The sequence below is a fragment of the Hesperophylax consimilis genome, chromosome 20 (genome assembly GCF_061612785.1).
Source record: "Hesperophylax consimilis isolate HC1 chromosome 20, BYU_Hcon_1.0, whole genome shotgun sequence".
NCBI lineage: Eukaryota > Metazoa > Arthropoda > Insecta > Trichoptera > Limnephilidae > Hesperophylax > Hesperophylax consimilis.
In genome coordinates, this window is record NC_142855.1 from 11,745,354 (window position 1) to 11,889,532 (window position 144,179).

General features: G+C 37.2%; 3 protein-coding genes across 4 annotated transcripts; 1 reads left to right on the forward strand and 2 right to left on the reverse strand.

Annotated features, from left to right (window-relative positions):
• Positions 1–6,478: 6,478 nt before the first annotated feature.
• LOC149414089 (cytosol aminopeptidase-like) lies at positions 6,479–97,088 on the reverse strand. The gene is made up of 11 exons (XM_089643684.1): positions 96,891–97,088; positions 95,340–95,455; positions 16,238–16,395; positions 15,764–15,940; positions 13,727–13,883; positions 12,799–12,911; positions 12,426–12,596; positions 12,200–12,350; positions 11,340–11,530; positions 10,188–10,352; positions 6,479–7,314 (listed from the first exon to the last, which is right to left on the reverse strand). The coding sequence occupies exons 1-11, from the start codon at positions 96,981–96,983 to the stop codon at positions 7,244–7,246; spliced, it is 1,563 nt and encodes a 520-aa protein (XP_089499810.1). The 5' UTR covers positions 96,984–97,088; the 3' UTR covers positions 6,479–7,243.
• On the reverse strand, positions 72,843–81,841 carry LOC149414090 (E3 ubiquitin-protein ligase COP1-like). Its single transcript, XM_089643683.1, has one exon. It carries the CDS (start codon positions 81,237–81,239, stop codon positions 79,197–79,199), a length of 2,043 nt encoding a protein of 680 aa, XP_089499809.1. The 5' UTR covers positions 81,240–81,841; the 3' UTR covers positions 72,843–79,196.
• A 1,612-nt stretch (positions 97,089–98,700) lies between the features above and the next one.
• Positions 98,701–140,848, forward strand: mura (ring finger protein murashka). Of its 2 annotated transcripts, none has more exons than XM_089643685.1 (14): positions 98,701–98,934; positions 100,731–101,018; positions 104,074–104,219; positions 115,597–115,679; positions 119,106–119,416; positions 120,043–120,196; positions 126,543–126,629; positions 127,547–127,663; positions 129,106–129,246; positions 132,383–132,530; positions 137,490–137,553; positions 138,633–138,817; positions 138,911–139,023; positions 140,640–140,848. In XM_089643685.1, the coding sequence occupies exons 2-14, from the start codon at positions 100,897–100,899 to the stop codon at positions 140,700–140,702; spliced, it is 1,734 nt and encodes a 577-aa protein (XP_089499811.1). In that variant the 5' UTR covers positions 98,701–98,934; positions 100,731–100,896; the 3' UTR covers positions 140,703–140,848. The 2 variants fall into 2 exon arrangements, with proteins under 2 accessions (XP_089499811.1, XP_089499812.1); XM_089643686.1 differs by having other exon boundaries at positions 98,701–98,930.
• The last annotated feature ends 3,331 nt before the right edge of the window (positions 140,849–144,179 follow it).

The window sequence follows — 144,179 nt, forward strand, 5'->3', positions numbered from 1 at the left end:
TGTTGATCAACACATCTGCCCTGATAATAGACACTGCAATGCTGTCCGAAAGGACAGCATTGCAGTGACATGACAGCGTTGGCTAAAGAAGGAGCGCAACACGGCATAAAACCCCAAAAACAAATAACAATAATACTTTTGGCCGTGAAAATCTTAAATCATATTTAATATTAATAAGGCGTCTAAGCGTGGCTAAACCACAGTTTGAAAATGGCCTTGAAAGCCGAAACAGCTGTAACAATAACAAAAAACCAAAAAATACTTGCAGAACTTAATAATTATATTATTAAATTTGATTTTAATTAAATTTTTAAATAAATTAATTGGAGTTCTACGAATTAAACACAAAAACAATAAATAAATATTCAAATACCTAAGTCTTATTTAAAACGACATATTTATGTTGATTTACAAGGGATAAAAACCATTCTCATGTTCAAAGTGCAACAAATCATTTTTAGTCAAAGCTGGTTTAAAGTTGCACATGTCCACACACAGAACTGACAAGTCATTCTCGTGTTCTGCGTGTAGCTATAGATGTTTTAAAAAGTTTCAATTAAGAAATCACATGCTGGCTCACGGTGTGGAGGCGTCTCCTGCCCCGACTGCAACAAGTAGGCACATGATGTCGCACACCGGAGAAAAACCATTATCGTGTTCCCACTGTGCTTATTTATTTTCCCGTCATATTTGAGAAGTCACATGCTGATTCAGTAGGAAGAAACCATTATCTTGTTCCGACTGCAACTATTCATGTTCAAAAAACTGGTCTTTAAAAAGACATATGCTGACTCACGGTGGAGAAAAATTATTTTCATGTATCGACTGCAACTATTTATGCACACGCAAGGCACAAATGAAAAAACATACGCTTCACAGTTAAGAACGTCAATCTAATGTTCTGAATGCACATGATTGTGTTCACGAAAGTCATATTTAAATAGCCACCTGCTGAAGAATCGCGGACTCAAAAGTTCGGACTGCGATTTCAAAAAGGCACCTTCGGACTCACAGTGGAAAACTTATATATTAACTGCTTGTATTCCATGCACTTACTACACAGTATGTACTATGCGGAAAGTGCGGCAGAAGTCACGTGCGGGCGGATAGCGATTTGACCGCTTGTATGGCTCATTACCAAGAGTCATAAAAATAACTTTTTGCAAAGTTTTGTTTAAATCCAGTAAACCCTAAACCCTAAAGTCTCAGGATATCTAGAAAAAAGCTATTACATACCAAATGTGCTAAAACGGGTTTGTCTTTTACCTGATAGCAATAGTGAATAATCTTTGTTACAATGTTTATTAAATAGAATTATGATGCAATAAGCTAAAATGAATTTTATTTTTTGATATCCTGAATTTATTTTTATACAAGGAAATCTATCCTTCATTGTGCTTATTTTAGTACTCTTTTTTTACACAGTATTGCATGGTACGTATCCACCATGTAAAAAGGGAGTCTGGTGTAATCTATGATTTCGAAAATATCATTGAGGTTGAGACCATCGTAAGATTCTTAGATTAAGGATTGCGAGGGGCTAGACATATCTGTTAAAAGAATGCCAGATGACAGGACGCTGTGAGTGAGTGGGTATCTTAGTGAAAGTAAGCAGTGCCCAGAGAGGAAGTGGTTCGAATTCGAGTAGGACAGAAAATATTTATGTTTGTTGAATAGGCTTGGTTGATTGTATTTTTTCTGTAATTTTAATATTTATTAAAGAATTAAACAAAATATTCTTCAGTAAGTTAAAGGGCTGTTTCTCAGTGACGTTTTTCACTGTTGGACACCAATATCAACAATCCTAAGTTTGTGTTATTTGGAGCAACTTTAGTAATAATGTTGTATCATACGTGTCCAGACGATCCAGCATTTTCAAATGAAATTCAAATTTACGTAAAAACTGTAAAAAATACTCTGACCCCGAAACCGCTTGATACCGTGTCGCAGACACACTTAAAAATCTTTAAATCACAATTACTCTATCAAATTATATGCTATACGTAATTAATCAAGAGAATCAGCAACAGATCCTGAAACACATCTGAAAATAAACATCCACCACCTCACTCGGAGCCACCAGTCAACGAAATGACCACCGCTAAGGAACGGACTCAGTATTTACGTTGATCCCCCTCCACTACTCACCAGAGGGAATTCCAAGATGGCCGACGCCTCCAACCAATCACAGCACAGCATAGCCCATTGATATTTTGATCAAACAATGATTACAAATTCGACTATTTGTGATAACGTCTGACTCAATTTACGGGAAAATGGTCATAAATATAACCACGAAACAAATATCAACATCAAGAAATGATTATAAGCTAACATAATAACATGAAAAATTACACCTAAATATATTTATTGCTCTTTGGGAAATGTTCAAACCAAAGATGTCTAACTTCAAATCCAATATGTAAATTTGTATATTTTATTATAAAATAAATAAACGAGACTTGAGGTTATGGTTTAGGTAAATTGAACTGACTTGGTTATAGGTATCACCCCACAATATTACATTGCACTCAGCAAGCCAACCGCCGAGAAGAAAAATACCTAACCAATTTACTCCTCACTAAAGAGGGGGAACTCTTCCGAGAGGGCCCGATTTGAATTTGTTTTATAAATAGAGAACCGATTTCTATGAAAAGTCAGTTCAACAACTACCTCTGAAAGGGAATCCTCTCTAGTGAAGAACCATCACCAAGTCTCCAAGAAATATTTTCAAGTGTTTTATTTAGTAAATTAATTCACTTTTGCCAGTATTAAATTCCTTTCGTCAATACACATTTGGAAACAAATTCCTTTCTGCACTTGACTTCGAACTTTCGCCACACTCGCCGAGACTGAAACGTGACAAGTGTACCCAGCCCCCTATTCATATACAGTAATTGTGCAGACGGTTAATTGTCTCGTACAAATGTGAACTCATAAAATTAAATGAAAAAGGTCGCACACATTTTAAGTTGTTTTACTGGATTATCTGTAGCTAGTAATGAGATGGATAGAAAAAAATATTTGTACATTTTTCACAAAAATACCGCTGTATCCACGAATTATTATTATCATTTAATATTTTGTGCGAAATCACTTACACTCATAACTTTTTAATCGCAACAATAATACCAGGACTGAGTCATTTACTCGCTTGTACCTAGATTGCATGCAGTTAACAATACTTTTACAGAAATTGTAGATGTGTTCAACTGCACGGAATATAGTTAAAGAAGGCTATAATTACAATTAAAGTCAGCGTAATACTGTCCTTCTGCCTGGGTTCTATATAATTTTACTTTTGATTACTGTTCCACTCAATTATTATAATGCTTATGATCATAATGTACGATAGTAATTGTTTTATTTTTAACAATGGTCAACAGTTCTAGGTATTTATCCTCAATATTATTTGTTTTCATGTTTCACGAGGTAGAACGATCTAATTTTCGTTTTGATTTTTGAATAAGATGTCTTATTTTTAATGTCTTCAGGTAATGCGTTAAATAATTCCGGAATTTTATGTACTTTTGTTCTATCTCCGTATACATTTTGCGATATTTTAATAATAAACATTTGTGCTTCTCTATGCCTAGTAGGGTAGTTATGGTTTACAGGTTTTTTGTATTCTGTATTCCAGAATTCATCTAGCGTTAGTTGGTAATCTATCCTACTATGTATAGAGAGCACATTACACAAAGAGAACATTTTTTTATATTTGTATTTTTTTTTTTTGCCTGATATCAATTTTAGGAAACGGATTTGTAATTGTTCTATTTTATTTAAGTACGTTTTATACGTTAATCCGTAACTATTTACTCCGTATCCTATAATTGATTCCGCTAATGCATTATATATACAGTATAATATATTTTTATTAACAAAGTTTTTTAGGTGATAAAATTTCCCTAATATGGATCTTAATCTATTACATACATTTTCAATGTGATTTGACCAGTTAAAATTGACATCTATTGTAAGACCAAGGTATGTATATTGGTAAACTTTTTCTATGTTTGGGCATTTACATGGCAGAGCTTGGTTTTTTGTGTGTAAACAATCGTATGAATGACTTTTTATATGCAGTTCTTTATCCTGACAACTTGCATATGGAGAGTGTATAAGCATATATTTTGTTTTTTTTTTGCGTTAATAATAATTCCATTGTCGTGGGACCATTTAATTATGTTATTTAGGTCTGTTTGTAAAAATTCCTCAATTTTCTGTAGATTTCTGTCAGCACATATGATGCAAGTATCATCTGCAAACATGTAACATTTACAACGTTTTATTACATATTTATCGCTTGTTTCTAAAGGCCCGTATTGGCTTATAATATATAAATAAATAACACTGAATTATTTTTTAATTAAAATAAGTAATTAAAATTATATATTAGATAACAGAAAGGTGCAAAAGACTATTCCAAATTATGTATCAATTATTTGATAAACAATTTGGAACTCTGTTGTTTAGTGGGTTAGTTTGAGACCAAGTTTTATTATAAAATATCTAGAAAGTATTTACGTGTGAAAGTTGTTCAATTTGGCTGCCACTTCTGGTCTGGGACTTCAAAATACCTGAACCAAAACACCCACGACTCTGTGCAGAAACAGGCGGACCGTTTGACAGATTCCAACAAACGGATTGCAATATTTAAAACACAGACGTCAAGTGTAAATGATGTCCTCGTTCGGAAGATGCTCCGAGAAACTAATGGCATTGATCCCTTCGTCACCGGTGCTCAGTGATACGCTTGCCAACGTTATTTGTACACGGTTATGACAATTGGTCGTTCCAACATCCTACAATATGGCTCTTGAAAACAAGTTAACTCCTTCAATTACTTGACACACCGCACAGCTCCCCCAAAGATGACATGGCCCTGTGGGAAATTTTCACCCTACTTGGACCTAATATAAATAATAAAAACACAAATTTACAAAAAATTCTCAGGAAAAATCAAACATTTGAAAATAGCTATTATTATAACATTTAATTCAAAAACAAGTACACAAAACTTTCACCAAATATTCTTAAAACTATTTAACTACAAACTAAATGCATTTTCTTTTACAATTATGAATATGGTGACCTCTGTAAAATAAATCGCAGCAATGTCTTTAACCTTTCCCTTACTGTGCTAAAAAAATCCACGCGTTCCGGTGCTGTGTACTCAATACACATCTCAAAATAAGCCATTTAATGTCGGTAAAATATAAATGTTCATAGCTAATCGCTTATGTTTATTATATTTTATATCAAAAGTGATAATAATTGTAATTTAATTGCTGAAAACATGAAAAAACTATCGGCAAATGCTAAAAACACGTGCGAGGAATCCACATCTAACGACGGTCCGCAACCGAATGGCTGGCGGCTAGCACACACACAGCTATGCTGTCGTAGGTATCGATGGTCTAAATCAAAATACAACTGCGGACGTGTAGATTTCTCATGTTCTCGCATAACGAACTAAAGCGGGACATCAATAGCGTGTCATTTCCTCGCACACTCTTCGCGTACCATTATCACACGGTTGATTGTATTGGTGTATTTGTTTCCGATTTTTAACAAAAATCCCTAATTTTTAATTGAATTTGAAAACTATGTAAAATATTATTTTTTAATTCAGTGCATAAATGTATAACGGAGGAATACCTAAAATCTGAACCCAGAATTTATTATATTTATTAAAGTTATTAGAAGCAATGTGTAGTAAATACAAACCACAGATAAGAAAAGGTTAACGGCCCTCGACAGTAAATTTGCTTTTTTTTAATTCTATGCAATCAACGCTCAAATCGAGCTCCGTCTACACTTAATTAATTCATTTTTAAATTCCTACCAAGGTAAAGAAATATTTTATAAAACTTCTCAATTTTAACATAGCAATCGATTGAATTTTGATTAAAGTAATTGTTGAAGCAACTGTATGCATTTCCAACTAAAATATGTTACTCAATTACCTGTACCTGTCTGACAGTGGGGAATACCTACATCTGAAAACCCGTGCAGTGTACAAGTTAAGTGACCCTCAAGTGTATATGATATCAAGTCTATTAAGGAAACCTTGTGCAGTGTCCCTCGGTGTCATAATATCGATCTGTTTCAGAAGAATCCCGTTCCAATTCTAACTGTTAACCAGCTATCCCAACTACAGGGTTTTCCAATAAGAGGTGTTATTTTGAATAGCCCGCTATTTCGGTAGATGTTACTTTTGAAGCTGTCATTTTATGACATTTGACAAGTAGAAACTACGCCATTAATAAAAATGGAACGATACACGCTTCAACAATGCATTGAAATTATTCAAATTCAGTTGAGTGAATCAAATGCAAATCATCTTGAGTGATGAGGCCCATTTCCACCTCGGTGGCTTCGTCAACAAGCAAAATTGTCGCATCTGGGGCTCGGAAAACCCAAGAGTTATTGTTGAAAAGCCTCTCTATCCTCAACGTGTGACTGTTTGGTGCGGTTTATTTTTTTATAGTGAATACCTCACAAGAGTCCCAACTGCTCCCGTCTGGAGCCAGTGAGACTATGGCATCCCCAATTGGGGGATGTTGTGAGGCTGAAGGTAAGTGGGGAAGGGAAAGAGGAAGGTGGGGAAGTACCTGGCTATTCAGATCTAGTCACTAAACACGGCTAAAGCCATTTGGAGCAACGTTTCAATTATGAATGGTGGTCTTACACCAGGGCGATACTGGTAGTATCTTCCACTCTGATTTATGGTCCGGCGGAGTCATTGGACCTTACTTTTTCGAAAATGAGGCTGGAGCAACAGTTACGGTGAATGGATTGCGCTATCGAGAGATGATTAATGATTTTTTATGGCCGGAATTGGATGGTATTGATCTGGACAACGTTTACTTTCAACAAGACGGCGCTACGTGCCACACAAGCAACGAAACCATTGATCTTTTACGGTTGAATATCAAAATAACACCTCTTATTGGAAAACCCTGTAGTTGTGTCAATTTGAAAAGTTGAAAATATTGATTACAGTCCACCACAAACAGATTGGCATACAAATTGCGACCACAGTAATGTTGCAAGTACAAATTAACTTACATAGCGTAAACCCAAAAAATTATAATAAATTCAAAAGTGCACAGTTCAACAGAATGCAATTTCCAGCTGTAAACGAAGGCCGTCTGACAAGCGTGACATCTCTAAATACTGACTGAATTTGAATCGTTCATATGGAAAGCCATTAGAAGTGGCAGACAAACATGTGTGTTTATTTCTTTTTCTCAAGATGGCCATTTTTGATGAGTTCAACCAAGGTGCGGGTCGGCCTTCCAGACATTCCTGAAAAAAAAAAAACAATTATCATAATTTATTTTTTTACCGACATTCGTAAGGGTTGGCACCAGCACTCCATTGTGGACTGCTAGCCCCACTTCTATGGACAACTTTTTACTAGCGACTACCACATTCAGTTCTCCGTTAATGGAGCTTCCTGCATTTACCCTTCTTTGGATATCTCTATCAGCCTTTCCGTCTCTCGTAAACATACTTCCCAACTACTGACATTCATCAGGGTTGGTACCAGCACTCCATTGTGGACTGCTAGCCCCACTTCTATGGACAACTTTTTACTAGCGACTACCACATTCAGTTCTCCGTTAATGGAGCTTCCTGCATTTACCCTTCTTTGGATATCTCTATCAGCCTTTCCGTCTCTCGTAAACATACTTCCCAACTACTGACATTCATCAGGGTTGGTACCAGCACTCCATCGTGGACTGGCAGCCCCACTTATTAGCGACTACCACATTCAGTTCTCCGTTAATGGAGCTTCCTGCATTTACCCTTCTTTGGATATCTCTATCAGCCTTTTCGTCTCTCGTAAACATACTTCCCAACTACTGACATTCATCAGGGTTGGTACCAGCACTCCATCGTGGACTGGCAGCCCCACTTATTAGCGACTACCACATTCAGTTCTCCGTTAATGGAGCTTCCTGCATTTACCCTTCTTTGGATATCTCTATCAGCCTTTTCGTCTCTCGTAAACATACTTCCCAACTACTGACATTCATCAGGGTTGGTACCAGCACTCCATCGTGGACTGGCAGCCCCACTTATTAGCGACTACCACATTCAGTTCTCCGTTAATGGAGCTTCCTGCATTTACCCTTCTTTGGATATCTCTATCAGCCTTTCCGTCTCTCGTAAACATACTTCCCAACTACTGACATTCATCAGGGTTGGTACCAGCACTCCATCGTGGACTGGCAGCCCCACTTATTAGCGACTACCACATTCAGTTCTCCGTTAATGGAGCTTCCTGCATTTACCCTTCTTTGGATATCTCTATCAGCCTTTTCGTCTCTCGTAAACATACTTCCCAACTACTGACATTCATCAGGGTTGGTACCAGCACTCCATCGTGGACTGGCAGCCCCACTTATTAGCGACTACCACATTCAGTTCTCCGTTAATGGAGCTTCCTGCATTTACCCTTCTTTGGATATCTCTATCAGCCTTTCCGTCTCTCGTAAACATACTTCCCAACTACTGACATTCATCAGGGTTGGTACCAGCACTCCATTGTGGACTGCTAGCCCCACTTCTATGGACAACTTTTTACTAGCGACTACCACATTCAGTTCTCCGTTAATGGAGCTTCCTGCATTTACCCTTCTTTGGATATCTCTATCAGCCTTTCCGTCTCTCGTAAACATACTTCCCAACTACTGACATTCATCAGGGTTGGTACCAGCACTCCATTGTGGACTGCTAGCCCCACTTCTATGGACAACTTTTTACTAGCGACTACCACATTCAGTTCTCCGTTAATGGAGCTTCCTGCATTTACCCTTCTTTGGATATCTCTATCAGCCTTTCCGTCTCTCGTAAACATACTTCCCAACTACTGACATTCATAAGGGTTGGTACCAGCACTCCATCGTGGACTGGCAGCCCCACTTATTAGCGACTACCACATACAGTTCTCCGTTAATGGAGCTTCCTGCATTTACATAGTTAGTGCAATATAAATTTAATGAATTGCCGCCATTGTCTGGAAGGCATGTCAACATCTAACGGCTAGTGTTGGGTAAATATTGCCAACGTTTTACTAGAGTTGGCCGTATTACATATAATTATTCTGGGTATTTGGTATTGGATAATGCGTATTTCTGTAGAAGAGCCTAATGACTGCTTTACACATCCTTTATTTATATCAAATTTGTTTAATCCTATCGATTCAGGATGAAAAAAAGGACGTGTTCTATTTTAAAATAACTATATTACGTGAAAATGTTGCGTGTTTATTCATTGTATTTATTACTGACTAGCTGTACCCCTGTCTGTGCATATAGAGAAACAATAGCGCATATTGCTTTTACGTCCAACAGATGGCGCTGTTTCTAAAAAAACTATGTTTTTACCCATCACAGGTGACATCTATATGATATAGGTATATAAAAACAGATGCGTATTCGAATGCAATGTTCAAAGCAATATATGAAGAACTTTCGGAGATTTAATATTTTGAACAAACTAACATTTACTTTTTTTATTTATATGTAGAAGATAACCTAGATTGCATTTAGTTCAAGTTGAATCTTATGATCATACATAAAGATAGCAGTCAATAAAAATGAGCAATGACTTATTCTTTGGCGGGTTTGGAATATGCCGACTTAGCTTAATGGTTAGAGCAGCTGACCGGCAATCAGAAGGCTGCGGGTCCAAAATGTCGCAAAATATTATTTCTTCTCTAATGGCAACTATCTGTTTGAAATCGTAGGTATGAAAATAATTAAAATAATATTAAAATAATAAATTAAAATTGAGGAAAATAAAAATAAATTCACACACAAAATTACAAAATGGATTAAAGAACAAAAAAAACAATATTACCAAAATGTCATAGCATAAAATAAAAATAAAACCTACATGTAACACACAAAACCAATATAAACACACATCACTCACAAACACACAAGATTATATTTTAAATGTATTATTTTCTCTTTAAATGTATTATGTAGATTATATTTTCATATTATAAAATGAAGGCCTCAGCACGGGCAAGCCACCCAGTGAGGCCAACATTACTGGAAAACTTTGAAATGTAAAAAATATTGTACCAAAGGGATCGGTATGAAAAAAGGATGGTGCTAGCATTAGTCTGCGTTATGGATTTTGCGTAGTTCTGGGGGGCGACCTACCCTTATCCAGGTAAGGCTGGTCATCCGTCTCATCCATGACGCTGGCGATGTCCAGGTGCAGCCAAGGCGCGTCGGCGGAGGCAAACTGCGCCAGGAAGGCGGCCGCTGTGCACGAGCCGCCACCCTTGCCCTTGCCCACATTGTGCACGTCCACGTTGGGATATTCTGAAACACAATATGGTGTTGGTATCAACGCTCCATTATGGACTGCCAGCTTCAATATAAACTTACAGCTAGTAGTAAGCATCACTAAAGTTCTGTAATGTATGGTAAAAAGTTGCGCATTCAAACGATAGATGGCACCAGCCATAAAGCTTACTCCAGAGTCCGACAGATGTCACTAGTGTGTAGCAATTGCCTGTGGGATATCATTGTCAGACTTCAAGCTTGTAGAAACAGAGAATTACCAACCCTCGGGTAGTGAACAGTATAGCTAGATCCAGACTTAATTTATTGTAACGTAAATATACTAAATAATTGTAAAGAACCTTTTACTTAATCAAGAGTTCCCAACACACACTAAGGGGGTATTTCACTATCTCTGATTATGTTCTGACTAAGCACTGATCCGCAGATTAGTCATTTTTTCGTTTTCACTATATCTGAATAACGCTAACGCTCGGGTTAAAGTTCGATTTGACTAATCAGTGCTCGAACCTCACGTTAGGTGCTATTTCTCGGATTAAAGATGGCGTCAAACATTCCGAGTTTGACAGCGGAGAAGTGAGTCGAATTTTGTTGAATGAATTTGAATGCTTGTATGATCCATCCTGAATTATTTGATTGTGTTCAAAATAAGAAACAATGTATTAATTCGACACGAATCTATCTAAAATGACCTGATAATCAACATAACATAACCAAAAACATGCACACTTTGCGGTGTGCGGACTGTGACGCATGACAGCCGTGGCAGTAGATGGAGTAACTGCAAACATTTTGCGATGTTGCCAGACTATTTCGAGTGTTATCTATCCGGAAGCTCGTAAACAATGGTGAAACGGTCGCCGTTGAATAACGAAGTTATTCTGATCTTTAAAGCCAGCCAACGGCTAGCTAGTCAGATATTTAGCCCGACATAGTGAAATACCCCCTAAATCTGCTAGTAAGCAGAGATATAACAAGTTCAAAACCCTAAAATTCGTTTGTTACCTGTAACTCTGTCTTGATAGTGTTTCCAGAGGGGGAAGCGCCACAAGCGGTCTCCTGTGACAACCCCCGCCCGCTGCGCCGCACCCCACAGGGCTCCGGAGCGCGTGAAGGCCCCCGCTGCACAGCCGCCCAGCGCCACACGCATGGCCCCCGTCAGGGTGGCCAGGTCCACAACCCAGCGAGGCCCGAAGCTGGATAATGATCAACCACTCAAATCAAATACATATTGAAGTAAACGTAATCAAAAATAAGATTACCAATGTTTAAAGAAAGGGATGACTTAGTTGAGACTATTATGTGGACATTATAATTGCCATGGCGTTCAACAAATCTTCACCACCAACACAAATGTACATCTCCGTGGACAGCTTTTGCATCCAATCCTAGGAAACACTTCCTTGCAAATGGAGTAGTGGAAGCATGGAAGCAAAATCCCACAACATGTCATCCATTCTACTAACATAGAGTAGTGGAAGCATGGAACTAAATTCGACAACATGTCATCCATTCTACTAATAAAGAGTAGTGGAAGCATGGAACTAACTTCCACAACATGTCATCCATTCTACTAATATAGAGTAGTGGAAGCATGGAACTAAAGTCCACAACATGTCATCCATTCTACTAATATAAACCTATTTAAACCTACATTGGATTATTAGTGAGAGATTTTGTCATATAATTTAATTAATATCTTGCCTATAAATATTAATATAGAAACATACAAACTGCTTACAGCGGCTTGAAGCCATTAAAGCCAATGAATCCACCTAGATTTCACGGTTTATCTCATATTTTTAGGTTCATACATTATGACAAGCGATCTTTCAAAGCGTTTTAGTGGAGTGAGGTTATGTTACCTGTTGGCGTAGCACAGGGCGTCGGCTAGGATGAGTCGCCCCTCCGCGTCCGTGTTGTCCACCAAAATGGACTTGCCGTTCATGGCCACCACCACGTCCCCCGGCTTGGTGGCGCGCCCGCCCGGCATGTTCTCCGTCAGCGGGATCAGTCCTGCGGAGACACCTCACGTTAGTCACACGGATTCAACAGTCCTACAGTCCGACTGACTGATGGAATGGAACTCACCGAGCACGTTGACGGGCAGCTTGAGCGCCGCCACGCTGCGCAGGGCCCCCACCACGCAGGCCGCGCCACCCATGTCACCGCGCATGGCCGCCATGTTGGCCGAGGGCTTGATGCTGATGCCGCCTGAGTCGAAGGTGACCCCCTTCCCAATCAACACCATGGGCTTCTCGTCTGAAACACAAAAAAGAGAACAAAAATTCATCATAATCAGAATAAATATGCACTAGCTGCCAAATGTTAACAATTCTAATCGACTCATTATTCTCATTATTTAACTCATTATCAATCTAACTAAGTCGACTCATTATATTGTCATGTGTAATGGAAGGTACTCATCGAAACATGAGTAAAACAAAATAAACGCAAAGGTTACCTTTCTTGGGAGCATGACTGTAAGACAACTCCAGGAATATCGGTGGCTCCTCAGAACCCGCCGCAACGGAGAGGAATGAGTTCATCTTCATGTCCTGAGCCCACTGCTTGTTCCTGCCACGAGCAAACATGCAAACAAACAATTAAAGTAGGGTTCAGAATGTCTTAAATACAATTCACAAGGGGTACCACAAGGATCAGTATTGGGCATTATATTATTATTAATATTATTATATATCCTATATTATTTCCAATTTATATAAATTACATGGAAACAATATTGTGAAATGCAAATCACCTGCGGAAACGTAAAATCCTTTCAAGGCACAAAATGAAAACTTTGCAGGAGACGATAAAGCGAATATTTTACAATAAGCAATACTTTTTAAAAATCTGGACATTTATAATAATAACAATAATAAGACTAAATCCATCCAAAAAAGAATTTCTGTGGACAGCAACAAAAAAGTGCCAGTCAATGAGACAAATCTCCTCTCATTACTTCTGGATGCAACATCATTCTTAAAAATAGCATTAAACTCCTGGTGTTCATCTAGATGAAGATCTTTCACTCAAATCCCAAATTAACAAAACAGTGAGCGCAGGTGTTTTTCACCTGCATCAAATTAAATCTATAAGGAGAAATATTCCGGCTAATAATCCGGTTGTATCATGACTCGACTATTGCAATGGCATATGTCCAAATCTCCCTAAAATATACACTGACAGACTTCAGTCAGTTTTCAATGCTCAGCAAGGCTGATAACCAGTGTTTCCAAATATTCCCACATCTGTGGAACCTTCATTGACTTAAGTGCCCTGAAAGAATCCAATTCAAACTCTGCTGGATGGCTTTCAAAGCCATACATGACATGGCGCCACCCTACTTGTCGGAACTGTGCATTCCAAGCAATGTAAATATTGTGTACCTGATAGTGACCTTAACCCCGAGTGGGGTGAGCTCTGCGGAGACGCGCTCTGCAAAGATGGTGGGGGTCATCAGGTTAGCCGGCGTCTCCATGAGGGTGCGGGCCAGGTTCTGCCCGGTGGCCAAAGTGATGCCCTCACTCCACTGCTTACTGGAGCCTGGACATGGACCAACCAAAAACCATTCTTTTTCATTATTCACACATTTTTCTTGATTCCATGACAAAACAAAGCATTGAAGAAAAATAACAAAAATAAAAACCTAACCTATCCAGTACAGTTATTTTTTTGTGCTTTAACTCCACACAGGAGGCCCTGAGGAAAATAATTTCTTTGTGGATGCTGTGTGGAGGTCTTTTTGAGGAGGAGTAAATATGTCATGTTTTCGGAGGGAGGAAACACAGAGGCCGGCAAATCATTTCACAGCTGACCCGTTCTCATGTGACAACTGTATACAAATGTTGGGCGCGGCATATTATATATTTGGGGCATGTCATCACCGATGACCTAAATGATAAAAAAAGACATAGAACGTCAAAGAAGAGTACTGAGTGTGCGAGCTAACATGCTTGCCAGAAGATTCAACAAATGCAGTCCTCCGGTGAAGAAGCAACTTTTCCAAACATATTGTATGAGCTTCTACACTAGCGAGCTATGGACGACATACACACAAGGCGTCATGAACACACTCCGAGTACAGTACAACCACGCATACAGAGCCCTATTTGGCCTCCCCTGGCGCTGCAGTGCCTCACAGATGTTCACCGAAGGAAGGGTGCATGGGTTCGCTGCTTAATGCGCCACAGAATAGCCGGGACGAGTCAGCGCTACCAGAGATCGGACAACACTCTTGTCCAGGCTGTTGCAGGGAGCGCCTCTACACCAGAGATGGAGAATTTCACTCAAGCCACCATAAAGTCCTAATGTGCTCATCAATGTATTCATTTTTTTATTTATTTCTTTGTTGATTTTCTTTTTATGTATGTATTAACTTAAATGTAAACTTTTATGGCAGGCAGAGCATTGCACACACCGCTCTGTCCAGCTGAAATAAACATTATTATTATTATTATTATATTATATTTGGTCTGGCATATTTCCTGACTATATACCGGTGCCGAAGGGATCAATAAACGCTCGTTCCTCGGAGCATCTTCCAATAAAACAGTAGAACAAGGACAGTATTCCCACCCGACGTCAATGCTCTAATGATTGCAATCCGTTTGTTAACACACTTCGGCCGGGAAAGGTAGTTCTACCTGTTCGGTCGATTGATGCTTAACGCCGGGAAGGGTATTTCTACCTTTTGAGCCGGCCTCATTTCAATGGCAGAAAAGAAGGAATTATTCAATGTTTTTATAAGAATATTATATACCAATCTCTTTGTAAAGGCCCCAACTATATGTACATAATTATCCAATCGTAATGCAAGTCTTCTTATAATATTTATCTTCGTGCCTTTCGTTTACATAGGTATTTTAACAAAAGGATTCTATATTATTTGTTATTGTAACAATTCGATTCCTGGAATGAGGGTTTTTATGACCGTGAAACCCGATTCTCTGCGCCCGAAAATATTTTTTTTACGACTTGATTACAAAACATCGACTTTTCTTTCATTTCTATAAATATAATGAGAATGTATTGTAAAACCTTCCGGAATAAATTCTCTAAATGAAAGTGAAAACCCTATCAAAATCCGTTGCGTAGTTTAGAAGAACTAAGCGCACAGACGCGGATAGGGAGTTTATTTTATACTATTTAGAGATAAACATATTTAATGCAAACATAAAAAGTTTTAAGAATGGCTCACCTTACGTTTTTAAAATTCACAAAGTTTCTTTTATTTTTCTCAAATTGCAGTCGGAACCTTTGGTTTCTTAGAGGCTGTACACTTTAATACTTCTGTGGTTAATTTCTGGATTTGAATATAAAGCGTGGTGTTTTCTCTTTCTAACACCGCTTAGATCATATTTCTAACCACAGCAGTAAGGGAAACACAACGATTTCAGAGAGACTATATGAGTTATTCTCGTTACCTTTGCCGCTGCCAGTGTAGAGCTGCACCTTAGGGGGCTCCTTCCTTTCCTTCGGCGCCCTGTTCTCCTGGTATCGATAGAGGCCTAGCGCTGCGCCCTCGGCAGCCTGCTGCGGGGCTCCCATGCCCTCCACGCCCAGCTCCGTCATGCCCACGCTGTGCAGGGCTTTGCAGCCGGCTGACAAACAATGCAGATATTTAATATTTCAATCAAACGGTTTACTATTAGCATCTTTTTTACAGCACTCATTAGCGGTGAAATTCACAAAAAAGGCATTTGCAATATTTAATTCAATTGAATATTTAAGCAATAAATCATTTAAAAAAACCACTCTCAAGTCAAATCTCAAAGTAAAAGTAAAACCAATTCTCTCAAGAAAGGCAAATACAATATTTTATCGGTGATTCAGATATATTTATTAGGATGGCAGAGTTGTAATTCATAATTTTTGCGTGCAAAACATGCCACGTTTACCTGCGGATGCGACGCGGACATTCTCCAGTCCTAGGTCAATGTCTTCCTCTTCGTCGTAGCTCGCCGAGGCAGGGCCCAGCCCCGCCAGCGCCACGGCGGGGTACTGCGGGTGCAGGCCCCAGAATACCCTCGCCTTGCCCGCCTTCAGGGCGCTCCCCCTGCAAAATACCATGGTTATACGGAGGACACTGCAATGAGGATATTTGATCGCAGTCGAGTTCAACAAAGTACAACTGTAATTTGTATGGTTCCTTGTCAAAATTTTCCCAGTTATAATGTTCCTTGCCAAAATGTTCCTGACCTGTCCTAACCTAACTTTGTAATAAATTTATTTATTCTGTTATCTATTGTAGTACTTTCCGCTGTGTAACTATTAACAGAAACATTTTGGCAGGGAACGTTTTGACTGGGGACATTTTGGTAGGGAACATTTTGACTGGGGACATTTTGGTAGGGAACATTTTGATACATAAAGGTGTATGGATCCTTCTACATATTAACTTAAATATGATGACAACTAAACACTGGAATGTATCAGGAGCATCTCCTATCCTCTTCCTATTTTCCTCTTCCTCTCCCCTTCGTTTAACACTAAATTAATAAAGATATTAAAACTTCATTTCCAATGAAATTTAGCTTAAGAAACTTCTGTGACTTGACTTCAGTTAACTTGTACATTTATATCTATCATTGTATATTATATAAAAGCTGTCTGTTTGTATGTAAAAAAATAAAATAAAAACTTTGTATGTAAATGGCACTTGTGCCGTAAATTCTGATTAAATAAATAAATAAACAATGATTTATAAGCTTAAAAATAACATGCTCCCTTAATATCTGCAAAACTAATATGTACCGTGAAAATTTTCACAATTATCCTACGAGGAGTTGCCGAGACTTCAGGTTTCCCAAAACTAAACTTACGTGCACACAGAACAGCGGGTTTTATAAAGGGCAAAAGCTTTATCCGGTTATGTGCCTTAAGCGCGTTTACGCGCTCTAGGTAGCCATGCTCACAAGGCCGGCCATACAAAATGAGCGCGTTAACACGCTGTTCCATATGACGATTTTGCTTGGCAAACTCAAGTAATTTGAAAAATCTAAAATATGGAACCCAAGGTGACATCTATTGGGATGATGAAGAAATAATTATAATATTTATAGTCATCTAAATGAAGCTTCTTTTGCCGTTCAATATGTGTCACTAATGCAGGGTTGCTACTTAGAGGGACTCCCTGCACACGGGGCGACCGTATTTCGTGATTGCTTGGCGTATATTTCTCCGTTGGAATATTGATTTTTATTGTTGATTATTTTGTTTTTGAGCTATAATAATTATTTTTACTTGTGCAAGGAAGTATATGTTTTTAGTGTACAAAGTGTGGTCTCTGTTTTTTTACGATTTTGTAGATTTTATACGTTTTTTGCGAGAAGTATTTTACAAAGTGTACTGTGTTTGAGTGACAAGAATTTTTTTTACACCCATTTTGTAAAGTGTGTGATTTTTTCCGGTCAACGATGGAAGATGGACAAAGTTTGCCTGGTGATGACCAACTGCTTGAAGATTTCATGGATGAAGCAGGCCATACTGCTGAATCGGATGACAGTGATCTTGATTTCGAAATAGAGATATCCCTTCCATCATTGACGAATAGAGACCAGTTTTTGAATGGTGATTTTGTTCCCAAAATAAATTCGTTCATCGGTTCGAGATCAGGAGCAAACATAGAAAATGTTGGAAACAGAGAAGCAGATTTCACTAGCACAGTTTCAGTTGGAGGTGATTCGGCAACCTATCAGTGAACATAAACGTGATGTGCCCTCATGCGCATCAAGGAAAAATAAGGCAGAATTACCATCACGACTCACAGATGATGATTTCATGGAAAAAATCCCACCAACTGAGAAAAAAGCTGCACCAATGGCGAGATGTATGGTGTGTTTATCCAAGAAAAAAAGAAAAGAATCAAGGTATCGGTGTAAACAGTGCAAAGTAACTCTCTGCATCGAACCTTGTTTTGAGGAGTACCACACGGCAGAAGCCTGTTAATTTTTTCATGATGTGAAAAGTATACAACTTTGATTAAAATAAATATTAATTTTCTGTTTATTTAAAATATTTTTTTATTTGAGTAAAATTAAAAATTTGTGACAACCCTGGACATTTTGTCAAAATTTTGTGGTGTTTTTCTTGGTGAATGGCGACACAAACGACATACAGTGTACATATTTGGTAAGTCTTCAATTTATATTTTTAATATATTTCAGAAAAGGATTATTTTATAATTTATTTTTTTTGCAAAAAAATTTGCGGGCTGTCGATGCATCCAAGCAAAATACCTTCCGGCATTTAAAGGGTTAAAATAACCTACCAAGGCCATAAAGGAAGCCTCAAGTCTTGACACTTTCCGTAAAACATGTGCTATATATATTTTTTTTAAATTATGAATTGTATACACTCACAAATATTATTGTCACCTTAACATCAGTTAAATGTATTTCTCAAACTCTATTTCTTAAACCGGGAAAACTGTTTTTCTTTTTTTATACTGTATATTTCTTTTTCCCTATAATTTTATAATTGTATTTCTAATTTTATTTTGTATTTTATATGTTTTTATTACTAGATGTATGAAAAAATTTTGCTTACACAAATTTGATTACAAAATTTGCTTTCAAAAAAATATTTTAAATTGCCCGAGAGATAGGTCGAAAATTGAAAATAAATGTATTATAGTTGTTTAATATTAAAACACTTGTTATTATTCCAAATTTTCATTTCCCTTGTCCCTTTCCTTTCCTAAAAGTCTTACCTTCGAAGAAACAATAACCGATGAATGTAGATCAACGCCAGTGTTATTCATTTGTTATTATCACACATATTATGTCATTTGTTTATGATTCGAATTTTCATCGTAGTTGGTGCTCATATCAAAAATCTTAATGAAAATTAACATTAATGGTGATTATATAAGGTGTACAACTTGCAGGACTCAAAAGAAACCAGCATCATCACCAATTAAAGACTTCCTTTCCTCTATTCTCGAATTCCTTGCGATAATAACACAGCCAATTGAGCTTGTCTTTTCGTTACATACCAGTCCATTCTAAATACCAACTAACTAACTAACCATCACGCCGTTTTTCGCAGGGGTAGGCAGAGAGGACGGACCGCTGAACAACTCGGTCACACCACACTCTCCTTGCCTCATTCACACTCATACATTCTGACTCTTGACATGGCCCGACTCAAGTATCTGATTCACTTGGTCATGCCATGTCTTCCTCGGGCGTCCCCGACTTCTGCTACCATTCACATTTGCATCATATATTCTCCTTACACTCCTTTCTTCGCTCATTCACTCTACATGCCCAAACCATCTAAGCGTCCCTTTCTTAATCTTACTCATTACGCTTACATCAGCCTTGCACTCTTTGTGGATCTCCACATTCCTCACACGATCATACATGGTTTTACCACACATACGCCTCAGAGATCTCATTTCAACAGCATTCAATCTACTTTCATCCTTTCTTTGCCAGTTCCATGCCTCACTTCCATACATCAAGGTAGGTACCAGCACTACATTGTGGACTGCTAACTTCGCTTCTTTAGACAATTTTTTGTTAGCGCCAACTGCGTTCAGTCCTCCATTAATGGAGTTACCTGCATTTACTCTTCTTTCAATATCTCTGTCAGCCTTCCCATCTCTCTAGAACATACTTCCTAAATACACAAACTCATCCACCTGCTCCAAGTATTCCTCAGCAACAACTATATTGCACACTGTTTTCGTACTCTCTCTTTCAAACACCATTACTTTAGACTTACTTACATTCATCATTAACTCATTCTTCACGCATACTTCGTTCATCCTAGACACGAGAGACTGCAGATCATCCATACTATTAGCAATCAGCATACAAGAGACAACATACTTTCAAATTACTCAAATTCGCGCCCAATCCCACCTCTTTCAATTCTTGCATACAATTATCCATGTATAGATTGAATAACCAATCGGGCATCAAAAATCAAACAACAGTAAAACAAACTTTACTGTCTTACCCTCCAGTTGCTAAATTGTTTAGTAAGTTTGAAGATTCACTTTGCCCTTCAGTTTACTACCGACGTATGATTTCTATTATATAAATGGTATATTTATTATTAATAATACCCCAAACTAGGCAAATGCCCGTATTATGGTGGTAATATAAATAAGAACATATAAAAACAATAATACAAAGTTGTACATATATCGTAATACAAATTGTAATAAATAAACAAAAATAATAAATATATATATATACGATAATAGGGATAAATTTGGAATGATTTCAATTAAGGCGATGCCATACGTAGTAATGCAAATTCGTGTGTTTTTGGTTTGAAAATTTGGTTGCCTAGAAATGTTTCAGATGCTTTAATTAAATACTGCGAGTAGAATACATCTTCGCCTTTGAAATAAGCGAGTATTTTTTAGATAAGTCTTTTTATAAGCCCAGAAAAAAAAATGTATAAGGCCTATGAAAACTGTTTTAAAGTTCAAAATCTCCTACTTACGAACCCATTTTCGGTTATGATTTTATTGTATAATATGGTAAATTAAGTTATTTATAAAATGATTGAAAAAAAAAAATATTTATGCCTTAACATCCACAAAATAAAATAAAAGACACTTTTTGGTCATGTTTTTTTCTTGCATAAATCAAAACAGGCGGATGGTGTTAAGCGGGAATTTAAACCTTATCGCCATCTATGTAAGGGTTGTTATTGATAGCGGCTCAATTTAAAATATTACACGACGTAGTGCATCACCTTAAGGGTCTTTCTTCAGTCACACAATAATTTGTTTCAGGAAGCTTTCCGATTTCGTTCTGCCACTTTCTATCAGCCATACGGTAATTTGCTTTTGAAGAGGGTCTGTTTTAACCATACTGCATTGCTGTTTGAACCCATTATACACCTTAGGAGCCAGGAATACATAGAAACGTTTTGGTACTATCATCCTTTGTTCTGATCTTAGTCTTGTTGTGTAACTCTGATCTACAAAACTGTGAAGCTTGGGATTGTTCGTATAGCACATTATGAGTGCATGTAAATGCATCTGTCTTACGTCTAGTAATTTAGTTTCCTTAAATAAGGTTGTGGATGGATACATATAAGGTGTTTTATCCATCACTCTTATTACAGCTTTTTGTGCCTTGGCTAACGGATCTAGTATGGTCTTGTCTGCACCGCCCCAGCTGAGTATGCACACAATTTTAATGGTTTTCTTAACAACAATGTGGCGTCTTTCAAGAAGAAAATTAGTTTGCGTATTCGTTTGGCCGTATTTTTAATGTGCGCTCTCCAGGTTAAAGAGTCATCTACATCACAAATACCCAGATATTTGACTAATTGCACCTTTTCAAGGTCTCGGCATGCGCACGGGTGAGGTCTTTGTGTTTCTGGGGTACACGTGTCATTTAAATGTACTTTTATATATTTATGTTACTGTTAGGTTTGCCTCTATTGAATGACTCCAGGGTTTTCAGCACAGAATGTGAATATACAGGGTGTTAAGGGATGTGAGGGGTTGGGCAGTTACTGGGCTGAGCGACCAGTGACGACATATGTCATATTATTTATTTTTCAGTTTACTATTAATTTGAATATATTTCTTTTTAGTTTTATTTCATGTATGATTCATACTTGCATACTTATGTTTCTATAAAATAGTATTTTTTAGTTCTTTTAAGTTATTTTTATTAATATTTCATGTATGATTCATACTTGCATACTTATTTTTCTATAAAGTAGTATTTTTTAGTTCTTTTAAGTTATTTTTATTATTATTTCATGTGTGATTCATACTTGCATACTTATTTTTCTATAAAATAGTATTTTTTAGTTCTTTTAAGTTATTTTTATTATTATTTCATGTGTGATTCATACTTGCATACTTATTTTTCTATAAAATAGTATTTTTTAGTTCTTTTAAGTTATTTTTATTATTATTTCATGTATGATTCATGCTTGCATACTTATTTTTCTATAAAATAGTATTTTTTAGTTCTTTTAAGTTATTTTTATTATTATTTCATGTATGATTCATGCTTGCATACTTATGTTTCTATAAAATAGTATTTTTTAGTTCTTTTATGTTATTTTTATTATTATTTCATGTATGATTCATACTTGCATACTTATTTTTCTATAAAATAGTATTTTTTAGTTCTTTTTTGTTATTTTTATTATTCTTTCATGTATGATTCATACTTGCATACTTATGTTTCTATAAAATAGTATTTTTTAGTTCTTTTATGTTATTTTTATTATTATTTCATGTATAACTACCACAACACGGGCATTAGCCTAGTATAGTAGTTAAAAAAATGTCAAAAAATGTAACATGTAAACATTTATTAAATAATAAAAAAATAAAAATAATAAAAAAATAAAAATAATAAAAATGTCAGGAATCACTGGTTAAAGTAACTCAAGTCCTTAAGTCACTGTCTGATACAGCTCATTTCTACGACTCATAAGCCCTCGGGGTGATTAAGCACAAAATGCGCTATACAATCATCCTAATATTATTATTATTAAATATTGAAGACAATATGAGCGATTCTTAAAGGAAAATCTGAAACAGAAAAAGATACGGTCACATCTAGGATTTGAACACAGGACCCTTGACTTACCGGGGCACCACTCTACCAACTGAGCTAATGGGACCCTATCTCCTTCGGTCATATTTAACTGTATCATACTTCGAATAAGAACTACCCACATTGCCACATCTTTTTATGGGTGATAGCAAGATTCAAGATTTCTGTTTCAGATTTTCATTTAAGAATCGCTAATATAATATTCAATAATTAAATATTACAATTTGAGGTTTTACTAACAAAGTTATTCCAAAAAATAAATATTATTATTATTGTCTCTGTGTTTCCTCCCTCCTACAACTTGGGTCTCATCAGGATCAAGATTCAATCTTACTTTCCTCACAACATCCTCAAAGATATTATGTGTGGAGTTATGAATAAAAGAAATAGTTTAAATAATTTCAATAATAATAATAGATCAAATATAATATGTCATTTTGAATACATGTAGGATTACGAAAGATTTTTTAAATATTTATGTTGAGGGATCAGTAGGATTTATAGGCCCTGTTAGAAGTACTACCGAGCCGAACCCTCTGATATGAAAATATCTGGAGTCGGTGAATTATTTTCCCATTTGATCTCTGGTGAGTTGACGTGTTGTTCTTGTATTGTTTTGTATTTATTTTTCTTATATAATGCACTTACATAGTGTTGATTGACTAGATGATCATTTGTGGAAAAGTGTGTGGAAGGGTTTAGTTTTTCCTATGGGGAAGATTTAACCCGGACATAAAATCGGAAGTTTTAAGTATCATATCACGAGGTACAAGCGTGCTGACATTGGGCGCTTTTATAATTCCTACGGAAACAGCAATGGTAATTTCTTTAACGCGTGTGAGGAGCGTGTACAATAATGATTGCATTTCTCCTTTCGGGGAAGCAGACATACGTACACTATTTGTCTCATTTTCAACAGCTCTTTCTTACAAACTAATATTTAGTGAGTGAGAAAGAGATGCAGCATTATTGTGACAAAGAATGTAAGTTTCATTTTTTTGTGCCGTTTCTGAAGGAAATATAAAAGAACCATTAGGTTCTTGTCGGTGGAGACATTTAAACAAATTAAGGGTAGGCAGAGAGGATGGATCTCCAAACAACTTGCTCTTGGCACACACTTGCTTGCTTCATCCACATTCATACATGGACTTATACATACCATTCTGACTCTTAATATGGCCCCACTCAAGTATTTGGTTCACTTGTCCGTGCCACGTTTTCCTCGGGCGTCCTTGACTTCTGCCATCTATATTGGTTATCTGTGGGTATATCCCCATATAATATTTAAAAAATATATATTATATTTAAATAAAACTCGGAAACATTCAATTACACATTTATTAAGTCTTTAGGGGATTTTTACATTTTACAAAAATTTTCTATTTATTTACAAAAAAAATTCTATATACCTAATAATTTACAATTATTTACAATTATTATTATTACAATTACAATGATGAATATATAATATTCGCTGTACAAAATTGATTTAAAAAACAATTATCATTTTATAAATAAATAGGTACCGATCTGTGTTAACCATACAATACATGAAAAATATACTATTTTTTAATGTATACAATTCAAGAGTTTTACTAGCTAGATCCTGGGATCTACCTTACTTATAAATTCGATAAATTCTTGGAAACAAGCAAATCTAAAATGCATTAAAATTATTCACAAAACATTATGAAATTTATATAATACCAAAATATCTGATAATATATCGATTATGATGAAAAGTGTCTCTGTAGACTTGTGTAAGTACCGCACAAGAGTCCCAACTGCTCCCAACCGTCGGGAGCCAGTGAGACTATGCCATCCCCAATCGGGGTAAGTTGTGAGGCTGAGTGTTGTGGGGGCGGGAAAGTACCTGGCTATTCAGGTCTGGCACCAAACATGGTTAAAGCCATTTCAAGCAATGTTTCGATTCACCAGGGTGATACTGAAAATATCTACGTATGGAATGTGCCGCCAAATATACTATATATTATTTATAATTATACAATAACTAATAATGTATATGTATAGAATATAATAATGTTAATGTATAGAAAATCGACCACCATAACACGGGCATGTGCCTAGCATTGTGGTCGAAAAATCCTAAATGCATGTAATAAATAATTTCAATGAATAAAGAAACATAAAAAAATAAAAAAACTAATTAAAATTAATCAAATAAAATTGACTTGCGCACGCCGGGATTTGAATAAACATCAACAAAATTATAAATATCATTGATGTATATTCAGTATACACAGTTAAAAATAAGTTTTGGAGCCACGTTCACGCTTCGACGCATTTCAAAAGACATTAAACACTTGGGCGGTGGACGAAGAGGTTACACTTGAGTTTGAGATGTGTTTCTCGGCTTGGCGACGTAAAGCTGGGTGTAAGCCGAAGTACAAAGGCGCTGGCGCTGGTAGGAGACCTGGGTGTCTATTCCAGAGTCTCTACCACGAATTACTCGCTATGCACAATCTACGAACGAAAATCTCTACGACTTTTGTCATAAGTTCTATTTATACATTCTTGAGTGTCGCACGGTTGAAGAGATGACTGTGTTGGCAACCCTGTGAATATTGTCTATGTTTCTGATGTGTTTGAGGTTTCTATGGAATTAATTTGAAATGTCAAAAACAAACCGTTGCCGCGTCGTTCTGTCAACGTTTTAATTTGCTACCACTCTTTTTCTGAAATGAATGGCGGTGGTGGATACATATCGAAATGCCAGAAAAATCTTTTAATAGAGCTGGTTAGTGCAGACGCAGAGTTGATGTCTGGCAAATTGTGTGTATTGCAGTCAACACCGCCGGTAAATCAGCCATTACATTACCTATAACTCGGTATCTATGTCAGGTAATGATTTTAGCAAAACAAACTTATCAGACCCGAGTGGTTAAAACAACTTTGCAGAACTAAACGAACCCGATACCAACTTCAAAAAGCGCGCGGGAAACAGTCCAATGCAATGAGATTTTGACAGTTTTGCCGATCTCTACTGCTTTGACCCACTCGTTGTTTAAGTCAAATGAATTTTGACGTATGGCGTGTAGTATGTACTTTCGGCGGAAATTGCGAGCGATCGAGACTGGGGAATAGATACCCTGAACTGCAGAACCTGCCACCAGAATCGAACCTCGGTCTCACTAAGACAAGCGCAGTGAACTGACACGCAGTGACAACAAGGTAGTTACGCTGAACAATATCGTGCGTTTCATTAACTGTGATGTATGGTAATAAGTTGAGTATTTAAGCGATAGATGGCGCTAGTCATAAAGCTTACTCCAGAGTCCGACAGATGTCGCTAGAGTGTAACAATTACCTGTGGGATATTATTGACAGGCAACAAGCTTATCGAACCAGAGAATTACCAACCCTCGGGTAATGAACAGTGGAGCTAAATTATTTGTAACGTAAATAAACACCATTATAAGTAGAACCTTTCACTTTTTAACAAAGAGTTCCCAATGATTAAATCTGCAGCAGCGCGCTGAGACATACTTAATGATTGTATCTTACAGGGTTACTAGCCAAATGATATAATACTTCTAATGATGATAGTGGCAGAAGCAAGTGCATTAAGTGTGGTAAAAGGAAGACTATACACTGAGGTTATGGATGTGTGCACAGTTAAGAATGATGATAGAGAAGTGACTTTGAATGGTACTGGAACACTCCCAGATATACGGTATGGGCTTATTGAGTACAAATGCATTGGATCTTATGGTGCATTAATATCAAAATGTGAGTGCATTGACTGTGGCCTGTAGGGGGAGTCCGGGAGAGTTTAGCAGGGGGGAGACAATAGCCACTGCTCAAATAATCTGTGTGAGACTACGTATTGCGACGTTGCCTTGCTTCTTAAATGCTAGTCGCTCTAACGCACTGTCATTCCTTTCGTCAGTGTGGTTTAAAATTGCGAAGTGATAACGTGTTTTCGTGTCCGGAAAGTGATTTATTTCTATTTCAGATATATCATCGGTGTTGTCTTATATTAATTGATTCAAAAAAGTTATCTATTTAAATGGCAAGTGTATTTATCCTAGTAACACCTACAGTAGATAGCTTTTACGGATGTGGCATAGTTTTTATAAAAAATAAATAATAAACCGATTGGCGTGGGGTGGGAGACATTAGCCACGCGTTGGAAGGAGACTTTACCCAGGGTAATCTCTCCCGAAACTTCAGGTACACTATAATTTTATTTTTTTTTTCAGATAAATAAACACCCAAAATTCCCTTCAAATATAAAAAAAAAGATTCAACAAGGAACAGAAGTAAATTAGAAATATCAGTAATAAAAAATGCTTTAGATGACATCGTTAAAGGAAAATCCATTAGAGGTGATGCTTTGGAATATGGAATTGTTCGAAACACATTACGGAATTATCTAAGGGACAGGAACAAATTGACTAAAATAAGTGAAAAAGGAAGCCAGTATAAAACATCTCAAATATTTACAATAGAAGAAGAAAACGCACTTGTTAACTATCTTCTAACTTGTAGCAAAATGAATTATGGCTTGACCAAAAAGGCGGCTATGAAACTAGCATGTGAGTATGCAAAAATCAATTCCAAAAACGTTCCTCAGTCTTGGACCACAAATGACTGCACTGGAAAAGATTGGTTCAGAGGATTTATGCAAAGACATAACTAAAGAAAATGATCTGTTACAGAAGTGTCCATCTAACATCCCTTTAGTATCTGGAATTATCTGTGCAATGATTCTATCCTCACTGATGTTCATAGAACTATTTTGGAAAAGACGTCAGATTGGAGAATGGTTTATCTCATGTGTAGAAGTGAGATACCACAAGAGGAGAGATAATAAGAATATCAGATCCCTTAAAACTTTGGTGTAGGCCACAAGAGAACCAGTAGAGGAAACAGTCTTCCATGAGATAGACCCAAGGCTACCAAGAACAACAATTGAGGTTGATGGTCATAGGTTTAAGATCCTAGAGAAGATAAACAAAGGCGCTGTCCCAAACAGATCATTGAAAGAACCTACAGCACCATCTCATACCAGCTCCATGCCAAACATCAAAGTAGATAATGCCGTAGTTGGGTACTTTGATGTAGTCAATGAAATTAAGAATAGACAAGACCACAGAGCAAATAAGCTGCACATTCCAGATGCTATTGACCTTTAAATATAATAAAATATAATATTTTCAACAATGAAAATACAATTTTCAACTTCTCTGGGCACGGTGGATTCCTTGCTTACAAAGCAGTCATGGGTAACAATTACTATATCCCTGGAACCCACACCGCGGAAGCTGCAGCACAAGTGTTTTTCCACTGCATTTTTGGAACATTCAAAGAGGATTTGGGCATACTTGCACAGATAACAAACATAGGCAGATGGATGACCAGGTCGGACATGGGAACTCATTTTAGGAAGAACAATGGAGAACGTGCCCTCTTTGCTGCTCCGATACTAAACTATTGGTCAAAGCTGTCAGGAGCAAATTTGTCTGGCATGCTGACAGGGACATACTCTCAAATATCTAGTGCTGCAGTATTTTCTGGTGAAAGAGAAGTGACATTTGGAAAGGATTTCATTGATTACCTGGGTTCAAACTCCACAGGATCAGTAGCTACACCAAGAACAATGGCCGGGATGATTGAGATGCTGCTCCACTTGAAGCACAAGCTTAGGAATGATGTCATCAAGAATGGAAACAAGCACAAGTTCGGAACCACATCTTGGTATAAGATGGATGGACTCACCGCTACTATGAAAGAGCATGTTGAAGGGATGTTGCTGAAGACAACTGGAAAGTACTTTTTGGTAAAGAATGATGAAGTGTAAATACTATGTCTTTGATTTTTGCTAACTAACCCGATCATTTCTTGTAGGTTATAGGGTAAAGGTTTGATTAATGTACAATATAGTAAATAAAACTGAACTTTTATTTTATAATTTTTTCATGACATTATAAAATTTTTTTATGTGAACATCATTCATTGTGACAAAATCAAAAGTGTTCATAATTATTGTAAATATGTGTTACATTTCTTTGTATCGCGTGGAGACGCTGGTAGGGAGGTAGGTGGGACTACTTTATTTCTCCCACATGTGGCAACACTAATTTAAATTAATCCGCCGCTAGACGCAAGCGGGCACCTGAAGAGAAATCTTCATTCCGGTTTCAACCTTCGATCTGACCGCCACTCTCCACTACTTTGTCTGCCACAGTCAACGCGTTCTGTAAAATTGTAAATTCATCCTCACGAATAAATTTAATTAATATCGCAGACACTCATTTTTTAATCTCCCATCTCCTGAACACGATTTACGGTTCCGGCAGCCACCGTAAATTACAAATACACACACACACATTACTGCCACAGACCCAATATACCAAGAGATAAAGAAAGAGTATAAGAAGAATGCCAAGACAATGAGCCCAGCTGCAACTGTTACAGCATTATCTGGACTAACTGGCATTGTTTATATCTGGATCAGGCAGAATCTGCATGGATAGCAAGTGCAAAGACATTAATACTGTTACATTCCCAATAACTCAGGGCAAAACTATATGTTTTAACACTATCACTGATGATAAAATCATGGTAAGTGTAGATTCTACATATGATATAACCGGATATATCAAGGAGTATGCAACTAGATCTTTCACTATTGATGTGGATTATTATAGGGAGTGTTGGAAGAGTGGTCAGTGCAGACCAGATGGTTGTGAAGAGGGAACTAAAGGATACAGATGGAACTATTGGTGGTTTTGATTGCAGAGTGGTCCCATCCCAGTGTGATACATTCTGTGAGAACCGCCAACTTATGTTGAGTGGAAACTAAAGCATATTCCACTTGGGTGTCTAGATTGACAGTGACTTATAATGATCTGATTTACAAGTATGATGTGGATGCAACAAACCATCATTGAATTTGGACTTTAAAGACAGCAAGAATAAGTACATGTGACACAACATCAGACAGATTACTTATTAGTGATCAATGGTGATGCAGAATTAGATGATGCATCTCCCAAGAATTATCCAGATAACTCTAGGCTTGGCGATTACCAGGTTTCATAGGATGGTAAAATCGGTGTATATCCAGTAGAAGATGTCAGCTGCACTGGGAGTCAGTGTAGGCCTTCATGCAAGGCACCTGAATCAAGGCTCAAGAGGTATATTGCAAACAAAAAGGTCGTTAAAAACAAGGCATCAGAAATATATTCAATTGATAAATATAATGTGGATGTGCACACAGAAACCTTCTCATCTCTAACACTGAGTGTTGGCAATATTGATGTCAAGAACCTCATTCTGGGGGCTGACTCTGTATCTCTCACAAGCGTCCGTACCGCGGGTTTACGACTGACAAACCCGTTTTCACTGATTTTGGTACTCTTTAGCAAGTCGTAAACCCGAATTTAATCGAAAACTCAAAGTGACAGCTCAACGTTTCGCTTTAGAAAGACCTCCGGGAAGAGAAAGTCCGAAGACGTGAGTTGAGGGATCTCTCGAATCCATTGAATATACCTGCAACATTATTCATTTCCAATTATCGGCTGTCGCAGGACATTTTCACAACTTTGTATGAAGAACTGAGGCCGATACTCCCTGTACGTAGGCGAACAACCGGAGTGCCCTTGGAACTAAGGGTGAATACAACATTATCTCCGCCTGCTATTTATAAATAGAGCTTTGCTCGCGGAAGACCTCCGGGAAGAGAGAGTCCGAAGACGTGAGTTGAGGGATCTCTCGAATCCATTGAATATACCTGCAACATTATTCATTTCCAATTATCGGCTGTCGCAGGACATTTTCACAACTTTGTATGAGGAACTGAGGCCGATACTCCCTGTACGTAGGCGAACAACCGGAGTGCCCTTGGAACTTAAGGTGAATACAACATTATTTAATTAATCATTTTTTTCTTACAATATCTGCAAATCCCCAACAGCACTTTCCGGTGGAAATTACAATTAGAAATTAAAAATAATTCTCTTTAGTCCATTACCTGTAACTAGGTACTCTTTCATTTATAAAGTTTGTATTGTTTCTTTCTGCCTATCTTATCTTCTATTGTCGTGTATTTGTCGTACCCATAATACATTATTTATTTTTAAGGTTCTAACGACACTCTCATTTCTTGCGACAGGGTCATACCAAAAAATTGTAGGGAACGATTTTCATTCAAGCCTTTCGCAACAAACAGTGAGCAGACACTTGAACGAGATTGTGTCGGCATTAAACAGTATAATGCACCGGCACATCAAATTCCCAGGAACACAACAAGAAAGGAATTCGGTCAAACAAGGGTTTGTTTTGATCTATTGTATTTTATTGTTACTTATCTTGTTTACCCGAGGATTGTGGCATATTCAGATGACAGACTATAACGTCTCCACTAATGAGGAATGAATGCATCAACATGAATATTATATTGGCATACAAGCGTAGTCTAAGGCCAATTTAAATATATAATATATCATTATCGTCATAGAATAGAAGAACTGTAAAAATGCCATCCATGTAGATTTGAATGGAAACCAATATCGCCACTGACTTGGTACCTTTTGGTTCTAACCCATTTAGCACATGCTCTATCTTTCACTTGAATTTCATTATGAAACAGTTTGTTTTTGAAAATTAAGCAAAGAACGGTCCGTCTTAACGATTAAAGTAATATTAATTTTATAACATGTTGTCTGTATCGAGGTTGAAGGAAGGAACAATAAGAAATACAATAAACAACTAAATTACGTATGTGGTGTAATATTCCGTAAAGGATCTCGGTGTCGTCTTTGATCCAGAACTGAAATTCTCTGACCATATATCGCAGCTCACTCAGTCTTGCTATAAACTTCTTGGGTTCGTCATTAGTACACGCAAGCAGTTCAATAACCAAGATGCTATGTTAGCATTGTTCGATGGCATACTGAGAAGCAAACTGGAGTTGGGAAGCGAGCGATGTATGGGCACTGTACCACCAGAAGTACATTGATACGTTAGAGCAAATCCAGAAGAAATTCCTCAGGTATGTCTATATGCGGACGCATGGAACCTATCCTAGGTTCGTGCACCATATCGACTTACTTGAGGAAACTAATTCTGTGAGTTTGGAAACTAGGCGGAAAGCTAGTTATTATGTCTATCAAAATTTGGAACAATTTTATCGATAGCCCATTCCTCTTGGGATGCTATGATTTATATGTACCAGACCACTACAAAGTCGATACCATGAGACAGATAGAGGTGCTGTTTAATTTTATCTATATCGGAATTGTTATATGACTCAATCATCAACGGAAAAGCAATTTATGATCTATACTATATCTGTGAGTTGGGCATTATTAGGAAGTTTCTGGGATGCTTTAACGATCTGTCCAGTAGCTCTTAAGAAACAAGGGAAATGTTGAACTTGAAGCATCTTTTACCTACTCTCACGACGCAAATACTAATTGAGTTTATTTATTTACAACATGGGTGGGGTAATGTGACGTGGTAAGGGTTAAGAGGTAGTCCCTCCGCACACCAGACAGCAAGCCCAAATATGACTGTTACATTGTCTATTATAATATTATATTGTCTATGCCGAGATTACATTGTCTATTGTATTATGCTGTCTATGTCGAGATTCCGGTCCGTAGATCTCTCTCTTACCGACAGCCGGCAACTCAACATGTCAAATGTCAATCTTGTATCACGCTATTAAGAATAAATCCTTATCTATTTAATCTGGATGATTATTATTTAATAAAACAAAAGATCCAGAAAAACATGGTGTCAGAAGTGTTGTGATATAACTATTTGTCGAAATAACCTACATAAAAGTGTCAAAAACAGTGATTGAAAACGGGAAAAAAAAAATGGCGGATATACGTGAAAACTCCGGTGCAAAAATATTAAATACCTTCATACCTAGAGATGGTCTAAGTAGTAACAAATAGTTTCTTATATTTTTCTAATTTGTTCCCCACTCAAAATATGTGATTGCAGAGTACACCTATTTGTGTGTATCGCAGCTGAACTGAAAGCACAAGATGAACAGAGAATCAATCGACATAGTGACGAACAGAATGTACGATTTGTTGGAAAGCAGTAATGCTATGGAAATGGAATTTGAAAGACGAAGAGGGACATCATACTGCACATGGTGTCAAGGAAGAAAACTCATCATTTCTGCAACAATTATTTTGTTAGTTTTAATAATTCTAATTATTTGGTTCAACTTTGCTTTTTCTTGAGTGTCATGACTTATATTACATACCTACAGAATGGACGTCGTGGATACAAAGTTTTGAAATCTATTTAATGGCTACAGGAGCGGATCAAGGGCTCCTGTGGAAAAGATTCTCTCTTATATAGAAAAAAAGTCTGAAGTAAAATACTAAAAAGCAATGATGGTTGCGATTACTTCCAAGCGACACGACAAATCCTTTAGTATATTACAATCATTCAAACTAACCGTCACTCTTGTTCAGGTCCCCGGTACCTTCACAGCAGTAACAAGCAAACTCAACAGGAATTCGGATTTTCCTAGGGATACCAGTCTACCTGGTAAGTGAGTGCTGGCTCCTTGCCAAAGCATCAGACTGGGACATTGTGCTAAGGCACCGTGGTTAGAAACTCACTACAATTCCAGAGGTGATATTCACAGTGACCAGGAGCGTGTGTCATTCCCAATACCTTCACAACAAGCAAACTGAACTCAACAAGAGTTTGATTTTTCCTAGGGATACCAGTCTACCTGGTAAGTGAGTGCTGGCTTCTTGATAAAGCATCAGACTGGGGCATTGTGCTAAGGCACCGTGGTTACAAACTCACTACAATTCCAGGTGATATTCTCCGTGACCAGGGACCCAATTTTCATTTCAGTAGACAATTGCTCGCATGCGAGGATCGCGCATGATAAATTATCTACTGTTTCGATAAATGCGTATTTTCAACCGTCGTAGATAATGTAAAACAACCGATATTAATACCAACATAAAAATGTACAAATTTTATTTTTTTATATGGTAACCCGTGTATTTAACTCCATAGATTTGATACATTTTTCTATATACATCTGTTTACGACTGTCAATTTTCAATTCACTTTGTTGTTCGTTGAAGAAGTAGTTGTTTCCTCTTGCGTGTTTTTCAAAATATTACCGACTTTTGCTTTACTCTTGGACTTTCTGTTACTATTTGATCTTTGGCTGTGTTTTTGGACTATTCTTTCTTCGTAATGTCTATTAGAATTGGATATTTGTCAGTAATGCAAAAAAAGAAGTTGACGGAACTGATGATGGAGTTGTAATACCCAGTTGATAAGTGGGAAGTTCAGCCCCACGTTTACTTAAAGAGGCGAAGAATCGATGGGAATACATCGCAAATACGCTCAATGCCATTCCCGGTGGATGCAAAGACTGGAAACAATGGCGAAAAGTAACTAGTTATTGTATCTAATCATAATATGCAGTGCAGTGTTAGCTACTATGAAATGATTTTATTTTGGTGAGATCAAAGAGATCGCTCCTTGCGATAGTCGTACCAATCAAGCATCATAGTTGTATGATTTATTTGTTATGTGACGTGAACCATTTATAACATTATGATGTTTACGAAGAAATTTTTATGAGTCAGTACATATTTTGCAAACAACTTTGAACAATTGAATATAGGCTAATAATGCTATCTAAGTACTTTGTTTCTCTATAAAATATATTGAAAAATTTCAGTATTGAGAGATAGATGAAAAGTTATCACGTTGATAAAGCATTTTGACAAAATAATAAATTAAAACATGTATATTGAGTATATTAGTATTCCTTTGTTGTGTTGAATACATTATTAACCTTTAACTTTCTTATGTTTCAGAGTTGGCAAGACTTAAAAGCCAAAACTAAAAATAAACAGGCCAAGTTAGTTCGGTTTGCGAGGGACACAGGTGGAGGACCGTCTCTTGAAGAAGACCTCACGGAAGACGAAGCCAGAATCCTGGAGACAATAAACCCAGCATCGATACAGGGACACGTGGGTGTCTCCGAATCTATAGCGACGTTTAATATGGGGATAGATGATACGGATGCAGTCACAACACTCCACAATTCCAATGATTTTAATACAGTTGACAATACAGAGGTTTCTATAGATCATGTTGGAACTGTGAACAGTCCCATAGGTGGTGATCAAAGTGATATTGAAGTAGATTGCATCTTGGGACAATCAACACCAAATTATTTAAAAAAAAGAGTAGGGAGCATTATGGCAGCAAAAAAAAATTATGAAATGTTCTAAAAAGAACATGAAGATCAAAAGGGAGAAGCTTGAGATACAAAAGCAGCAATTAGTTGTAGCTAAAAAAAAAATAGATTAGTAAGGCAAACTAATCTATACTTGAAAAAAATTGTACAACTTATGGAAAATAGCAAAAAGTAATACCATTAACTTTTTGCTATTTTCCATAAGTTAAGTCAGGTCATATACCAAAAAAATTGATCATTTCCAACGGTAAAAGAAATAAAACACTTAAGTACACAAATGAAACTGTATTAATAAAATAATTAACAAAAATACGACACACGCAAACCGGACAAGTAACACTTTTTGACAGTTGAACTACTACTACAACCAATAGTCCAATTATCTACTGCTTTGTAATAGAAAATTATCTATTAGAAATTCCAAAATATGCTTTCTATCGAAAATTAGTAGATAATTACTCGATGATAGAAAAACCATAGACAACGCAGATAATTATCGCATGCGAGCAGTTGTCTACTGAAATGAAAATTGGGTCCCAGGAGCGTGTGTCATTTCCAGTACCTTCACAATAAGCAAACTGAACAGGAGTTTGATTTTTCCTAGGGATACCAGTGTACCTGGTAAGTGAGTGCTGGCTTCTTGATAAAGCATCAGACAGGGGCATTGTGCTAAGGCACCGTGGTTACAAACTCACTACAATTCCAGAGGTGATATTCACAGTGACCAGGAGCGTGTGTCATCCCCAATACCTTCACAACAAGCAAACTGAACTCAACAAGAGTTTGATTTTTCCTAGGGATACCAGTCTACCTGGTAAGTGAGTGCTGGCTTCTTGCCAAAGCATCAGACTGGGACATTGTGCTAGGGCACCGTGGTTACAAACTCACTACAATTCCAGAGGTGATATTCACAGTGACCAGGAGCGTGCGTCATCCCCAATACCTTCACAACAAGCAAACTGAACAGGAGATTGATTTTTCCTAGGGATACCAGTCTACCTGGTAAGTGAGTGCTGGCTTCTTGCCAAAGCATCAGACTGGGACATTGTGCTAGGGCACCGTGGTTACAAACTCACTACAATTCCAGAGGTGATATTCACAGTGACCAGGAGCGTGCGTCATTCCCAATACCTTCACAACAAGCAAACTGAACTCAACAAGAGTTTGATTTTTCCTAGGGATACCAGTTTACCTGGTAAGTGAGTGCTGGCTTCTTGATAAAGCATCAGACTGGGGCATTGTGCTAAGGCACCGTGGTTACAAACTCACTACAATTCCAGAGGTGATATTCACAGTGACCAGGAGCGTGTGTCATCCCCAATACCTTCACAACAAGCAAACTGAACTCAACAAGAGTTTGATTTTTCCTAGGGATACCAGTGTACCTGGTAAGTGAGTGCTGGCTTCTTGATAAAGCATCAGACTGGGGCATTGTGCTAAGGCACCGTGGTTACAAACTCACTACAATTCCAGAGGTGATATTCACAGTGACCAGGAGCGTGTGTCATCCCCAATACCTTCACAACAAGCAAACTGAACTCAACAAGAGTTTGATTTTTCCTAGGGATACCAGTCTACCTGGTAAGTGAGTGCTGGCTTCTTGCCAAAGCATCAGACTGGGACATTGTGCTAAGGCACCGTGGTTACAAACTCACTACAATTCCAGAGGTGATATTCACAGTGACCAGGCCTGCGATTCTGGAGTTAAACGATCAATCGTTTTCGTATGCGCCGTCTTCGAGTGAAAAACTACTAGTCGTCGCGACTAACTTTTTCGAATGTTTCAATTTTACGTATTCTTGAGCGTCGAACGGTCGAAGTTGGTAGAAGAGATGATTATATTGGCACCCCTGTGAATATTGTCTATGTTCCTGATGTTTTTGGGATTTCTATGGTGTGACTGTCAAACAGACAACAGTTATTCGTTATTCAAAACAGAAATGGCTGCGGGACATATTACAAATTGCCAAAAGCAACTCTTAATTGAGCTTGTAAGCTCCGATAAAGACTTTTACATTTGCGGAATCCCGGCGCGTAGATGGATAGCTATTGCCGATCAACTAAATGCCCTGGCAGGAGCGAATAAAGACTTTAAACACTGGAGAAAGGTTTGTTTTAATTCATTTCCATTATCCGTAATAGGATTGTATAACTTTATAAACCTCTTTGCGGGTCCGAACGTTCGCGCGGTAAAACTAAAATTGACAGCTAGACTAGATTTTGATAGCCAATTCCATAGAAACACCAGCAACCTACTGCCCTGTTTCTACTGGTTATACCCAGTAGTTGTTGTGTGGAATGACTTTTGACGTTTGGCGTCGAAATAGGTACCTTCGACCAATTTCGGAAATAGCAACGACGACCAACGTACGTACTTTCGACGGCGATTACAAGCGCCCTCGATTCAGGAATAGAGCCCCAGGAGCATGTGTCATCCCCAATACCTTCACAACAAGCAAACTGAACAGGAGATTGATTTTTCCTAGGGATACCAGTCTACCTGGTGAGCGAGTGCTGGCTCCTTGCCAAAGCATCAGACTGGGACATTGTGCTAGGGCACCGTGGTTGACAGGACTGTCTACCAAAGCAGTAACATTACACAAACTGAAGTTCTTCTGTAAATGGACAAGCCGGTAACCTTCAGCAAGAATCTCCAGATAGATGATATTCATCAACACCAGGACTGTGTACCAAAGCAGTAACATCATAAGAAGTTCTAATGTAAATGGACAAGCCGGTAGCCTTCAGCAAGAAACTCTAGAGCAGCCCTGACCAACCGGTCATGTATGAGAAATATATTTTTTTTATTTTAAAATTACATCCAAGTTATTAAAACCAATATTGTTTTTATTATTACACCAAATGCTCAAATTCTGCTGATTTATATTTCCCGCGCATACTTCTCGAACAACAGATGGAGCGCATAAAAACCTCAATCTGCTTGGAGCGTCGCCACGGGCAGGCGTGTGTGATCTGTTCAGTGTATTGCAGCTCTATAATACTAGTCTATAGTCTCGACGTCTAGTTATCTATAATAGTAGTATTCAAACGAGACAAGTGTTTTAAGGTGAGGCAAGATGACCAAGAGTAATCCTTTTGGGAATTAGTAGAGCTCTGTACACGCAACTTGTCCCGATCTCGTAACAAGGACCAACCAGTGCAGATTCTCACACTAATGCGATCGTACAAGTTGCGTGTCCACAGCTAAACAGGTGCACTTATTTTAGTGATATATTATTAAACATGATTTCGAAGAAAAGGAAACTCGTTGATGAAAACAGAAAATTCATTAACCGTTGGGAAGACCATTATTTCTATATACCATATAACTCCAAATTAACGTGTTTAATTTGTAGAGAAACAGTAGCTGCTTTTAAAGAGTTCAATGTTAAAAGACATCATGAAACAAAACATGTTACACATAATGGCTAATTTTCGTTTCATAGAGAATTGTTTATGGCAATGAATTTTGTTCCTGAAGCCCGTTTTCCTCTCCTCTTTGTCCGGGAGTCAGTCAAAAACCAACAGCCGTGACGCGAGGTGAACATTATTATCCAAAACGCATCGCATAGCAATAAAAATCATCTTAACGCATCGCAAAAATAAAGTTTTGCTAATACCACAACTACAGTGCAATCCAAGTGCATCCCAACAAGTGAATGTTCCTCTACCTCCGTAAGTACCCTTATACCTTTATAAAACTCATTGCCAAAGAATAATTGATTATGTTATAAAAGGTCCACCGCTTTAACACATGTTACAAAACATACAACGATTATGTCACAAAGATTAACCGAACTCGAAGCAGAGGGCGAAAACATCTGGATCAAAATTATAAAAACAAATTTCACTGCGCTGGTATGTGTGGCATATTTCTACTGTACAGACGACAGAGATATCCGCACGAAGTTTTAAGAACATCTCAATAATAAGGCCAACCTATTTATCCAGTGGCGGTTCTTCACAAGGGGACCGTGGGGACAGTCCCCACTACAGATATTCCAGAAATCTACCAAGAAAAAAAATGACCATTCTTTCAGTTCGCAAAAAATAATGAGTGCATTCTTTACATGAAAGTAATCAATAGTTGCAGAAATTTCAACTAAAAATTCATTAGGGTAATTTTTAAGCTCGAAATTTGAAAAGTTTCTTCCGACGAACGTGCGACTAGCCTCCTCCGTTCCTTGCAGCATACTAATTACTAATATTACTAATACCAACGCGACCGACGAGCCCGAACGAGCGGATTCGGGTCTAGCGTCCAGTTATGCGCAGAACGTTCTGCGCAGTTGGGGGACAACCCCAGCGATTTATTCCTACTAAAATGATTCTTCTACTTGGACTGAATACTCTTGTACGAGATTTTAAGAATTTGCGCATGCGTATTTGAATCTTCTAACGAAATCGCAGGGGACAGACTTGAAAATCCCCTTGCGATCGTTTGTTTTAGTTCTAATTATTGAAGTAGGTCAGTTAGGTCAGTTATGCACGGGTCAGAATATGCGTTAGTCGTGTTATAATCGTTTGTGACGTTTAAGTAAAATAATAGTATTGATATCGATTGATCGGATCATTTCTTATTTCTATAGCGCCGTTCTCGTGGTAAAAAGCGCTTTAAACTGAAGTATCTACGATTAACTTGTGTTATTTTTTATTAAACGTAATATTTATGAATTGTAAGAAAGGTTTTTGGTGGTACGCCTGCTTGTTGAATGCGTAAGAGCGAGATGACTGATAGGGGTATAAAAGATGACGGATGCATCTGCTCGCTCTCTTTACCCAAACCGACAGCTCAGAGATAAGACGTAGACAATCCGCACTTAATTGTTAATAAATCATTATATTGGAACACGCGTTATAATTATTGTGTTCCACCAAGTCTGTAAATAACAGTCTAACAGTTATTTAACAGTGGCGCAGCCTACGGAAATCAGTAAAACATTGATTAAAAGAATCAACGCGCGAGATTTCGCTCAAGGAAATACGCGATATTATCGAAAAGTTCGGATTGCAACATATTATTCGGGTCGGTAAAAAAGGCCGGTCCGAAAATATTGTTTTCTTCACTGAAAGGAGTGAAGAAGAAGAAGAAGCCACTGGAGCCAACCAGCTTCTCGGAAGGGGGAAGCACGGAAGGGTCCAGGGCGTCAAGCGGCAGCATCTCCAAGGGTCAAAGGATCGGAGGGGTCCGGGCCACAAGAGTGGTCTGGGGGCAGCCATCAGCAGCACCAGGGTCAAGGATCGGTGTTGCCAGGTCTCAGAGCGGTCTGGGAAGAGCCATCCAGCAACAAGGGTCAAGGAGCGGTTTCCTGAGAGGGTCCAAGGAGCAGATTGGAGAGCGGAGAAATCTTTGGGAAGTTTTTTTCTGTTTTTCTTTTCTTGTCTTGTGGGTACCTTCTGGGTAGAGGAAGCATGGAGTCAGGATTGGGGTCCTTCAGTTTGCGTGACGGTAACTGGGAGAACTTCAAGGTCCGTCTCGAGCAGTACCTCCTTGTGAATGATGAAAAGTACGCATCGGATGTTAAAAAAAGAGCTATTTTCCTAAATGCTTTGCAAGATGATTGTTTTTCTTTACTGGTAAATTTGTGTATTCCAAAAAAAGTAACAGAGGTTGATTTAAAAGATTTAATATCTAAGCTCAATGAATATTGTTGTACGACAAAATGTTTCTTTGAAGAAAGGTCACAGTTCTATTCAGCTAAACAAAGGAATGACGAATCAGTTCGCGATTTTGCTGTTCATTTAAAATCTCTTTCTAGCAATTGCAAATTCGGGAATAGTTTATCAGAGAAATTAAGAGATTTCTTTGTATTAGGTTGTAAACCCGGTAAGATTAGAGAAAAATTATTTCTCGATAGTGAATCATATACTTTCGAAAAATGTGTGCAAGTAGCAGAGTGTATTGAACTTGTAGCATCAACCCAATCTCAATCAGCTGATAACAGAGTTTTAGCTAATTTAACAGTCGGCGGAGGTCGTGTCTCACCTAATACGCATGTGAAAAAGAGAGATGAATATAGTTTCAAGCGAAGCAGTAGCTGTAATCGGGCTCGTTCGCCGATTCATCATGTTACAAAGCGTAATTGTACGGTTTGTGGTTATAATAATCACACGGCGGTAGAATGTAGATTCAAAAATTATGTATGTAAAATTTGTGGTACTAAAGGTCATTTAGCAAAACAGTGTAAACAGGTGACAACACGTAAAAACGTGAATATTTTGTTATCGGATAGAATGGTTGGTGATGTACTAAGTATTGAGCCATATTATATAGAAGTTTCACTCGACGGAATAAATAATAAATTCATGGTAGATTCTGGAGCATCGTGTAGCGTAATTCCGGAAGAATGTTATCTCAATAAATTCAGCAGTATTGAGTTATTGCACGAAAACGTGAGCTTACGGAGTTTTGACAATACGCTCATTGGTGTGGTAGGTACTTTCACACCGATACTAGAGTATAATGGTCTACAACACCGACTAAAAATTATTGTCGTGCGTAGTTCGTCACTTTCGATTTTAGGACGTGATTTCATGAATCTCTTTAACGTGGGAATAACGGGGATCGTTAATTGTGTAAAACAAAATACATTAAAAGAGCGATTAGTGAAAAAATTTCCAGAAGTTTTTACGGATAAAATAGGAAAGTTTAACAAGTACGAAGTGAATTTAACCTTAAAAGATTGTGCTGTACCGATATTTCGTAATCACAGAATAATGCCGTTTGCTTTGAAGGATAAAGTTGAAAAAGAATTAAGTAATTTACTTTCTAACGGTATTATAGAACAAGTTCAGTATAGTGATTTCGCGAGTCCAATCGTACCTGTGATTAAGAAAGATGGTAGCATTAGATTATGTGGTGATTATAAATCTACAGTGAATAATCAGTTATTAATTGACAAGTATCCGTTACCTAGAATTGAGGAATTATTAACCAAAGTGAATGGAGGCAAGGTTTTTGCTAAAATTGATTTAAAATCCGCATATAATCAGTTTGTTTTGAAAAAGGAGTGTAGACGTTTCACAACAATAAATACCCACTTGGGATTGTTTCAATATAAACGTTTAGTGTTTGGGTTATCACCAGCGCCAGCAGTTTTTGCTAAAGCAATGGCAAATTGTTTATCAGGATTACGGAACATGACGTTCTACTTGGATGATATTATTGTTATAGGAAAAGATGAAGTCGACTTAGAAAAAAACGTGTGTCTCGTTTTAGATAGGTTAAAAAGTTGTAATTTAACGGTGAATAGTGAAAAGTGTGAATTCAATTTAAAAGTTATTGAATTTTTAGGTTATAAAATAAGTGAGCAAGGGATTCAACCGTGTCAGCGGAATAAAGAAGCCATTTTAAACGCGTCAGCGCCTAGTGATTTAAATAAATTGAGGAGTTCATTAGCAGTATGGCCTTATGAACCTGAAGTATGGTTCAGGGTGCATATTGATCATGGTAGCTTACATAATAAAAACTTTTTAATTGTGATAGACTCTTCTTCGAAGTGGATCGAGTGTCTGGAAGTGAACAGTCTGTCTTCAAAAGAAAATGTTGAAGTACTTCATAGATTATTTTCACAATTTGGTTTTCCAGCAACTTTAGTTAGTGATAATGGTACGTGTTTTTGTTCTGAGGATTTTGAAAATTTTTGTAAGAAAAATGGTATGAAACATATTACTAGTCCAGTTAACCACCCGAGTAGCAATGGGCAAGCTGAGAATGCTGTTAAAACCTGTAAAAATTTTCTTAAAAAAATTTGTAAAAATAATAGATTTCCTTCAGATTATAAAGAAAAGTTAGGTAACTTTTTAACTGACTATAGAAATACCGTTCATGCAACAACAGGGTGTGAACCATCTGTATTATTAATGGGAAGAAAAATTAGAACAGTATTTGACTCTCTGATTCCTAGGAAGGTTGAGGAAAGAACGAATACTTCAAGTTCTACTCGTCAACAAAAAGTAATAAGAAAGGTTATTCAGAGTCAAGTCAATCAGAAAAGACAATATAAGGGTAGAAATAAGTCAGATTTGAATATAGGTCAGAAAGTGATGACTAGAGATTTCAGAGCTCAGGGTAATAGGTTATGGGTCCCTGGGGTTATTGTTGAAAAAAAAGGTAGAAAAATATATATCATAAAAATTAACAAGTCTAATATGGTGTGGAAAAGACATTTAGACCAGATAAAGAAATTACATGTTTCATGGCAGGAGGGAGATAAGCCGGAAGTCGGTACGTCTGACACTAGGGAACTGTCGACGGATGAAGTTAATCTCTCAGGTATGTTACGTAATAGAAGTGACTCTAATACTGTTTCTCCATGTTTCAGGTCTAACCCATGGCAGGGAAGACTTCGGCCAAGATGAGGACCTCGCAGTCCAGGAGGAGGAGTGGACGGGCGACGAGACAAGAGAAGGGAAGCAGAAAGAAACGCGGCATATGATAGTTAATTTTATAAAAAAAAATGTTGTGTTAATTGTTTAGTAAATGAAATATATAAAATAAAATTGTAAATGAAATATGTAGTAATAGGGTATGATATATATAGATAGGGGCATTCAATTTTAGTAGGGGAGGATGTAAGAAAGGTTTTTGGTGGTACGCCTGCTTGTTGAATGCGTAAGAGCGAGATGACTGATAGGGGTATAAAAGATGACGGATGCATCTGCTCGCTCTCTTTACCCAAACCGACAGCTCAGAGATAAGACGTAGACAATCCGCACTTAATTGTTAATAAATCATTATATTGGAACACGCGTTATAATTATTGTGTTCCACCAAGTCTGTAAATAACAGTCTAACAGTTATTTAACATGAATATTTGGTGTTTCTGGTTAGGTGCGTGACTTATCTTCTTATCTAATAATAATTTTTGTTAGAAATTATTCGAAAAAATGAATGAAGTCGACTTTTTACTGAAAAATAAATTCAGTACGTTAACATTTGAGGAAAAAGTAGAAGTGAAACGCCTAGGTGCTCACCAACCTAGAGACATTGTAATCGAGTTTCATGTTGTTAAAACTCGTAAAAAGTTAAATTTTAATCCAGAGTGGTTTTCTAAAAAATCTTGGTTATGTGCTAGTGTTTTGTTAAAGAAACTTTTTTGTTTTCCCTGTATACTTTTTGGTGGTGATACAGTGTGGACTCAATCTGGGGGTATATTGATTTAAAACATTTATCGGAAAGGTTGACAAAACACGAAAATTCATCGGAGCATATGAAAAACGCAATAACTTTACAACTTTTTGGAAAAACAAACATTATCGAAAAACTGGATAGTGCTTACCGACGAGGTATTATTCGTCATAACGAGGAGGTCGAAAAAAATCGTTACGTTTTGTCAAAAATAATTTCTGTTTTAAGACTATGCGGTTCATGTGAAATCGGTATACGCGGCCGAAATGAATCCTCAGACTCGTTGAAACCGGGCATTTTCAGGTCTATTTTTGAGTTAATATGTAAAGATGATTTGACCTTAAAGAAGTATTACGAAAACTCACCGATATTCACAGTGTACCGATATGTACAGTGTTTACCGGGACCTTATAAAAGAAGAAGTTTCAGAAACCAAGTTTGTTTCAATCGAAGCGGACGAAACAACGGATGTTTCGTGTAAAGCCCATCTTGTCACAATTTTAAGGTACATTACCAAAACAGGAAAAGTCACGGAAAGATTTGTGAAATATTCCAAATTGTCGGACAAATCTGCAACGGGTGCAGCGAGCGAATTGAGGAGTGTGCTTGAAGAATGCGGTGTAAAAGCTAACCAACTCGTGGCTCAAACATATGACGGTGCCGCTGTTATGAAATTTCAAGATGAACTTGGATGGGATTCAGTCACTATAAATGAGGCATGTGGACTCCTAAATCTCTTAGGTGACAGAACTTTTTGTAGTCTTCTTTCTTTTTTTGCCCGAATTATGCCAGAAGTAGATATATTGTTTAAACAATTACAAAAAAACAACGGTTGACAATATTACTGCGAACAATGCTATACTCTATTTTAAAACAAGAGTTCAAACGAAACGAGAAAATAACGTCACAGACATTTTTACTGAAGTAACGAAACTTCTCCATATAATTATTACCACCCCAATGACGACTTCAGAATCTGAGAGATGTTTCTCAACATTAAAACGTGTTGGCGAAACACCATTGGAGCTGAAAGATTGAATGCACTGGCAATGCTTTCAATAGAGAATGATTTCATCAACGCCATACCAAAATTCAACAACAGTGTTATCGATCGATTCGCAAAAATGAAGAACAGAAGAATTGATTTTTGCTACAAAGTTCTTTCGGATGGCGAAACTTCATGAAGAAACTGCGAAGGTAAAAATAAATACTAGTAGTTCATATACCTAGGTAGTAGAAGAAATATTATGTCATGTAGATAGTCCCCATCCCTAATTTATCTTAGACTTTAGACCTTAGAATTAGGCACAACCTATTCGTGTATATATTTATATTGGATCTCGTACTCCCATTTTCTGGCAATGAAATGTCAGTATCTACACATAAAAAATGACAGTCCCCACCACCGAAAATGTGCTCGAGCCGCCACTGCTATTATCCAACAAAAATGTTATTATTATGGGAGATTTCAAATTGCATAACAAACCTGAAGATGTCATACTTGATCACATATGTTTCATAAACTTAAATGGACTAACGCAACATAGTACAGTTGTAAACAAGTACAATAACATGCTTGATTTAGTGCTAAGTAATTTAAATATATGTGAGGTGACGTACAGCGATGAAGCATTGGTTAGAGAAGATCACCACCATCCTACACTGGCCATCTCGGCCACTCTGGCGAGGACACAATACAGCAGGCGTGGAATGCGTGCAAACCATCATCAAACGGGACGACACTTATATTCGAACTTTAACAAATTTAATTTTAAACACATTAATATTAATCTGTGTCTAAAAATATTCCCACACTTGAACTGGAGATATTTATACAACATGAAATCTGTCAACGAAGCTGTGGAATATTTTTACTCTGTATTATTTAGTATATTTGAATTTGAATACCTTTAAAAAAATTATCGAAAGCAAATGTTAGCTACCCAGTTTGGTTCGATAAAAATATTAAACAAAAAAATCAAATGTAAGGAATCTCTTCGCAGGAAGTACAAAGCTACTAATAGGCCAATCAATAAAGAGTTTGAGGTATGCAAAAATTCCCCCGTCGATGAATTTTTGCAGTCACGTGGAGTATCATTTAGGGATGACGAATGACAAGAGATCCAACAAAATATTTAACGGGAAGTTAGTTATTTTTAGCAAAAACTGAAAAAAAATTATAACTCTCGCTGGAAAAGTATTTCTTTCGAGAACTCTTCACATATTGTTAGTATTAATTAATATCCACCTGATTAAATAGAAATCCAACAATATTTTTGTAGGGAAAGTGTTTTTTTTTAAAGAGATTTGTTTTTTAATTCTATTGTTACCGGGAAAATTACTCCCTCCAGTTTTTGATCACGGAGTGTCTTTATATTGGTGTTTGCTTTATTTAATCAAGAGATCCAACATTTTTTTCTTTTGGAACATGCTTTTTTGATATCAGTCAAAAATATCGCTCCGGAAAAATCATCCGTCCAATTTTTTTACGCCAAGTTGATGGGATAGCTATGTAAAAACGATTTCTGCAAAGATCCAACAAAATTTTGAACGGCAACCTTTTTTTTTAAATTAATTTCGAACGCACGCTCATTTCGCGTGATTTTTGGATGAACGGGAGCCCGCGGGGTAAGGGGAGGGGTGGGGCTAGTCGCATGGGGGGAAGCAAGCCGTTCGGCGCGGGATATAGCTGACCGCTGCCCGCAGAGTAAGCCGCGGTGGGCAGGGGTGGGAAGCTGACTTGATGTTTTTTGTGTTTTATGGTTGTTCGAAAATGTGAAAAATGCATTGAATATTATACCTCAATGGAAGAATGAATGTTTTAAACAAAAATTACAAAAACTGTTTCTATTATTGTAAAAATTCATCAATAAGTATCAAAATCTTGCTTCAAGGGATGGGGAAATAGGATAGGGTGGTTTGTCCAAATCTCATGTAGACAGTTACATTACTCTTGTTTTAAAGATAAAGTGTGCAAAATTTCATCAATAAGTATCAAAATCTTGCTTCAAGGGATGGGGAAATAGGATAGGGTGGTTTGTCCAAATCTCATGTAGACAGTTACATTACTCTTGTTTTAAAGATAAAGTGTGCAAAATTTCATCAATAAGTATCAAAATCTTGCTTCAAGGGATGGGGAAATAGGATAGGGTGGTTTGTCCAAATCTCATGTAGACAGTTACATTACTCTTGTTTTAAAGATAAAGTGTGCAAAATTTCATCAATAAGTATCAAAATCTTGCTTCAAGTGATGGGGAAATAGGATAGGGTGGTTTGTCCAAATCTCATGTAGACAGTTACATTACTCTTGTTTTAAAGATAAAGTGTGCAAAATTTCATCAATAAGTATCAAAATCTTGCTTCAAGGGATGGGGAAATAGGATAGGGTGGTTTGTCCAAATCTCATGTAGACAGTTACTATAAAAGTGTTTATAGTAACCATAGAATTATATTAAATTTTACTAATGGTTTATATGCGAAGTGCAATATAAACAAACTCAATATATATTTTTAAATTATTGTGGCATTGTAAATTACTATAAAAGTGTTTTATAGTAACCATAGAATTATATTAAATTTTACTAATGGTTTATATGCGAAGTGCAATATAAACAAACTCAATATATATTTTTAAATTATTGTGGCATTGTAAATGAGGTTGTTTCATGATTCTCAAATTCTCAGTAAAAAGCAACACAAACAGGCATTTCCGAAAGCGTTGTTAAAATCAATGAAAGAGACGTAAAGCTTCTATAATATCAATTTTAATTTTAAAATACTTGCATAATATAATTTTATTTTAACCAATTCATTATTTGGCAACTGCCTATTTATGTGACCGAAAATTAAATGGGTGTAGTTAGTGTGGAATAATAATATTAATTATAAGACATTATAGGTAACTACAATACAATGACAACAATTGGGATCAGTTCTTATTTTTAACGTTTTATTGTTGAATCAAAATCTATTATAATATGAAAAAAAGTTTTACACTTTAAAAACATTACTCTGTGAAACTAAAATTAGAGATCATTTACTAACTGACCAAAAAAATAAAACAAAAATAAATAAAATAAGGTATAAAGGTTGATATTATTTTTGTTATTATAGAACAGATAGAAACAGATAGAAAAAATATAGAAATAGAACTACATTTTAAAATACACATTTTTTTCACAATAAGATCATAAGAAATATTTTTATACTATCTAGAATCTAGATAAAACAAATAACATGGCCCACATAAAATGTGTTAATTGCGAGGAAAAAAAAAATTGCTGTTAATATTAAAAAAATCTGTGTTTCAAAAAAGGTTTGTTGAATTAATTCGGATGAAATAATTACGCTGCAAACTTGGATTTTTTTGAAGAAGATGGTTGTTCACTTTGCAAATCATTTTCACTACTATTGTCATAATTTAAAATATTGTTTTCATAACGGACAACTGGTTCATTATTTTCTTTTTCTTCAGATTCATCATATGTCTGATCGGAATCAGTAAAAGCTGAAAGAGTTTTTTCAACATCCACTTCGTCCACATCTGGTTCGGCAGCTTCGTCTAAAATAATTGTGCCAGTGCACGTCTTTCCAGAACAATTGATGCAAATGGCAGAACAATTTAGGGCTGCTTTCTTACAAGTGCAATTGTAGCTACAATCTTTTTTACATTTACATGAAATGACTAACAAAATCTCTTGAGGCGCTGGATCATCTAATGTTGTAATCGGAACTAGACCTATTTCAGAACTTCTCCAACCCCAATCTTTAGCTGTTTTTGTTTCCCCTAGCCAGCATTGAACTTGGTAGTAAGTTCGCAATGAATGTTGCTGTGCGGCGCCAGAAGTAGGAGGAAGACAGGCAAGGTTGAATTTGCTTTTAGTTATGGATTGTGCAAATAAGACATATCGAACTACATTAATGTTTCTACATGTAGATTTGGTCGAATAAAGATATGTCAACACTGTTTCCCCTGCTTTAATTATCGACTCTTTTTCGGCATTTGGATCTCTGAACACCGAACATAGATTTTGCAATGTTAGATTCTTTTTTAACACATCCACCAACTTTCTTTTGCCTTGACGAAACATTGCCGATGTAGTGTCACAGCCAGAAAACGCATGCATAAACAACACAGTTTCAGAAAGCATTTCTTCTATGAAGCTGCTGCTGGAATAAAATCTCCTCTCTATTCTGCCATTTCCTGGTTTTAGTAGGTAAACTTTTGATTTTCTGTTGTCTGGGCTTCCCGTTAAAATCACCAAAAGGTCGATATCTTCTCCAACTATAAAAACAGAATCAAAATTTTCTGTTAACTCGAGTGCTGTAGATATTATAAGTGTGTCAGCATCTTCAAGACTTTGTTTAGTATGAATACCACTGTTTTCAAGTTTTTTTACGAGGATTTCTATCAACCTTTTTTTATTTTTTTCATTGGAAAGGAACCTTTCTTGTGTGACAGTGACAATCGTGCTCTCACTAAATAAAGTTTCTGCATAAATCTGACGTTTTGCGCGTCGTTGACGTTCTGCTGCTTTAGTACTGGTCTCTTCTGGATGATCAGGGTACCCATCAAATACAACTGTAACGTTTGGTGCAAAACTTTTCTTGATAAAATTTATATACTGATCACACACAGCCGAAAATGTTACACCTTTTCGCCAAATAACTTTATGAAGAAGGTATCCCCCATCTATAACATACGATCGATTTTCTATCAGCGGTTCGATTTCCAGTGGTTTGAAAAAATCATAAATAGCCGACTTTTTGCCTTTTCTCATTCCATTCTCATCAAACAAAGACAATGGGAAGGGCGCCAATTCGTATTGAAGGTATTGTCGAAGTTCTTCTTGCGATTTTTTAGCAAAAACAATTCTTCGAAATATGATTTCCGGTTCTACCGCTACTCTAGTTCCATTAACTTTTAGGGATGAATTTACAGCTGCGATGGATAAAACTCTATCCTTTCTTGAGTATGAAACTTCATGAAAATTTTTGCCTACAGTATTTTGCATAATATGTATTCCAATATCCTGAGCGTCGTGACAGTTTATATCATTACCTCCCGTTATACATGTACTCAAAGACATAAGTTTATTCAAATAAGGAAACGGATCATGACTTTCAAACCAGGTTTCAAATGCTTCGATATCCTTTGAATCGCGAATTATTCGCGAAGTGCGATTGTCGACATGTTGCTCGCTAGATGAAGAACAAACCCCAGAGAACTCCTCGATTGCTGAAGAAACTTTATAAAGAGTTGGCATAGCCAGAATCCATTTAGCCAGCACACTATCTGTTAATCCACGTCCATGCGTTAAGCCACCGCTGCTCTTCATTGAACGCATCAATGTTTGTTCTATGGTCATGTCTGACCATATCCCCGACCAAAATTTATTTGATCGTCTGATTGTGAAATAGCCATCACCTACAAATTTCTTATATTCCTCGGGTAATAATTTTGTTTCTAAATTTTGCATATCTTGTAAATATAGTGTGGCACATTTTGCATAGCAATAGTGGCCACTGGAGTGAAAGAATGGTAACATTTTCTTGATGACATCAAGGTGCAGTTGCCATTTTCCCGACCGCTCCGCATCTATGAATAGTTTTACAAGAGTGACCATTTTGTAATAGAGCACCCATAATTTTGCGGTTGGCCCGTTTTTAGAAGTTTCCTCCATAGCATTTCTAAATTTATCCAGAATAGGTGTCAGTCGGTCTAGTTCACTGGGGGATTCATTTTTGAAGAAATCATTCAACAATATGTCGTCGATTGTAATAATATCTTCATCGTCTAATTTCATTGCGTCAAGTAGTTTTTTTGAGAGAGCCAATTGAGTAAGCATGTGTGCTCTTATGGCACGTGCGTAAGAGTGCCCAGACAACATTTTATCCACAGATAAAGGTGCATATACTGTACACCATAATTCTTTAAGGCCGCTTCCATTCATTATATAACCGATGGCTCCCATGAAACTCATGAGGAGATGAAAACCCCCTAGTCGAATAATTACATGTTTTAGTCTTGGATCAGTACTCGAAGTCACAATGTCTTTGGCTTTCTGATAGAGAGGTTGGTCGAATGTTACTATAGTAGTTTTCATGCCGATGGACTTGGTATTCTCTACAGCCATAATTAATGATGTGTAAATAGTATCATACTGCGTTGGAGGAGCGTTGATAAACGGAAGTGGAACGATTTCAGACTTTTCATATTTCTTTTCAGCAGTGAATCTTTCCATAAAACCATTCCAGCCGGGTATATCACAAAGGCCTTGCTTTTTTGAATATATCCACAGAAAATCTGTCCATGACGGCAATATATCCTTGATATCAGAGTCTCCGGCAAAATTATGGATAAGGACTTGCTGCAAACCTTTTGATGTACATTGATAAGTTTCTACTGTTACATGACCAAAATTACCAATAACAAAGGATGGTGGTATGCTTTTCAGACGTAATACATTCTCATAGTTTGTTTTCAAAGCAGGAGTATAACATTTTATACCACCCATGGAATGAAATGTATTTTTGCCATCGATCGTATTTATATTATGGTCGGCATTATCAAATACATATTGACAGAATTCAGGCTTTTCGATAGGCGAAATGTGAGCGATAGCCGATATTTGGAAGTTTGTAGCTTCGTGGTATGACAAACAAAATCCAAAAGATGCCAACAGATCGACAAGCGATTTGGAAGCAAATTTCTGAGTTATTAATGTAGCGATACCTAGCAGTAAGGGCGATGTAAATGAACGGGGTCGAACAGCGGTGATTATCGAATGGGCGATTGCCTGGCATTTTTTGGAAGCACTATCTGTATCGCGTTTCTTCTTTAGAATGAGCTCTTCAAGAAAGGTTTTCAAAGAATGGGGAATATCTTCTTTAACATTTTCAAGAAATTTTTCAGGTGGAGGAAAGACAGATGTATCATAGACAGTCGATCTGATATCTTCTAAAATTATGGAAGCAGCAGTGCGTACAATCCTTAATCGTTCTTCTTGTACATCATGCTCCTTTGACGTATACCATGTGTTATGCAGGATTCTATGTCCAGTATCACGGAAACAAATCAACGTTGGCTTTCCATCAGTAGTTGTGATGAGAATGTCATCACCATATTTATCTCTCAACTTACTCTTTATGGTTCTATCATCGGGGCAGTGACGAGACACAGCATTTTTTAAATCGCTAAGTGGGAACTGGCATTCTTCACGATTGTTTTCTAAAACTGCATAAATTTCTTTCATTGCGGAGTCAGTATTTGAAGATTCTGGTCGCCCTCGTTTTCGATCACCTTCTAGCTGCATTTTTACTTGCCGAAACGTATCATAGCAAGCTCGATGATATCTAGCATCCACAGAAACTAATTCAACATCATGAATCCGTCGCAATACCTATAAGAAATTGATAGAATTGTTAATGCAAAGGAACAGTTTAGTACGAGGGTAGATCAATAAATCTTAAAAGGCGTATAGAAAAATAAAGTATAATAAATAAAAATAACTTAGTAATAAACAACTTAATTATATAATTTTATTCACGAAACTTGTCGAAAATATAGATAATTAAGTATTTGCACCAAGGTAAAAATGACTACAAAACCATGGCTCTTTTTATATTGCTCTCTTATTCCGCTCCACGGTTAATACGCAATATTTCAGTTTCAAATAAATGGAATTAGATTTATTAATTCAAAAGATGATTTATTAAGTCGGGGGAGACGAAAAAATATGCACTTTGAAATTTTATTTCTTTTATTAATTAACTTACGCGATATGTCAATTAGTATGCGGCGCCGTTGTTGTCGCCGTTGTTAAATTACGTAATTCTACCGAATAACGTAATTCTATCTATAAAATATTTCATAGACACTGCTGCCAATCACACAAAATTTAGTATTGCCATGTAAAATTAATAATATCATACATAATTCATTCATGTAAGTGAATGTATTATTTATAACAAATAATCAACATAAAATTAAATGTGATAATCCGAATTAACAACCAAAAGGAATAAAATGTGATTAAACGTATTCCGTTTGGGTAGTTTAGGTTAGATTAGGCAGAAGAACATGGAAAAAAAGCTATTAGAATTAAATCACAAACCAGTCTATACAAACCTAGCGCAGCCCACAAACTATTTGAAAACTGGGATATAACTCTAAATGGGACGCGAGTAAGCGTTATTAAATGGGCAATTTTTTGTTATAGAAAATCACAGTTAGATTAGGTTAGGTTATGTTTATAATTTTATTTAGTATTAAGGAGATTTTATTGAATTAGTTCGTAGGTAGGTACTGTACCTACACCCGCCCTCTGGCTAGGAAAATAACTAGTAGGTACGTTTGTTTTTATTTTGATAAGAATTTATTTTGTGTGGTTGGTATTTCCAGCAAATGTCATATTACTTTGTAGTTGCTTTGAAATCTCGCGAACAAATGGAATATGGCGTTATGATTTTGGTTGACGACCGGTGTATTATCGTATATGTGAAATAATTTAAACGAAATAAAAATTTGAAGTGTATATTTTTTTAGGTTTTCCCCAACATTAAGAGTCACTTTTAGTAATAATATAACTAAATTCAAGTATCAATTCAAATAAACATTCCATATTTACCGTAAAGCGGAATTCGTAACGTTTATCAAAGTGTGTTATGTTTTGTTATGAATTAAATTATAAATAAAAAAAAATTTAATTATCGTTGAATGTGCCAACCCTTATCATAAAGCAACATTTTTTGTGGTTTCGTTACTCGAAGCGCATCCGGTCGATCAACATCACAACACACGTGCAATGTTCAGGGATAATAAAACCGTGCAGCTGGTTTTCGTGGCGTGAAGCGTTTGTTCACTTAAAAATCGTTGATTACCCGGTTTCAGGGCAAATATCAATTCGTTTCAGAATTGTGTTATTAATTATTAACTTATTAACTGCCAACTTTATTTTCGATTTTAATAGAAGTATTGCCATGTTTTTTTCTTTTCAATGTAACTATGTACAAAAAGTTTTTTGAAAAGTGTAATCAATTAATTGATAAAATTGATGAGTTCAGATTCTTTTTCGAATAAGAATGGTCCAATTTACAAAAAGTCCATATTGGTTTTATTAATCCATAAGGAATTGTGGTTTGAAAAGCTCGAATTGAAAGCAGATATTCAGCTGGAGCTTGTTGATCTACAAAACGTTGACAATCTCCGTCATAACTTTAATAATGGTAATCTGATAAATTTCTATCGTTGTTTTAACAAAGAAAAATATCCATTCTTTGTAGATTATGTATTAAATTGTGCAATGTTAGGTTTGTTTCCCACCAAATTTAGCGAAAATAATGTCATATGACCAGTGTCAAAATTGAATTGAATGTTTTCAAAAAAAGTACTTTAAGTTACTTAAAACAACTGTGCTGAACAATAATAATTTTAATGGTGAACTTTGATATCGTCGTATTCAGCCCTCTTCTTGAAAAGTTTATATACCCCTGCTTGACTTTCTAATATAATATAATAATAAATTCGTTCGGCAAAAGTCGGAAACTGCCTAATCGCCCCTCCGCACACTTCTTGGAGCTTGCGTTGAACACGAATTTTGGAGAAATATGTATGGCGTAGCGACTCTAGTTATACCTCTATGTACAAAACTAACTGCATTCTAAAAATACCCGAGGGGTTATAAGATTAATAGAGAGATCGTAATAATGAAAGTTATAAAATTAAAATAATTAAAAGTACCTTGTCCGCCCATGTATCTTTTCGTAGCGATGCTAAACTTGCGATCGACACTTTTGTTTGCGGCAATTTTATTTTGCGAACATATGACCGCAGTGCCGCTATTTTTTTATTTTCTGCACAGATAAATTCGTCTGACGCATCACTGTCACAGAAAATGCATTTCATTGCATATTGAAATTCTCCGACCGCGGCTTCTTCATTGGAAACAAGTTTTTTTCTCCTTATAAAAGCATTGATTACTCTAGCATTAATATATTGTTTTCTACATTTCTTGTGCACATATAATTCGTTCACCCCTTCTATCGCTGTTGCGATGTTGTCGTCTCTTTTTAAACTACACTCATATATGGTTTTGAGCCCTCGTTCTTTAACAACAACTACGTCATCATTCAATTTTTTTTTGCAAAAAACACAATCACTTTCCAGAATACACAAATTATCAGCCATAGCGCTAATTAAATAATTCAACTAAAAACACAACACTGACAAACGAAGCGTTGTCAATAAACCATGCAATTTGCCCTTTGTTAATTTTACACAGACTCTAGAAGCGGCCGTCAAACGCGTAGCGTAATCCCGAATAGCACTAGCCCTACCCCTCCCCTTACCCCGCGGGCAGCGGTCAGCTGTATCCCGCGCCGAACGGCTTGCTTCTCCCCGTGCGACTAGCCCCACCCCTCCCCTTACCCCGCGGGCTCCCGTTCATCCAACAATCACGCGAAATGAGCGTGCGTTCGAAATTAATTTTAAAAAAAAGGTTGCCGTTCAAAATTTTGTTGGATCTTTGCAGAAATCGTTTTTACATAGCTATCCCATCAACTTGGCGTAAAAAAATTGGACGGATGATTTTTCCGGAGCGATATTTTTGACTGATATCAAAAAAGCATGTTCCAAAAGAAAAAAATGTTGGATCTCTTGATTAAATAAAGCAAACACCAATATAAAGACACTCCGTGATCAAAAATTGGAGGGAGTAATTTTCCCGGTAACAATAGAATTAAAAAACAAATCTCTTTAAAAAAAAACACTTTCCCTACAAAAATATTGTTGGATTTCTATTTAATCAGGTGGATATTAATTAATACTAACAATATGTGAAGAGTTCTCGAAAGAAATACTTTTCCAGCGAGAGTTATAATTTTTTTTCAGTTTTTGCTAAAAATAACTAACTTCCCGTTAAATATTTTGTTGGATCTCTTGTCATTCGTCATCCCTAAATGATACTCCACGTGACTGCAAAAATTTCATCGACGGGGGAATTAATGTTTGGGTTAGCCTCATTTTGAGCCTTTATTGACTGGCCTATAATAATAAATCAGACTATTTATTATTTTCTGCAAAGAGATCCGATCTCAAAAAAGAGATGACTCTAAATAAGAACAAATATTTATCCGATATTGAAAATGGGATCAAAGAAGACCCCAAAAACTTCTGGCAATATATTAGATCACAAAAAGCAGGTAGGGGTACTCCTATTGGACTTATGAATGTCGATAAAATAATCCAATGTCCCCAATAAGTTTCAGAGAGATTCGCGGACTATTTCCAGTCGGTATACAACCATATGAGCCCTAACCATAGATGTTGAAAGTCTCCGGGCAGAGGTGCCTAGAAACGCAGGTTCAATATCTCTGGAACAAATTAAGCCAGAGGAAGTCAAAGCGTGTATTCGGGAACAAAAGCCCAACAAGGCCACGGGGCCAGATGGAATCCCACCTCATATCATTATCATGTTGGAAGAACATTTGTTTAACCCGATATGCTTTATCCTTAACCTCAGTATTTCAACTTTCACTTTTCCTCCATCCTGGAAACTTACCAAGGTTAGCCCGATACATAAATCTGGAACAAAAACGGAAGTCCAGAACTATAGACCAGTAACGGTTCTGTCAATACTCCCAAAAATATTTGAAACAATAATTTGGGAAAAGCTAAACAAACAAATTAAACCGTTTCTTTGGGGAAACCAACACGGATTTCTATCAAATAAGTCCACCGTTTCTAATCTTCTAGAACTCTCACAGAGAGTAGCAAGAGGATTAGATGCTCAACATCAAACTGATGTGATCTACACGGATTTCGCCAAGGCGTTCGACCGAGTAGATCATGACGTACTGCTACGAAAAATACATAGAATTGGTTTCGACAAACCCCTCCTAAATTTTTTTGTCACGTATTTAAGGAATAGGAAACAATATGTTTGCATCGACGGATACAGGTCTAGAGAATTCTCTGCATTCTCTGGAGTGCCACAGGGGTCAAACCTAGGGCCTCTACTATTTATAATCATTGATGACATTCGAGAATGCATCAAACATTCCACTTGCCTGCTTTTTGCTGACAATCTAAAATTACTTAAGAAAATTTGTGATGGTCAAGATTGTGTCAAATTGCAAACTGATTTAGATTCAATTTCATCATGGGCTGATGAAAATAAATTATTTTTTAATACAAAAAATGTGTCGCTATGTCGTATACACGTACGAGAAACCCTATCAAATTCGATTATTGCATCAAAAATGATATATTGTCAAAAGTAAAATCCATCAAGGACCTTGGGGTAGTCTTTGATCCCAAACTTACGTTTTCGGACCATATATTGCAGTTGACGACATCATGCTACAAGCTTCTCGGATTTGTCATAAGAATCTGCAAACAATTCTGAGGCAATGATGACTTTGTACAACTGCATTATAAGGTCTAAAATTGAATACGCCTCTGCTGTATGGGCCCCATACCAACAAAAATACATTGAAAAATTAGAACAGAATCAAAAAAGTTTTTGAGATCCATGTATTTGAGAATGCACGGAGAGTACCCGCGATTCATGCATCACGAAGATTTGCTTGCCGAAACGCGCTACCAAAGTCTCCACTCGAGGAGGAGTGGGGCCCTTGCAGTAACGGCGTACAAAATTCTTAATAATTTAATAGATAGCCCATACCTTCTGGCCTGCGATTCTGGAGTTAAACGATCAATCGTTTTCGTATGCGCCGTCTTCGAGTGAAAAACTACTAGTCGTCGCGACTAACTTTTTCGAATGTTTCAATTTTGCTCAAAGGTGCTCGTAAGCTGAGCGTTTTGAAGATAAATAGCTCTCAACATTCTATTACATGGGCCTGGCAATACTTTGCTTCTAGTCCACTAAGGGCCTATTATGCATCTGCAGCACATGTTTGTACTGCTATGGCCTTCTGTCGCACTTTAGGATCCTCAAATGTCAGGTGTGGCGATTTCGAAGTTACAGCTACTGAAATAAAGCCTACACCTGACGAAGTTTCTGCTATCCATGCAGCTATAACCCAAGACACAGTCCTGACTGCAGCCACTGTAATCGTGGCTACAAAGGCCAATTGGTGGGTAACCAATCACCACACTGGACAGGGTGCTGTAACTGGTTATATCAAGAAGGTTCTAGAAGTTAAGATGTCTGCGTTCAATGAAAATGACAGAACACAGTTTGCTCATACAGTAGGACATTGGGCATCAACCCGGTTCATCCTTGAATGTGCTGACATCAAACACATCTTGAAAACACATAGCGCTACTGGGGCTGCCACTGGCAATCTGGTCTTAAGTATGGATGCCAAACAAAGATTTTCTAGCATGCCTGCAGGTACCCACAGGCTCGCTGTGGCAGTGGAAGCAGCAAAGCGTCTACTCAGAACTAATCTTGCACTTGCTTGCCCAGACGTTTCTTCATTTAAAGTACTCCCAGATCTCCAGCGCGCGATCACAGATATGCCTGCACGCTACCATATTGGTGCACTTTACCTTTGTGGAGCTGAAGACATCACTCAAAGAGCCTTATTTTCTGACACCGACAATGAGGCCTACCTTGGAAGACTAGGGACATTTGTCACTATCATGCTTCCTAAGTCATCCCTTTCGAAGTCCCCTCATTTCACTGAAACAAAGGTTACATCATACGATGATTACAGTCCTGAATGGAGGGCTTACCTTGAGGGGTACAGGCGAGTCGCTCAGAAAGGTATGTCAGGTGGGTATGAACGGGTTGGTCTGAACGCAGATGGATGCACGCTTGAAGAACTTGAATCTATTAATGCTGTATTCATGCGCAGAGGTATCCCTTTAGGCGAGGCAGCATCAGGCAGCAAGTAGAAATGGAAGAGGACATACTTTGCCTTATTGCAGACCCTGACGAATCTTGTTATGATACCACAGAAATTTTTGAGAGAATGAAAGACTTTGACTTTTAGACCTTAATACTTATTTGATCTTTAAATCTACTTTGTAGATGTTATTGTTTGTTGTATAGACATAATTTCTTTTTCCATGTATAATTCCATGTGTGACTACCTCATGTACAACTTTTTATAATATATGCATAGATCATGTTTTTGTAACTTTGTATAATTTTGTTTTTGTTTATATAAAGACCTCCTTGCTGAAATATGCATTAGGGCTAAACCTGTTAAGTTCATATATTTTAATTTTACGTATTCTTGAGCGTCGAACGGTCGAAGTTGGTAGAAGAGATGATTATATTGGCACCCCTGTGAATATTGTCTATGTTCCTGATGTTTTTGGGATTTCTATGGTGTGACTGTCAAACAGACAACAGTTATTCGTTATTCAAAACAGAAATGGCTGCGGGACATATTACAAATTGCCAAAAGCAACTCTTAATTGAGCTTGTAAGCTCCGATAAAGACTTGGTAAGTGGGAAATTTTCACCCACTTTTACATTTGGATAGCTATTGCCGATCAACTAAATGCCCTGGCAGGAGCGAATAAAGACTTTAAACACTGGAGAAAGGTTTGTTTTAATTCATTTCCATTATCCTTAATAGGATTGTATAACTTTATAAACCTCTTTGCGGGTCCGAACGTTCACGCGGTAAAACTAAAATTGACAGCTAGACTAGATTTTGACAGCCAATTCCATAGAAACGCCAACAACCTACCACTCGCTGCCCTGTTTCTACTGGTTATACCCCGTAGTTGTTGTGTGGAATGACTTTTGACGTTTGGCGTCGAAGTATGTACCTTCGACCAATTTCGGGAATAGCAACGACGACCAACGTACGTACTTTCGACGGCGATTACGAGCGCCCTCGATTCAGGAATAGAGCCCCTGGAATGCTATAAGTTGTTCGTACCGAACAACTACGGCCAGCGACGGCACCATGATCTGCTATGTATCCCACATTGCAGAACGGACGTACTGGCTCGGCATAGCATGACACGAGGTATGGCGCTGTTAAACAACGCCTCCAAGACTATCGATATTTTTAATAGTAGCCTTGAAGAATTCAAGAGGCATGTCAATGCCAAAAATCACTATTTATAACTTGTTTTTCTATTCTTTTTTCTTTCATTGTTTCGTATCATCCATATGTAGTTAATGTTACATGTGTATTATAAATGGACATACAGTCTGTAATACACAAAAAAAAAAATGTTGTCTTATTTGAGCGATGTACAGTAAAACTGTGTAAAAATTGTGGACGAAAGAATAATTATTTAATTTTTAAAAATGTATTTTCATTCTAGTTGTAACACTGTCACTTTACTGAACTAGTTGTAACACTGTCACTTTACTGAACTAGTTGTATCACTGTCACTTTACTGAACTAGTTGTAACACTGTCACTTTACTGAACTAGTTGTATCACTGTCACTTTACTGAACTAGTTGTAACACTGTCACTTTACTGAACTAGTTGTAACACTGTCACTGTACTGAATTAGATTGCTTTAAAGTGAAATAAAGTGACACATTTAAAAAAATAAATTAAAAAAATAGTGACTATTTGAAATTTGACGATGAAGTGAGAAAATATAAGCTTACCAGTCTCAAATCTCAATTAAAATCCTAACAAAGTATGTTCGCTTCATCATTACAACAATCATCCTATATCGTCAAAGCAAGTTATTCTCTCGCATTGTTAATAGACGGGGAATTAGTTAAAGACTGTTCAAGCCATCGTAAAGGATATTTTGCCCGATAAAAGTAAATTATTTTCAAACTTAAGTTTATCACGCCAAACTATAACTCGTTGCATTAATTATATTTCAGAAGAAATAGTTATGAATTTGCGTAACGACATTAAGAATTTTAAATTCTATTCTTTAGCTTTCGACGAATGCACCGATATTTGGGACACTTCACAGCTTGCAGTATATATTCATGGTGTTAGTGAATCGTTCCAGATTACACAAGAATTATTAAATCTCTTAAGTTTGAAAGATACCACAAGGGTGAAGATATTTTTAAAGCCATAAAAAATGTCTGTTAGATAACGGCTTAAATTTAGAGATGCTTTCCAGATTAACAACAGATGGAGCGCCGGCTATGATTAGAAAAATAAAGGTGCTGTAAAGTTAATTATAAATGAATTGGAGGCAAAAGCTAACAAAACCAGTGATATATATGTGATACACTGTTTGATACATCAGTGTTAACTATGAGCCAAGTCATGCAAGTTGTTATAAAAACAGTGAACTATATCCGTTTGCACGCTCTTCAGCATTGCCAATTTAAGACATATCTCACTGAATTAGATTCTGAGTACGGCGACATTGTTTATTTTACCAATGTTAGATGGTTGAGTCGCGGAAAATGTTTAAGGCGATTTTTTGAGTTACGGGAAGAAATCAATTATTTTATGACGGAGGAGAATATGCTTATTCCCGAATTAACAAATGAAGAATGGTTGCAAGACTTATGTTTCTTGGTAGATATTACGGAAAAATTGAATCAGTTAAATATAAAGTTGCAGAATCAGAATTTAATTACCGATGCTTGCAATTTGATTAAAGCGTTCCAGGTGAAACTATTATTGTTTGAGAGCCAACTTAAAAATAATAATGCACAACATTTTCCATTGTTGAAAGAATGGCAAAATAATAATTTTAATACACGACGAAATAAGAAAACTTATAGTAGCCTTTAATTGTCGTTTTAAAGAACTAGTCAATAATGAGAAAGCATTTGAGATGTTCAGTTCTCCATTTGGTGTCGATGCTTTCACTGTTTCAGAAACCTTACAAATGGAACTAATCGACCTACAATGCAATGTTGAAGTAAAAAATATATATCCCACGATTCCAAAAATTGAATTTCATAATAAGTACATTACAGCAACAAAATTTCCTAATATAAGATGTTTTGCCCAAAAAATTATTTGTGCCTTTGGATCTACATACGTTTGCGAAGCTTTTTTTTCCAAAATGAAATGTAATAAAAATAGGGCGTCAATAACAGACGTAAATTTGGAAAACCAGTTAAGGTGTGCAACTTCAAATATTGAAATAGATTTATAAAAATTAAGCAAGCGAAAAGAAACTCAAATCTCGCATTGAAAGAAGTGGTCATGATAATGGTTTTATTAAAAATTGTTTGATTTATGTGTATTGACTAATCTCGATTGTTAAAATTGTTAAACATGCTGATTACTATAAAAATGTTGTTGTTTGTTCAATGTGTGTTTTCTTTTCACATCTGGCTGTAGTATTGTTTTCTTCACATTTACCTGATTGTACTTTCAGATTACCTCTGCAATCAAATTATTTATAATACTTACAAAAAAATAATTAAGTATGAAATAGGTTGTGATAAAAAAATGAAATTATTTTTGTATAATGTCTGTATGTGCGGCCCTTAGTAAATTTTATGTCGTCAATGCGGCCCGGGGAGCAATTTGGGTTGGCCAGGGCTGCTCTAGATAGATGATATTCATCATCGCTAGGACTGTGTACCAAAGCAGTAACATCACACAAACTGAAGTTCTTCTGTAAATGGACAAGCCGGTAACCTTCAGCAAGAAACTCAGGATAGATGATATTCATCATCGCCAGGAACGTGTTCCAAAGCAGTAACATCACACAACTGAAGTTCTTCTGTAAATGGACAAGCCGGTAACCTTCAGCAAGAAACTCCAGATAGATGATATTCATCATCGCCAGGAATGTGTTCCAAAGCAGTAACATCACACAAACTGAAGTTCTTCTGTAAATGGAGAAGCCGGTAACCTTCAGCAAGAAACTCCAGATAGATGATATTCATCATCGCTAGGACTGTGTACCAAAGCAGTAACATCACACAAACTGAAGTTCTTCTGTAAATGGACAAGCCGGTAACCTTCAGCAAGAAACTCAGGATAGATGATATTCATCATCGCCAGGAACGTGTTCCAAAGCAGTAACATCACACAACTGAAGTTCTTCTGTAAATGGACAAGCCGGTAACCTTCAGCAAGAAACTCCAGATAGATGATATTCATCATCGCCAGGAATGTGTTCCAAAGCAGTAACATCACACAAACTGAAGTTCTTCTGTAAATGGAGAAGCCGGTAACCTTCAGCAAGAAACTCCAGATAGATGATATTCATCATCGCTAGGACTGTGTACCAAAGCAGTAACATCACACAAACTGAAGTTCTTCTGTAAATGGACAAGCCGGTAACCTTCAGCAAGAAACTCAGGATAGATGATATTCATCATCGCCAGGAACGTGTTCCAAAGCAGTAACATCACACAAACTGAAGTTCTTCTGTAAATGGAGAAGCCGGTAACCTTCAGCAAGAAACTCCAGATAGATGATATCACAGAGCAGTAACATAGCACAAACCGAAGTTCTACTGTAAATGAACCAAATTAAATTAAATTCTACTGTAAATTGAACCCCTATAATCCCCTCAAATCAATACCGAATGAATGCGAGACAGAGCAGTGTTTTTGGTCAGCGTACATTTAATATTCTACCAAAACAAATACAAATTGCTAATAAAATATCATACTATGTAAAAGAATTAAAATTATGGACTTGGGAATAACCGGCGCTGTTGTTACTACACTCCTAACTGATTATTTTGGCAAAGGGTGTGTGGTGTGACAATGTGACAATTGACAGGTGTGTGGTGTGACAAAATTTGTGGTGTGACAATTGGTACTCAAGTCCAAAGTTATTAAATTTTTTGCATTCGAAAAAAACCAATGCTTGTGGGACGGTAAAAAAGAACCGAAAGGAAATGCCAAAATTTATAAAACTGAAAAAAGGCGCATTTGAGTCAAAAAGCCGCGGTCCCTTTTTAGCATTCAAATGGTGTCATATAAGGGATGTACATATGCTAACTACCTTACACGATAACTCATTTAAAGAAACCACTCAAATAAATCACCAAACTAAATAACCAATTCGCAAGCCCGCCTGTGTCATTGATTACAATAAATCTATGGGAACTGTTGACAAAAGCGACATGATGCTGAGCAGTTTATCCTGTATGCGGAAGACCATAAAATGGTATAAAAAGTATTTTTTCACATACTTGACCTATATTTGTTGAATTCATTTATTTTGTACACCCAAGTGACAGGTATAAAACAATCTCTAGCAGATTTTCAATTGGCGGTTATTATGCAACTAGTTGAGAAATATAAACCTAATACATCAGCCCACCTCAACCCGTTTCGGGTTTTGGCTAAATATGCCACTAAGCATATGGCCCAATTGATTCCATCAACCGACAAAATAAAAAAACCGCGCAGACAATGTCGTGTATACCGATTGAAAAATAAAAAATGCAGTTAACGAGATACGTATGTAAAGAATGTGGTGTGTCTTTTTTGTATCGAACCCTGTTTTAAAGTTATTATTTAGGGTGAGTGATACAGCTATTGGCTCTGCTACAGCAATGGGCCTTTTCAAATTTGAAACCATATAATAAGACTTACGGCGTCTCTATCACATAGCATCCTTCGTAAACATGTAGTGTTATCCTTGTCTTTCACTCACAAGTTCAATATTTTACCACCATGCGGCGCTAGTGTAGTTAATGGCGTCTTCTCGAAGTGTCTGCTAATTTTGCTGTCATTTCTTAACATTTTGTTAAGGTATTTTGTTTGTGTTATTTAGATATATGTAATAGTCAGAGAATGTGTTTTTTTGTGATTCCTTCTGATTTTATGTGTAAATGCTTTATTGTTAGTGTCGTTGCTGTCATTTTTATTCATTTTTAGGTTAAAACTGGCGGTTTTATGTGGGTGTCTAATAACTGTCACTTCAAAACATACAATCTATAGTTATTAGCCCCCCCGCCCAATTACTATGATAAAAAACGGCTTCGCTGTGTAAATTTGAAGTGAATCAGACAACAAAAAACAGCAATTGGCCGGGGGGCCAATTACTGGGTTAAAGACCTGCCAATTACTATATCATTTTTTTCCTCAATTTCAGTTGTTCGCGCATCATGCCAAAAATACCAAAGTATACGGTCGAACAACTTAATAAGGCCACTGAAGAAATAAGGAGTGGAGTAGCACTGCGGGCTGCTTCGAAAAAGTATGGAATACCTAGAGCTACTTTACAATTTAGATTAAAAAAATCCCACTACCAAATCCCAATTTGGACCAAAACCGATACTTTCTCAAATGGAAGAGCGAGACCTCGAATATTGGCTATGCGATCTATCTAGAAAAGGTTTTCCCCGAAAAAAGGATGACGTATTGAACAGTGTTAAATCTTTTCTCAATGAGAACCCTCGTCCAAATCCCTTCATCAATAATAGACCAGGAAAAGGTTGGATGAAAGCCTTTTTAAGGCGTCATCCAAATATAGTGGCCAGAGCAAGTGAGGCAGTTTCCGGAGCTAGTTCTTGCGTATCTGACATAAGAAAATGGTTCTCACAGATTAAAGACTATATTTACGAAAAGGGACTTAATCTTGTTTTAAAGGACGCCTCGCGAAATTTTAATGCAGATGAGTCAGGTTTTCAGACATGTCCATCCAGTGGTCGGGTATTTGCAAACAAGGGAGACAAAAACATTTATGCAATCGATAAGCGAAATGCAAAAGAAAGCCTAACTGTAATGTTTACATTTTCTGCTGATGGAAAAACCGCAATGTGTTTTATGCTTTCCGCAGACATGAAGAAACTGCTTCACCTACCATATCATGAATGGAATTCCAGCATAATCCGTTTTTAATTTTCTCAATGTAAATACAATTTTCACTTACGTTTTTTTTTTCATTTTCGTGTTTATTTTCTACCCTGTTATATTAATAAGCGCCCATGTCTAATTTTATTATATAAAATACAGAAAGTTTGTCACCTCTGCCTATTTTTAACATGCATGAAAGCCAAGTACTGCTAGAAGGACAGCCTCTTATATTCATACAAAAACCGCACAAAATTGCGTACTGCTGGCAGGACGCACATTCGTCGAATTGTCCTTCCGGATCATTAATATCGTTCTAGCGGACCCGGTGTCGATTGATCGTGCGGGAACTGATCTCACCGCCTGAAGGAAAATTAACGTGCGTGAACTAGTCAGTAGCTCGAGAAATACGCACGAAGATGGCTGTGTTTTTGGAGACAGCAGTTGGCAAAGGTATGTAGATATTTAAGTATTTATTTGTTAATATATTTATAATATTATGTATTATTTTAGAGCCTAAGATGTTAAGTAACAGTTTAAATGCACTTTTGTATAATTGTGTTTCGTTAACTAATAGTTATTATCATTTTAATCTCTAACAGCACAATCGTAACATTTGGGGTTATGGTCACATTTTTAGGTGATTTATCTAGAAATATTTTATTTTAAGAAGCTCAATTATCAACCACCTTATATTGGACTTACAGAGCCAAAGTCATTATGAGATAACAAGATCTCAAGTTTTTACGATGTCCTTAATATTTTTGATAAAACCATTAAGATATCTGCGTCAAAATAAATATGATACTATAATATTATCCCACATCCTTAATGTGCGACTGCTATAGTTAATATTAATGGGTTTTCGGCGCCACCATACATTTAAAAACTAATGTTTTGTTTTGTTCAACACAGTGAAGAGATAAGGGTGATCGCTAATTACTCTCATTGAACATGTGTGAAATTTAATGTATAATTTTGTCCAATAAATAGAGAAGTAACTGGTACAAACAGTCACTTCTCATCCGAGAGTACTCGGGAAAGTAATACTTTGTGGAGTCAAGAAATGTCAAACAACTTTAAATAATATTTTTAATACGGAAACACTGTTTTGGGGATCGCCACCCGAAAGCAGAGCTCGCGAGTAGTTCCGTTAACGGCCGACATTCCTGTTTCTCGAGTCTGGCCTGGCAGTCGACAATTCTCGGCTCCTACAAAATCCTTTTGATATTAATTTCGTGTTATAGTGTAACGTATTTTCATTAAACTTAAATTATCAAACTACATCTTTTTACTTTACCACAATCTACACTACACACATTAAATGGTCGGCTATAAAGGTAAGTTATAGCTCCATATTGGTGACCCCTCGACACAGAATACATAACTACCGACATTCACATTTAAAATAATTTTACGACATTCAGTCACTGCCAGGGACCAGAAATGAGAAACAGTGAATCCCGGGCAAGATCTGTAAGTACAATTCAATTAATAACTCTCTTACCAATCAATTTTCTAATATATATTTAATTAAATGTCCCGGTAATTTGAAGAAAATATACACGTGGTGTATTTTCCATCAATACCATATTGGTCAATCAATCCCTAAAGCTTGAAATGTTTTACTATTTTTATGAAAATTAAGTGCGTGTTAAAATTAATTTCAGTGAGAAAATCCTGACTACAAGCTGCCAACAACGTGGCTAACCATGGCATCACAATCTTTTGATGAATTCCAATCCACAAACGCAGCATCTACTTCCCAGGCAATGAGGATGACGCAATAATCCACGTGGACACACCAGCAGTTGAGCTGTCAACCTACCCACATAAATCTCCAACAAGTAACTTATACTACCAATACGTAATTTTATATTACCAAATTTCTTATGGTCATATTGCACAAAAATGAATTGTTCAGCATACCTACAGAATTATGTTTTAAATGTACATTATTGTAGTAATTATAAGGTTATTGTCCAATAATTGCCAAACATTACTTTGAGGTAATCAACATTTAACATCTTTTAAGCACTATTTTTCAATAGCTTACGTAACGCGGTTTGCGTCTTCACTAAAATCCAATACAAACGCGAACTCGCTAATAACTTGTAAAGATATCCGGTAGATGGAGTAGATTCTATTAGCACTATACCCTCTAGTTTAACTTTGATTTTGTATGCCGAGCATAAAGTATTTCGTATCATATTATTGGAAATGACCTCATCGGAAGAAACAAACATACCTTCATCGTTTCAAGAACCTGTAATAATTTCACAAGATAAGTTGAACAATATGGAAGATCAACGCGCATCACATTCGGAAGCAAACGTGCACCATGTATCTGTACGCCTACCAGCTTGCTGGAAAACCAATGAAAACCTTGTGGTTTGCCCAGGCAGAAGCACAGTTTTCAAATTCGCGAATTAAGGAAGATTTTACCAAATACAATACAATCATCGCGGCATTGGACTCTGAAACACTACAATTGGTTAGTGATATAGTTATTGAACCACCGCCTAAAGATAAATATGTACGTATAAAAACGGCATTAATTGAGCGCCTGCAGGATTCTGAAGAGAAACGCCTGACCCGTCTACTCACAGGAATCCAGTTAGAAGACAGGAAACCTACTGGACTGCTACGACATATGGTAGAATTGGCGGGACCAATGCTTAATAAAAGTGCAATAGTGAAGACTCTTTGGCTGCAGCGCCTGCCTCAACACGCCCAAGCAATACTATCAGCACTCCCCGACAACGATATAGAGCAGCTAGCTTCGGCCGCTGACAAAATCTTGGAGGTCTACCAGAAACCTGAATGCAGCGCGGTGGAGGAAAATCACAAACCAGGCCCGTCGCATCACGAAACAGGATTAAACACCATTCTACAAAATCTACAAGATCAGATTGTTTCTTTAACCCAAGAAGTGAAACAACTTAAATTGTCGAAAATCAATCAGAACGACGACCAGTCCCACAACTTCCGTGGCCGTGGATACCAAAGCCCACGTCGGAGAGATTACCAACAACAACAAGTTCACCTCGGCAATCTACCGCTTGGAGACCCAGGTCCAGGTCTCGCGGTAAATCTCCCATAAAGACTCTTGGATATTGCCAACCGCATGCAAAGTACGGCGACAAGGCTTACCGGTGCTAAAAGCCATGCACATATAGAAACCCACAAGTAGGGACGTGTGAATTTCCGTACAACAGTTGTCGTCTCTTCATTTACGATTTAGAAACCAACAGAAATTTCTAGTAGATACGGGTGCAGATGTTTCTGTTATTCCTAGAAATAAGGACCACCGTACGAAATGTATAACTTCTGACAATTTTCCAACAACATTATATGGCGCAAACGGTAACCCTATTAAAACATATGGCACAAAAATTACAGAACTTAATTTCGGTCTACGTCGAGCAATAAAATGGCGCTTCATCGTAGCTGATGTATCGAGAGCTATACTCGGAGCTGATTTCCTCCATCACTACAACCTGACGGTGAATTTAAAGAAAGCAATGTTATTGGATCAATCGACAGGACTACGAATCAAGGGCACCACTTTCAAAGGACCTACTTCTGGCATCTCTACAATTGCATCATCACAAAAGTACGGCGATATCTTGAATAAATACCCGTGTTTAACTGGACCAAATATGAAAATCCCGGAAATTCGAAAACATTCCGTCGCCCATTGTATCGAGACCAAAGGACCCCCCGTTACAGAACGTGCCCGCAGACTGGCACCAGCCCTTTTGGAAGCTGCTAAGAAAGAATTTAAATAATGTTAAGCATTAAATAATTTTATAATTAGTTATGTAGGAATTTGTTCATTCCAATGCGTTCACAAACATATAAATATATTATTCACCAAGTAGCCTTACCATATAAGATATATCTTTCTGAACGCATAGGCTTATGTTTTTTTGCGATGACGCCACATATTGAATTTCTTTATATTGTGTAACTAACGTCATGCAATTTGTGTAACATTTTTTGGAACCCCTAATTTTTTTTTTTTAGCTTTATTTTTCTGTACCGTTAACACTGGGGGGAAGGTATGTGGAGTCAAGAACTGTCAAACAACTTTAAATAATATTTTTAATACGGAAACACTGTTTTGGGGATCGCCGAAACGACCCGAAAGCAGAGCTCGCTAGTAGTTCCGTTAACGGCCGACATTCCTGTTTCTCGAGTCTGGCCTGGCAGTCGACAATTCTCGGCTCCTACAAAATCCTTCTGATATTAATTTCGTGTTATAGTGTAACGTATTTTCATTAAACTTAAATTATCAAACTACATCTTTTTACTTTACCACAATCTACACTACACACATTAAATGGTCGGCTATAAAGATAAGTTATAGCTCCATAACTTGTTTAATTTAATGTTTTCCTACTGCCCCTGCAAAAACTCTCAGATCAAGGTGTCAATGTGTGCCGGTGCCCTATTGAATTTGCAGTATTTGTGCGGGCTTCACTAACTTGGTCCCGTACACACCTAATCGGTGTTTTTGTTTATTTTAAGAAATCACCATGAATGAGTATAATGTTTTGGAGATTCTGGTTGATGGCGACGAGTCGGAAATTGAAGATCTGGGCAATGATGATGAAGGGTTTGAGGCAGAGTGTGTTGACCTGTTTACGGAACTACAAGAACCCACAGAATGGACATTAATCCCTCTCCTCCTCCCACTATATCAAAATCGAAGAAGCCAAGGCAGAAAAGAGGTTCAAGGAAGAAGTCGAGACGAAAGTGTACTTGGAAGCAAACACCATTCACAGATAAATCCCATGACCTCCCTGAGCTACCGAAGAACACTGCGGAATTCCATGGAATATTTTATGGACTATTTTGACAATTTTTTTGAAAAAGCTAGTGTACGGGACGGCACTGTAGTCGCCGGCCGCACAGACGATGTAGCAGGAATGGCCAGCCTGGATTGCGCAGTATGAGCAATCTACCTCGATCTGCAAGCTTACGCTGAGCGAGAACCTGATACTGTTGCAGCGTGCGCTCAAGGGGAAGGCGAGGGAGAATGTTTATTCGCTCCTGCTAAATCCGGACCGCGTGCCAGAAATCATCACGACCCTGGAGGAGAGGTACGGCGGATGCTAGGGCAAACAACCCAGTCCACCATCCTCCAGCTGGCAGCCTTCCTGAGGGGTGTCGCCGGCGTGATCCCGGTCAGTGGGATGGTGGATCCATTGCGATCCGGCAAAGGGCGCCGGGAGCATGTTCTGGCCAACGCTGTGGCCACACCGCCAGAGGGGAAGGCCAACCGCCCACCACCGCCTGTAGTGAAAAAAGCGAACAAAGTGAAAAGTGCGTGCGCTCAGTGCGGTGAGCCACACAAAACCCGGGAGTGTCGCGAGTTCATTGCCAAATCGCTCTCCCTCCGGTGGGAGACAGTGCGCACCAACAATTTGTGCCGCAAGTGCCTAGAGCCGCACCACTCCAGGGACTGCAAGGAGACAGTGTGGTGTGGTGTGGGTGAGTGCCGCTACCCGCATCATCGGCTGCTCCACCGGGAGACGGTCGCGGAGGTGAATCTTTGACGCCAGACAGTGGACAGCCGCGTGCTGTTAAAAATAGTGCCGGTTGTGTTGCGGGGCCCCACGGACGGGGAAGTGTCGACGTTCGCTCTCCTGGATGAGGGATCCACCATCATCCACATCGACGCCGACACCGCAACGCAGATCGGCGCACGCGGCCCAGTCCAGTCTGCGGCTGCACGGGGCGAAGGGGATGTGCACCTCCGACGCCCGCTCCCAACGCGTGAAGCTGACGATCCGGGGCGCTGGACTGGAACCCACCTTCACCATCACCGCCCACACAGTAGCTGACCTGAGCCTGCCGGAGCAGCGCATTCCTGGAAGACGCGTCACCCCAAAACTCTTGATCGGGCAGGATAATGCCCAACTTATCGTGTCAAGAGAGGTCCGTGAGAATAGCACTACCCGAATAGTGTCACGGACCGCTTTGGGGTGGATCGCCCACGGAGGCTCAAGCCTCAGCAATGACGGGCCAGCTACCACACTGGCCCTCCAGTCGGAGACCGCTGCAGATGCCCGCCTGAGGGAGTTGGTAACATCCAACTTTGCCGTCGACTCTCTCGGCGTCACGTCTGCGGCCAGAGTCAATGCCATGGACACAAAGGCCATGGCACTAATGGCACAAACCACTCGCTGTTCTATTCGCTATATGTTCTGTTCTACCCGCTGTTCTATTCGATGTTCTAACTTGTACCACCTAAGAAAAACTGGCAGAGAACTAAACACAAACCCACCGGAGATGTCAAAAATGATTGGCATACATATCATTATGGGGTGTATACCTTATCCACAACTGCCAATGTACTAGCGTGCTAATATGAAGCTCCTGATGATCTCTGGCGTGATGCGACGCGATCGTTTCCTGACTTTACGCAACGCTTTTCATGTGGTTGAGACTGATGCCGCTCCACCGGAAGAAGCCCAAAACCCGCTATGGAAAATTCAACCAGTAATAAAAAGGGTTCAAAACGCATGTACCAAGCTTGAAAAAGTTCCAGGGTATTATTCGATTGACGAGCAAATGATCCCGTTTACTAGACGATGTAAACTTCGCCAAGTGGTGAAGAACGAGCCTCGACCTGTAGGATTAAAGAATTTTGGTCTCACGACAAGTGGTGGCCTCATGCTTGATTTTGCTATATATATATCAGGGAGCCAAGAGTACTTTCGGAGACACACCACTTGGCCTTGGTCCATCGGTAATTCTACACTTTGTTATAAAAATATTTAATTGATACATAACAATTGTAATCAGGTACTGATTAATACTTTGATTATTGTCGATGGTTTTTTTTGACCGCCACATATCGGCGCAAAATAGGAGGAAATGAATTATTCTTGTTGGGCTCGGACTCTATCGGAATGTCAAAGTGCCAAGTTTGTAATCCTCGTGAATTTTAAAAGACGAGCGGAGCAGATGCTCTATTAATTTAATCCAGGCATACGATCCTGGGAAACGCTGATTATTGCGTTCATGTGCGAATCGCAGGTAAATACGCTTAATGCGCGACTTAAAATTGAACCCGGAAAAGTGAAACGCGTGTCAATGGACACCGGGTTGTGAGATTCCGTTTGAGAGCAATTTACGAAAAAGGGCGGCAATCTTCACTCGCTTCGTACGTATTAACTGTCGGGAACAGGCAGTATTGTCAATTTTGTCGGATGGGTTACGTATTTGGGGACGGGATCGCCTATTACCCACTTTGCCACGCACGCCTTGCAGGCAACGCAAATACATGGATGGATGGTCACCGGAGGCAATTGGAGAGGATCTGGGTCTCTATTCCCGAACAAAGAACAATAGTTACTCGTTATGCTCCTCGCAGCGACCAAAAATTACTCGTCGTCGCGACCAACTTTGTCGAATCCTTCAATTTTACGTATTCTTTAACGTCGAACGATCGAAGAGATGATTATATTGGCAGCCCTGTGAATATTGTCTATGTTCTTGATGTTATTCAGATTTCTATGGTGTGACTGTCAAACAGTGAAACCAAACAAACAGATATGGCCGCGGGTTACGTTACTAATAATCAAAAACAATTACTAATTCAATTGGTAAGTTCAGATATTGAACTAATGCGTGGCAAATTTTCGTCATCTTTTACCTTTGCGGAATCCCGACGGAGATGGCAGGTGATTGCCGAACAATTGAATGCCATGGCAGGGGCAAATAAAGATTTCAAACACTGGAGAAAGGTTTGTTTTATTTCCATTAATTTGTGTGTATTGTACACTTAAAATGTCTATTTGTTACCCTCATACTTCATTCAAATGAAGCTCTGCCTATGACAAATTTCTATTCAACAAAACGAGCACCGTGCTCACATCTAACATGGATTCCATGCCGAATCAAGTCCTCTTTGAAAAGTCAAAGCTATGAAAAAAATAATTCTAAAATAGCCCCCCTAACCTAACCTATTTTTTATCATCACTTTTCTGAAGAGGTTCCGAGTTGTCCAGTCACCGCTCACATAGTGTTTCGTTTAGCCTGATTTCTATGTTAAAATCATGATATTGAAATTAATGATGATGGGGCTACGCTACATCAAAGCCGATTGCTTCAAAATTCAAGTAAAATTGTGTGATCTTGACGTTGTCCCTCTTTTTGAATATTTTAAGTTCTTATAAAGTCTCTTTCCACTAATATTTTGTGCAAATAATTAATATAATTCCAAAATATTTTCAGACATGGCAAGACTTAAGGTCGAAGGCCAAACTCAAGAATGCCTCCTTGAGGCGGCATGCGGCCGGGACGGGAGGCGGACCACCAGCGCCAGCAGTCAGCCTCAACGCTACTGACGAGCTCATTCTCCAAGTGATCAACCCAGTGTTGATTACGGGACACACGGAAGTTGAAGGGTCGGAGGTCAACTTCGATTTTTCATCTCTCGAAGGACCTCAGCCTGTTGCTGGCTGCAGCAGCTGGCGGTCTGTTGAGGTGCCACTGCTCTCGGAGGCCACACCTCCCCTTGTGGAACTTCCTACCCATGAGCCTCCACCCGCACAGACTCCGAGGCGTACTGCGGCATCTCGGAGGTTCACAGATTCCCAGAATCTATCCTCTACACTCGTCGAGCAGGGGGAGAGGCGTTTGACGAATTCCACAAATCAGCCATTATAAATTGCAAAATGGCTTTACAAAAATAGACGATGTCTTTGCGGGTGCGAAAGTTCGCGCGAGAAAACAATAATGCCAGATTTTGACAGCTAATTGCATAGATACGCTAACAACCTACCGCTCGCTGCCCGTTTCGACTGGTTTACCCCACTCGTTGTTATGTGGAATGACTTTTGACGTTTGGCGTCTAAGAATCTTCCTTCGACCAAGCTCAAGAATAACCAAGTCGACCAACGGACGTACTTTCGACGGCGATTACGAGCGACGACGCTTCCAGAATAGAGCCCCTGGTAGTCCCTGGGCTGGGGACTGAACGAGAGACGGAGCTGGCGGGCTGGTCACCCGCGCTGAAGCAGTCGTGGACCCTTGGAGGAAGGCGTCTCCATCCATCCGCAGCATTAGCTAGTTAGTTAGGGTTTCTGTAAACGGTCTATGATGGGGGTAATTTTTTATAAATACCTTTTCTGTAAGAAAACCACTTATAATGGAAATAGAGGTTATTTGTCATATTTGAAGAACTTGCCTTTCATTGATACACTTCATCGGTTCTACTTGTGAATAAGCACCTTATGCCCATCCCTGAGGAGGGTTTCTTGTGTCTACCGCAGCGTTCGGCATACTTTGTCACCAACAAAGTTTTGCGTCCAAAAGTTTCCAATACGGAAACAAAGCTGACCACTGTGATGGATATAAATTATTATGTACATATAGTACCCACGAATCAACTTGGCTAAAAGTGTCCCCCCCGGCAGCTGTCTTTACTTTGATCGCTATTTTACAACAGTTCCACTGATCAAACAACTACACGCTTAGAAACTACATGGCACTGGGACTATTATGCTAAACAAATTACGGCCCGTTCACACATGTCTCCGTTTTACTGTTCCGTTTTATTGTGTATGTTTTTTTTTCGTCGATGGCGTATGTACCGGTCAGCAGATGGATATACCTAAATAATTATCGAATAACCAAGAAAATAAAAAATGTTTGTCTCATGTCACACATTTTACGATGCCGACTCCTTTGAGGCTTGTCTCGTACGATGTTTAGATTTAAGAATAATTGCTCCACATTAACACGTGTAGAAATTATTGTATTCGAACCACGGGTCATATCGCCAGTTCAAGGATGAATTACTCGCACCGTGGGACCTTAGTATATGTTTAGATTTAAGAATAATTGCTCCACATTAACACGTGTAGAAATTATTGAATTTGAACCCAATAAATACGCCAACAACTGGCTCAACCAGTCAGTTGTCCGACGACTTTCGCAAGTTGTGTTTCTATTAAAATCCTTACCCAAGGTACCCCCAGAGGAAACCGGCATTTACAGTCAATGTCACTGGCGTAGGTGTCCAGTACAGCGTATGTAGTTGTATGAGCGACTTCACACATGGCACAGTATTCTGTATACAGTAAAAAATATCGTTCCGTAAAAAAATGACATTCCGTTTTGTCATCGAATACTGGACGACGGAACAGTAAAAATATACGGATACATAGAATTTTAACGGATAGCGAATTTTAACGAAGCCCTACAAATACCATAATCAGATGCTGTTTTTGAAAAAAGTAGTTGCTGCTGGTGAAACGCACGAAAGCGTCTCTGCTAAACAAACTGAAGAACACACCGAAGATGACACCACAACTTCGAATGAACCTACAAACGAAGATGACAGTGTGACTACAATGACACAACTTGACAATGACAGTCAAAAGGACAAACAAAATCTAACCCCCCTGAAAAAACGCAGAGCACCAGCCAAAAGAAATTTGAATGAAATTGATGCCAAAATGATGTCCTACATTGACTATCACATAAAACCGAAGAAAAATGAGCAGGAAGATCGCAATTTATCGTTCTTCAAAGGTATTTTGCCGTCCTAAAATAACAGTTCAACGGATAGTGCTGCAAAGTGCCGATGTACCTTGTGAACATTGAATAGTGATAAACCAAAATAATAAACACCGCGCGCCACCCACTCCCCACCGCAACAGCTGCATTCGGACGACACCGCGCCTGGAAAGGCCCCCCCGCGGAACGCAGACAAGATTTCACGAAGTTAGTTGTATCCGAACCATATGACAGTTAGTTAAGATTTAGATGTAAGTAGACATGAGCATCATTTAGATATAGTATTAACCCATTGGCCTCAAACGACGCCGTCCCGGCGTGTGTACGGCGATGTGTCTTAAAATCAAACGACTGAGGGTCTGATGTCTGTCGGCTTAAAAACGAAAAAGGGATACATTAGTAACACATCTGTGTTTAAAATTTTAAATGCCAATCACTCTGGAGATTAAGGATTCATTTCTTACTAATTGGCAGGACTCCGTTGGTACAGTTTTTCCTGATATTTACGATTGAAATTTTGTTATATTTCAGCGTCATTGAATTTTTTTCAAAATGGCGTGCGGTTCGGGAATTGACAAGTTTTTTCTTAAAACGCGTAGTGGGCGGCTAAAATCAGCCCAAATTGAAAAAAATATATTATGTTAATAAGTATGATTAATGTACAACTTTTCTTAATCCAATTATAAAAAAATGAAGAAAAAAAATTGATTTTTATAAAAAAATATTTTTATATCCTCGTTTAATAACATTATTATTATTTTTTTAAACATTGCATATATTTTTTATATACCTTGATTCAATGCACAAGTAAATTTAAAAAAAATGGTTCGTTTTCATGTTTAATTTAAAAGTTATGTAAGATTTAGTACACCACTGCAGATTTCAAACTTGGTACAAAATTAATTCGGATGTGAAGGACAATTTTTTAGCTAAACAATTCGGATGCCAATGGGTTAAAACTTGACAAACCCAATTAAAATCGAGATTCATAATTATTAGATGTTCTTAGTTAAATTCACCTCCCTAGTTCCCACCCAAGCAACCTGAATTGGTGAGAAGGGCTAAAGAGGTAAGTATAAAACAGCAATATATTTAAGTATTATTCAGAGCTAGTTGCAGAGGATATGTTAACGACATGTTACAATATATCTAAGTGGATAAAATGAGAGAGAGAGAAATATGTGAACTTTGGCATTTTCGTATTCCATTTAATAATAAAATAAAACAGTTATTATATACCCCTGAATATTTGACACAAAGGGAATTGGCTGCTTTGCAGATTAAAACATCGTTAAATAGTTACATAAATAAATTCACATTCGTCCTGCGATCCCGAATGCTCCGTTCAGAGCGATTTTAGTTGAACGACAAAAATTGAAAAAGATTTCGTTCGGACGTTTCAATTTAACTCGAACCGATATTGTTAATCGAGATGGCGTCAAGTGAAGTTATCGCTGGGTTGGTCCCTATAATTTCGGACATTTTACGGAACCAATTTGAGAATATGAAAAAGCGCAAAAAACGTTGTATGTGGGCCAGAAAATGGATTATAAGGAGAAACGAATTGGGTGCTTCTAACATTATATTGAGAGAGAGAGCGTTAGAAGATACCGAAGGCTATCGCAATCATTTGCAAATTACAATTTGATGTACTGTTGTCTAAAATTCATGAAAAATCCAAAAACAGGACACAGTTATGCAGGCGGCTGTTCTGGCATAAACTAAGTTACAAATTACGCTAAGATACCTGGCAACGGGAGATTCTTTTTAAGTTTGGCTTATATGTACAGAGTTCCAAAAAATACCATATCATTGTTTATAAAAGAAGTGTTCGTTGCAATAGTTGAAACCCTAAAATTTGTTATAAAGGTAAAAAAAATATTATTTTTTGAAACACTCAAAGACGTGTTATTTAATAATAATAACTACTAAGTTACAGTAACATTTCAAAAATAATATTATTAATTGCAGTGTCACGGGCATTCTTATTTTTGTGAACCTCTTGCTTCTGAACCCAAAGACAGGGATGGCTTTGGTATAGACCCATAAATCTAAACATTATATCATCCGACCACTTAATACATTCTTTTATTGAAGTAGATGCCGTGATGGTAGGTACTAGGTACGCATAAATAAACCACTCCCTAGGAACGTCTAACGTCTACTTTCGACCGCAGGGAACTAAAAATTGCAAGCGACTTGAAACCTATGTTCACACGTTTTGATTCGGCAGGAAAATCGAACAATGACTCACATACTTGACAACAAAAGTAGACGGGCTTTAAACTTTCGTCGCTCAACTAAAAACTGGATCAACTCTGTTGAAAGGGTGTTCACAAGTGTGATTCAACACAGAGTTGATCAACTAAAATCGCCTTGTCTGAACGGGAGTAATTGGCTCTGGTGAAAATCTTATTATTTACTAGATACCCTTAAACGTTGCTTGAAATGTGTTGACCATATCCGTCCTTTCTCCACTACCCTCAGCCCCACAACAATGCCACAATTGGGGCTGCCGTAGTATCAATAAACAAGTAACATGTATTATTGTGATTCATTTAAGGATTATTCTTCCTCCTTCTTTAGTCAACTTTTCGCAGCATCCCTTCTACATACATAACCCCTCTGGCATATTCTGTCAGAAGGTTGTACCATCTCTGCTTTGCTGAACGACGTAGTAATAATGATAATACTTTTGGCCGTGAAAATCTCAAATAATAAGATAATTTATTAGATTGTCCCAATACCTCTAGTAAAAGGATTTAAATCAGTTCTAATACTTTGATGGTTCCCTGGCTATTTGCCGCGACGACCACATTGCTGTTCTGCCGCCAGCAAACGGCGGAAACAAACTCATTCTGTTCGTCGTCTTTCTTATCTTGCTCCAAGAAACTGCGCAAAGGATCAAACTTGTAACTGAACAGTTGTCTCTTCAAGCCTTTGTAATACACGTACAAAGCGTTGTTTTCCGAGCCGCACGCCACATAATCACCGTCAGTCGTTAGGCCAACGAAGTTCTTCTCGTTGACGTGACCGTCGAACGAACGCAGACAGCGCGGCGAGTTGATGTTCCACATCTTCAGTTGGCTGTCTGTGGACGCGGAAACAATCTCTTCGGAATTCAGGAATGTGACGTAAGACACGGCTTTCCGGTGGTCTTTAAAGATCGATAGGGCTTCCTTCATGTTGCGAAGGTCATAGTAATGTACACAGTGGTCAGCAGATCCGAAAGCCAGGTGACACGAACTCTTTGGGTTAAATCGCACGCAGCAAACGTTAAATTTAGCTTCTAGAGTCGCTATCGAATGTTCAACATTGAGTGACCATAATTTTACACGCGCGTCATCAGAACCCGAAGCTATAAGTCTGATATCTACAGAGTTAAAATTGACGCTCCAACACCGCTTGTCGTGTTCTTGGAATGTCTTTGTGCGCTGTCCGGTGTTCACGTCCCAAACGGTGACCGTTCCCTCGTAATCGCTGGACGCCAGGATGCCTTTGTGATAAGTGTTCCAACTTACGCACGATATCTTGTGACTCGAAGACATCTCCACGCACGGGTAATGTATATCCACCATGTCCCGCACCACGGAATTATAATCGAAGACTTTGATGCGTTTCGTAACACCGGCAATAGCAAAGAACTCGTTGTCTTTATCGAATTCTATCGTGGAGACGATGGTAGAGTAATTGATAACGTCGCTGGAATAGGACAAAGATGCTAAGGGACGCAGTCCTTTAAACCTGGAGAACTTAACGAGGTTCTCGCGAAATATATCCAATCCGTGGCAGCTGCTGACCTGCGGTATCCTCTGGTCTCCAGGCTCCGTGCCCGACTCCTCGCCCAAGCTCTGCTCCGGAACGCTGTCCGGCTTATCGCCAAAGTAAAGATCGCGCGCGCGACAACTGAAATAGCACTGCACGAAATCTTCGAAGTGAGCGTGCATACGTCTCTTTCGGACGGCTAACGTGCTGTAGTCCACCTTTTGCGAGACTCCGAAAGCCGCATCACCTTCTCGCGCAGTTTCCTGACTTCGATGCAACATGTTAGCGTCAATAGTGTCGATCAGATGCACAATCTCTTGTCGTATGGCACAAACATTTGGGTCAGCCCCGTCTGTTTTTACGATATCGTCAAGCGTAGGACATTTGCTTTGAACGTCTTCCAGAATAACCTCCACTTCGCGCATGTCTTTTTTGATGAGTGCCACTTCTTTGACTAATCTATTTTTCTGGTCCTCTTTCATCTGGTGGAGATGTTTCAAGAAGTCATAGAGTAATCGGTTTTGTGCGGCGCATGATTCAGCTTCGAGCAGGCGTTTGCGCTGCGTCAGGATCTCGAGCATGACGTCGACGTCGGGCATGGTCAGGTTTTGAGATTCAGCGGCGATGAGGCTCCGAAGCCCGTCAGCCGAGGTGGAAGCCAGACTCGAGGAGTCGCCGGCGGTGGATCCTTGCTGCCCGATGCTCTCAATGCTCATCTTAAGTTTGTACTTTGATATCAGATCGTTCAGCAGGTGATTGGGAAAGATCTGATCTTGTCCTATGAGAGTGTATCCGCATTTGGGACATCGCCTGTGAATATCTATGGACTTGAGTATGCAGGAATGACAGAAAGTGTGTCCGCATTTAGTGATGTACGCTTCTTCGATCAGATCGAAGCAGACGGGGCACAAGAAGTCGCTGTTCTTGTCTTCCATGGAGCCGCCCATTCCGTTGAGGACCGGCGGGCGACTTCTGGAAGAGCGCGGAAGACTTCCCGTTCGAACGGGAGAAGCGTTACCGACTTCCCTGTTAGCGGCCATCTTATAATTTATAATACTATAATTTATAATTTACTATTATATAATACTATTATTTATAATACTATTATTTCTAATCACACGCTAGACGACTATCACAAATATTACAAAACAAATTGGAATTATTTAATTCTTAATACTAAAATACTGTAACGAGATCGGTACCTTTATAAACTAAACATAAAATACATTAAAATTAGTAATATATTTAACCTTTGACGGACGTCAATCCTTTTATAAATTTCGACGCAGAAGTAATCAAAAAATTCTCTCGTACCTTTGGCAGTCTTCAATACTCGCAACGGTAACTCACGGCAGACGATGTTGGCACAATTCACAAGTGTCTGGAGATTGTCTGAATGTCTTGAATCACAGCAGTCGTAAAGTTTTTATTTTATCACAGTAAAGTATAGTGTTTTAAATTATATTATGTAGATATTGGTATTTTCAAATTGTCTTTGTTTAATGTATCACTTGGCTATATTAAATGTCGATATTAGTTTTATTGTGACTATTATTAAACATCTAGTGTGTAGTTAGTTAGTTCTTTCCTTTGGCCGGTTTTCTCTGGAGATTCCTGATGGACGAATGATGCTCCTTTTCGCGACGTGCCACTCCTTTTAAATTCTTTTCTCGTGCGTTATTTCAGAGAAATTCCGTCTCGAATCTGAAACAAAATTATTTATTTATTTTTATGGTATATTAGGCGCTAACTAATGAAATAAAACATGTACATTAAATTAAACTACCGCACTATTAAACGTAATAACAAACTCCAGTTGGATTCAGAATTGAAATGTTGCTTAAAACGACCAGATCTGAACAGCCAGGTACCTTCCTACCGTCTTTTCCCCATACCCTTTATAGTTCCACAACATACCCCAATAGGATATTTTCACTGTTTTTTTTTTATTACGATAATTATTTTTATGCGCCATTTTTGATTTGCCGCCAAAACGACACATTCGTCTTACTAGTGAATTTGGCGGCGTTGGCGTCGTCCGGACGACATTCGTGACAGCCATTGGCGTTTTCTATGTCATAAATGATGTTGTAGCCAGTTGGAACTATTTCGGAATGTGCGATTTTAGATCAGTTTTAAAATCAATAATTATTAATGAAAATATTAAAATAACACATTTTTAGTACAGTGATCAGAATCGGAATGGATAAAACTTTAAATCTTCCAAACAAATATAACAGCCATCATCCACTAGGGATAGTTGGGACTCTTGAGCGGTATTCACATCAAAAAATATATATCTATATAAATAAAAATGTTAATGATCGTTTATTCAAAATTTTAAAATGTTTCATTCGAATATGCGTCTGTTTTTATACACCTATATTATATAGATGTCAACTGTGGCAGGTAAAAAACATGTTTCATCTGTTGGACGCAAAAGCAACATGCGCAATTGTTTCTCTGTCTGCATGGAAGACTGTGCCACAGCAACTTGTGGCGGGGTACAGCTAGTATATATATATTCTGGTTTGGCAGTCTTGAACACGCAGAAATCAAATTATTTTATCTGTGCTCTCCTATCAATAACTAATACATACATTATTATTATATAAATACGTCTAGAAGATAAAATGAAAAGAGTGGCACGTCTGTAAAGGAAACAATACAAATTGATAATAATTAATAATTTTAGGAAAGAGTCCAAAGCCCGGAATCTATGGAATCCCCCTTGTGGTGTGTTGTGCTGAAGGGAACGGGGAGGGTGCGTAGACGGGCAAAGAGGAGGGCGGGGAAGTACCTGGCTATTCAGATGTGGTCACCAAGGTCGAAACAGTCTGAAAAGGTGTATTTAAAAATAGTCCCTTAACCTGTTCACATCCATTATTGATACCTCATTAACCCATTAGGAATTCTTCGGTTAACATTTTTTTGACCTTTTAAAATATTTTTACGCACATTTGATTTTAATACTTCTTCTAGTGCCCTCGACCCCATTATTAAAGCACAAAAATTAATCATAAAAATAATTCTCAAACTTCCTCTTTCTACCAACACTGATACTATCTTCAATACTATCAACGTTATGGACATAAAACAGCTCTTTGCAAGATCCATCTTGGTTAATTTACACCAAAACAGCAAAACACTATACAACCAACTCAAACGATACACAATAATTCATTCTCCAAACTCCTTTTGCTAGAACCACCTTTGGGCAAAGACATTTTAAATACACAGCTTGTAATCTATACAATACACTACCAGCCACGATTAGACAAACAGAGTCAATAACCAAATTCAAACATGAAATAAAGAAATGGATAACAAGTATTGTGCGCCCCACTATCGCAAACATCTGTAAACCAAATTACGCGTAATCAATGACAACAATTCAAATACAAAATAAAATATTAGAATCAATAATTTTATAAAAACCCCTTTGTAACTACATCCTCCAACTAAATGCATTTATTTTTCCTGTACCTGTACTTACTCTTTCTATTATCTATCTATTGACTCCATAGTTTAAAGTGTATACAACTTTGTAATTTGTATTTTGATTTAGTTATGCATGTAAATATTCTTTAAGTATCTGAATACGTCTGTCTCGACACAGATGTACCCTAGTGAGATAGATGTCGATAAATACACGTAAAAAACTTTATATTGATAGATAAATAATATAAATATATAAAGTAATGGTGTTTGAAAGAGAGAGTACGAAAACAGTGTGTAATATAGTTGTTGCTGAGGAATACTTGGAGCAGGTGGATAAGTTTGTGTATTTAGGAAGTATGTTCTAGAGAGATGGGAAGGCTGAAAGAGATATTGAAAGAAGGGTAAATGCAGGTAACTCCATTCATGGAGTGTCACCATAACATGCAGCAGTCAGCAATGGAGTGCTGGTACCTACCCTGATGTACGGAAGTGAGGCATGGAACTGGCAGAGAAAGGATGAAAGCAGACTGAATGCTGTTGAAATGAGATCTCTGAGGCGTATGTGAGATAAAACCATGTATGATCGTGTGAGAAATGTGGAGATCCGCAAACAGTGCAAGACTGATGTAAGCGTAATGAGTAAGATCAAGAAAGAGACGCTTAGATGGTTTGGGCATGTAGAGCGAATGAGCGAAGAAAGGAGTGTAAGGAGAATGTATGATGCAAATGTGAATGGTAGCAGAAATCGGGGACGCCCGAGGAAGACATGGCACAACCGAGTCAATCAGATACTTGAGGCGGGCCATGTCAAGAGTCAGATTAATAGTATAGTATGAATGAGACGATGTATGAATGTGAATGAGGCAAGGAGTGTGTGCCTACACCGAGTTTTTAGGTGGTCCGTCCTCTCTGCCTACCCCTGCGGAGAAACGGTCTTGAAGAGACCCATGCTACAGGGATGAAACACAGAGGCCGGCAAATAGTTCCACAGCCGAGCTGTTGAACTATAGAACGAGTTCTCATGTGACAAATGATGGGCGCGCGTTTGGCGCGTTTCCCGACTGTGCACCGGTGCCGAAGGGATCAACGACTCTAGTTCGTCAGAGCATCATCCATTGAAATACCAGTAGAAGAAGGATAGCATTCCCACCTGACACCTGTGTTCTAAAGATTGCAATCCGTTAACTAACTTCGGGCGGGAAAGGTAGTTCTACCCGTTCAGTCGAGTGAATTTAAAAAATGTCGCTAGAAGAAAGGTATTTTTCGCTCGAATAATCGCGCGGACCACAAGGTTCTCCTCGGCCGAATTTCGGCCGAACGATATATTCGTAAACAGGGAATTTTTATCTAAATTCTGACATAGATTTCATTCTTGTGGCCGATGAGATATTTTGCCGCATCTGGAGGATACCTACAGTGTCATTTGTTAGGTACTTCTCCCCACACAAAAGTTGGCCGAACGATTTTTTTTTTTCATAACAAATTTGCAATCAACTTTTGCCGTTAGTTTTGGTAATGTGGCATGTCGAATATTTTCATCCCAAAAATGACACCGGAAGTCGTCGCTTTCCAGGACTCCTCCCGGGCCGATATCTGGATGAATGCGTTTTTTTAACTAATCTTATTTGGGGTTAAAGCCCAGTACTAATTTGGTTCATGTGGCCTATGGGATGGGATTTTAACGGTCATCGCTTGGACTATATGCACTGAATAAAAAAATAAGATTTTACAGTTTTCAAATTCAATTAAAAATCAGATTTTTGTTAAAAAACGGGAACAAACACACCAATACAATCAACCGTTTGACACTACTACGCGAAGAGTGTGCGAGGAAATGACACGCTATTGATGTCCCGCTTTAGTTCGCTATGCAGGAACATCCACACGTCCGCAGTTGTATTTTGATTTAAACCATCGATACCTGTTCCGTTACGCCGTTTGCTTTGACAGGCTGTGTGCTAACCACTCGTATCGTCAGAATTTAAACTGTGGAGTTTAAGTTCGCACACGTCAGGTATAACCACGGAGAGCCGTGAGCCGAACCAGTCGCGCAAAAACCGTTCGTCCTGTCAAAACACCATCGCCGGTTCTTTATCGAAATAATTACCTTACGTATTTTATCGCAATTTAATTTTAAATAACGAGTGCTAACAAACCACAGATTTCACCATCGCCTCGCGGTAAGTTGATTGTGAAGTAACGTTACGCATTGTGTTTCGCATTCGCCTGTCACAAGCCATAGAATTCATTTATTCGTTATCTGTGTGGAATCGCCCTTTAGTCGGCTATTCATAGCTGTGCGTGCGCCAGCCGCCAGCCGAGTGGTTTATTTATGCGCCAGCCAGTTGGTCGCGGACCGTCGTTAAATGTAGATGGACTCCTCGCACGTTTCTTTAGCATCTGCCGATGGTTTTTTCATGTTTTCAGCAATTAAATTACAATTATTATCACTTTTGATATAAAATATAATAAACATAAGCGATAAGCTATGAATATTCATATTTTTCCCATATTAAATCGCTTATTTTGAGATGTGTATTGACTACACAGCACCGGAATGCGTGGATTTTTTAACACAGTAAGGGAAAGGTTAATGGAAGCATCTAAAATATTTTTAAGCTATCAAATTTTCAAAACCACAAACACATTCATTTTGCATTTCTTTGCAGTAAGATGAAAGAAAAAATTATCCAAGAGAAACAAAGAATTATTGCTCCAACCACAGATATAGGAATTAATAGACGAGAAGATAATGGCGAGGGGTAAAATCAACTGTTGAAGAACGAAGGGCGTAAGGCTGACTGTGATTCGTCAATAAATCAATCTGACAGTAAATAGGCATCTCGCATTATAATATCACCATTTACTTCTTAAAAGTAAAATCTGCTTTTGAATGAATAGACATTTTTACATGGGAGCGCAAATTACTCGCCACGTTATGAACAAATTTGCGAAGTCCAAATTCGGCAAAAAAATTCGGTTGTATTTTCAGAGTCGAATATTTCGTTTAAGTATTTAGTTAAGACACTTTTATAAATGTTCATAATTTACTTCCCAGCAACCAACCAGCTTTGTGTTTCGCGTCCAGACGTTTCTCGATGTGATAGTATATGTTTCTAAAACTGATCGATATTATACGATGTGAATATGCTTAAAATAAAGTAAAATAATGCTTATATATGGAATGTAATACGACAATTGGGTTTATTCTCTTTTTCACATCTATTTTTACAAGTTTTCATAGCAAAAGTCAACATTTTGCCGTGTTATTTCGTAAAATGAACCGATGATGCCTCGACCATAGTTCGCACAAGAATGATGACGTCACGTTTTCAAATTTCACTTGAGGCCATACGCGAGCACAGCCGGCTCCAATGGAACCGGTATGGGGAGTGGGGATAATACGCTTTTAATCACTTAGGGCAGGTCTACTAATATTCATATGTCTATGGCTCCAACCATTATGATGCTAAAATGTTGCTTGTGCAATTGTGGAGGACTTAGCTAGTAGCAGAGGATTGGAAGGAACCCCTTACTTTGGACAAACCGGCTACTAAACAATATTATTTTAATTATGAGTTGCAGAAGTTTGCAACAGTCGAATTTAGAGTTTAGAATTTTTAATAAAAAAGTTAAGTCGTTTATTTTACGCCTGTCTTCCAATGTGTGTATTTAATAAGAAATGATATTGTAAGTCTTCTAGTGGGATATTTAATTTAAAATTTATAAATGTAGAATTTTTTTTGTATTCGCTCAATGTTATTAATGTAAATTTTGTAAGAGGGAGACCAAACTACTGAGTTGATTTCAATTATGCTTCTAACTAGAGATATGTAATGTATAAGATATGTAATCGCATTTTTTTTTTTTTTTTTTTAATATTTACTCCACACAGGAGGCCCTGAAGAAAATAATTTCCCTCAGGGCCTATGTCATCTTTGGGGATGCTGTGTGGAGGGTCTTTTTGTGGAGAGGAAGGAGTGAACATGGGTCTTGAAGAGTCCCATGTTGTAGGAGGGAGGAAACACAGAGGCCGGCAGTTCGTTCCACAGCCGAGCTGTTGAACTTAAGAACGAATCGTAGAAGCGACCCGTTCTCATGTGACAAGTGTCAACCGTGTACAAATGTTGGGCGCGCGTTTGGCGTGTATCCCGACTACGCACCGGTGCCGAAGGGATCAATGACGCTAGTTCCTCAGAGCATCTTCCATTGTAATACCGATAGAACAAGGACAGCATACCTATCCGACGCATTGGAACCTACTAGCGAACACCGTAGGTACTGCCCATCTACCTAACCGCTGGATGATTCTCGATGCATCCGCACCTTATATAAGCGACAGCGTCAGTCTTGACGACTTGCATATAGTTAGTATTTTCGCAGACGATACTGCTTTAATATTCGAGGGTAAAACCTGGAGAGAAGCTTTTAACAAATGTGATTTAGAATTAAGAGCAGTAAAGATTTGGCTGAAAAATAACATCTTAACTTTGAATACAATAAAAACTAAACATGTGACATTTAGGGGGTATTTCACTATCTCTGATTATGTTCTGACTGAGCACTAATCCGCGGATTAGTCATTTTTTCGTTTTCACTATATCTGAATAACGCTAACGCTCGGGTTAAAGTTCGATTTGACTAATCAGTGCTCGAACTTCACGTTAGGCGCTATTCCTCGAATCAAAGATGGCGTCAAAACATTCCGAGTTTGACAGCTGAGAAGTGAGTCGAATTTTGTTGAATGAATTTGAATGCTTGTATGATCCATCCTGAATTATTTGATTGTGTTCAAAATAAGAAACAATGTATTAATTCGACACGAATCTATCTAAAATGACCAGATAATCAACATAACATGCACACTTTGCGGTGTGCGGACTGTGGCGGGAAACTGGATGACGGCGTTGACCACAGATCAATTGGCGTTGACGCTAGCATTCCATAGACATTGCGACAAAACATGACAGGCGTGGCAGTAGATGGGGTAACTGCAAACATTTTGCGATGTTGCCAGACTATTTGGAGTGTTATCTATCCGGAAGCTCGGCAACAATGGTGAAACGGTCGCCGTTGAATAACGAAGTTATTCTGATCTTTAAAGCCAGCCAACGGATAGCTAGTCAGATATTTAGCCCGACATAGTGAAATACCCCCTTAGTATATCATCAAAAAGTCAGCCTTCTGACACTCATAATCTAATTATACATAATTGTCTGCTAAATTGTAATTGCCAACCCTTGGAAAGTGTAGATTGTATCATGTATCTAGGTGTAAAGATTGATAAATTTTTGAGATGGAATGATCATATCGATATGTTAACAAAGAATATCAGGAGACTTCTATTTATTTTTAAAGAACTTCGACACATATTGGACAAAGAGAAATTAAAAACTGTCTATTTTGCCTTAATCCAATCTCGACTTTCTTATAACATAGTATGCTGGGGATCATGTCTAAAGTCCAATGTTGAACCACTAAATATTACTCAAAAATTGATCCTTAAAGTGATGTACAAAAAAAATTCTGTTATCTATCCATCCTTCTTTATAAGGAATGTAACGCTATGTGTATAAAACAGCTATATATCACTCAAATACTTTGTCGATTTTCCATCAATATTAAATTTGCTGAAAGAACACAACAAACGCGTGCAACTAGAATTAGCTCTACATTGAACTTTGTGGCGGTACATACTAAAACTTCTGTTGGTCAAAGAAATTATTTATATCAGTCACCACTTATGTTTAATATTTTTCCAAATCATATTAAGTCTACCAATTCCTTAGTTAAATTTAAAAAGTTAATTAAGATTTATGTATTGACAGACGATTGTCTTAATATTTTTTCATCCTTGTCCTTTCTTAACCTCTAAGAGAGTATGGCCTCACCGTTGGCGTCCGAAATAAAATCTGCTCAAAGGAGTATGGACGCCCATGGTGTGTCGGTGCTTGTAGAAATCATTCTATCGAATTTATTCATAAAAAGGACATGCTAGTGACATCTCTTGACGAATTCCATAAATATGCCGAAGAAATATGTAGATTCCGTCTATTTTTAACGGATCTACAGCGTTTTGAAAATACACGTGGTAATGGCGCGTCAGTTGCGTTGATTGTAAACATTTTATTGACAGTTCGCGAGCGTAAACGACATTTTTACCGATTTTGTTAGAGGTATTTGCATTGTTTTCGTGACACAAACACTTGAATGTTTCTGTGTTGTTATTACGTGTTAAATATGCGTATTATATCGCGAAATTAACAAATAATTTTGTGCATTTGTGACATTACTGTGAATTGTGGATTTTTTAGTTGGTTTTGTGTATTGTGGGTCCTATTTTCGTGTATTGACGACAAGTTTCTTTTCCGTGAGATATTCTCTAACATTCTGTTTTAGTTTTGGATAATTTTGAGTGTTTTTATATATTATACTTTTCACATTGAAAGGTTGTGTGTTTTGTGGGTCCTATTTTCGTGCATTGACGACACATTTTTTTTCGTGTGATATTCTATAACAGACTTTTTTAGTGTTGGATAATTTTGTGTGTTTATATACTTTTCAAACTTTTCACATTGAATATGTCAACACCTTTGGATGAAGACGAAATTACGGCCGTATTAGCCGAAAGTGATGATGAAGACTTTTTCAATGATATCCAAGATTTACCAGTTCATTCTGATAGCTCTTCCGATGACTCAAATATTTCTGATGATGAAGAAGATGAACCACCATCTTCGAAAAAGCAAAAATTGGATAGTCGAAAATGGGTTCAATCTGATTTTGTACCAACCTTGCATGATTTTGACAGCAGGCATTCAGGTATAAGAGGCGATATAAATTTGGATGAGAACGCAAGCGAACTCGACTTCTTTGAATTGTTCTTTACTAATACCATAGTTCAGTCAATTGTAACGGAAACAAATAAATACGCTTCAACACTGGCTCTCAACGTAAGTCTAAAATCAAAAATGAATAAATGGGTTGACACTACTGTGTCCGAAATAAAGATATTCTTGGCGACACTTTTGCTTATGGGTCTTGTTGGTAAAAACTCATTGAAGAAATATTGGTCAAATAACCCAATAATAGAAACGCCATTCTTCAGAGTGTTATTTTCACAGGATAGATTTCTACTTTTACTGCGGGCTCTGCATTTTGCCGATAACAATGTTCGGACAAATGATAGATTATATAAAATAAGGAATCTTTTGGATCCTTTGAAGAAAATCTACAAACAGACCTTTTACCCATTTCAGAACATATGTATAGATGAAAGCCTCTTATTGTGGAAGGGAAGACTTTCCTTCAAAATATATATACCGTCCAAACGACACCGTTTTGGAATAAAATTATTTGTCTGTTGTGATGTAGAAACAGGTTACGTCTTAGATATCATAGTTTACACTGGATCAGATTCAGACATCATCATGGATCCAAATATTGGAGTGTCTGGGTCAGTTGTAACAACTATGATGAAGGACTATCTTGGAAAAGGCCACAGACTCTTTGTAGACAATTGGTATACAAGCCCAAAATTGTTTGATGTTTTATTTGAAAACAAAACAAACGCTTGTGGAACTGCAAGAGCAAACCGAAAGGAAATGCCTAAGTTCGGAAATGCTAAAATGCAAAGAGGAGATGTAAAAGCATTTCATTCAAATGATCTCTTGGCAGTAAAGTGGCGTGATAAACGAGAAATTATTATGTTGACAAACATACATGAAAATAAAATGACGATCACCGATAAAATTGACTATTCTACCAGGGAAAACAAAATAAAACCAGAAGCTGTGGTAGATTATTCGAAAAACATGGGGGCTGTAGATAAGGTTGATCGAATTCTTGGTTTTGTTGACAGTTCTCGCAAGTCTTTCAAGTGGTATAAGAAAATTTTCTTTCGCCTTTTAGACATAAATGCCCTAAACGCCTTCTTTCTACATCGTCAGAGAACAAACAAAAAACTAAGTTTTAGTGAATTTCGTGAGAATCTTGTAGGTCAGTTGGTAGAAAAATATCACACCGAAAGGCCACCAGCATCTGGAGGAAGACGAGTAACAGATTGTCCTACTCGTCTAACTGAACGACATTTTATCAACCCGCTTCCACAAACAGAGACTCAGGGAAGGAAAACACGAAGGAAGTGCCATGTTTGTAGTCACACAGCCGTTCAGCCAAGGAAAAGAACAGAAACAAGATACATGTGTATTCAATGTAATGTGGCTTTGTGCTTATTTCCCTGTTTTGAGATATATCACACAAAAAAACAGTATTAGATTGTAGTTCTTCAGTGTAAAATGAAAATGTGAAAAATAGTTTTAGATGACATTTTTTAGTTTCTTTTGTGTAAAAAAGTAAGGTGTAAAAAGTTTATCCCATAAAAATTTAAAAAAAATTGAAAAAAAAAATTGTGTAAATAAAACCTTTTTTTTTAGTGTAAATAAAACAAGTTCTATAGTGAAAACAACATTCGGATGAGGAAATATGGAAGTACAAAATAAAACTGAAATAAAAATTGGTAAGTAAATTTATGTTCTAGGTTGTACATTTTATGTGAACCGATGGTTGACAAAACATGAATCACATATTTTTTGTTATCGGATTAATTCGGTTATTTTGATATTTCTATATGTATTTCTTTAGCAAAGTTTGATTTTTATAACACATGCTATGAATATAATTTATAAAAAAATCAAATTTTGAAGGTAAAAAAAACTCACTCTACTGAACACTTTTTGCTCTCAGAAACTCACTCCCTTAGAGGTTAAATAATAAGATTTTATATAAGTCCCATTTACTAAAAACTGAATGTCACCCTATCTGTCTTTATTATCTACTTTGCTTCTTCTTTTGAATAATGATTAATGATTAGTTATGGTTCAAATATTGTTTCAATATACTGTCAAATTACCCATCTGGTAACCAGAGATGTGCTTTATTTCAAATATCCATTTCAAACGGAAATGCAAAATGGGTATTTTCCATTTTGCATTTTAAATGCTTTTCTCAGTGCATTTTCCATTTTAAATGCTTTTCTCAGTGCATTTTCCATTTTAAATGCTTTTTTGCAACATTCTTCCTACTATCTCCACTCATCTTTTTTTCATAAGCCCCAAATATCAGTCGGTCCTCAACCTCGCTATGAGAGATAATTTCCATGTGTCAAGTTGCTCCCTGGTAGGAGCCCTGGCAATTGAGTGATACCATTACAAAAAATACTGATTCAAATACTGAACATGGGGCCATGACGCTGTAATATTAAATGTTAGATAGCAGTTTCTATGTTTTTACGTTGGCAACATTAGTCCCGCGCAAATTTTTTGTGTTTTCATAATCTGTAGTCGTGGTGTTTTTGGATTTACTATCATATAATATGTTTGTTCTACATTGATTTCCATTATTAAATGACAAAATTGTTTAAACATTCTATAATTATTTTAACTGTTTGACCTGAGAAACCATTTTGCATTTTCAATGCATTTTGAAAATAGGTATTTTGCATTTAAAATGCTTTTCTAAAAACCATTTTGCATTTTGCATTTTCAAATGGAAAAGTTTTGACCCATTTTGCATTTCAAATGGTTTTGGGTACCCATTTTGCACATCTCTGCTGGTAACACATCTAATACTAATTTTTTCTTTAATTTTGAAATATTTTGTTTTCGTATATAGAATTACTTTATGTTTGTGATTCTCTTATGTTTCTCTTATGTGTACTCTTATGTTTGCTTGACTCAAATGTAAATTGTTAACCTCGATACAGGCTTAGTCCTAGTGAGGTTGATTTTTATGTGAAATAAAAGTGTTTTATGTATAGTGAGATGCAATAAATAAATAAATATCTTTAACGCGCTAATCAAAACAACTTATTCCTTTCGCGCCGTGATTACTTAAATAATACTTGTTGTATCTGTTGTGATTAATTACTTGTGTGATATTAAATTTATTTACGGCTGTTTTATCCCAGCAGCAGAATAAATCTATTATAAAATATTAAATACTTTAATTTTAACACGGGACACATCATCAACTTTGGCAACAGTTTTTATGCCCATCTATGTAATATATCATTGACCTTATTAACGGGCTTATCTTGGTATCACCTAGCTATAGCTACAGTGGTAGATACTATCAGTATCGCCCTGGTGCAATACAGCCATTCAAAATTTAAATAGAGTTTTTTTTTTTTTTTAAACTTCCGATTTTATTGTCCTGGTTAAATCTTCCCCACAGAAAAATTAAACCCTTCCACACACTTTTCCACAAATGATCATCTTGTCAAAACATTATGCAAGTGCATTATATAGGCAAAATAAATACAAAACAATACAAGAACAACACGTCAACTCACCAGAGATCAAATGGAAAAATAATTCACCGACTCCAGATATTTTCATATCAGACAATCAAGTTATGTTTAATTACCAAATTTTTGTGAATTATTTTTAAAACTTGATTGTGCCTAAATGTATACTCGGACGGTGCTAATATAAAACATCCCCATATAATATGTTCTATAGTTTCCGGAAAAGCCAAACATTTTCTACATAAATCATCAATTTGATTTGTATCTTTGATTATATGCTTCCTATAATTTTTAGTATTAATGACTCTATCCTGAATGGCAAGCATAAATCCTTCTATTTCTGCGCTCAACTCTCCAATACTCAACCATTTGTTTGACGAAAATTTGTCAACATACGTTTGGTTGAGATAATTGAAGTGTTTAAAATGTAAAAGTGTTTAAGTGTAAAATTATTATTATTATTATGTAATGATTTGGCAGCATTCTGCTGATGCGCTCATATCTGATTTGACAACAAGTTTGCCAGTAATTGAGTTGTTTTAAGTTTGAACTAAGTCCTTTCTTCTCTCCAAATGTGAATCCAATAGAGCTTTGAATTGATTTATATTTGTTGCATGGATGACATGTTGTGGGAGTTTGTTCCAAGCATCCACTACTCTATTTGCAAGGAAGTGTTTTCTAGGATTAGATGCAAAAGGCTATATGTATTTATTATACTTTCCAACGGTACTGTTTTATTTTAATATTAATTCCACACAGGAGGCCCCGAGTGAATTAATTTCCCTATTAATGTGTCATCTTTGGGTATGCTGTGTGGAGGGAATATTTGAGTATAGTAGGAAACACAGGGGCCGGCAAATCATTCCAACGCCTGTTGAACTCAAGTAGAAGCGACATAAAAAATAGTCATGTTCAAATGTTGGGCCCGTTACCCGGATATGATCAATGACAACTAGTTCTTTGAAGAATCACACATCTGCCCTGATGATGGACACTGTAACGCCGTCCGAAACATTAGCTAAATAAGGAAGTTGCGCCACACAGCATAATAACACAATAATTAATCCCAATTATACTTTTGATCTTGAAAATTTCAAATCATATCAAAAAGTTACGGACAGAGGTTCACAGAAACAAAATGTATTATTGTCATCAAATGGCTACTCAGGGCCATTTTGCTTTTTTACATATGAAAGGTTCCGGTTAAACTGTCAAATTGTAAACGCTGGCAAGCTTAACAACATGTTAGTTGTCCTCTTCTGCTGATCACAATTTGCTCAAAATCTGCAACTGACTAAGAATCTCCATTTAACAGGAACCTTTCCACTGTCAAAAAACAAAACGGCGCTGTAATGTCTAGAAATAGAGAGAATAAGACAAAGTAGGGACTCACAGGCTAAGTTGCTGCATCAGCTTGCCTCCGACGAGTTGATCAAACTTCTTGGCTTCCTCGGTGAATGCAACCGTCACTTTGTCCGCCTCGCAGTGGGCACCCAGCACCAAACCCTTCTGCAAACAGAAACACATAACTGTTTATCAATACTGCCAAATTCACACGAGGACAGGACTATACTGTCTTGTCCCAAAATTGTCCATGTGTTAACAGTAGTTTGGTGGACAGAATAATGAATGAGACATTATCCCAGAAATAGACGGGAAAGCTGACAGTGTCTTACAGCCGCGTTATTCACGTGTAAACGCGCTTCGACAAGACAGTAGGAAAATAGCCAGTCACTCCACACGTACTTATCTCAGCTCTCGACACTCAAATATCGTATTCCGAATGTCACTAAATCTGTTCAAAGCTGTTCACAGAGCAGGGACAGGACAATATTGTCCTTGTGTGAACCCGGCTCAATATAGTCGATAAGCTAGCTAAGGGGTGCAAAGCCAAAACGCTTAGAACGACACACGTTGCCCTGGTTTTCTCAACAGCTGAATACCGTGCTCCAACATGGGCTAGAAGTGCCCACACTTCCATGGGTGTTGCTCAGCTTAATGCCAGGATGCTAACCATCTTGAGACTACTCTCGCTTGGCTCCCCGCACTTGCAAATATAACCCTGCCAAATATCGGGCGAAAGATTGAATACAAGATGCAGCAGAATGGTGCAATAACTGTGCACTATGATGTCGTCTCTCATCCGGCATGCCGCTGATTTTCTGAACATCTGGATGGAAGGAGAGAGGCTCCTTCCGATAGCTCTCACCCTAGTAGATACGTGGAAACTTGAAATCGGCCGACGTGAGAAATACCCATCTTACACGAGACCCCACTGAGAGACGACCATCAATAAGATATAAGGTTGGTATTGCTCCCGCAACCGCTGTGCCCTTACGGGGCCTGACACAGCTGTTGGAAAATCTGGAATTCTAATAATCTAATAACAGTTATTACCATTGCACTTTGTTGACTGTGTTGCCATTTTAAATGCATCTATTCTCGATGGTTGTCTCAGTATAACCCTGGTGAAAGACTACCTTACAGAATCGAATCGTCGCCTTAGCTACTGCTAATACTTTGTGTTTGGTGACCAGATATGAATTGCCAGGTACTTAGCAACCTACCTCTGCCCCAATCCACCTCACAGCATACCCCAATTGGGGATGACATGTCCGATTGTCGTCTTCGGGCAATTGGAACTGAAAAGGGTGATACTGAAAGTACCTACCACCTCGACAGCGCCCCTAATGTACACAAGATTATGCCATGATTATGCCCCTCTTTCTTTTACATGCGTCGTTTATGAGAAAGAGGGAGGTTCCAAAGGATCTATCAGCGATTTGCGTTCACAGATTAACATACAAATTGAATTCGGTTTTGACACAATTGCCTCAAACACATAATTTATGAATTCCGAACTATACATTTGCGATAGTAACAAAACCACATTTTTGACTCCGTCATTGACTGGAAAACGAGGTCAGAAAATTATTATTATTACCTTTGTCGCTGAAGAGCTGTAGAGTCTGCGGGCCAAATTCACATCACGACATTTTGAAATCATTCTGGAAACGGAATAACTTGAACTTGCCATCTTTTACCAGCTCGTGAAGTTTTCAATGTCAGTATTTTATATTTTTCACGCGGGCGGCCATAACACGACGAGAGACGAGAAAAATTAAAAATAGTTGAATGTTGATCTTCTTCTTCGCTTTGCTTTGCCGATTAGTGCGTCTTGTCTTTGATTTATCATAGACATTTAATAATTTTTAAAAAATCATTTGCCAATTATGACATGGGTTATTTTTGAACATATAAATTATAAGAGATTTGCTCATTCTTCCCTTGCCAGTTCCTCCACCCTGCGTAATTGCTTCATTATTCCAAGTACAAGTTACAGGTATTATAATAACTCATAACTCTAGGTTCAAGTTACGGGTATTATAACAACAGCATGGTTTAATTTTGAAAATGTATTTATAAGAAGAAGCTGTAGCAAATTTAATAGATTATGCCCAAACATCGATGTGTTTAACACGAACCTACCTAAATTCAAATCATTCGTAAAAAAATAACACTGCTCCTTATGCCATATGTTTAACCAAAAACTTAATATTTTATTGATTTTTTTTAAATTTTCATAGTGCCTAGGATTATGAAGCATTTACATTTTAAAATACGTGGAAATCGTATTGCTTTTATTTTTAATTTCTAAGGTTACATTTGATTTCCGATTCTTTTTAACCCCTTTCTAGCAATTTTACATGTGTTATAAATTTTCCAGGAGATTATACATGCATTAAAAAAACGACAAAATGAGCACTAAAATTGCCAAAATATACTGTTGAAGAATACAATAAAAACAGAAAAAAATCCTAAAATATGATGAAATAACTGTATTATCAACAGCCACGAGCAGCGCAGCGTAGTTGAATACGACGTACTGTCACTATGTTCGTCCTTCCTATATTTACGTGTTTCTGCGTTCCCTTTAATTTATTACACCATTTACCGATTTCAGGTAGCCAAAATACTCGATAAATATAAATATTAAAATTTTAAGGAATTTGTGTGTATTTACGAATTGAAAGCAACTGCGTCGGATTTGTTTTTTGCTCGAGAATGATTTTTCTAACTCTCAAAAGCACAGGAAGGCATTTAAAAAAAACAGCCCATAGCGACGCGTGAACTTGCGATACGCAGTAAATCTCAAGAATGTCCACTGGACCTACTTTGGTGCAACCACGCGCGCTGTCTGAGAAACCTATCTTCTCTTCTAATTCATCTAAGCTCTTCCCTGTATGTTTGTATTTTATGGGATGTGTGGGATTGCAATAATCTACCCACTTTTAGATTAAAGAATAAATAAAATTATAATTCATTGTTTTCTTATGTCATTATTGAGCAATAGTCCGTAAATAATAATAAATTATTATTTACGGACAGTTATTATTAAGTCAGCCGCCCATGTTGAGAGCCACTGCAATCTGCAAGCATCTATTCCCCTCTGAAGTTGGCAGCCTTGTTCTCGCAGCAAACAAATCCATGGGACTTTTAAGATTCTAACTTACGCGCAAATTCACGCGATAATATAATCTAAAATAACTCATTTTAGAACACATTCTTGCGTAGTAAAGCCGCGTCGGATGGAATTCTTTGATGTTGGCTAGAGCAATGTCATGCGATTATGCTCTTTAAATAAGTCTGTTTTAGAGTTTATTATCGTATGATATTGCCGTTGTAGATATAACTTTCTTGGTCCAAGGTATCGCAAACAGCAAACAGAGAGCAGTTAGCAGCGGTCAGGGCTGCCAACTTCACGGCGGCACTTCCAAAACAACTCTGCGTGACGGACAAAGCGCTCCTGCGGGTCTACTTGGTCGCTCCACTCCTCGGCCACTCCCAGCTGGCCCGCAATATCGCCCCCGGGACCGCGGACACACACTAACAGCGCCCCCCAGTGTCCGCTGCGCTGGCCGTGAAGCCATTTTACCACACAAAGAGTAGACCCACCCTGCTCGGATCAATAGACTTGTGTTATGTAGGTATGTCCGACCAAACCACCAATAGTCACCACTAAAACTGCATTATATCATGTTTTAATGTTATTTTACGTTATTTCCATGTTCAATCTGTGTTAATCCGTTTTAAAACCGAGTGAAATGTCAACTAATGAAACGTATAAAAATTTTATAAAAGTTATGCACAATTATTTTATTGTTTGCAAGGTTATTTCGAGGGCCTTGTTCTCGAGAGGAATAATGTACAAAGGCATTACGCATTTAGTGATTTACGTTTCGCAAGAGTTGTAGCTCCCGTCATCGCAAGTTTTGTGACAGTTTTTGTGGGATAATTGTGAGTTTTTTTGGAGAGAAAAGTGAAAGAAAGTGAATCTGTAGCCATTGGCGTCTTGAAGTTGGTAGCGAAGTCATTTCTCTGAGAATTTCAATTTTTGTTTGTGTTTTTTCCTCGTTGGTGGATTATCCCGTTTACTTGAACCATTTTGATGAACCTTAACGAAATTTGTGGTGATTTGACGAGTTTCGAGTTAATTTAAGTGTTTTTGATTAATTGATAATACGCGTTAAGTTGGTGCTTTGTATGTTAATTCAAAATGTTTGACTAGTGATGGGATAGTCGCGATTCACATATTAATAATATTTTTTTAATCGATTAAAAATTTTTAATAAAAATCTTCGTTAATGTTTTCAGTAGAAGTGAAACAAAATTGCAAAAGGCAAAGTGCAAATAAATGGAATTAAAATCATTTTTATATTTATGGAGTCCCTTGTTTTTTACGCTGAGAAACAGCTGCGCGGCCTTTTTCATACAAAAATAAATTTTGATTTGAGGCTAAAATATTTGACCAAACTAAACAATTAGTTTTTTAATAAGAATATGTAGCAAATGTGTGCTGATCTATTTAATTTATGTTTTGAATTAGAAAATATAGGCCATTAAGGAATTCAATTTTCCAAGAATTGCCAAACTTGCCTGTAAAATCCTGAAAAATCATAATTTGAAACTCATATCCGTGCTAAATTTTGGCTACTTTTCGATTAAAAAAATAATTATTCAGTTCGGTTGGGATTTTTGGCCTCACATCCAAATTTAAATTTTGTATGAAAAGGCCGCGCAACCGTTCAACCTTTAGTGCAAATTTACATAAACCAATGTTTCAATCTTACATTGCTTCGGTAATTCATACTTCCAATGCCGTCATTATAATGTATCTATTTATGATATTTGTACGATTTTACGTTACATGAATCTCGAACGTCTTCCCAGTTTTATTTGAAAAAATATTGGCACTTATATATTCACAAATTGTTTAAATAACACTTCGTTTCAACCTAATTACAAAAGAAAAAAATATTTACGTCATGAGAGAGTGTAAGAGGCATAAAAATTCATTTTTTTGTCAGATCAAAATTTCTCTTGTCAAAAAATGTTTTGCAACCTTTTTGGATTTTGTTGGTATGAAGTGATGTTTATCGAAGGGTTCCGATTATTTAAAAAAAAAAACCAAACTAAAAATCTAGTAACCTATTTTGTGCATGTCCCCTGATTTATGTTTTTCTAGATGTAAATAGTTGTTTCTTTTACAAATTAATTTGAATGAGTACCTTTTACTTTTAATTAATTTTGTCGTATTTAGCGGTAAGCAGAGTAAGGAAACATTAACAAAAAAAAATAGTTGATAAAATACTAGATTTTTCTTGTATTTCGATTAAAATTTCGATAATCCTGCCAAATATTCGATTACAATGTCGACTGCACATCCCTATCCGCACAGCTGTATGTCATTAATTTGTTTTTCATATTCTTTTATTTATTTCAGATTGAAAACGCGAGCAACAAATATTCAAGAGACATTAGTAATTAAAATGGAGTGATGGGGTGTTGAAATTAGTGAACAGTGATAGACAAAGTGGTGTTTTTGGAAACACAGTGAGAAGTGAATTGGAGGTTGTTTGTTTGGGGACGTTGGGGGCAGATTGTGGGGGATGAACGGGATGAACTGCGGGGGCGGGGGGCACGGGGGCTCCCGAAGGGGCTACGGGCGAGCAGGGGGCGGAGGCCGCCCACCCCGTCGCCACGCTAGGTACAAGGATTACTGGAATTTCGGGTAAATATTTATTGTTCAATTATTTTAATGATTAACTTGTCGAATTCGTACTTGGTTTCAACTTAATTCCTACAGTAAATAACTATTTTTATGTCTGGGAAGTTGGAAAAAGATGCATTAAAGTCCGTTTTCTCAATTAAAGTTATGTTTGAGGTTAGGAAATACCCATTAATTATTAAAATAACCCAAACTAACACCCAAAAAACCTATATTATGCATGTTTTCTTAAACACTCGACTCCATTAGATATTTAAGTTGAAATCAAGTTTTTTTTGTTTTTAAATCACAGTGGAATTATGTTAATTAACTCAATGACATTACAATACTTGTTGTCTTACAAAATTAAGATAAAACGTGATAAGTAAGAAACACTCTGTTCAGTAAATTCTTCAATACTAGCATTAGACCGATTAGAGTACAGGCCTGGGCGCCTGATGCATTTTGAGGTGTGGAATGTTCAAGTCAGTGCCGTACCAATAGAGCAATGACAGTTTGCAAATGGCGGCCATTGTTGTTGATATTCATTGTTACTGCTGATTTGTATGTTGTTTTACCACAAGCATGTAAATAAACAGAGTAATTAGACTATTTCTAACACTGAAGTTTACTTAGTGATAGCACTGAATTGATAGTTTGGCTGTTGCGCGCCCAGACCAGTACTCTAGTCGGCCTTGAATTTTCTCTAATGATGCATAAAATCTTCTAGCGATTGTATTAATATTGATTCTTCTAACAATTGTATTAATTTTAAATGAGATAAAAATAATTTGGCATTCTCGGACGATAAAAATATTATCATTCGTTATTGCTACTGGCATTATACCCATATTCAAAATTCATTCAAAATTTAGGCGTATTAGATCTATCAAAAAATTTATATATAAAGATGCAAAAGTCGGTCATTTTGAATACATGTAGAATAACGAAAGATTTTTAAAATATTTATATTGAGGGATCAGTAGGATTTATAGGTCCAGTTAGGAGCTCTACCGAGCCGAACCCTCTGATATGAAAATATCTGGAGTCGGTGAATTATTTTCCCATTTGATCTCTGGTGAGTTGACGTGTTGTTCTTGTATTGTTTTGTATTTATTTTGCTTATATAATGCACTTGCATAATGTTGGTTGACTAGATGATCATTTGTGGAAAAGTGTGTGGAAGGGTTTAGTTTTTCCTGTGGGGAAGATTTAACCCGGACATAAAATCCGGAAAAGAAAATAAAAAAAAATCTATAAAAGTAATTAATTTGCATGTATTAACCAATGAAATATTACACCTTGGATTTTACCCGTGTTTGCATTGAAGTATTGAAAACATTTTCTCGTCGCTCCACGAGGGCTTTTTGACATTATTTTGGCACTCGCAACGCGTGACTTTTTAGTACTAAAACTACAAAATATACAGAAAGCACAAATATACAGATGGTGGAGACACAGTTAATATCCAATTTTTTATAGAAAAAACACTGTATATCACTAGATAATAATGAGAAGTAAGTATTTCAGTTCCTGGAAATGGAAAGTATTACATTTTAATAGTTATTTCATTCAAATTAAAACCAATTGTTACTTGGCGGCCATTTTTATTGATGCCAAAGTTTTAAGGTTAGTTTTTCCCTTCTTTAGCTTTTCGTTAGCTTTTAAAGAATCATTTTATTCTACAAGGTTCTGACATCTCTTTGAACCGTTTGCAATTGCAATTTTGTTTGTATCTGACAGTTGATCGTTGTTACAGTGTAGGTCGTCACTTTGGTTGGACAGGGTTCTAACATCGCCTTACCGTGTTCTGAGGTGTCAAGAAACTTAGTTAGAACCTTATGCAATCAATTATTATGCCTTAGCTGGTTGCATATGGTTCTATCTGCACATTTAGATGTAAGTCCTATTTAAACAGTTTCCTTTAAAATATGTTAAACTAAATTACTTTACACAAGATTCTACCTCAAAAACAGAAAATTGGTAAATGGATTATGAGAAATTGTCTTTTGCAAACTTTGGCACCTCATTTCTCAGAAAAGTCAAATAAATAGGACTGTAAGCACCGGTTTTTTTCACCTAAGACAACTCAAGTCTGTCCGAAGAAACCTTCCTTCAGAAGCAACTAAACTACTTATCAACTCTTACGTAGTCTCACGTCTCGATTACTGCAACAGTATTTATGCCAGCCTTCCAAAATATCAAATTGACAAACTTCAATCAGTGTTTAATGCAGCAGCACGGCTCATAACCGGGGTTTCTAAATATTCACACATTTCAGAACACCTTCGTAACCTTCACTGGCTCAAGTGCCCTGAAAGAATCCAGTACAAACTGTGCTGGATGGTGTTTAAATCCATCAATGAAATGGCCCCACCCTACATCTCTGAACTATGCGTCCAGGAAAACACTGGTCTGAGGCAGTCAACTCTTAGATCAGCAACATCAGCAGCTGTAGGCAGACTGATGGAACCTAAGCGCAAGCCAAATACTAAGTTTGGTGATCGCGCTTTCGGAGTATCTGGGCCGAAGGCTTGGAATAAACTCCCTCCGGAACTAAGATCCATAACAAGTCCAACAGAATTCAGGTCTAAACTAAAAACTTACCTTTTTAAGCTGTCGTACCCTTAAATTAAATATACCATTCCTGAGAGAAAGTCCAGTTATATCCAATTTTCCAATTATGTCCTAAATACTGTATCTAAATTTTGCTAATAAACAATTAGTTAATGTTAATTAAGTGTTAATCTCAAGTGACCTACCAGGTAAGTATTGTACTGTATATTATCTCCATAAATAGTTAGTAATAACACAGATCACTGTAGAAATGTATTATAAAATTTTACAGCGCCCTTGAGGTGATTTTGCACAAAAACAGCGCTATAAAAGTCATCCAATTATTACTATTATTATTATTACAATTATAAGAAGGTAAAGTGAAGTTAGAATCCTGTCCGACCAAAGCGCCGCTATAGGAGTGGTGTTGGCTATCCAATGAATGTTCTTTTTTATTCTAGAACCTACGAGGGAATCTATCAACAGTGTATGTTTCTAATGAGTATTTTGTACAATGTTTCAGAGATGGCAGCGGACGCGGCGAGGCGAGCGGGGGAGCCGGGTACCCGGGGGGCTACCCCAAACCTCTCGGGGGCCCTGGGGGACCCCATCAGCGCCACCCCGAGGACTGCCTGCGGGACGATATGCCCCATCAGCGTAGAACACAAGGTGAGACACTGAACAATTAAAATAACGCAGGTTCTTCGCAAAAGGTCTGCTACACAACTCTGTCTTCACACGCTCCTTGCAACATTCACATTCACGCATCTTCAAAATTTATTTATTCAGCAGTCCAGGCCTCTGTCATACTGTGAGAATTTGTGTGTATTTTCATTTTGCAATAAAATCCAAATGTTTTAATAATTTTATGTATCCGAAAACAAAAAAAACTGTTTTTGAATGGTGTTGTTAAAATATTATTACTAGAAACTAGCTCACTTGTACCCGATGTCGCTAGACTTTTATTAGAAACTAGGTAACGTGTACCCGGTGTCGCTAGACTTTTATTAGAAACTAACTGACGTTTAGCCGGCGTTCCTCGACTTTTCTATTCTTATATAAATATAATAAACATGTATTATATATATAATTCTTCCGGAAGAAGTTCTCTAAATGAGTGAAAACCCCGTCAAAATCTGTTACGTAGTTTAGAAGAACTAAGCGCACAAACAGAGAGACGCGGAGCCACTTTGTTTATTTATTTATTTATTGCATCTCACTATTAGTTAGGGCTGCCACCTTTCAAAAACAGTTAACTCGGAGATTTTAGAAATATTTTTTTTTTTTTGTTAAAATAAAACTTTTTTAGTATGAATTATTTAATTAAGGCAAAATGTCATGGTAAATTACCATTGGTAAGGTTTTTTAAAAAATATAAATGACCTAGCTAGTGCTAAACTGACTTGGACCAGCTTGACAGCTTGAAGGGAATGTTTAAGCATCTTTTCTTGCTCAGGTTTCTTCAAAAACTTCAAAAATTCTTGGCAATTTATATTGTAATTAATCTTCACAATTAACTCTGCCTTCATTGTGTCTACTGACAAGCTGTTTCCGCTCGTCTGTCCACAATTTTCCCATTAAAGAAAAGATGCATTCAACAAAAGCATTGCTTATAGGGATTGAAAAAAAAATTCCAATTATTTTTGCAGTTCGGTGAAGGTTGAGGTGACTTTTCACGGTTTTTCTAATAAAAATTATCCTCACTAGGACTAAGCCTGTATCGTGGTTAACAATTTTCATTTGAGTGACGCAAACATAGAGTTATCACAAACATAAAGTAATACTACATACCAACACAAAATATTTCAAAAAGAAAGAAAAAAAAATGTATTTGATGAGTTACCAGATGGGTAATTTGACAGTAAATTGTAACAATATTTGAACCATAACTAATCATTAATCATTATTCAAAAGAAGAAGCAAAGTAGATAATAAAGACAGATAGGGTGACATTCAGTTTTTAGCAAATGGGACTTATATAAAATCTTATTATTTAAGAAAGGACAAGGATGAAAAAATATTTAGACAATCGTCTGTCAATACAAAAATCTTGACTAACTTTTTAAATTTAACTAAGGAATTGGTAGACTTGACCGGTCAGCAACGTAAGCAGATATACACGATAAAATAACGATAGCAGTCAAGTACAATAAGCGTGTTTACACGTCAACGCGTGTGTTTCCACAAAAATCGTCATAACTCCGTTATTCTTCTAGTGACATCCCTAAAACAAAAAGTAGAATATTCGTATTGAATGAAGCTTCACATCTCTATTCAAAGTTATCCATAGAAACCCGTAAAAAGACCTACTCAGTGGAAGCAAATTTTACCCGCCAAATCGTAAAACGACGCCAAGAAAGCCGTTTGACGTGCCGACCCGCCTCGCAAGTTTAATTATTTTTTTAAAAATATATTTTGTATGAAATGGTCAAAAAGTGAAGTGACAGAATTGTTTATTGTACATTTGTACGATGAAATAAGTGTTTTTTTTTACATTATCCGTGATTTTAGTATCGTTTTTACATAAAACATTACAGGTGAGTCATTTTTACAATTTTTTCATGTTTCCATTCTAAATTTAAATATTTACAAATGTTAATATTTATTTATGATACAACAATTTGAAAGCCTATTTTGTAACCTTTCTAAAACAGTTTTTACTATTCGGCTCCGTTCAGTAATGTTTCATTTATAGAGCTTTGATTGTGAGGCGGTAATAACACAACGTTTTCGTGAAATTGACATTTCGGTAAAGACATCTTAGCTTCAAGTTCGCGAAAAGTCGGAGGGGTTAATATGATTTGGAAGAATATTAAACATAAGTGGTGTCTGATATAAATAATTTCTTTGACCAACAGAAGTTTTAGTATGTACCAACACAAAGTTCAATGTAATAATAATAATAATAATATTTGGCTAATTTATATAGCGCCGTTTTCGTGAGAAATCACCTCAAGGGCGCTGTACAAATATATTTCTTAAAGAGTTAATACTAGAACTACTGACTTATCTCTAAGACTTATATCTAGTGACTTACGACTAAGGCCTATAACTACTATCTTAACGACATATATACGAGTATTTACATATTTAGCAACTTACAACTAAAATTAATATTAACAATCTAATCTTACTAACGCCAGAAGAAGAAGGAAGTTCCATTATATTAGGGTGTTTTTATTGTTCCAATTGAGCCAATTCTACAGGGTTTTCCAATAAGAGGTGTTATTTTGATATTCAATCGTAAAAGATCAATGTTTTCGTTGCTTGTGTGGCACGTAGCGCCGTCTTGTTGAAAGTAAACGTTGTCCAGATCAATACCATCCAATTCCGGCCATAAAAAATTATTAATCATCTCTCGATAGCGCAATCCATTCACCGTAACTGTTGCTCCAGCCTCATTTTCGAAAAAGTAAGGTCCAATGACTCCGCCGGACCATAAACCGCACCAAACAGTCACACGTTGAGGATAGAGAGGCTTTTCAACAATAACTCTTGGGTTTTCCGAGCCCCAGATGCGACAATTTTGCTTGTTGACGAAGCCACCGAGGTGGAAATGGGCCTCATCACTCAAGATGATTTGCATTTGATTCACTCAAGTGAATTTTAATAATTTCAATGCGTTGTTGAAGCGTGTATCGTTCCATTTTTATTAATGGCCTAGTTTCTACTTGTCAAATGTCAAAAAATGACAGCTTATAAAGTAACATCTACCGAAATAGCGGGCTATTCAAAATAACACCTCTTATTGGAAAACCCTGTAGTTGCACGCGTTTCTTGTGTTCTTTCAGCAAATTTAATATTGCAATAAAATCTACAAAGTATTTGAGTGATATATAGCTGTTTTATACACATAACGTTACATTCCTTATAAAGTAGGTTGGATGGATAACAGAACTTTTATTATAATTATACTTTATTTTATATTATTTAGAGATAAACGTATACTTTTTCAAATTGGCTAATCTTACGTTTTTTTTTGTCTAAATATTGAACTAAAATTACTGATAGTGAAAAAAAAACACATTTATCAGATGAATGTATTATAATGATAATAAGCAATAATTACTCGCCTGAAATATCAAAACAAAGCGAAAATATCTCCCTAGTAAAAAAAAATAGTAAAATAAATGCCGTCGACGGGAATTGAACCCGCACCTTCTGATATCCGGTCAGGTGTTCTGGACCACTGAGCTACGTCGGTTTATTTCCAACCCGCCAAATGATTCAATATGTACTAGTACCTCAATCAACAATTTTTTTCAACCAACTTTATTTTTGTAGGAAAGGCTTTTTTAGTGCTAAATTTCTCACTAGATGGCGTCGAGACATATTATATCTTCATTTATTAGTGAAATATTTTGACTTTAATGTTTATTTGATATTTCAGGTTATTGCTTATGATAATTTGTTGTCCTTGTTGATTATTAATGTCTGAACATTAGTAAATGTACTATAATTATTATTGTAACCTCACTTTTTTGTCATTTCATATTTATATATTTATTTGTTTAGACGTGCCCTTTTCCATACATGATAGTTATTGAAAGTCAATAATACAATTTAGAAAGAAAGAAAAGATAAAAGAAGATTACGTAAGTAAACAGACGAATGAAAAAAGAATAAAAATTAGTTCAAAGCGAATGAAAGAAATAAAGAAGAAACATAAACCAAAAAATACTTAGGACAGGTTGTTTCGGAGAATTTGAACAATTCATCAAATTTCAACGTTCATTTTTCGGTTCTGTGAAAGTCCAATTCAAGTTCTGTTATTATATCATTATAGGCTAGTTGCTTGACAAAACTGAAATAAAAACAGAATTTGAAAAAATCTTTCACAGAACTCGAAAATGAACGTTGAAATTTGATGAATTGTTCAAATTCTCCGAAACAACCCGTCCTTAGAATTTTTGGATAATGCTGGTTATTTTTATAAGTACTAACTAACGGACCGCCAAACAACTCAGTCACACCACACACTCCTTGCCTCATTCACATTCATACATACTCTTCTATTATTCTGACTCTTGACATGGCCCGACTCAAGTATTTGACTTCTGCTACCATTCACATTTGCCTCGTATATTCTCCTTACACTCCTTTCTTCGCTCATTCGCTCTACATGCCCAAACCATCTAAGCGTCCGTTTCTTGATCTTACTCCCTACGCTTATATCAGCCTTGCATTCTTTGCGGATCTCCACATTCCTCAGACAATCATACATAGTTTTAAGTTATAAGTAATAATATGTCAAAAATATTTCAATGAATTTCGACAGAAATCTTAAACCAGATCAGTCTATGACCAAGGACGCGTTGTTTCACAGAATTTGAACAATTCATCAAATTTCACAGTTGATTTTCAAGTTCTGTGGAGGTTATATTAAAGTTTTGTTAACCTCTCAGACATAGAATTTTATTTATTATGTGTCCCTTTGAGAACTGTCAGAACGTGATAATTTTTGTGTTATTTACGAGTTTTACTAAAATCTTCATAACTCACGTTTTGGGAAACGTAGCCTGATTCTAAAAAATGTTTTGGAAAGATTATGAAATCCACTATCGCATTATGTTGTTATACGTAAATATTTGCGTTTCTAAATATACATTTTATGAAAACGTCAAAAATATGTAAAAATCGCTTACCATTATTTCAAAGCCTTGAAAAATGTACTTTTTTCTGAGTAGCATAAAGGAATAACACTTTATATATTGAAGAAATATATTTAAAAACTATTAGTCAACTCAAAATATTAACCGTCCAAACTAAAATATTTTTAATAAATTATTTAGAAACGCAATAAATTATTAACGAACATCTTGACAGTTTCAATCGGCTTAGATAATGCACCTCTACGTTCCATAGATATTCTTGAATACAGTCGCGTAGCGTTATTCATTATCGATACTCTGTTTTTTAAATCATGGCAATCCGTATACTAGTGATGGAAATAAATCAATTTTTGTAAAATCTCGCGCGTTTACGTGAAAAGACGTTCTAATGTCTTGACCGCTATTATCATATTTACGTCTTTTGACGTTCTAATGTTCTGAGTGGTTAAACAACTGGCCAATAATGATACAATAACAGAACTCGAATAGAAGTGTTTTGTGATAATTATAATTTTCCTAAGCAAACAGCTGTTTCATTTAATTTATCTATCTAACATACGAACACTTCGAACAGGGGTTGGTTTTCATTAGTTCGGATTATCAAGAGTCTACTGTAAACAAAAAACCTACACCAAAAATGTCATTCATATCATATCATTTCAAAAAGACAAAGATTAAAAACGCCTCACTTAATCACAAAACCAGAACAAAGTAATACTACCTTTGGACAAAGAACCTTTAAATTTTTAGGTGTAAATGTTCAACCTCTCCTGGAATATGCTAACCAAATATGGAGTCCATATTTTGCCAAAGATGTACAGAGACGATGTATAAAAATACTAAGCGCCAAGACCGGCGGTATGAAGATAGACTCAAGGAACTGTGATTATCCGTGGACAACTTTTGCATCCAATCCTAGGAAACGCTTGCAAATAGAGTAGTGGAAGCATGCAACTAACTTCTACATCATGTCATCCATTCTACTAATATAGAGTATTAGAAGCATGGAACTAACTTCCACATCATGTCATCCATTCTACTAATATAGAGTAGTGGAAGCATGGAACTAACTTCCACAACATGTCATCCATTCTACCAATATAGAGTAGTGGAAGCATGGAACTAACTTCCACAACATGTCATCCATTCTACCAATATAGAGTAGTGGAAGCGTGGAACTAACTTCCTCAACTTGTCATCCATTCTACTAATATAGAGTATTAGAAGCATGGAACTAACTTCCACATCATGTCATCCATTCTACTAATATAGAGTAGTGGAAGCATGGAACTAACTTCCACAACATGTCATCCATTCTACTAATAGAGTAGTGGAAGCATGGAACTAACTTCCACAACATGTCATCCATTCTACTAATATGGAGTAGTGGAAGCATGGAACTAACTCCCACAACATGCCATCCATTCTACCAATATAGAGTAGTGGAAGCATGGAACTAACTTCCACAACATGTCATCCATTCTACTAATATAAACCTATCTAAAGCTCCATTGGATTCTCATTTGCAGAGAAGAAAGTATTAACTTATTTTAAATTTAAAACAACTCAATTACTGTGAAATCTTATTGTGAAATCAGAAATGAGCATATCAGCAGAATGCTGCCTAATAACCGGTATCCATTATCCGTGTTCATACTAATTGAACAAAAAATATAGCACATTGTAGTTTCTAGATGCAAAGCGAATAACGAAACGCATAAGAAAAGAATAACCAATAACGATGTATGAATAGATGAAATAGCTACACATAACAGCCTGCCTAGCATGGAACGGATCATATTAAAAAGGGATAGATAGAAATTCAAAGAGTGTGTGATTGGGTGAAACAGCCATACATATTATTATAGTGAACACCTTTCGTTTCTGTATATGTGTATCTCGACAATAGCCGCGAGCTTTAGCGGTCGTTTGTACAACTAGTTGTTGTGTTCAACCGCTCGGCTGTAGAACGATTTCTCTGTGTTTTCTCACATCCTCCACTCAAAAAGATCCCCTTCGCAGCATACCCTGATGGAAATTATTTGTCTCAGGGTCTCAGCTTTTAGATTCTGAATGGTTGTCTCTTACCAGGGCGATACTGAAAGTATCCACCACTCCGGTTGGCCGTATGTAGAATTGAATCTTGTGAGAAATTACATATTTAGTATCAATCGAGATCTTGTTGAATCAATTTGGGTCAAATGCAACATTTCCGTAACAGTACTATTGTGAAATTGGGTCAATTTTTTGGTTTATTTGTCATTTTGCAACACTGAAATAATTCACTGGTTTTCGTCACAAATTGATATTAGGTGTAACAAGCTACGCGGTTATTATTATGCGACACTGCAATAACCGGGAGCCTGTGGGACTACGGGGAGACGAAGATTCGAAACAGTACCTGTTTATTAATTTGTAGAGATTTTGTAAGATATTTTTTATTGGATTACCTTTGGGTTTGATGGTATTTGCACGCTACTGACTATGCCGGTAGCATTCTGAATGACTCGTTTGACAGAAATGGCGTCCGAACATGATTTGAATGTTAAATTTGTTCTGGAGGTGGGAAGATATACATGTTTATATAATTATAATTGACTGGAATATACAGGAGTTTCCAATAAGAGGTGTTATTTTGAATAGCCCGCTATTTCGGTAGATGTTACTTTTGAGCTGTCATTTTTTGACATTTGACAAGTATAAACTACACCATTAATAAAAATGGAATGATACACGCTTCAACAACGCATTGAAGTTATTAAAATTCGCTTAGGTGAATCAAATGCAAATCATCTTGAATGATGAGGCCCATTTCCACCTCGGTGGCTTCGTCGACAAGCAAAATTGTCGCATCTGGGGCTCGGAAAACCCAAGAGTTATTGTTGAAAAGCCTCTCTATCCTCAACGTGTGACTGTTTCGTGCGTTTTATGATCCGGTGGAGTCATTGGACCTTACTTTTTCGAAAATGAGGCTGGAGCAACAGTTACGGTGAATGGATTGCGCTATCGAGAGATGATTAATGATTTTTTATGGCCGGAATTGGATGGTATTGATCTGGACAACGTTTACTTTCAATAAAACGGCGCTACGTGCCACACAAGCAACGAAACCATTGATCTTTTACGATTGAATATCAAAATAACACCTCTTATTGGAAAACCCTGTATAAGAAAGGATTTAGCAGAGAAGACGTGGATTGAGGTTGGAAAAAAAGTCAATTTGACATCATCCCCATTTAGTTCTTTGGCGGTGATGAATGCTTTACGATTAATATTAATTTCGTTTTGCTGGTGAACGTAAAATCTTGTTTCAGATTGTTTTTTATGCTTATAAAGAAGAACAATATTAGTGTCTTCGTCGCTGGAGTCATGGTATTAATTCCAGAACTGCACTGGCTGCAAAATTTTTTAATTTTATTTTATTATTTTATTTTTTTATTTATTGCACAACAGATAGATTATCCAATTACTGCACAATTCTCAATTTGACAATCTTAACACCTATGAAGATAATTATTATACAAAAAAAACTTTAGGCTATTTAAAGAAGAATTATATATATCTAGTGCTTCTGAGATTTCATTCAATAGCACCATTCCTCTTGTCATGCTATGTTGTGCTAGAATATCTGTTCTGCCGTATGGTATTTTGAATAAGTCGTGTCGACGACTACGGCTGAAGTTTTCGGGCACGTATAAACCATAGCATTCCAAGAGGAACGGGCTATCAATATAGTTATGGATTATGTTAAAACTAAGTATTGCAAGATTTGCATGACGTCTAGTTTCCAAGCTAAATCTATTTGTTGCCTCAAGTAAGTCCACATGGTGCATGAACCTTGGATAAGTTCCACGCATCCGCATATAGACATACCTGAGGAATTTTTTCTGGATTTGTTCCAGCATATTAATATACTTAGTTTGGTGCGGAGTCCACACACCACTAGCATACTCCAGCTTACTTCGTATGACGCCATCAAACATGGCTATCATTGCATCTGGGTCCTGAAATTGTTTACATGTTCTGGTGATAAACCCTAGGAGTTTGTAGCATGCTGTAGTAAGTCGTGATATGTGGTCCGAGAATGTTAGTTTGGGATCAAAGACGATACCGAGATCTTTATAGCTATTGACTCGGCATAATTTTTTCTCTTTAATGGTGTAATCAAAAACTACGGGCTTCTGAGAGCGGGTATATGTCATTGTTACGCATTTTTTTATATTAAATTATAATTTGTTTTTATCTGACCATTCTGCTATAGCATCAAGGTCAGATTGCATTTTTAAGCAGTCTTCGTAAAATATTATTTCCATCAAAAGTTTGAGATCATCCGCAAATAAAAGACATCTGCTATATTTTACACAGACCTGGATGTCGTCTATAAGTATTAGGAACAACAGAGGACCAAGGTTTGACCCTTGGGGAATACCTGACAAGGCGGGGAATTGTTTAGATTCCTGTCCATTTATTGATACATATTGTCTTCTGGATTTTAGATATGACGCGAAGAAGACAAGTGTCAGTTGATCGAAGCCAAGTTTAAACATTTTAAGTAATAAATTATCATGATCAACTCGATCAAAAGCCTTGGCAAAATCCGTATACACTACATCGGTTTGGTGTCTCGAGTCCAGTCCGACGGCCACCAATCGCGAAAATGTTAACAAATTTGATACCGTGGATTTTCTTGGCATGAAACCGTGTTGGTTTTCTCCTAGAAACGGCATAATTTGGTGATGTAATTTCTTATAAATAATCATTTCAAATATTTTGGGTATAGTTGACAGAATGGCAACAGGTCTGTAATTCTTAATATCAGCCTTGTCTCCAGCTTTGAAAATTGGGCTCACACGCGTGAGTTTCCAGGAATGGGGGAAACAACCAGTGGAAATGCTTAGATTATATATATAACTCAGTGGATGACTTATGATTTTTGACATATAAGCAATTGTATTAGGGGGTATTCCGTCTGGGCCTGCCGCCTTATCGAGCTTTAAAGTCCGAGTACAGGCATCTACTTCCTCTGCACAGGTTAGCCCAAGACTGATTTTTCCGATATTCCAGGGCTCCTCTGTTCGAGTAAAGTCTAGATTTAGTAGAGGGGCTGTCTGGCTGTACACTGATTTGAAATAGTCAGCAAATTATCAAGTTCAGGATGATTGGGATATCGGTAGGCTATTTGTGGTTGCGTCACAATCACGTAGAACTATCTCTATGTACAAAGTACCCAAGTGTCGCATGTTTCCACACCGAAAACGTGCCGGGACGTCACTCCTCTCGCGCCTCCGTTACTCCATATCTTTTGCATTTTGTTCATGGCTTCTTTTGTCATGCAAATCCTATATGTACTATAATTGAAAGAAGGGTAAATGCAGGTAACTCCATTAATGAAGGACTGAAAGCAGTTGGCGCTAACAAAAAAACCGTCCAAAGAAGCGAAGTTAGCAGTCCACAATGGAGTGCTGGTACCTACCCTGATGTAAAGTAGACTGAATGTTGTAGAAATGAGATCCCTTAGGCGTATTGTAGAAATGTGGAGATTCACAAAGAATGTTGAGTAGGATTAAGGAAGAGACCCTTAGATGGTTTGGGTGTGTAGAGCAAACGAAGAAAGGAGGTTATGGAGAATATATGACGCAAATGTGAATGGCAGAAAAAGTCGGTAACGCCCGAGGAAGACATGGCACGATCAAGTGAACCAGATACTCCATATATAACAGAAGAGCAGAGATGTGCTTTATTTCAAATAAATCCATTTCAAATGGAAATGCAAAATGGGTATTTTCCATTTTGCATTTTAAATGCTTTTCTCAGTGCATTTTCCATTTTAAATGCTTTTTTGCAACATTCTTCCTACTATCTCCACTCATATTTTTTTCATAAGCCCCAAATATCAGTCGGTCCTCAACCTCGCTATGAGAGATAATTTACATTTGTCAAGTTGCTCCCTGGTAGGAGCCCTGGCAATTGAGTGATAAAATTACAAAAAATGCTGATTCAAATACTGAACATGGCCATGACGCTGTAATATTAAATGTTAGATAGCAGTTTCTACGTTTTTACGTTGGTAACATTAATCCCGCGCAAATTTTTTTGTGGTTTCATAATCTGTAGTCGTGGTGTTTGTTCTACATTGATGTCTATTATTAAATGACAAAATTGTTTAAAAATTCTCTAATTATTTTAATTGTTTGACCCGAAAAACCATTTTGCATTTTCAATGCATTTTGAAAATGGGTATTTTGCATTTTGCATTTGAAATGCTTTTCTAAAAACCATTTTGCATTTTCAAATGGAAAAGTTTTGACCCATTTCCATTTTGCATTTCAAATGGTTTTGGGTACCCATTTTGCACATCTCTGCAGAAGAGTATGTTACTTGCCCAGTTTTTGGGTGAATTGAATTTATTTATAATTTTTATATTTATTTTGCAGAAGTGCGAGGACCTAACCTCATGGAGCAGGCTGCGTCTGGCAGCGGTATGGAGAGCACCGCATCAGGGCACCATCACCACCTCGTAAGTGTCCCTCGCTCTCTCTTACCCATACTACTGCAGAACCTATGTTTGCTTTATGTGTTAACCTATGTGACCTACTGCAAGAACCGGAGATCTTATTCGCCGGCTTCATGATATTCGGGAGTACCAAAATTTCTTTTATAATTTTACTCCCCTATCTGAATTGTCTTCCTTAACCCCTCAGGCCGCCTCGACAAAATAGTATCATGTCGTATCTATTTAAAATTGAATGTTTTTTAAAGTATTTCAAAATAAATACTGTTTTTTGAAAGCAAATGAGAGTTTGGTAATTTTTTTATACTACAAACTAGTGAATCCTGCAATGCTTCGCTATTGCTTGTAACAATCATAAATAATAATTCTAATAAGCCACGTTTGGGCCGCCATTGTCACAGCTAAAAAGGAACCAACATCGGGTTTGCCACGATTGTAAAATAAAAGAGAAAAGAATTTCAATATTACATTTATTCCAACATCGTAAAGAGCAAGAGATCTCTACTTAACAACAATATTAGTTACACCTCAAGGGGTGAGCGTCAATACGAAGTACAGAGCGCACGGACGGAATTTAAATTGGTAGCAAAAGATTGAGTGTGACATTGTGTGTTGACATAAAATATCTAACCTGTTAACGAGTGAAGGGGCGCCAAACAACACTTAAAGCGTTGTTAAAATTTAGAAGCGGTGCAAACCGATGACCAGTGAATAAATTTTACTAGCTGATTGCGTCATCTCTTGCCTGGAAGTCTGTCTGACTGGAGTGCTCGCTCGTATCTCCCTCAAGACGCGTCGTCCCCAGCTGGCTGCCCGATTGGTACTGAACTCGCCGCTCTCGAAATTCTGTCTGGCGCTCTCTTCTAGAAGGGGCCATAGAGCATACGTCACATAGATAACTGAGAGGTCTTGTTAGTTGTTAGAAAATTAGTGGCAGGGCAAAATTGAACTGCTACATGCTAATGTATTCTTGGTCGTCTCCGTCTTTTTCCACCATTCACTACTGTATACCACAATGTTACTGTTAAAAAACTACATTACATGGACTTTAATTCGACTCTGTTCTCATTCCGGTGCGGAGATATTGCGTTATGTATTCCTCGGGCGTCCCCAATTCGAGACATGTCACGTTCAAGTGAAACAAATACTTATTACAATACAATAATGTTATTTCCCCGTTGAAGTGCCCCCAGTTTTCAGGTACACTTGAATTCACAAGCTCAAAACTTACCCCAAACTATTTAACAGTCCCCGAGCAACACCGAGTACCGAGTACACGTCAGTAGGATTAAATAAAAATCTATCTATAATATCACAGTTTCTGCAATGTTGTCAATCTGTAAAATCTTGTATCGCCGGCTGTTCGAGGAACGAACAAGGGTTGGGATAGCCGTATTTTAAAGGGCTATTCCATACAGATAAAGCATGGCCTATGGCTTATGACAGGCGAATGTGATAACACAATTTGTAAGGTTAATTCACAGTCAGCTTACCGGGTGGCGAACGAAATCTGCATCTCAAGAATCATCTGTCAGCACTGGAACGGTGATCGTTGTACGGTAGCACTCGTTATTTTGAATTGGATTGCGATAAAATACGTTTAAGGGATTATTCCGATAAATAACCGTCGATAGTATACACATTGGTTTTGATATAATACTAGGAAAATTAGAAAACTTTGGTAAGATAAACAGAGCTACATAGTTTCTATAGTTAAGGCGATGCCATACGTAGTAATGTAAAATTATGTGTTTTTGGTTTGAAAATTTGGTCGCCTAGAAATGTTTCAGATGCTTTAAACAAATACTGCGAGTAGAATACATCTTGGCCTTTGAAATAATTGAGTATTTTTTAGATACGCCTTTTTATAAGCACAGAAAAAATAATGTATAAGGCCTATGAAAACTGCTTTAAAGTTCAAAATCTCCTACTTACGAACCCATTTTCGGTTATGGTTTTATCGTATAGTGTGGCAAATTAAGTTATTTATAAAATGATCAAATTTTTTTTAAATATTTATGCCTGAACGTCCACAAAATAAAACAAAAGGCACTTTTTGGCCATGTTTTTTTCATGCATAAATCAAAACAGGCGGATGGTGTTAAGCGGGAATTTAAACCTTATTGCCATCTACGTAAGGGTTGTTATTGATTGCGGCTCGATTTAAAATATTACACGACGTAGTGCATCGCCTTAAATTATATTCTTCTTTCTGAAATAAATTGGGTAATGACTTGTTTATATTTGGTGAATGATTTGTTGAATATATCAACAACATCTTTATAGTCATTACCCAAATTTAGTATACGGCGAACGGGGGTATAGAATTGTGATTCTGTGTTGGAGTTATCACAATAGAACGGTAGATAATGCCTCGATGTTGGTTTGCGAGGTATATGTAAAGAAATCAAGTATAATAGGTCAGGGCTGTCAATTATTGAATTTGTGATTTTATATAAACATTTTGGGTCATTAACTATTCTACGTTCAGATAATTTTATTAAATTGAGTTGACATAGTAGGTAATCATAGTTGACGCAAGGGATGATAAATGCTGGACACGCATCCTCCATCTGAACTTTCAGCGTCAGTGACTCACGACGCAAGGCAGATTACACAACACAAAAGTACTTTTAATTCTACTTCTCTGTATATAAATAAACTTGAACACATCTTCCATTAAGTGTCCTGAAATGTAGTTGCTTTTTTAACAAAAATAAAATAATTTAAAATTACAAGTTCCCGATCCGGGTTCGTCTTGGAATTTGATTATTGTAGGTATATTGTATTAATTTTACTTTCAACCAAACCATATTTTTACATCTTGCCTAATTTTTAAGTAGATATTTTGAAGCTCAGATCGTGATAAAAGTGCTTTAGCTAAAAAAATATTTTTGACCTTGAATAAAGCTGTCCATATATTTCTCGAGCCAGTTTTGCAGTTTAAACAAAAATAACTTATGAATTCTTGTCGACCACTATATTGATTGTAAAATAATATACGAGCGCATCCGCAGAACGCTGCCTGGTCATTAGGGCGACACAAGACTCGGAGAATAAAAACCTTAAAATAAATACCTTAGCATTACAATGTTTTGCGCGTGTTTCCTTACTGTGCGCCGTGACGAAGGGATCAAAGACGCTAGTTTCTCGGAGCATCTTTCATTGAAATACCGGTAGAACAAGGGTAGCATTCCCACTTGACTGCCTGTGCTCTAAAGATTGAAATACATTTGTTAAAATAGGGGAATCTATCAAACGCACAGAGTTGAAGGTATTTAGTATTTTGGGGCTCCAGACCAGAGGTGGTCGCCGCATTCAATAGCGGGGCGCACTTGCGATTTGTACTGGATCAGCAGTTGTCTACTATATGACTCTAGCTTGTATGAAGCCATTTATTAGGTGTTATAGCTAGTCATTTTTTTGTTGCAGATGATGCAGGACACCAACCCTTTGGCCGGGGGCCTCGGGGTGGCGGGTCCGTCGCGCGAGCACCCCCGTAAGACGGACTCACCGTCGCGCAAGCGCCGCCGCATCTCTCGTCACCAGCACGGCGGCTCGTCCATGACGGGGGGCTCCCTGACGGGGGGCAGTGGCGGGCCCATGGCCGGGGAGGGGGGACCCGGCGGGGAGGACGGGGTTGGCGGAGCGCACTCGCCCCCCGCCGTGCCCCCCGTGCCCCCGCAGCCCCACCAGCACTACGTGCGGCCCATGCACCACATGCACATACACCAGCAGAACAGGTAATCCATGTCATCCATTCTACTAATATAGAGTAGTGGAAGCATGGAACTAACTTCCACAACATGTTATCCATTCCACTAATATAAACCTATTTAAAGCTCTGTTGGATTATTATTTGCAGAGAAGGATAGATTAGATTAACTCATTTTAATTTTAAAACAACTTAAATAACAAAAATAAAATGAACATAAACCAGTGAACTGGTTTTCGCGGCATTTTTATGACTGCTCGGAAATGTTTCATGCTGAAATATTTTACAATGTGATTTTGACCCTTAAATTTTTAAAATTGTGTAGAGAACAAAATCAGAATCGCTTGCGCTAATAACACTGTAGTTGCTACTTTTTATGTATTTCATGTATGTTGCCTCTCTGACTGGTCTAGAAAACATTTTATCTGGAAGAGACTGTTAGTATCGCCCTGGTGTAAGACCATCATTCAGAATGGAAATGTTGCTTCAGATGGCTTTGGCCATGTTTGATGACCAGATTTCAGACAGTTGGAACTCTTGTGCTGTTTCAGATTAAAAAAATCTGTGCTTGACAAAATTCATTTTTGTTTAATGGCATCTGAAAACTGAAAATATTTCACTTTTGTTTGACTGTGTTTTTTTCTTTGCTTGCAGTCCCCCCGTGAGGTTTGGAGGCCGCGGCGTGGAGCGTGCATGGGGCGCGGAGGCTGCGTACGGGGGCCCGGTGCACCACGCGCCCCCGCAGCATTTCCTGCCCTCGCCTCCGCCCCCGCCCCCCCCGCAGCCTCTCATGCTCGACATGAACCAGGTAACACTACACCTTCAATTGCTACGTCGGGAATTCGCTTCTCTATAGAATTTCTTAAAGTACTTTTTAGACCGTGTCGCTTAGGCAGTATTGTTTCTTTGTTGACGTAATGCATACTATAATAATCTCCATGTCCTGGTTTAAACCGGTGGTGTCTACCGATTCAGAGATAGGTCAGTTGAGGGAAACCCTTTGACCTCTCCAGCCCGACTCTCTTGACTCATCGCCCTTTACCGCAGTGGGAGGGATGGATTCATATGTCCGTTACTCTCGGACATACTGACCTGCAGATTCCTACTCATCCCTTATATGTAGAGATGGCAAAATTTAGCATTAATTTTCAGATTTTTTAGCATTAACAATTGGAAATTTAGCGTTTTATAGCATTTTGAGGCATAATTTAGCGTTTTGTAGCAAAATAGAAAAAAATGTATTTCCTGAATGTTTTTAGCGCATATTTTAAGTATTTTTGGTAAAATATATGTTTAACCTTCATTTGCAAGTATTTCCATGTGAAAGATTATAAATAATTAATTTTAATATTAAATGAATAAGGAAGGAAACTCTAAGTACGGGTCGAACACAAACACAACAAATGCAGATTGCGATTAACATCAATAGGCGTCATTTATTTCGCACAATTTGTGTAATGTCAAAAAGCTATTTTAGCCTACAGTACAAAAATATTAAATATTTACACATAAAATAGTAACAAAATTATAAAAAATCGTAATGTAAATATCGATTTTTTGAAATTCTCACATATTATTTTAATACCCGGTATTTTCGGGAAATTCGCGCCTATTTCGCTAAATGGAATAATTTAGCTGACATACGGCCAAAATCACGTTTTTCAGGTTAATTCGCGAAATAGAAATCACTGGAAACACTTTCAAATGCCTTGAAACGCAAAGAAAACTTATAAATGCCCTATTTTCGAACCATAAATATTTTTTCGCGTTTTTAGTAAAAATGAAATTTTGCCATCTCTATTTATATGTCCCTTTTTTCTTTCCTTAAGGAAGTTATTTTCCTCAGGGCTTTCTGTGTGAAGTTAACGAGTCGAACTGACGGTTTGTGCTATCGACACTTAGCATATTTGTCTTCATTATGGTTAGAGACACCCATTCATAGCATTAACGATATTTTCGCGAATTAAATTGATAAATGGTGTTTTTAGCGATAAATAAAAATATTTTTTAGTCGCTATAATCTTGTACTGACAGATCGTAGAACGAACATGACACTCTACTGTAGATACATGTGCCATGTTTAGTTTCAATCAATAATACAATAAACATGTTTCAAGTGATTTTGCTAATTTAATTGTTTTTCCCCTCTTGCGGACTCCCATTCCTTGACGTTATCCTATTAGCTATAAACGCTATGAAAACGCAAAATTAAAGCTATAAAAGGTATTTTTTCATTAATTAATGCTACATTTCTTAAACATGAAAGCTATGATTGGGTGTCTCTAATTATGGTGATAAAGTTTTATATCTACCTTGTGTTGTTTGTTAACCTCTCAGACATAGAATTTTATTTATTATGTGTCCTTTTGAGAACTGTCAGAATGTGATAATTTTTGTGTTATTTACGAGTTTTACTAAAATCTTCATAACTCACGTTTTGGGAAACGTAGCCTCATTCTAAAAAATGTTTTGGAAAGATTATGAAATCCACTATCGCATTGTGTTGTTATACGTAAATATTTGCGTTTCTAAATATATATTTTATGAAAACATCAAAAATATGTAAAAATCGCTTACCATTATTTCAAAGCCTTGAAAAATGTACTTTTTTCTGAGTAGCATAAAGGAATAACACTTTATATATTGAAGAAATATATTTAAAAACTATAAGTCACCTCAAAATATTAACCGTCCAAACTAAAATAATTTAATAAATTATTTAGAAACGCAATAAATTATTAACGAACATCTTGACAGTTTCAATCGGCTTAGATAATGCACCTCTACGTTCCATAGATATCTTTGAATACAGACGCGTAGCGTTGTTCATTATCGATATTCTGTTTTTTAAATCATGGCAATCCGTATACTAGTGATGGAAATAAATCAATTTTTGTAAAATCTCGCGCGTTTACGTGAAAAGACGTTCTAATGTCTTGACCGCTATTATCATATTTACGTCTTTTGACGTTCTAATGTTCTGAGTGGTTAAAATATTGTAACATATCTGGAAATTTTAAATGGAATGGCATTATTTATTTGTTTTTTTTTAACATTTTTTGTACTCAAAACTTTTGAATAAATTGATAAAAATACACTAAACGTGTCGTCTAATAGCTGAAATATCTAGCGTAAATATAAGTAGCGGCAAGCTACTGCAATAATATGATTCATTTGTAGCACAGTCTCGAACATTTGAGACTTGCAGTACCGGGCGTGCAGAGTGACCCGAAAATTTCGGGACAATCAAATGAAATGTTTAACAGCCAATATTTCAGAAGTCACTTTTCACATAACGCTGTTTTTCCACGTAAGAGTTCAATGTTCTGTCGTTCTGTATCTTCTATATCTTTCAAATGTTATGTCCCAGGTATTTAACCCGTTGATAATTAGCAGACCGAATTTGGTCACAGACATCATATGCCGTTATGAATGCAGGTAGCCATTAATGTACCAGAGCGACCATACATTATTAAAAGTTAGATATCTCTCTTCCTCTCATGCGAACATTTATGATTTTTTCGTGTCTGAAAGAGAACGAAATGATGTTCGTTATTGCCTTTACAATATTTATAATCGATTCAAAGGAAAAAATCCTGAAAAATGACAAAGTGCATGATTAGTGTTATATTTGCCTTTACTTATGCAGACTTGGGTGTTGGGAACTCTTTGAAAACAGTAAAAGGTTCTTAATATAATTGCGTTTATTAACGTTACAATAAAAGGTCTGGTTAAAGTACACTGTTCGTTAGCCGAGAGTAGGTAATTCTCTGTGCCCCAGGAGCTTGCTCTCTGCTAATATAATCTCGCAAGTACCTACCTGTTACACCCTAGCGACATCTGACGGACTCTGGCGTAAGCTTTATGTCTACCACCATCTATCGATTAACCACTCAGAACATTAGAACGTCAAAAGATGTAAATATGATAATAGCGGTCAAGACATTAGAACGTCTTTTCACGTAAACGCGCGAGATTTTACAAAAATCGATTTATTTCCATCACTAGTATACGGATTGCCATGATTTAAAAAACAGAGTATCGATAATGAATAACGCTACGCGTCTGTATTCAACAATATCTATGGAACGTAGAACTGCATTATCTAAGCCGATTGAATCTGTCATCTTGTTCGTTCATAATTTATTGCGTTTCTAAATAATTTATTAAAAATATTTTAGTTTGGACGGTTAAGAGGTGACTAATAGTTTTTAATTATATTTCTTCAATATATAAAGTGTTATTTCTTTATGATACTCAGAAAAAAGTACATTTTTCACGGCTTTGAAATAATGGTTATCGATTCTTACATATTTTTGACGTTTTCATAAAATATATATTTAGAAACGCAAATATTTACTTATAACAACACAGTGCGATAGTGGATTTCATAATCTTTCCAAAACATTTTTTGGAATGAGGCTACGTTTCCCAAGACGTGAGTTATGATGCTTTTAGCAAAACTCGTAAATAACACAAAAATTATCACGTTTTGACAGTTCTCAAAGGAACACATAGTATATAAATGTCTTTGTCTGAGAGGTTAAGTACTCAACCTTATTACCATACATCACTATTACAAGTTGGCAGAATTATTCCGTTGACCGTTAAAGTGACAGAGCTCCGTGATTAAATTATGTTTTTGGTCAATATTTCTACAACATGGCGTGTAATCAATCTATTATTTTATTATAATTCTAATATTAACGACTTATGTGTGCTCTTTTTGGTTGGTTTTGATGAAATAATCATACAACGTGTGTTAAAAGTGAATGTTTTACAAATTCATGCAAAAGTGTTTTAAAAGTGTGAGTTTTCGTATTGAATTTGAAGTGTTTGGTTTATATTTATGTGAATATTGTGAAAGTATATATTATTAATCATTATTCAAGAAAACCAAGGGGTTCCATCAACAAATTTAAGTCATCATTTTTAATTTTTACGAATGATAACTAAAAGTTCGCCATTTAGTTCTGGTCAGCTGTTTTGTTAGTGATGGGGCATCAATCATCTTCCAAATTCCAAACACGAATATCGGTCACCGGTTTTATTTTGGAACAACTTTTAAAGTAAAGACAATACCGTGTTTGAGTTTAAGCAAAGCTATTTAATTGCGGTTAAATATTATGGGTATATACCCATTACACGCTTATCTGAAATGTTATTCACACAAGCAGTTCCAATTTTGAATATGACACTTTAAAAGCAAATTTGAGTTCATGGATCATTAATAATTTCACTCTGGAATATTTCACATTTCGCTTGTGTACAACTGATTTTGAAATAACTACAATCCTAGTCACCTAATTAATGCAACACAAAAAGCTACATCAGTATTATTTAACATTATTAATAGCATTATACGTGTTAGTATAAGTCACTTTAAATGTCACCATAATTCTTGAATTTAAAACCATTAGAAAACGTGCTTATAAATTCATTTTAATTATATATACTACTGACACCGTTAACGCTCGAGTTTCGAGATTATGTGAAAATTCAAATCGTAATAATTCCGTTTGACCCCATCACTACTCCAAAATGACTGACAAATGAACACTTTTGTTTACGAATATTTACGTGTTTTATTTCCGTTTTTAATTGTTATTTCGTGTCTTTTTAAATAATGTGTTATTATTGAACTATCTTTCTGTCAGTGCCTCTTACTGTTTGAAAATGTTTGTTTTGTGCCGGGACCAAAAGTTGGGTTATTTCACGAACTATATTTTAATTATGCAATTAAATCATAATAAATGTCAAAGAAATTCGTTAAAGTGATATTTTTTAATAATATAAATGCCTTGTGCAGGTGTGTGTTAATATATATTTAAAAAATGTAACCTCGTCTTGATTGAAAAACGATGATAAATTTTTAAATTTTTTTTTTTCTGTTTCCTTGGTGTCAAATAATTATCAGAAGTTTACGAATTTATTTATATATTTTTTTGTATTAACGGCATAAAAAGTGAAGTGAACATTTTATTACCAATTTTGTAAACAATATGAAACTGTTTTTTAAATATGGAATTATTTCCATGTTATTGGCGTTTCGAGTAAAAATGTTTCGGTAAGTTTTTTTTTTTTAACATTTTTCGTGTTTGGCATAAAATTTTTATTATTTAGAAATATTATTGTTTCTTTCTAATACAAATATATGAAAGATAATTTTATTTAGTTTCTAAAATGATATTGGTCTTTACGACAACTTATGGGGCAGTGCAAATAAAAACATACTAAATCCACTTATTAAATCTCAAAAAGCCATAATGAAAATTATACTGTAAGTTCCTGTAAGAACTAGCACTAACGAAATCTTCACCAATCTTAACATCATGTCAATTAAACAACTATATTCTAAAACTATACTCATTTACATTCATAAGCACAAAACACAAGAAATAACAACAAACACGTACAATAGAAACACTAGATCTCATGATCAAAAACTTATCCAACAAATAATTACTAATACAACTTTTGGGCAAAAAAGCTTCTTATATCACAGTATTAAACTCTACAACAAAATACCACTCACACTCAAAAACCTCAACACTTTAACATTTAAATCTGAAATAAAAAGCTGGATACTTAACATAGGAAGATCTGAAATAGAAAATTTACTGAAATCAAATACAGACTAAAACAGAATCAACTGAACTATACCAAAAAACATTTCATATATATAACTATACCAAAAAACACTTCATATATATATATATCAAAAAACATCTTACTTATTTTAAAATTATTAAAAAAAATATATATATATATATATATATATATTGCATGATATTTGTTCATAATTAATTTTATTTGTAACTTTGATGTAATATTAATTATCCTATAACTAAATTATACATAATATACAAATGAAATCCTCAGCACGGGAGATCCCAGTGAGGATATCATTATATCTATTTGTTACACAAAAAAAAAGATAATAAAACACTTATTATTATTATTATTATAAAATAAGAAACATATAGTAAATTTTAAAATAGATCGGAAACATTCGGAAATTTCATTGCAGTGAAGACTTCATTGAATACATATTTAAAATACTGAAGGGTTAACCTGTGCTGTCCCATTTATGTATGACGGTTTAAATGATGGCCATTACTAACCGTGTCTGTCATTCTGTTGACGTTGTTTAGGTGGCGGTGAGCGTGCCGCTGGGAAGGGCGCGAGAAGTCTGGCCCTACCCACCTCTCTGCACACCCGCGCCTCCCCTCTCCTGTCAGGTACGACCTAAATATATGCATACAGTGAAACCTTTACATAGGGTCTATTGAAATTAACTATGTAGACAAATATTAACTGGCAAACCCTGAGTAAAATAATTTGCTGTCATCTTTAAATATGCCGTGTGGAATCTTTAAGGAAAGGAAGTAGAGAAAGTTCTGATAAGAAAAAGGATACGAGTGGTGGTTAGGAATCGGTAACTGGACAACTCAGGACAGTGGCAATTCGACACACTTATAAAAAGTGATGTAAAATCATGAAAAATGATGTAAAAACTAGGTTTCATTAGGTTTATAAGCAGTTGTTCTTTTTCATCTCTTTTATTGACTCTGTCTCGTCTGATGACACGTCTGATGAGCATGGACCAAAGATATTAGAAGAACGAGATATGCTATGTTGGCCGCCGGACCGTAGGCGGAGTACTACCTAATTAGGGTACTTTGAATACTATCGGGACGTGTACGCACAGAAATCTGTTCTATGTATTAGTGCGGATACCTTAGCGTAAGCGAAGGTGTGCAGTAGTATTGGTGAACAAAACCGGCGACACTGGGCAAGACAATTCCACACAGTATGAACTGCTCATAGCACATCTCGTTCTTCTAATATCTTTGGCATGGACCCTTTTCAATAACCAGGGCTATGATGGGGGCTAAGGCAAGGAGGCAGGAATGTGTAAAAGCATTGAAGAACCTGGTATGCCCTGGCATTACAACTCACTTTTCAAAAGTGTGTTGAATTATCACTTTCCGTTCCGTGGACAGACGCACAGACCTGTAAAACCTCACCTTATGAACCCAGGCACCACTGCTAAGTCACAGGCTGTATCTTGCCACTTGAGGTGATCTATGGCAGAGGTAATGACCGACGCCTCCCATAATGAGATGATATATACAGTGATATGACATGATTTCAGGTGCACGGGGTATATACGCACGGAGGCACCCAGCTTGCACTTGGCGGTTACGGCGGAGGCTTCCCCGCCCCTCGAGGCTTTCCCTCCCCGCACCACCACTACATGCACCATCCACAGGTAACTAACGTAACTTACATGCCATTTTACAGACATAGAAGACCTGCCTAAAGCCATTTGAGGTAACCAACCACGTGACAATCCATTTTGCACCAACTTTCCACTGCCCTCCGTTGAACTCCAATATTGTGCCAAAGAATTTAGTCCAAACTAGTGACATAACTTATTATTAGGGGGTATTTCACTATGTCGGGCTAAATATCTGACTAGCTATCCGTTGGCTGGCTTTAAAGATCAGAATAACTTCGTTATTCAACGGTGACCGTTTCACCATTGTTTCCGAGCTTCCGGATAGATAGCACTCGAAATAGTCTGGCAACATCGCTAAATGTTTGCAGTTACCCCATCTACTGCCACGCCTGTCATGCGTCACAGTCCGCACACCGTGAAGTGTGCATTTTTTTGGTTATGTTATGTTGATTATCAGGTCATTTTAGATAGATTCGTGTCGAATTAATACATTGTTTCTTATTTTGAACACAATCAAATAATTCAGGATGGATCATACAAGCATTCAAATTCATTCTACAAAATTCGACTCACTTCTCAGCTGTCAAACTCGGAATGTTTTGACGCCATCTTTGATTCGAGGAATAGCGCCTAACGTGAGGTTCGAGCACTGATTAGTCAAATCGAACTTTAACCCGAGCGTTAGCGTTATTCAGATATAGTGAAAACGAAAAAATGACTAATCCGCGGATTAGTGCTTAGTCAGAACATAATCAGAGATAGTGAAATACCCCCTTAGTGTTATTTTTCTTAATTTAAAACATATTCTGTTTAGTATGAACAGTTTTTAAATCATCAGTAAGTGAGTTTTGAGAAATTGATTTAGTACGGTTGTTTAAGTATGTTGTTTCATGCTTCCACTACTCTGTTTAAAGTTATAGAAATTTTTCCAATATTCCATTGCCTTCCGTTGAACTCTAATTTTGTACCGAAGAATTTTGTCCAAACTACAATGCCTTCTGTTGAACTCGATCGCTTCGTCAGCGATTTTGGGAAGTTCCTCCACCCAGGTGATATGGTCGTGTGCAGGAACCGAATCAATCGCCCGGTTTATCGACGCTAAAAATGATTGAGGTCTGTTTCATTTACAACTAAATAGTGTAACAAAATATTACATTTTGGAAACTAGCCTAAACTTTTGTTTACCCGATTTGGGATTTGTAGTTAAGTTTTTTACGCAACCATGAATTTGCGCGCCATTGCAAAAATGACTAGTGATTCGTAAGTGGATTTTATTTTCGAGGACTAAATGGTGATATTAGAGATTCATTTATCGACAAATCACAGAAAGGGAGGCGGTCACGCCACCTCCCCGCTCCACGCAACTTGGTTGGTCCCCCTTTCCGTGATGGGCTGGTTTATCAACTTGGATGTCTGTGGATACTGTGTTCTTTCTGTCAGTTATGGCTGTTGATGGTGTTGTTTGGTTGCAGCGAGGAGACGGCTCCGACATGAGCCTGGGCATGGGGTCAGCGGGATCTGGCAGCGACTCCCCGCTGCTGCCACCCCCGCAGTCCCACCCGGCGCTCACTCCACCCATGCACCCACACCCGCACCCCCTGCTCGGACCCGAGGTGAGCACATCAGCATACTTACCAATTAACCAACATAACCTAAAATGTACAATGTAATTATAATGGAGGGGCGATTCTTCGTGGAATCTGCAATAACTGCCACTCATAAATTACTCGCTTCTTTTTGATGATTTATTTTTTAAGGCAATATGGATACAATGTCGCTTTGAAAATAAGTGTCGAATTATTTGATTTCTAGTTATGTTCAAACATGTTGTCGGTTGAATTGTAAAGATGTTTTTTCAGACAGAAAGAACTGTAAATGATCAATTCGACTCCAATATAGCTTATTATCATTATTACAAGATTGTGAATACATCTTATACAGGGTGTATCGGCACTAACCCGACAAACTTTAACCAGCTATTCCTTAGCACATTTGGAGTAAAAAATGTTATGGGCACTTTGCTGTCCGGTAGCATTTTTTTTTCAATTAAAAACAAAAAAAATAAAAATTTCCACACTACATCACTGTCATTGGCATTGATTTTCGTATTCAACAGCTGTTATAAGCAAGTATGTCGAAAAGCGTCTTTGCTCTTTTGCACACACTAAATAATAATAGTTAAAAATGAGACGAATGGTGCCGTGCCATTTCGTTGTGATTGTAAAAGTGCGCCAATATAGGTACACACGTACAGTGGCGGTTCTTCCCTTAGGTCAATTGGTGTTTGACCCCCCAAAATTATAAGACAACAAAACATTTAATTATGTGCTTCAAAACAACTGGTCTTATTCTTAATTTATTTAAAATGTAACGCGAAACAGCGGCGGCGGCGAGTGACTAGCAGTGACATCTGTTGTCTCTAATAGAAGCTTTCATTCTCAAGTCCACACGATTCGCTGGGTCAATTTAAAGAATGTCCACATTGGCATCTTCTGTCCCTTTGCGCGCCATAGAATAAACGAGATGGCACTATATTTTTCGTCAAAGTAAAAATTAGGTACCGAAGAAAGTTTAGGGACGCTTGGGTCATGACCGTGGGGGAGACAACACGATGAATATTATATGTTTTACAGAGATGGTGAAATAAACAAATGTCGGTTTTTCATTTTACACGCTTGTAGTGTGTGGAACAATGGTTGTTTTTCAATTGGATAGTTTGGGAAAGGTTTAGAATAATTATTTATATTCTTATCGATTTAGAATGAAGCTGAAGAATGAAACAAAAAAAAAACATAAAAGATCATTATCAAATAGAATCAAACTCTTATTTTGTTTACTTTAATGTTGCGCACAACTACATTAAAACTTAATGTCTTAAAAATAATTTGCCTTAATAGTACATGGATTGTGTATTTATTTCCAATTTACTATACATAATCTGTTAACAAATTTATATACTCGTAGTTAATTATATATGGGCATTTTTCACAATGTCAAATAAAGATTAGTCACACATTTTTTCAATTGACCTACCACAACTGGATACCTAGAGCCGCCTCTGCACACGTACATTATTCAACGGAATTCGAATAAAATATTGCCAGATGGGTTTTCAAACTTTGACAAAGGATAAAACAGTGGTGACATGTGGTGAAAATATGAATAATAAATTTTTTATTAAAAAAAAAAGTTACCGGACAGCAAAGTGCCCATAACATTTTTTACTCAAAATGTGCTAAGGAAAAGCTGGTTAAAGTTTGTCGGGTACGTGCCGATACACCCTGTATAGCTAGCAGTTGAGATGTAAGAGAGGTCGATCTACCAGCGATATTACTATCACTGTGTCACCAATTTGACTCACTTTGTAGTCTGTACTGCCAGAGTCAACCTCACTACTTATCAAGCCACATTTTGATAAATTCCTCATCGATTATATAGTTTCATTGTGTCATTTATATTGTTAAGTACTACATTAGTGTCTAACGATAATACACATTGTCCAGAAATTAATAGTACAAACGGGAAACTGCTGAATCTAAAACAAAATTATTATAGAGAACCCAAAAAAACTTTAAAAGATTTTTTTGTTTAAACTTTTTTGGCTTTAAAAACTTAAGGAACTAGTTCTAATACACCGACATTAAAAGACACTATTTTTTTTTTTAAATATGATCTAAAAAACTCAATTTACTCGAAACGAAAGCTTGTATCAAAAAAGTTGTATCACAAAATCGACTTCAAATGCGATGTAAATTCATCAGTTGCCATTTCATTAGTGGAATGTTCTAATTCGCATTTGTTTTTTTACAAAAATTGTTTTGGGTTGGATTACCCCACCGCTTGACCTGTCTTGGGACATGGAGTTTGGCAAGGTTTAGTACTAAGTTCTGCGCTTTCTATACCATGGACCTGTATAGAGATGACTGTGATTAAGCTTATAAAACGAACTCTAAGCAGAATTCTTGCCTGAACAGAACATTACAATAGCGTATTATCCAAGGTTGATATTTTCAGTTGCGAACTTACCAAATAGTCCATAAAAGAATATTTCTCTGATGGTTTGTGAATAATGTTTATGTCTCTATTGTTTATATCCCTATTATAATTTGATTTATATCTACGACCTCTCTCCATGACTATAAATGTATTGTTTTGTAAATTTTTCGTTTTATATAATTTTTTTTTTAGTATAAATTTTTTAATTCATATTCCTTTCTCACAAATTTAAATAACTTATTCCATATTTTGCTGTCTCAGTTAAAGTCACAAGGAGAAAATCCATAATTGGTTTTATTTTACTATATAATACTTATGTACAAACTGATTAAATGTAAACTGTTAATTTCCCAAAAATAAATAAATAAATAAAAAATGGTCAAAATCAAAGTCTCCCCACTCCGAAAGGTGACTTATTTTGTCTCCCCAAATACATGTATACAATTTAAAATATATGTATATTTCGATAGTACTCTCAGTACCGCCCTGGTATAAGACCACCATTCAGAATTGAAATGTTGCTTGAAATGGCTTTAGCCTTGTTTGGTGACCAGATCTGAATAGGTATTTCCCCATCTCCTTGCCATCCCCACTACCTTCAGCCTTACAACATACCCTAACTGGGGATGCCATAGTCTCACTGGCTCCTTGGCAGTTTGTGCGGATGACGTGCATATGAAAATTTAAAAACAAATGTATTGTGCAAAAGTCACCCCATTTTCCAGTGTGTTGTAATAATGTGTGTTGTTGCAGAGAGAGAGCAGACGCGCGGTGCGGCGGCCGCGTCGCTGGGCGCCCCCTCCCCTCCCCCTGCAGCACCCCCCTCCTCCCTCGCAGCCCAGCCCGCCCCCCCCGCACCCGCTGCTCCACCTGCCCCCGCTGCACCATCACCACCACCACGGTGAGTACTGCCACGTAATGCGGACGCAAATATCTCTGGGATCGCCCAAAGATCAAACTCAATAATATACTCATGGTCTTATAGAAATCCTTGTATTTCTCTCATTGTCATAGAAATCCTTGTATTTCTCTTATTGTCATAGAAAACCTTGTATTTCTCTTATTGTCATAGAAATCCTTGTATTTCTCTTATTGTCATAGAAATCCTTGTATTTCTTTTATTGCCATAGAAATCCTTGTATTTCTTTCATTGTCATAGAAATCCTTGTATTTCTCTTATTGTTATAGAAATCCTTGTACTTCTCTTATTGTCATAGAAATCCTTGTATTTCTCTTATTGTCATAGAAATCCTTGTATTTCTCTTATTGTCATAGAAAACCTTGTATTTCTCTTATTGTCATAGAAATCCTTGTATTTCTCTTATTGTCATAGAAATCCTTGTATTTCTTTTATTGCCATAGAAATCCTTGTATTTCTTTCATTGTCATAGAAATCCTTGTATTTCTCTTATTGTCATAGAAATCCTTGTACTTCTCTTATTGTCATAGAAATCCTTGTATTTCTCTTATTGTCATGCTGAGAAATATGATCTAAACGGTTTTAGAAAGAGAAAACACCATGTTTTTACTTTTTTTTAAGTATGTTTTATTTAGTTATAAAATTGAACATTTTATATCTAGTGTAAGTCTATTCTAAAACCACTATAAAAATATTCCATTACCTAAGTACTAATATTTGGACTTCTCAACATTGAGACAAAACCCACGAAAAACTTCAAGATTTCTGGCTTCTTTAATATTTAACCTTTTTAATGCCAGTAGGTAGAAGTGTAGATGTGCACAGCAGGCCGTGAATTTTTAAATAATAAATTTTTAAATTTTATAATAATAAATTATTTTTAAATCTTATTTTTATAAATTAAAAACATTACACCTTGAAAGGATATTTAAATGACTTACCAAATTTATTCAATATTCGACGTTTTTGCTTCCCTTCACTTAGATAAATATATTTAAAAAAAAAACGGGACATATGTATGATACAGAGGTTCAAAGAAGAGCGAGTAAACTCGCTATTTTTCTATGGCTGGCCTGCTGGGCACGGCCAAGAATGCGAGTAAACTCGCTCTTGGCACAGAAGCGGTTAAAGGGATTTCATTGAACATTTTGAGACCAAATGTGTTGAGTTAAAATGTGCACCTTTTTGAAATTAAAGATTCCGAACGCAATTTAAAAAAAAACTTAATATCTTTTATTAATTATTTTAATATGTTTACTATATAATATTCTGCAAGTCCCAAAAACACGGTGAAATTTAAATATGTTTACTGCAAGTCCCGACGACACAGCCAAATTTAAATATGTTTACCTGCAAGGCCCGACGACACGGTGAAATTTAAATATGTTTACCTGCAAGTCCCGACGACACAGCCAAATTTAAATATGTTTACCTGCAAGGCCCGACGACACGGTGAAATTTAAATATGTTTACCTGCAAGTCCCGACGACACAGCCAAATTTAAATATGTTTACCTGCAAGGCCCGATGACACGGTGAAATTTAAATATGTTTACCTGCAAGGCTCGATGACACGGTGAAATTTAAATATGTTTACTGCAAGTCCCGACGACACAGCCAAATTTAAATATGTTTACCTGCAAGGCCCGACGACACGGTGAAATTTAAATATGTTTACCTGCAAGTCCCGACGACACAGCCAAATTTAAATATGTTTACCTGCAAGGCCCGATGACACGGTGAAATTTAAATATGTTTACCTGCAAGGCCCGACGACACGGTGAAATTTAAACATGTTTACCTGCAAGTCCCAACGACACGGTGAAATGTTTACCTGCAAGTCCCAACGACATGGTGAAATATCTCAATGTATTTTGGAATGCTTCCAAGGTATTTTAAATGTGCTATATATTTATTTTTATTGAAGTATTAAAAACAAATACCATTTTAGAAACTATATAAAATTATTGGTAAATATTAAATATTGGTAAAATTATTGCACTGCATGCAAAGGCAATTGATAAAACAACACTTGATTTCAACTTAAATATCGAATGGAGACAATTATTTAGGTCGGTGGTTAGTTTGGGTTATTTTAACAATTTGTGTGTATTTCCTAACCATCAATCCTAAATTTGAGAAAAAAATATTAATGCATCTTATACCATAATACAAATAAATAATTGTTGTTTGTATTTGAAATAAGCATTGATATTTCTAAACAATTGAGTAGTGGAAGCATGGAACTAACTTCCACAACATGTCATCCATTCTGCTAATATATAGTGGAAGCATGGAACTAACTTCCACAACATGTCATCCATTCTGCTAATATAGAGTAGTGGAAGCATGGAACTAACTTCCACAACATGTCATCCATTCTGCTAATATAGAGTAGTGGAAGCATGGAACTAACTTCCACAACATGTCATCCATTCTGCTAATATAGAGTAGTGGAAGCATGGAACTAACTTCTACAACATGTCATCCATTCTGCTAATATAGAGTAGTGGAAGCATGGAACTAACTTCCACAACATGTCATCCATTCTGCTAATATAGAGTAGTGGAAGCATGGAACTAACTTCCACAACATGTCATCCATTCTACTAACATAGAGTAGTGGAAGCATGGCACTAACTTCCACAACATGTCATCCATTCTGCTAATATAGAGTAGTGGAAGCATGGAACTAACTTCCACAACATGTCATCCATTCTGCTAATATAGAGTAGTGGAAGCATGGAACTAACTTCCACAACATGTCATCCATTCTGCTAATATAGAGTAGTGGAAGCATGGAACTAACTTCCACAACATGTCATCCATTCTACTAATATAGAGTAGTGGAAGCATGGAACTAACTTCCACAACATGTCATCCATTCTACTAATATAGAGTAGTGGAAGCATGGAACTAACTTCCACAACATGTCATCCATTCTGCTAATATAGAGTAGTGGAAGCATGGAACTAACTTCCACAACATGTCATCCATTCTGCTAATATAGAGTAGTGGAAGCATGGAACTAACTTCCACAACATGTCATCCATTCTGCTAATATAGAGTAGTGGAAGCATGGAACTAACTTCCACAACATGTCATCCATTCTACTAATATAGAGTAGTGGAAGCATGGAACTAACTTCCACAACATGTCATCCATTCTACTAATATAGAGTAGTGGAAGCATGGAACTAACTTCCACAACATGTCATCCATTCTACTAATATAGAGTAGTGGAAGCATGGAACTAACTTCCACAACATGTCATCCATTCTACTAATATAGAGTAGTGGAAGCATGGAACTAACTTCCACAACATGTCATCCATTCTGCTAATATAGAGTAGTGGAAGCATGGAACTAACTTCCACAACATGTCATCCATTCTGCTAATATAGAGTAGTGGAAGCATGGAACTAACTTCTACAACATGTCATCCATTCTGCTAATATAGAGTAGTGGAAGCATGGAACTAACTTCCACAACATGTCATCCATTCTGCTAATATAGAGTAGTGGAAGCATGGAACTAACTTCCACAACATGTCATCCATTCTACTAACATAGAGTAGTGGAAGCATGGCACTAACTTCCACAACATGTCATCCATTCTGCTAATATAGAGTAGTGGAAGCATGGAACTAACTTCCACAACATGTCATCCATTCTACTAACATAGAGTAGTGGAAGCATGGCACTAACTTCCACAACATGTCATCCATTCTGCTAATATAGAGTAGTGGAAGCATGGAACTAACTTCCACAACATGTCATCCATTCTGCTAATATAGAGTAGTGGAAGCATGGAACTAACTTCCACAACATGTCATCCATTCTGCTAATATAGAGTAGTGGAAGCATGGAACTAACTTCCACAACATGTCATCCATTCTACTAATATAGAGTAGTGGAAGCATGGAACTAACTTCCACAACATGTCATCCATTCTACTAATATAGAGTAGTGGAAGCATGGAACTAACTTCCACAACATGTCATCCATTCTGCTAATATAGAGTAGTGGAAGCATGGAACTAACTTCCACAACATGTCATCCATTCTGCTAATATAGAGTAGTGGAAGCATGGAACTAACTTCCACAACATGTCATCCATTCTGCTAATATAGAGTAGTGGAAGCATGGAACTAACTTCCACAACATGTCATCCATTCTACTAACATAGAGTAGTGGAAGCATGGAACTAACTTCCACAACATGTCATCCATTTTGCTAACATAGAGTAGTGGAAGCATGGAACTAACTTCCACAACATGTCATCCATTCTGCTAACATAGAGTAGTGGAAGCATGGAACTAACTTCCACAACATGTCATCCATTCTACTAACATAGAGTAGTGGAAGCATGGAACTAACTTCCACAACATGTCATCCATTCTGCTAACATAGAGTAGTGGAAGCATGGAACTAACTTCCACAACATGTCATCCATTCTACTAACATAGAGTAGTGGAAGCATGGAACTAACTTCCACAACATGTCATCCATTCTGCTAACATAGAGTAGTGGAAGCATGGAACTAACTTCCACAACATGTCATCCATTCTACTAACATAGAGTAGTGGAAGCATGGAACTAACTTCCACAACATGTCATCCATTCTGCTAACATAGAGTAGTGGAAGCATGGAACTAACTTCCACAACATGTCATCCATTCTGCTAACATAGAGTAGTGGAAGCATGGAACTAACTTCCACAACATGTCATCCATTCTACTAACATAGAGTAGTGGAAGCATGGAACTAACTGAACCTATTTAAAGCTCTGTTGGGTTCTCGTTTGCAGAGAAGAATGTATTAACTTATTTTAAATTTAAAACCACTCGATTATTAATAGTGAAATCAGATATGAGCGCATCAGCAGAATGCTGCCAGCTGATTAAATAAATAAATTGTAATTAATACTAATTATTGTATTGCAGGTTTATTAGCTGGTTTGGGCGGAGGTCCCGTGCCCATGCCTCCCGGGTTCTTCCTCAATTTCCTGTAAGTTTGGCTTTCTATCCTCTAATACATAGTTGTACCATTATTGTTTCTCTAGAATGCTTAATCGCTTTAACGCCCACGTATCCATATGGATACAGCTGATGTATTCTAGGAAACTACTTTTGGTAGATCATATACTATTCTTTTCAAGAAGGTGGTGCAATGTATAAAAACATTAATTTTGCGAAAATAGAATCAGCTGGTGGATGGCGAAAATTTTGCTTCAGCTCACCGAGAGTTAACCTTCCTAGAATAGACTCTCCGATAATAAAGTTCCCACATACTCAATTTTGGCGGTGTGAACATCCCAGAAACTCAATTTATGTTGTGTGGACTTCCCAGACACTCAATTTATGTTGTGTGGACTTCCCAGACACTCAATTTTTGCTGTGTGGACTTCCCAGAAACTCAATTTATGTTGTGTGGACTTCCCAGAAACTCAATTTATGTTGTGTGGACTTCCCAGACCCTCAATTTTTGCTGTGTGGACTTCCCAGACACTCAATTTTTGCTGTGTGGACTTCCCAGACACTCAATTTTTGCTGTGTGGACTTCCCAGAAACTCAATTTATGTTGTGTGGACTTCCCAGACACTGAATTTTTGCTGTGTGGACTTCCCAGAAACTCAATTTATGTTGTGTGGACTTCCCAGACACTGAATTTTTGCTGTGTGGACTTCCCAGAAACTCAATTTATGTTGTGTGGACTTCCCAAACACTCAATTTTTGCTGTGTGGACTTCCCAGAAACTCAATTTATGTTGTGTGGACTTCCCAGACACTCAATTTTTGCTGTGTGGACTTCCCAGAAACTCAATTTTTGCTGTGTGGACTTCCCAGAAACTCAATTTATGTTGTGTAGACTTCCCATACACTCAATTTTTGCTGTGTGGACTTCCCAGACGCTAAGTTTTTGCTGTGTGGACTTCCCAAGCACTTAGTTTTTGCTGTATGGACTTCCCAGACACTCAGTTTTTGCTGTGTGGACTTCCCAGACACTCAGTTTTTGCTGTGTGGACTTCATCAAAACCAATAAATCCTTAGGCGCTATAACACAAGACAATCATCGGGTTGGTTGCAGGGCCATGTTCCCGTTGTCTCCGTACGGGGGCGCCGAGGTGTCGGGGGCCGAGCCCGCCGAGACGGAGAACTACGAGGCGCTGCTCAGCCTGGCAGAGCGCCTCGGGGAGGCCAAGCCGCGGGGACTCTCCAAGCCCGAGATCGACCAGCTGCCCAGCTACAAGTACGACGCCACCACCCACCAGGGTAAGTCCATGCGTCCTTGTCGGAGAACATACATGAATCTGCATGTCCTCGTTGTCTTGTAGGGCATTACATAGTGTTGTGTTTGTGTTGCAGGCGACCAGAGCTCGTGTGTGGTGTGCATGTGCGAGTGGGAGGCGAGACAGCTGATGCGTGTGCTGCCCTGTTCGCACGAATTCCACGCCAAGTGCGTCGACAAGTGGCTACGGGTGAGTAACATCAATACAGTACAACCCCGTTAATTCAAACACCGATAATTTGAAATTTTCACCAAAAAATATCCCAATAATTTTTTTTTATACAAAATGGTTTTTTTTATTCCTAATTAGTTAATTCGCAATTTGTCCGCACACAAAATTATGTTTGAGTAATTCGAAAAAATTTGATTTTTGCGAAAGTTAATCATAAAATTTCGTAAATCTGAATCTGAAAGACAGCCGTGGCTGTAAAACGCCGACAAAAGTAATTATAGGTTACATCATCGTAATTAGTATTATTGTTTTGAAAATCTGAATCGATTTACTAGTATTTTTTCGAATTTATTTAGAATATCTAAATCTTAAGTGCCGGCCACTACGCAAATTGGCTGCAAAATTTCAATTTTAGCAGAAAAATATCGAATTTTTACAAAATATACTTAGAATATGTATCTGATTTTAGAGAATCGGCTGCAAAATTTCGATTCATGGCGAAATATATAGTACTTTTATGAATTTACTTGAAATATCTGAATTTAAACGGCCGGCCGCGATGTAAATCAGCCGAGAAAATACGATTTATGCGGAAATATAATATAATTCTACGAATTTACATCAAATATCTGAATTTAAAGGGTCGGCCACGGCCGCGGAATTTTGATTTATGCGGAAATGTGAGGTATTTTTACGAATATAATTATCGACTGGGAAATTCGATTTACACGGGAATAATTCGTATTATTACGAATTTATCCAAAGATAGTACCCAAATTTGAAGGGGCGGTCGGGAAATTTTCGATTTTCGACGCTTTTTTTTATAACATTTGAAATTACGTGGGAATTCGTTAATTTGAAATTAAATTTTTGACGTCATGTGTATTTGGAATTAACGGAGGTTCATGAAATTAAGAATAATATATTTTACAGTCAGCTCTTGCCCAAAATGACTCGAAACCTTCAAGGGCTATGTTGAAAATGTCAAGAGACCTACAGATATCATTTAGCAGCACCACTAAGCTGGGCGCGCACGTCTGTTCTACCACATGGAATACATAGCCGGTCGTGGTGTTGACTCTGGTGGGAGTTGTTCAGTAAAAACAATTTATAGCATAGTTTATTATTTCAAATACTGTTACGGAAAGGACCTCCTAGATTGGAGACTCGTGGGGCGCTCCAGAGAGCAAATCCTGGTGATGCATGAATCATGGGTACTCGCCATGCATTCTCTAGTAAAGATACCTTGAAAACTTTTTAAAATTGGTTTTATGTATATATTTTTGATGGTATGATGCTCAAACATCAGAAGCGTATTCTAGTTTTGATTGTACAACGCAGTTGAACATCAATGTCATTGCTTTGGACTTGGAAAATTGAATGTTTAAAGAAATTGAAATAATGCTTGGAAAAACCAGTCGAATGCTGGAGATTTCCGGCAATTCCGTTTAATTAATATCATACCTCCAAATAGGAAACATATGAACTGCTTACTGCGGTTTTAAAGGCAATGAATCCCTGCCAAATACCCACCTAAATTTGGCTAGCTATCGCTTAATAATTATCGCAAATAGCTAAAGGAAATACTCTCTGTCAACCACTAAGTGTCTAATTTAATAATGTTTTCATTGCAGACGAACCGTACATGTCCCATTTGCCGCGGCAACGCGTCAGAGTACCTTGTGGGCAGCGACTAGGGTTCGGGGGGCGCAGGCCGGGCCCCCCCGCGCCTCGCCCCGCAGCCCCCGCCGCCGCTCTTCCCGCTGCCCCCCGTGCCCTGCTACGTGCTGCGACGCCCATTCTGCCTGCGCCTCGTGGCTGCCATCGCCATGTAGGGGGTCAAATCCAGATGTCCTTGTTGAAGAACATGTGTGCGTGACATTGACACGGGTGTCCTCGTTGAAGAAATTTGTGCACAACGTAGATCCGGGTGTCCTTGTTGAAGGTATAACGTGATGAAAACGTAGATCAGGACGTCCTCGTTGAAGAAATATGTTTGTAACATAAATCTGGGTGTCCTTGTTGGAAATCATGTGTGTATAACATGATGAAAACATAGATACAGATTTCCTTGTTGAAAAAATATGTGTAAAACATAAATCCGGGTGTCTTTGTTGAAGAAATTTATGGATAACAAAGATTCGGAATCCCTATTGGAGAACATATGTCATGGTGTGACATGGTGAAAATGTACATCCAGATGTCCTTGTTAGAAAACATATGGGTATCCGGATATCCTTGTTGCGGTACATACATTGTGTAACATGATGAAACCACAGATCCGTGTCCCAAAAACTATGTAATTGGAATAAAATGCCGGATGGCGGAAAAATTAAAGAGGTTGTGGCAGAAAAATCTTCAGCACACATCTGACAACAACTCGGCGGAACTGCACTAGTACCAGTCGCGCAGATTCACATGGAGGTCTTGATAGTAAGATGATGAGACGCATGGCCAACAAAATAAGACGCTAAATGTTCACTGAAACGAAAATTCCAGGAAGTGATTTGAAAGAAAACTGATGTCGCCAATTCATATAAAACATTCAACTCCTAAGCCCCAGACAGGCTGATGAAATTGATTATATGTTAAAAGAAAGAATTTCGATATTTGAAAATGTCTGATTTTATAAAACGCCTACAACACTGAGTGAGAATATAAGACGTCCGCATCGCAGGTGTCGCATCTCTCGTGGGTAGGTAATGTCGATGAGTGTATCGGTATCGTCATGTATAAGCTCCGTGTTAAGTATTTTTGTATTAATGTTAGCGAGAGTGAGGTTAGGTTAGACTGTATTCGGTGTGAGTTTTATTGTACGCTACACGCTCAATTGTAGGTTTTAACACGATCACGCCGCCACATTGAAGAACACCTTTGTAGCGAACAAACGATGACCGGCAATAAAAAAAACTTCTAAAATACTATTAACTAATTAAATTAAGCTGTATTATAATGTACCATGTATTTACTTGCTCCATTTTAAATAAAGGTTTTCTCCGATGCGGCCGATGTGTTCGACGGCTTTTATATTTTTTTATATAAGGTTTTGTAGACGAGAGATGCGATGGCAAAGCGGCGTTCTTTTAATGCGCATACGTTTACAGAGTGTTTGTCGGTTAGAGCCCAACGACAGTGTGAGTTTCATTACTGGCCAATACAGATAGTCTAATAGTACACAACTGCTGACCCTGTTCAATTACTGTGTTGTTCATTTCCCCACCATGGGGGCGGATAGACCCTGTTCCTGCATCCAGTAAGGTGACATTAATCCGGTGCGGCTGTCCCACGAACCACTGGTGCCACATGTTATCTCACAATAATTGGCAATAACAAGTTGCTTATAAAATCATGCCTACAAAAGCAACTTCTTTAAAGGCCTATATTTTAAAATTTGAAATAATGTTTTTGAAAGGTGATTTTTATTATTTTTTTTTAAAGGGCGGAGACGGTTTACACATAGTTCCCGTGAGCACTTAGGCCATAGGCCCATTGTTCTATCTCCCATTTTACAGTCACCCGGTCCCTTTAATAAAGTTCACCAGGGTTGTTATTGGGTATGTGGCTATGTCTTGTGGTTCTACTGTATGTCTCCCCAGGTATCTGAGCCTTGTTCCCATCAGGACGGGACATTGGCACCGTTGGTGAATTGGAGCCTCTTCATCCTCTTCATATATCCAGCATCTGTTGGTGTTTTCCACTCCAAACGACTGCATGTGTCTCCTGAGGTCCCGTTAGCAATCCTACCAGTTCCCTCGGTGAGTGCACTGTCCATATTGAGCAGTTGTCAGGTTGGTCAAGTCTTGGGTCGTTTCGAATGCCCTCTCCCATTCCTCCCAGTGCCGGGATTTGACCCACCTTTCGATATGTGCTTCGGTGTAACACGCTGCCACTCCCACGGCCAGCTTCGATCCCACGAGTTGTGCTTTTGACCCTTTCCTCGCCAGTCCGTCAGCCCGTTTGTTACCTCAACACCTTTACGTCCCTATACTTGGATCAGAGTTATTTATTTCATTTTTGCGTGCTCTTCCCGCATAAATAAAGTGTGCTAACGTGTTTTTTTTATGAAAATTTGTGTAAAACGCCAACGAATCTGTCGTTAGAACTGTTCTACCGCTGACCACTTTGTAAGCGTTTGCAACAAGATTGAAGTAACATTGAAATATGCACTATATGTACATATAACACTGGATGGTGAAAAGTGCGTAAAATACAAAATGGACGATACATTACGTCATATTTCATAAGTGTGCAAAATCGTGGAGAAATTATCGGAAAATATGTGTAATTAATAATATTTGGGGGAAATTATTATTATAATTGAATGAATCGGTAATGTACGTAGATTATTTTTAATATTTACGAATATAATTAACAATGATTACTATCATAATATAGAGATATATTTCTTTTGCTTTGGAATTTTGGGCCGTGTGCCGTGTTGTCGTCTGGTTTGAACGTTTGGCTTTGTTCTCATTTGTGCACGGGGCTCGGTGAACACGTTGGATTCAGTATTGCCCGCACAGAAACTGGGCGTTCACTCTGTCATAGACTGTAATGTAACGTATACACATTTAGGTTGCTTGTTTCAATCTCTTGCGCCATTTCGAATTCTGGAACCGTCCTCGCTAAACGCCTTGTCTCGGTGCGTTTCAGCTTTCGAACAAACTGTGATGAGCTGTCAAGCATGACAACATGACCGTCATGATTGACAGCTGATCGCAATTTGATTTAAAGATGAAACGGGCCGAGAAACAGCGTTTCATTGTGACTGTTAAAAAATTGTTTTCATCAAACTTTCGTCGGGTATTAAGCACAATGGATGTGTTATGCTTGATAGCTGATCGCAATTTGTTCAAAAGCCGAAATGGGCCGAGAATCGATTTAACGGAAGTCAAATGAAATACACCGATTAATAATGTCTAATTTTAAAACAAAATAAAATTTTTGTCGTGTCATTTTCGTTTTGGCAAGAGAATCCGAAATGTCCGCCGGCCCCGCAGTGATACGCGGAATGTAACTTGAAATAGCTTTAAATATATAGAATGTAAAGTAGTCGGTCCATATAACCCCTTTGGTCGTAGACGATTAACTTACGTTTTGGACTCCGCATGGAATAAATAGCACACGGATTTATTTTGAATCATTTTCCAAACGCATTGTACTGAATCGTTTCC

What these genes read in the sequence shown, in the direction of transcription:
- LOC149414090 (XM_089643683.1), bottom strand. Translation starts at nt 81,239, where the DNA reads ATGGCCGCTAACAGGGAAGTCGGTAACGCTTCTCCCGTTCGAACGGGA.
- LOC149414089 (XM_089643684.1), bottom strand. Translation starts at nt 96,983, where the DNA reads ATGGCAAGTTCAAGTTATTCCGTTTCCAGAATGATTTCAAAATGTCGT. An exon ending in GCCCTGTGCTACGCCAACAG is followed by an intron (nt 11,531 to 12,199) that starts GTAACATAACCT and finishes ATCATTATCCAG; the next exon opens with CTTCGGGCCTCGCTGGGTTG. An exon ending in CCAGCCTTACCTGGATAAGG is followed by an intron (nt 7,315 to 10,187) that starts GTAGGTCGCCCC and finishes TTTTTTTTTCAG; the next exon opens with GAATGTCTGGAAGGCCGACC.
- mura (XM_089643685.1), top strand. Translation starts at nt 100,897, where the DNA reads ATGAACGGGATGAACTGCGGGGGCGGGGGGCACGGGGGCTCCCGAAGG. An exon ending in CAGGGCACCATCACCACCTC is followed by an intron (nt 115,680 to 119,105) that starts GTAAGTGTCCCT and finishes TTTTTGTTGCAG; the next exon opens with ATGATGCAGGACACCAACCC. An exon ending in GCACCATCACCACCACCACG is followed by an intron (nt 132,531 to 137,489) that starts GTGAGTACTGCC and finishes ATTGTATTGCAG; the next exon opens with GTTTATTAGCTGGTTTGGGC.